At 44.1% G+C, this 142,616-nt stretch overlaps 5 protein-coding genes across 19 annotated transcripts in view; 1 reads left to right on the top strand and 4 right to left on the bottom strand.

The window, feature by feature from the left end:
- The window catches only part of MKNK1 (MAPK interacting serine/threonine kinase 1), a 41,294-nt gene extending 19,267 nt beyond the window's left edge, over positions 1-22,027 (bottom strand). The window contains exons 1-5 of one of the 6 annotated variants that reach the window (XM_038558150.1): positions 21,920-22,027; positions 11,836-12,007; positions 9,976-10,126; positions 4,098-4,199; positions 1,919-2,016 (exon numbers count right to left, since the gene is read on the bottom strand). In XM_038558150.1, the coding sequence (XP_038414078.1) occupies positions 1,919-2,016; positions 4,098-4,199; positions 9,976-10,078 (303 nt within the window). In that variant the 5' untranslated portion in view covers positions 10,079-10,126; positions 11,836-12,007; positions 21,920-22,027. Of the gene's footprint in view, positions 1-1,918; positions 2,017-4,097; positions 4,200-6,385; positions 6,493-9,975; positions 10,127-11,835; positions 12,008-21,167; positions 21,297-21,869 lie in introns of those variants that run through there. The other 5 variants (XM_038558149.1, XM_038558153.1, XM_038558151.1 and 2 more) reach the window with 5 other exon arrangements.
- A 3,207-nt stretch (positions 22,028-25,234) lies between these two features.
- On the bottom strand, positions 25,235-35,096 carry MOB3C (MOB kinase activator 3C). 6 transcript variants are annotated; one of them, XM_038558147.1, is made up of 5 exons: positions 34,428-34,593; positions 32,093-32,311; positions 29,984-30,452; positions 27,480-27,682; positions 25,235-27,155 (listed from the first exon to the last, which is right to left on the bottom strand). In XM_038558147.1, the coding sequence occupies exons 3-5, from the start codon at positions 30,399-30,401 to the stop codon at positions 27,126-27,128; spliced, it is 651 nt and encodes a 216-aa protein (XP_038414075.1). In that variant the 5' UTR covers positions 30,402-30,452; positions 32,093-32,311; positions 34,428-34,593; the 3' UTR covers positions 25,235-27,125. The 6 variants fall into 6 exon arrangements, with proteins under 6 accessions (XP_038414075.1, XP_038414072.1, XP_038414073.1 ...); XM_038558144.1 differs by lacking the exons at positions 32,093-32,311; positions 34,428-34,593 and adding an exon at positions 35,005-35,096; XM_038558145.1 differs by lacking the exon at positions 32,093-32,311.
- A 12,403-nt stretch (positions 35,097-47,499) lies between these two features.
- Positions 47,500-78,046, bottom strand: ATPAF1 (ATP synthase mitochondrial F1 complex assembly factor 1). Of its 3 annotated transcripts, none has more exons than XM_038558140.1 (9): positions 77,733-78,046; positions 74,611-74,719; positions 70,096-70,146; positions 69,423-69,485; positions 66,698-66,748; positions 65,497-65,544; positions 60,560-60,655; positions 58,557-58,664; positions 47,500-50,361 (listed from the first exon to the last, which is right to left on the bottom strand). In XM_038558140.1, exons 1-9 carry the CDS (start codon positions 78,044-78,046, stop codon positions 50,167-50,169), a joined length of 1,035 nt encoding a protein of 344 aa, XP_038414068.1. In that variant the 3' UTR covers positions 47,500-50,166. The 3 variants fall into 3 exon arrangements, with proteins under 3 accessions (XP_038414068.1, XP_038414070.1, XP_038414069.1); XM_038558142.1 differs by lacking the exon at positions 77,733-78,046 and adding an exon at positions 77,087-77,300; XM_038558141.1 differs by lacking the exon at positions 47,500-50,361 and adding an exon at positions 54,276-54,474.
- Positions 78,047-81,952: 3,906 nt separating this feature from the next.
- Positions 81,953-83,831, top strand: TEX38 (testis expressed 38). Of its 3 annotated transcripts, none has more exons than XM_038558138.1 (2): positions 81,953-82,019; positions 82,557-83,831. In XM_038558138.1, the coding sequence occupies exons 1-2, from the start codon at positions 82,016-82,018 to the stop codon at positions 83,147-83,149; spliced, it is 597 nt and encodes a 198-aa protein (XP_038414066.1). In that variant the 5' UTR covers positions 81,953-82,015; the 3' UTR covers positions 83,150-83,831. The 3 variants fall into 3 exon arrangements, with proteins under 3 accessions (XP_038414066.1, XP_038414065.1, XP_038414067.1); XM_038558137.1 differs by having other exon boundaries at positions 81,982-82,110; XM_038558139.1 differs by having other exon boundaries at positions 82,010-82,110; positions 82,636-83,831.
- A 2,727-nt stretch (positions 83,832-86,558) lies between these two features.
- EFCAB14 (EF-hand calcium binding domain 14) lies at positions 86,559-130,080 on the bottom strand. The gene is made up of 11 exons (XM_038558136.1): positions 129,044-130,080; positions 127,436-127,584; positions 121,579-121,724; positions 110,795-110,893; positions 106,745-106,855; positions 104,579-104,683; positions 103,433-103,624; positions 101,920-102,006; positions 99,517-99,628; positions 98,358-98,483; positions 86,559-88,612 (listed from the first exon to the last, which is right to left on the bottom strand). Exons 1-11 carry the CDS (start codon positions 129,223-129,225, stop codon positions 88,437-88,439), a joined length of 1,485 nt encoding a protein of 494 aa, XP_038414064.1. The 5' UTR covers positions 129,226-130,080; the 3' UTR covers positions 86,559-88,436.
- Positions 130,081-142,616: the final 12,536 nt, after the last annotated feature.

The raw sequence follows: 142,616 nt of genomic DNA, 5'->3' as shown, positions 1-142,616 counted from the left end.
GCTATCAGAGGTCATGGAGCAGAACATGGACAACTATTTGAGGAGTTATGGAAGAAATTCAGGACCAGATTATCCTGAAATTTCATTTCAACCCTGAGACTCTAGGATTCATCATTTGGATGGCTACAGGGAAGCCCTAATAAAATTAAATGTTGTGGGGCCATGCTGGGAGAAGTAGCCCATCTCTAGGGAGTTTCCAAAGGACAGGAGAGATAAGAGACGTGTGCCGAACTGCTCAAACCAAAGAATGACCAAGCCAGGGTTCAATGTTTGCACCAAAGATGCCCAGGGGCACAGAGGGCCAGGTTGTCCTTTTATGATCCAATCTTGAAGAAACAGGTCTGGATGGATGCATAAATGTCCCAAACTTTTGAAAATCAACTTATATTTGTGGTTTATTACCACACGTAATATATTCTTTAAAAAATTATTTGTAATTTATACTGATGTGTCCAAAAAGGAATTGAGGTAAGTGCTTTTGTTACCATATGAAGCCACACTCCAGCAAAAAGGAATGTGGCTTGGCAGAAGTGTTTTCCTTTATTAATCCACAGCTGGGACTATGGCCAGTTGGTTAAGAGAAGAAACACTTCTTTCAGGAGGCACTTTGGCTGGGTTTGCCTGTATGAGGCAGGGTTTAGACCTGGGGGTGCACGTGGATGATGTGAAATACATCTGAATTGCCCCCCTTGGATTTAATGAGACCTGGTTTCTAGATCAGTGGTTCCCAAACTTTGGTGAGTATAAGAATCACCTGGGGAACTTGGTGAACCTACAAAGACCCAGGCCCTATCCTCTACCAAGAAAACTGGGTCTCTGTGCTATTAGCTCTCCAGATGATTCTGATCCACACTAAATGTAAAACAGCCCTAAATGAGGGCTTCTCCAACCTCAGTGTCAGAACCACTTGGAGATCTGGCTAAAATCCTATTGCTGGGCCTACCCCTAGCTTTTGACTCAGCAGGTCTGGGATGGGGCCAGATAATTTGTATTTCTGACAAGTTTCCAGGCAGTGCTGATGCTCCCGCACTTTGAAAACCAGTGCTCCAGATCTATCCCTTCTTCCATGTGGAGCCAGCAGATGGAAGCACAGTGGGGTAGAGTGAGACACCCCAAGGCCATGCAGCAAGGAGCCACCCCTCCTGCCCCAAAGCTGAGTGCTCAGTCCTCTTTCTGATGATACTGCACATCACTTTATAGCACTGTGTGTTTGGTAGTGTTTCTAATTCTACCAGTGTTCCTTTTTATTTTCACCTTCATAGCCACTCTGTTTGAGACAGGAAGGCCAGGTACTGTTACCCTCATTTTAGAGATGTGGGAACTGAGGCTGAAGGAATTTCAGCGACTTGTCCAAAGTCAAGTAGCAGTTTGGTAAAACCGAGATTCAGGTAGGCCTTCTAACTTGATATTTGGCTGTCTATTCTCTGAAGTTTACTTCATTTTTCAGAATAATAAGAGGTAGCTTACTATCAGTGAGGCATTGTTCTAAGTACTGTACACATACTCTATCCCCACATCAAGACTTTTACAGAGAAGGAAACTGAAGGATAGAAGTGTTAAGTAATGGGGAGCCTGGGTGGGTGGCTCAGTCGCTTGAACTTTTGCCTTCGGCTCAGGTCATGATCCCAGGATGGAGCTCTGAGTCAGGGCTCCCTGCTCAGCAGGGGAGCCTGCTTCTCCCTCACCCCCTCCTTCCCTCTCTGCTTGTGCTCTCTCTCTTTCTCTCTCTCAAAAATAAATAAAAATCTTAAAAAAAAAAAAGTGTTAATTAACACAGCAAGTAAGTACAGAAACCAAGAGTTGAATCCAGTGAGAACATCTTTGGAGTCCCCATTATTACTGAGCTGCCATACTGCAGAATATAAAATTTATCTGGCTTCGGACCAGCTAAAGTCTGGCACCCAGATGAGACACTCACTTTGACAGCATACTCTTTGCCATTCTGTAGGCTCACAGCACCTTGAACTTTGGCATAGGCTCCCTCTCCAAGCAGTTCAGAGGTCAGCTTGTACGTGTCTAGAGGTGAAATGGGTGAGAGGAAAAACAAGATAAGTCATGCCTTTGCAAGCTCAGATGGACAGAAGAGCTGCTGTCACTCAGCTTCCCTGGTGTGATAGCACGGGCACACAATGACAAGGAAGACCATCAACTCTTCCAGTCATCACAGGACTCAGTTTCTCAACAGCTAGACCACATTGAAAGCATCCTGTTCCTCATTTTAGAGATGAGGTCAGTGAATTTCAGTTCTGCCCAAGCTTCCTGAGCACCTGTTATGTACCAAACAATGTATTAAATTTATTAATAGGGACAGAGTGAGGAATAAAATATAGTCCCTGCCTTTTGAGGGTCACAGTCCAGTGGGGAAGACAGACATGTAGACAAGTGACCCCAGAATAAACCGGGCAGTAGTGAGCACTACCATAAAAGGACAAGACACAGGAAAAAAAATAGGGGGAAGGAAAGGTTAGATCTGTGTAGGGAAACCATGGGATCCTCACAGAAGGAGTATGATTTCAATGGACATCATTCATTCCTTTACTCATTTGTTAAGCACCTGCTCTATGCTCTAGTTCTGTGCTAGACCCTGGTGATACAAAGGGAAATAAAGCACTATTTTATTTTATTTAATAGAAGTCACTGGAGGTTTCTGAGAAGTTTCTGAAGTCACCCACAGGAAACAGGAGACAGAAGGAGGATGCAAACGGATGCTTCGAGGTTTTTAGGGTGCTGATTCAGAGCAGTTCTAACAGAGTATTAGGCCTGGGGTAAAAGAACATTTAGGTGACCTGCCCAAGCTCACAAATAGCGCAGACTCTTTGATTCCCTTCCAAAGGAAACCACAGCTCCATCATGGCCTTTGCCAAGCTGACCTCCTTCTCCCCTAAATTCCATTCTTCACCTTTTTTCCTCTTGAGGCAGCCCAGCATTTAAACCCACAGGGTGTGCAGAATACTTTCAAACCATGAAATTAGATTTTATCACTCTTAGCATGAGAGGCTTATAATTGTACAAGTCATCCTCGAATAACAGGATATAGTCTCATGTTCACTGTAAGAGCAAGACCTGTTGATCTGGAAACTATTCTAAAAACCTTGAGACTTTTGTCCATCCCTCCCTACACCCCTATACATATATATCTACTGTTTAAGTTAAAGACAAACAGACAAACCCTACACTTAGTACCATCCTGGATCCATCATGGTATGGTCTTGCAGCTATTTATAAGCATGCACACTGTTGTTTTTAAGTATTTTAAATGACATGCTTCACTCACAATGGATACTTTGGATTAGCCTTTCATGCATGTCAGGATAGCCTGGTGGGTGGAAGTCCAATATTCATGATTCATAAAGGGCTTGTTATTGGAACCGCTCTACAAAACAATCAATTCACTAGTGTACCTACAACACTGGAAAGAGGGACCATGAGGGGAAGGTATTTCAGGTCTCACAGTGAAAGAAACACAATGGATGAGGGGGGCATATCATTCCTGGAGGAGCTACTGATCCTTTTAGGCCCTTGCAGAAGTGTTCGATGATTCACTTCATCATCACATACTCAGTGATGACAGGACCAGCACTGAGCCTGTGCCTCACACAGTGTTCAGAATCTTTGACGATCCAACATCATGTCCCCTGAACACAGCATGAACTCTTAAAATCGACTCAAACTCATACAGCACAAGTAGCTGTGATGTCTAGGAGTCAAATCCTCTGTTTATAGAAGATTTAACTTTCATTTGGAGTTGTGGCCCTTGGTGTTCTCTCATCCTCTTACATGGCTGTTCTACCTCTCAGCAGTGACTCCAGGAATGGCGGGGGAAAAGATTGCATCAGAAAAGGGCTAAAATGCACCAACCAATCTCTCTCCATACACAAGTCTGACAGATTGGTCTTTCTATCCTACAGTGAACGCTGAAACTATTCAGAGCGCACCATCCAAGAGCTCTCTCATCCCATCATTCATCCCTGTCACACAGATAAGGACGAGCTGACTCTCAGATGACGCATGCTCTGATCTAGACCTATGGGCTACCAAGATGCTCCTCTCATGCCCGGGGAGCTACAGGCCCAGATCTGAGAAGTCGTGTGACCAACCTTCAAACTTCCCTGGTAAGGAGTCAGTGGCCCGGGCCTTCCGCTTCTTCTTTTTCCTCTTGTCACCCTCTGCAATGGGAAGGGGTTCACTGCTCCCCATCTCTGGGGGAAAAGAGATGTAAGGGAAATATCACTATACTGATCAAGCCATAAGTTCACCCAGAAGGGAAAAAAAGGGGAGGGGAGGGGGGACCCAGGAGCTTTACACTGATGGTTTTTAAATATCTATGAGGACTATTGATTTGTTTGACCCAGGAGGCAAAACTAAAGGCAAAGCCATTATTGGAGATCATTAACTGTGGAAAGGAACTCAGATAGACAGGCTAGATTAAAAGAGGATAGCAGAGCCTGCTCTAACCAAGCTCATTAGCACATGGATTCAGATCTGCCACTAGTCAAACTGCAGTTTGCAATAAAAACAATGAATCCATAAGCAGCATCCCACTTGTGACGTCCTCCTGCCCCAGCACCAGAAAGGCAGGATCCAGGGAGCTACAAGGGTGTGGCTTGGGAGGGGCCCATGCAAATGAAATCATAGGCTCAGTGACACCGAGTGGATGTGCACAGGGATCCATAGGCCTCAGTGGAGTTGCCCCTGGAGGTACAATAGGACAGAGAGCGGCTCTGAGGATTGCCTAAATTACTTTATGTTTAGGAGCACAGACCGGAGTACCTGTGGGACCCCAAGGATACTCTCCCCTACTCCTCAGCTCCTAATTTGAGAGGATGTGGTCAGGTCTGTTTAGAAGTCTGAAAAGTCTGCAGTTGATGAGTCTACACCAGGCTGCTGGGTGAGGTCATTCATTGCAAAAATATTATTATCTCTCACTGGCCAGCAGGTTAAAGGGAGGCTCCCCATGTTAAAGGGAGCATTTGTGAGGCAGACATTTCAACACTGGCCACACCAGGCAGGAAAGGGTAGGGATGGAAAGAATAAGTAGGAGGCTGAGAGGGGGGAAGAGAAAGGAGGAACAGGGAACCAGGGCCCAATCATGGCACTGTTTCTAAGACACTCTATCTAGTAAGGGCCTTCCCCTGTTAAAGATAAATTACTTATAGAACATGTCATGCCCCTGATCCAGAGTGGAGCCTTAATACTCTTTGCCTGCAGTTAGAAATAATAAGATTTCTCTGAAGTCTCTGGGTCTAAATCCCCACCAGGGTGATTAAACCTTTACATCCTTCTAAAATAGAGGCACTTGGGTGCTGGTGGGGCATTCAGTGTAAGAGACTTTTAGACCAACCTTCAATAAACACAGGCTCTGGCTTGTTGGATTTTTTTTTTTTTTTCTAAGAGATTTTGTAATGGAAGTTGGCTCTTTGCCCATTGGGGGGAAAGGCCCACTTTCTTCTCAGAGGACCCTGGCTGAATACGGTCAGAGAAATGGCAAGTCTGCTGGAGAAGATTGATTAGGGCCAATGCACATCTATACATCGTTCTCAGAAACGAGTACACAACAGCCATCAGGAGAAAGCACACATGACAATGGTACATTCAACCATAATCCGGAAAGCATGGTTAGGCAGCCAAGTGTCTGAAAGCTCAGTATAGGTGCATTCTTCCTCCCATTTTTGGATCTGATGCCAGCAGGTTTTCAATTATACTTTAGAGAACAGATAAACACATGGACAAAAAGAATCCACAGAGGATCTCAAAATACTACTCTGGCCAACAGTATAAGCACAAGATCTATCTGGGGATTGCAACACACTATGAATTCAGAGGATCCAACTTAAATATTAGCACCCAATATCCATCCTCACTGTGCTAAGTTAAAGGGAAAAAGCTGCCCAACACGGTAAGAAATTCTACAGAAATGAAACCCTGGGGGCTGTTCCGGAGCACAGGGAGGGGCACTGGCCATTGCGGCAAGCGGGCTGAGGAGGAGGGGCCGTTGTCCCTCTCGCCCTGCCCTTGCGTGCAGTCCAGTGCCAGTCCATCTGTTTTCTTATCAGTGCTGTGAGGTAAATGCAGAGTGGACTGATTCTGGATTTGCTTCTCTTTCTCCTTCCTCTGCCTGTACTTGGATGGAAGGCCTAAGGACAAGCAAAATAGCCAAAAGGCAGGCAATGCAGAGGAGCAGCAAAAGAGCTAGCAGCATTATAATTCACAGAGGATGCTCAGACATACTTACGACTCTGGCTAGAAAACCCTGTTAGTGGCAATTTATACTTGGCTTTTACCACAGCAGGGCTGAGGGAGCCTCTTGTGGAAGAATCATACCTCTGAGCACTGCCGCATACTCAATATTAGATTTTATGGCTTCACACACAAAAAGACAGAGTACCTGGTCTATTCTGCATGGATTTCAATGGAAGAGGGTACGCCAGAAGGGACAAATGGTTAAGACTTTCCTTGGAAACAGAACTTGTTGAAGGAGAGTTGTTTTTGAAACTAGAAAGAAAAAAATGTAGGAAGGCAGTGAAATGAAAGAAAAAAAAAAAAAACCCAACAACACGCTTAGCTTCCCTGTTTACATTGTGGGGGAAGGGAGGGAGAGGTGTCATCATCCTACGGAGGGGTTGACAGGTTCCCCATCTGAAGCCTGTCCATAATCTCTATTCTATCACAGAAAGTCCACTGGCAGGGTCTGTGGGACCTTAATTCATTAAGCATGCAAACATTTGATGAAAGCTTCCTTGGGGCGTAAGGCTCCACAATCACACTGGTCCTTGGCTCACTTCCTTCCCTTGGCCCGAGACTTATTCTCAGCCACTAAAACCCAACTCAAAAGTCTCTGCTCCCCCCACCCCCAAAGTCTCCACCCCCTTTGAATGAGTTCAGTTTGTACCAACACTTTGGAAATCAGTTAGGTACTAGGCAAATAGATGGCTTTACTGCACAGAACTAATGGTGCTCCTCCTCTGCTCCCAAACACCCTGCTAGAAGTTCTATTAGAGAACTGATGGGCTTTGGCCATGAGGTCCCATTCTTCAATGTTCCTAAAGGCCAGGACTGTTGCCTGTTCATTCCTGCCTCTCCTAAAAGCCATGCACAGTGTCAGATACACACCAACCATCAGAAAACTTGCACTGAAATGAAATGATATGAAATGATGCACATACTTAGTGTTAGGTGCAGTGCAAGTCACCCAGGCCCTTTAAGTAACAAGTGCACTAGATTTCTCTGTACAGAATCTCAATAGTTAGTGAGGAAAAAATGTTTCAGGAATACTAGTGCTTTGAAGATGTTATTTTTATGATATTGAAAAACAACAAACACTATTTTAATTTTTTTTAATGATATTTTTTTAAAAGGAAAAACTTTGGGGCACCTGGGTGGCTCAGTGGTTGAGCATCTGCCTTTGGCTTGTCATGATCCTGGGGTTCTGGGGTCGAGTCCTGTGTCAGGCTCCCTGCATGGAGCCTGCTTCTCCCTCTGCCTGTGTCTCTACCTCTCTCTCTGTGTCTCTCAAGAATAAATAAGTAAAATCTTAAAAAAAAAGAAAAAAAAAAAGAAAAACTTCGTAAAAACCAAAATTATGTAATGAGCATTTGAGCCTGTAAGATACTAGTTTAAATCCTGGCTCCCCACCACCTGTGTCTACTGTCTGTGATAGCTTCTCTTAAGTATCAGTTTCTTCATATACCGCAAGAGGTCAGAGTAAGGCCTGGACTCCCTACACCACTAAGCTGTGGTGAGGGTCAAAGAAGACATGGTGTGAAAGTACCACTAACTTACTCACTCAACAAATACTGTATTTATTGGGCACCTACCGACTGTCCTGTGCTAGACAGTGAGAATAGAAGACATAGTCTCTGCCTTTAGGAGTTTTTTCTTAAAAGATTTTATTTATTTATTCATGAGAGACACACAGAGAGAAGCAGAGACATAGGTAGAGGGAGAAGCAGGCTCCCCGAGGGGAGCCCGATATGGGACTCAATCCCCAGACCCGGGATCATGCCCTGAGCTGAAGGCAGATGCTCAACCGCTGAGCTACCCAAGTATCCCTGCTCTTAGGAATTTAAATCCACTGACATATAAAACAACTTCAATAGAGTGGGACAAGTGCCATATGATAGGGAAGTACCAGGTGCCATGGAGTGAAAGTAGATATCAAACCCAGTTTGGTAATGAGAGGAAGGGACAGCTAAGCTGACATCTGAAGGATGAGTGGGAACTGGCCAGGGTGGGGCCTGGGGAGAGAGACAGAGACAGAGCATGTGCTAAGCCTAAAGAGAGGCAGCCTGGCCGGTCAGTGTGAATCAGAGAGAACTCCCAGAGCAGCTGAGGAGGGGCTGAGGCATCTCAACTGGTAGGACAGATATTCCCAACAGGCAAGTCTTCTTCATCTGCTGGCCTCCCCACAGGGGACCCTAAGGCCCATACCTCTGAAAGAACTGTCATTTCTCATTATATGAGCCACACTGCCCACCAGATCAGCAGATCTGTTCTCCATGTTTTGGTGGAGCCTATGGACAACTGACCAGCTCCTGCACCTGGTGTGTGATACCGAAGATGATCATTTGCCCCATAAGAACACGTCTTTGCTGGCTAACTCAGCTCCGCAAATGCAATTCACTCCTCCCGAGTACTCGAGAGTTCTTTTCAAAGTCTATGGTTCACTCCTCCTCCCAACCTATAAGAGTTAGTTCCCTCAGTCACAACGGCTTTCCAGAGAAGGAAGAGTGGTGAGAGCAAGCTGATGAGTACAGTGGTCCATCCTGTCGCTTCCTAGTCACCAGCTGGTGGAGGCCCCCCAACAATGGAAACCTGACGAAGTGAAAGGAAGAACCAAGACTGAGAAACATGAGGCTGAGGAGGAGGCAATGACGAGGGGCCTGGGAAGAAAGAGCTCATCAGTAGTACTCTCTGAAGGAGTACTACTGGCAGCCATGGTGCACACTGCTACTAGCTACAGCACACACACTTAGATGGGGCTCACCAGCTGCCAGGCAATGTCCCAAGCATCTTGCAAAACACTACATTCTCCATAGCCTAACTTCTTTAATCTTTACAACTCTATGAGAGAAGTATAATTATCCTACATTTTACAGGTAAAGAAACTGAAGTACAAAGAGATTAAGTGATTAATTTCCCCATGGCCACATAGCTAGTAAGTAGCAGAGCCAGGATTCAAATCTAGACAAACTGGCTTAAAATTCAAGTTTTTAACTATGAGGTTATTAGCAGTATACTTAATATTATATATTTCATATATTAAATATTATTAATATTATATTTAAGCATTCATGCTGAGAGGCAGGAGGGATAGCCTGTCAGAGTGAGCCAGGCACCAACAAGAATGCTTTTATTTAGAAACCTTACCACAGAGCTTCCCTACTGATGTGCTGTGAATGAAATATTGATCCCATCACCGGGCTGAACAGTATCATTTTCTGTGTGTGCTATGATGTCAAAAAGGCTGGGCAAAGCTGCTCTAGCTTATACAATACAAAGGCATTATCATCACATTATCATTACTGTATTATTCTGAAATCTGATTTATCAGAAGTTTGTTTTACTTGGAGATAACTGTGTATTTTGTGTTTTGGCATATTACGGAGGATGAGCTACAAACCAGTCCAACCACATTATTTCATGGTAGTTCTGGTATCAGGTACAAGGCTACATTCTTCTTTTCTCTGACCTATTATTAGTTGGTCAATTTCGTTTCTAATGGTATCATTACTACGTAGGGGACAAGGTCAAGGAAAAAGTACACTTAAACAGAAGCTAGTCAATTTAAGGCATAATGGGTGAAAGGAGCCACCTGTGTCATCAGCTCAATCAAAGGACAGTCGGTGAGCATGATTCCAAGGGGCTAGGCCATTTCACAGGTTTTACCCAGGAGTCCTGTGTGTAGGAGGCCAGCTCTCATTAGGCAGACCACAGTATCTCACTCAAGTGCAGTGAAAGTGGCAGTCGGAGACCCACCAGGGTGCTGGCAGGGTGCCAAGTCACAGCAGGCCTCAAACAGGGCTGGGATAGCAAGATTTCCAGAGGGAAAAGGTCTGGAGTCAGGTCCATCTTCTTCCATTGTTCTGACTCTGGGATCACAGTAGCCTTAGAACTGTCATGGCATCTCCTGGGGGGAGGAATGATCAGAGGAAGGATGGAGCCTGGGTAAAGGAAGTGTTTGCTTCAGAAAGAGCAAGCAAGAGTGAAGGATTGTGTTTGTTTGAGCAGGACAGGATAAAAAGCTGAAAAGGGCAGGCTGAAATCACATCACTGAGGCTTATAAATGTGGCCACAAGGCCCTCTGGCATCTGGTTCCTAGATACTCTGCAACCTTACCGAGCCCTAGTCATTCTTTCTCGGGAAAATGAAGAGTGGCTGGTTCAGCTTGTAATTCAAACAATCCCACAAATGCTTTTTGATGAGACAACCACTGTACTCTGGTATGCACATAAGTACTTTACGAGTATTTCCACTCTGTCACACAGAATATTAAAAAGATGTGTTCCCAAGGGTTGAGATTCACTAAAATTAGCAATCTTTACTGCTTCATCAGGACATTCTTAAGTGAAAATGGCATTTTTAAGAAAACTGAAAGTGTAGCAATGAGGAATACAATGACTGTTAGGACAGTTCCGGGCTAGTTAGGGCAGTTAGGACTGCCTAGATTCATGCTAAAGCACCACCACTTCTACCCACTGCCACTCTGCAACAACAAATAACATCTTAGTGCTATTATGAAAACAGTTTTGACCTGGTAGATACCCTGTAAAGGTTCAAGGACCCCCAACATCTGCAGAGCCCACTTTCACCACTTGTGAACCACTGTTCTAGGCAGTGAGAAGAGACTGGGCCATGAAATTGGCTGTGATGTGCAGAACCAAGTGGAGGCTGGCCGGGGACTGGGAGAGCAGAGAGAGGCTGCTGCAGCCAGTAAGAAAGCAAGGAAGGCCTGTGGCTGAGGCAGGGATGGAAGGAAGAGAAAGAGGTGAGGGGATGAAGCTGGAGGCAGAACTGGTTCTAGTTCTGCCAAGCAGCTAGAGATGGTGAAGAGTCAGAGATGCCTATCCTCCTTGAAGGAAGAGAGGGGGCCTATTTTCTCTGGGTGTCCCCCCTACCCAGCAAGGAGCCAGCACAGAGGGGGACTTCGATATATGTTTCTGAACTAAAGTCACGTAACCACAGAGCAGAGGTACCATCAAAGAAGGGGAGAATTCAGGAAGGGGAACTAGTTGGGAATGGGGCAAAGGGAAGACGGTGTGTCACTGGGAAACTTCAGAGGAAAAAGTGTGATACACAGCTACAAAGGACTATAAAAGCTCACAGATCAGGCTCAAACCATCCTTGCCCAACCTTCATCTGACTCAATCTACAACTAAGGCATTTTTTCTAACCTGCCAGGCAGGATGGAGCCTCAGGCATTCAAGAACACTTCACAATAGCATCATGTATGTCACAAATACTACAAGTTAATAAAAGAAAAAACTAGAAAGATACATCTCAAGCTATTATTAACAATGGTTACTCTGGGTGATGGAAGTTGGGTGGGTACAGAATTATACTTTTGATACCTTGTATTTGATATTGTTATTTATGGCACAGTTGTTTTACTTTTATAATTAAAAGTAAGTAAGTATGTTTTACTTACTACACGGTTTTCCTTATGACCTTCTCTGCTATTGTATTCTGGTAGAAATGTGCTCATCCCTACTAAGTGACTGTCTTAGGCATGCCAGGCAGCCCAGCTAATCCTAGCTGCCCACTGAACACCAAAATCTCCCACCCACATCCAACCCAAAGCAATCTAAAAGGTTAAGCAAAATGTGTATCCAGCCTTACCTTGCCCAGCTTCTGAGAACTAAATCCTCTGTAAACTGAAATGAAATAATGAAGTAATGCTCCTGCCAGAGGGCTGCCGTCTTCCAGCTACAGGAAGTGTTTCAATAGTCTCTGGAGGTAGCAGGCATTCTTCACTTCCCCGCTGGCTTTTGCTTCATCTGGCATGAAAATCCTTAAAGAGCAGAAAAAGAAAAGATATAAAAATCTGACTTCTTTAAAATGATCAGAGAAGATAAAGATCACCCTATGTGTCCCTCAAACCTATACATCACACTGGTAAGTAGATATACACAAGGCCCTCACAGATTTCCTGTCTTTAAAATAAGGCATTTGATCATTTGAAAATGCCAACACTAAGCATGTGAAGATTTAATGAGGGTCTGAGTAAAAGTTTTCAGATTCTGTTTCCACTGTGGGATTGCAGACCTGGACCTGGAGGACAGATCTGGACAGCTCTGTTCACTGAGGTGTGTTCTGCAGAAGGTAAAAGCTGACACCTCTCTGGCATCCACATTTTTAGAGATGAATGAACTCTGACTCCATCTCTTGGTGCCTAGGTCCCAGTCTCGCAGACAGGAGGCCACAGAGACAGAAAGATAAAGAAAATGCTAAGAGTAGCAGGCAGTATAAACATGAACAATGCATAATTATCGCTAGCTTACCATGTGATGACTTCATTTTCTATATGTCCGCTGCAATTTTCAATCTTGAGACTAGCTACCATATGTCAAATGAGTACCTGCTTCCCCTTTCTCCAGTGGAAACGCTCTGAACATGCAGTTTAAATCTGAATTCTAGGGTGCCTGGGTGACTCAATGAGTTAAGCGTCTCACTTTGGCTCAGGCCAGGTCATGATCTTGGAGTCCTGGGATGGAGCCCTGCGTCAGGCTCCCCGCTTGTCCTCTCCCTCTGTCCCTTCCTCCTGCTCCTGCTCTTTCTATCTCTCTCAAATGAATTAATAAAATCTTTTTTTTTTTTAAATCTAAGTTCTGGGCCCTTGTGCTAACATTTCTAAAATGGTTTTCCAACTAGAAGCCAGATATGTTTCACCATAACCTCAAATCATGTATCCTAAACTCAACTTGTCCAACCCCTATCCTTCATCCCTTCCCTTCTTCTCTATTGAATTCTATTGCCCTGCCAGCTGCCTAGCCACAGATCATCTAAATCATTTCCACAGTCTCTTTCTCCTCTAACCTTGTCATTCCAAACATGCACACGATCAAGCTGTCCCTCAGCCCGGCATGTTGCTTCTTGAGAATAACACCTATTCATCTTCAGGGCCTCTCACGAATTACTGAAAGTGGCCCCACAGATTACAGCAGTCCCTAGCTCTTTTCTACCTCATCCAGCATTTCATCACATCCACGGCATGTTACAGAGCTGGCGATTCACATATAGATGTGGCTTGCCCAGTAGGCCATAAACTCCTCAAAGGCAGGGATGGATCTTTTTCATCTTTTTATTTCTAATATCTAACCTAATATCTGGCTCAAAAAGGGCTCTAGTAAAGATCTGACTAAATTACTTCATCCATAAAATATTTCTTTATTGTCCAACAGAGAATGTTAGCACATACAATTATCTTTCCTACTGTGCTTCTTATTCTCCAACAACTCTCTGTGGCCCCATGAAACTGTTTCCAGGGCCCAAAGAAGCTCAGGTTACACTCCCTCTCCTTGTGGCCACATCTCCAGGGACAACCTTGGACACCTCTGCACTTTAACTCTTTGCCTTTTGTCTATTCCAGGTTCCTTCTTGTTGCCTGCGGTAGGAGTTGGCCAATTTCTTTCCTACAAAAAGCCTGATAATAAATATTTTAGGCCATGTCACATGACCTCTGTCGTGACTACTTAATTTTGCCTTTGATCCCACAACCCTGAGATCATGACCTGAGCCAAAATCAAGAGTTGGATGTATGACTGAGCCACCCAGGTGTCCCTTTATTTTATTTATTTGAGGGAGAAAGAGTATGCACATGAGTTGGGATGGGGGAGAGGGAGAGAATCTCAAGCAGACTCCCTGCTGAGCATGCAGCCTGATGTGGGACTCAATCTCAGGACGCCAAGATCATGACCTGAGCTGAAGCCAAGAGTTGGATGCTTAACCGACTGGGCCACCCAGGCACCCTTTTATTTTATTTATTTGAGAGGGAGGGAGGGGGAGGGGGGAGAGAGAGAGCGCGAGCGAGCACATGAGTGGAAGGGCAGAGGGAGAGAATCCCAAGCAGACTCCCTGCTAAGCATGAAGCCTGATGTGGGGCTTGACCTCAAGACTCTGAGATCATGACCTAAGCTGAAACCAAGAGTTGGGTGCTTAACCAACTGAGCTACCAGGTGCCCCTGGAATTTGGATTTTATATAATTTTCCTGTCACAAATAATCTCTTGAATTTTTCCCCTGACCATTTAGAAATATAAGAAGTATTTTTCACTTGCAGTCCATACAAAACAGGTGGTAAGCCAGATATGGCATATAGGCCATAGTTTGCAACCCTGCTTATTTCTCCTCCTCACTAACTTCATTCCTCCCCTCCCCCCAGCTCACATACGGACACGAATGCATCTCTGTTCACTTCCATCTCTAGCAGGCCTATAATAAAAACAGAATTCGGGATCCCTGGGTGGCGCAGTGGTTTAGCGCCTGCCTTTGGCCCAGGGCGTGATCCTGGAGACCTGGGATCAAATCCCACGTCGGGCTCCCAGTGCATGGAGCCTGCTTCTTCCTCTGCCTGTGTCTCTGCCCTCTCTGTGTGTGACTATCATAAATAATTAAAAAAAAAAAAACTTAAAAACAGAATTCCCCTTTATGGATTTTGTGTTATTCTGCTGTTTGGAACTACTCAAGGGCTGGGGAAGTAGAAAGTGCATGGGCTTCTAAGCCATGGGGGCCTAGATTTAACTCTGGCTTTCCTATTTACTAATGAAGTGGCCTTGGCCACAATACTTAACGTCTCTGCTTCACTGTCATCATCTATAAAATGGGGGCAAGAACACCTACGCTGCAGGTTGTAAGAATTAAATGAGCTTATGTATTTTAAGTTCATGGCACAATTGCTAGCACAGAGTAGACACTCAATAAATAGCAATTATGACTCTAGCTTGAGATATGGCTTCCCCAGATCATCTGTGGCCCTCAAAAGTACTCTGTAAACCACAACAAGGCAGCCAGAAGGAATAAGCTGATAATAAAGTACAAAGGCAGAGAGATAGAATTGGGAGGTTTTCAGATTCATGACCTAGGATTCTAAGTGCCTGGTTGGCCCTGATTCCTTCTGCCATCATTTCAAATTCCTCTGGGCCCCTTATCCTCCTCAGAAAGAATTTCTGACTCTCACTCTGCTTGAATCTTCTCAGCATTGCTTACTAAATACCCCAATGAGCCCTGGAGCCCTCTCTTCCTTCCTGGACCTTTTCCTGGGACAGGGCTGGGAAAGGATGAATGTGGCCAGAACACATCTACATATAGCAGCCTGTCACTGGGTCTTATATAGGCTGGGCACCCAATTCCCTCTCATTTCTTCTGAACTTCCTGCCTGTATACAGAATGAAATTTTTCCAGAGTTCAAGAACTATTGAACTTCTTTTTCTATAGAAGTTTTAGAGCAAAAAGCCTGTATAAAAACAAGGAATCCATCATATTACTTTCAAGTAATATGAAAACATCCCTGAAGGACAGAGAAGACTAAAGCTTATAGTATCTCTGTCCTTGGTCTGAAAAGCCAGTTTGAGCCTGTCATCTCCTTGCTCCAACACTTCTAATGGGTGTCCACCACCACTGGAATAACCCAACTCCTGGGCTGTCACTCAGGGCCTCCTCAACCTTGCCCCTCCTGCATTATGTCCTACCTCTCCTCTGCAGAAATCCTGACCTATAGTTCAGGTAAAATGGATGATCTGTTTCTACTTACTGCCCTCAACAATTTCCAGCTCTTCACACTTACGTAACATGTGATTGTACACCTCCTTTGGACTGTGGGCTGGGAATAAAGACTATGTCTGATTTCTCTCTGGATACCTTACATCTAGCAAAGGGCCCAGCATGGGACAAACACCCAATAAATGTTAATAAATGAATGAAAACACCTGAAGTTATTCTTCTCTTAAACTGTTTTAGCTGGACTCTTATTAGCAGACAAAGCAGTCTGGGTCACTGCCAAGAAGTAGAAAAACCAAAAAGAAAGAAAAGAAGCATGACCAATGTGATCCAAGCAACGGAAAATAGGTTTTAAGAGTGAGGTAAAAGAAACCAAGACTGCTTAGCCTGGAGAAGAGAAGAGGAGGCCTAACTGGATTCTGGCTTTAAGTACACAAAAGGTTCTCTTGAGAAAATCTTGATCTCATCCTGCCTTCATAATCAGAAGAAAATTTTCCACATTCATGGAAAATGGAATAAGAAGAAATGACTTAAGTTAAGGTCAGAGGGGTTTAAGCTGGAGAGAAAGAAGAACCAAATTAGGTACCACTTTTCCAGAGATACTGTTATTGTACTTTTCGGCAAGTGCATTGGAGGGGTCTTACTTAGCACTTTTGTTGAAGGCTGTGCAAAAGGGAATAAATATGCTGCTCTGTTCCTGTTTACTGTGGAGATAGGTAGGCGAAAACACAAGTCAGGTAAGATTTTATAATGAGCCACTGACTTTCGACTGACCCTTTTCCTGCAGGCACTTTCTGTCATGTTATACTTTGCAGCTCTGTGATAGAACAATGTATTATTTCAAAGTTTCCTGATGAAGCAATGGAAGGCAAGAAAAATAGATGTCAGAGTAAGAAAGTAGGGAAAATCAACCAAATAAATATACCTTCTATAAAAACAATAGCATTAATAATCATGGTTAATATGATTACTACTAAAGCTAACATTCATCAAGCACCTACTCTGTGCTGGGCCTTGTGTTAAGTGTTTGACATGTTATCTCAATCCTTGTAACAACGCTATGCAGTAGGTAGTATTTGTATCCCCATTTTACAGATGAAGAAACTGAGACCTAGGAAGGTTAAATAACTTGCCCCAGTCATACAGCTAGCAAGTGACAGAGCCAGGACTCAAATCTAAGCCAGTCTAACTCTGGAGTCTATATATAACCTAACTACTATCAATCCAGAAGAAGAATAAGAGGTTGGAATTTAAAGCCTAATCTCTCAGAATCCAGGTGCATATTCCTGGCCACTTCTTTATACTACCCCAAGCCAGGAAGAGGAAAGCAACACAGATCCAATATTGCAGAGAAAGAAGCTGAGATCAAGGGCTCATAGATGATAATGAACAGAACCAGGACTTGAATGTAGCAGCCTAGTGACTCTGAGTGTGGATCTCTTTCTTCCATTATAGATTCTTGTTGAATATGAGGGTAAGAAAATGAAGGAATGATATCCGCCAAATGGGTTTCCTCCCCAGACACTTCTGTAACGAACTGCTAATCTCACATTAGAACTGAATGTGAAACATAAGGTTGCCAGCAGCCTCTGTAAACTGATTCTGAGATTCTACTAGCAAAGGATGGCAACGCACTTGGTTGATGGTGCTACAGCAGCTGCCAAAAATGCTCACACATTAAACTAATCAAGCAGATCTGGACCAGGTAACTTCCATATTAGGCTAGTGGTTCACAGTTTAAGCCTGAACTGGATTATTCCAACAGCTCCTCATTGATATTCTCCTTCTGGGACCTTCTTTGCTCCAGGCTGGCCTCCATTATGCAGCCCGAGTAAACAAGCCCAAGTCATGGTATTAGGAGCCTTGCAGCATAATGGAAAGAACATAGGTCTTTGAAATCCAACACTCTTAAGTTTGGACCAAGCTCTGTCACTTACTTGCTACCTGTCCTTGGACACTTTAATCTTTCTAAGGTCTGTCTTCTTCATCTTTAAGTTGGCGATAAATATAACCATGTTGTAGGATTGTGAGGATTAATTAAATTATAGTGTGTAAAGCATCTAACATATTGCAAGTCACAATGCAGAGCAGACCCTCAATAAATGTTAATGTTTTTCCTCCCAACTCTCCTCTACATTTTGGCCACAATCTACCACTTCAGATAATTAACTCTCCTTACGAAGTCCAATCCTCTCCTACACACACACACACACACACACACACACACACACACCTGTTCATCTCCACTTCTAGACCACTGCTCAAACTGCAGCTTCTCATAGGAATGAACTTTTTTCCAAAGCCCAGCACAAATGTCCACTTTCAGGAATCCTTCTCTAGACCCCCTTTGGTTGTGCCGGGATTGATTTCTCCTTTTCCCAAACTCCCACTTTGTTTACATTCCTTACTACATTTACCACAGCCAGTCTGATTTCAGTTATTTATGTGCTTCTCTGTCTTCCCAACTGCACTGGAGGGAGAAGGCTCTGAGAAGATAATTACTTATAGGAGGGCGGGAAATGTGTTGCTTTCCTCTGTGTGTATTTCTCAATACCAGAGTTTTGTGTATAGCAAGAGCACAAATATATGTGTTTATTGAATTGAATCATGCCACCCTTGATTGGGTACTTTTACAGAAAGATCCTGGACTGAGTTTATTCTAAAACTGCACTTACTACCTGACTTGATAAACATGATAAACTAATACTCATTGGCTTGCTTCATTTTTTCATTCATTCCTTCAACACATTCCGGGTTCCTCTCAAGACATTTCCCCAGGTTACAGGGGGACATGGCCAGGAGGAAATCTCTCACTCATAGAGAGAACATGACTTGGGAGCAAGCTCTTTAGAAAACTGTTCCACTCCCCTGGTAAGGAGATGACTGTCATTTCCATCATATTAAAAATCAGAGCAGTGGAATCAGAAAGTAGATCTGAATGATTTCTGTCTGCCTCAGTTTCCAAGTCTGTTTATAGACTGTGTGCCCCAGTCACACAGCCATCAAGTGATAGAGCCAGGACTCAAATCTACCCAGTCCAACTCTGGAGTCAATATATAACGTAGCTACATATAAGGTGTTACATCTAAAGCATGAAAACAGTATCTCTTTTCTAGTAAGTGCTCAATAAATGTTAAATACTATATTTAAAAGATAGTGGACTGGAAAGAAAGTCAGGACTTTCGCTTTTAGTACTATCTCACTTTTAGCACTATCTCCACCACTGACTGATTCCTTGTGCAGTCTTAATCAGGTCCTTCCCCTCTTGGGTCTTCTCCCCATCTGTAAAATCAGAAGTAGAACCAGATGGTTCCCAAGCTCCTTCTATCATCAACAATGTGCATTTTTCTATGATAATCAAAGAGCCTTCTGTTCCACACGCTGAAGCTGTTGGCAAGGAAAACTGTGAATTTGTAGTTGCTGGTTCCCAGTGGAAAGGACCAGGGCCAATGCCAAGCCCAAAGGCAGGACACCAGATTAATAAACCACCTGTGAGTTTTCCCCTGCATGAACTGTATCACACTCAGCTCAGGTCCTTTTTTTTTTTTTTTTTTTAAAGATTTATTTATTTATCTATTCATGATAGACAGAGAGACAGAGAGAGAGAGAGAGAGAGAGGCAGAGGGAGAAGCAGGCCCCACGCCAGGAGCCCGATGCGGACTCAACCCCGGGACTCCAGGATTGCACCCTGGGCCAAAGGCAGGCGCCAAACCGCTGAGCCATCCAGGGATCCCAGCTCAGGTCCTTGAACAGAGCACCACCTTCCAACAAAACTCACAGCAAAGGCATGTGAACAGTTACTGTTCAGCAATGAATAATCTTACCTTGTACAGAATTCCTGCACTTTCTTGCCTTTGATGCCTGTAGTCAGAGCATCATCAATCTAAACCAGGGCTCTCCTTAGGCACAAAGACAAGGAAAAAACGCAAAGGGCCACTCTGAATCTGAAAGCTCATAAAACAAAGACCAAAGCGAGTACATAAAAAATGTTAATGACTCATTCAACCACAAACACTGCAAAGGCCTACTATGTGCCAGGAAGAGGAGGCATGAAACAGACATGAGTACACATGGGGAGACATACCCCAAGGTAGACAGTAATCAGAGCTAAATTTGAAGGTCAGCCCCTGCTATAGAAAATGGGAAGGAGGGCAACTAATTCAGTCAAGGGGATCAGAGAAGCTTCACTGAGAAGGTCATATGAGACATTGATCTTGAAAGATGAGAGAAGGAGGAGGGAATGCCACGAAGAGAGTACAAGCAAAGGAACACGGATGGGGGGTTAAGGAACAAAAACTAGTTTATTTTGACTGAGGCACAGGGTGCAGGTTTGGGAGAACAAAGGGAAATAAGGCAGGAGAGAAGTCTGAGAACGGATTACGGGGGCTTGTCTCTGTGGCTGAGGATTCCAGACTCTATATAGTAGGCAAGGAAGCCTGCCAAGGTTTCTGAGCAGAGACATAACATGATGAGAACATTGTCTGAGGAAGATCACATGGGCACCCAGGAAAAGGATGCAAAAGGAACCAAATGACTAGATTGCTAGGGGACGACATAACAGGAGACCATACACACTTCCTAAGCATGTGCTGGAATCCAACAGTTCACAGAGCCTCTCTCTGCCAATGTCCAGCCTCACGCAATCTAAGTTTAAGAGGTGCTCACTTGCCAGCCCCTCTAACCATCAAAATCAGCTACAGCACGAGAGTAACAGGCTTCTCAAAAGTCAAGAACCCAATTAATTCTGGGATCACAGAAAAGGAAGCATGCAAGTGGGAGAAACTGGGGAAGGGGACACCAAAGTCTCCAGCTGGTTCAGCTCCATATGAGAACCCAACCCTGGGTCTTCTTTTTACAACACTTCCAGCCTCACTCTTTTGCTAGTGCGACTAGTGTCACTGGTGCAACAATATACATCAATGGTCCAGTGAGGTGCTTGGCACATGAGCCACGGTCAAAACGCACTAGTCCTCTTCCCATCCCATTCTGCATGGTCAGTTCCACCTACAAAGTCCACAGGCGCTTCAAGACTCGGGTCAGCTCAATTCTTCCCCAAGGGCCTCTCTGAAGTGCTCCCATCCCAAATGACCTATTGCTAGAATAGGTGCCATACTAGGTGACACACGTCATCCTCGTCAACCTTCACAACGACCTTACGACACCCCTTTTATACAAGAAAGCCAAAGCTCTGAGAGGGGAAGTGACTCAAGGACACACGGCTAGGAAGTGGCAGGGGGGAGACACGAAGTAGGGGTGGTTGAAGGGGAGGTGGGCGGGGGTGGGGGTGACTGGGTGACCCGCACTGAGGTGGGCACTTGACGGGATGAGCACTGGGTGTTATTCTATATGTTGGCAAACTGAACACCAATAAAAAATAAATTTATAAAAAAAAAAAAAAAAGGAACCTAGGACTACGGAGCCCAACGTCAAGCACGTCCAACATTTCATTCATGTCACCTGCGCTGGGCTTTGACCTGCCACTGACCATCTGACAGGTGTTCAGGAGACTCCCTAAGAAGAGAACAGGCCTCGCCACCTTCTGCCCGGGCGTGATCCTGGATCGAGTCCTGCGTCGGGCTCCCCGCGTGGAGCCTGCTTCTCCCTCTGCCTGTGTCTGCCTCTCTCTGTGTCTCTCATGAATAAGTTAATTAATTAATTAAATCTTAAAAAAAAAAAAAAAGAGAACACGCCTGGCCTCCTCTCACTGTCCAGCGCCCCCCACATGGGCAGGGCGCTCAGATGACCACAGCTGACTTTAAGACAAGGTCGCGCACACGGATGATAAACTCCGCACGTGAAAATCGATTCGCGCTGTTGGGATTCTGAGCCAAACAGCCTGGTGGGGACGGAGTTTCAGGTGGGCCAGTGACTGAGCTCCGACCCGGGCACCTGTCGCAGACTCATCCTAACCCCAGACACCGGCTGCGCCCGGGCCGGCGACACGCGCCGCGTCCTGAGCTTTGCCGCAGACGCAACCCCGCAGGTCATAGACCCGGTCCCTGACGAGAGCCCTCAGGAGGCACTCCCGTCGGCCGTCCCTCCGCAGCACCATCGGATAGTGACCGCGGGCCGCTCCGAAGGCCCTGACCCGCCCCGTCCCGGGCACACCGACTCGTTCACAGCACCCCCCTCCCCGCCCCGGGTCGCTAGGAGGGATACCTCGCCACGTCGCCTTTACCTCAGCGGCGGCACGGGTCGCGCGCACCCACCTGCAGGTCGCTCCGAGAACGCGGAAGAGGCGGTACTAGAGCCGAGGGGCGGGCCCGGCCGGAGGGGGCGGGGCCGCGCGTGCGCCCTGGTGGCTACGCCCCGGGGCGGGGCGGGGCGGGGCGGGGCGGGGCGGGGCGGGGCGGGGCGGGGCGGGGCGGGGCGGGGCGGGCCAAGTAAACTGGGGAGACGCGCGGGAGCCGGGCGGGGAGGTCGCCGGGGCGGGGGAGGTCGCCGGGGCGGGGGAGGTCGCCGGGGCGGGGTGGGCTGGCTGAGTCGGGCGGGCTCCGAGCTGGTTGCGTTTTCAAAGTGAAGGTCGGGAAGTCGGGGAAGCGCCAGGCGGGAGGCGGCCTAGCAGCGGCAGGAGCTTCCTGAGCTAGGATGGGATTTTTAAAGTGCCTTTTGCACGTGGGGAAATGCTGCCAGTCTTCCCTAAAACGAGGGCTAATTCTGTAAATTTTCAGACGTTTGGGGCAGCCCGGGTGGCTCAGCGGTTTAGCGCCGCCTTCAGCCCAGGGCGTGATCCTGGATCGAGTCCCGCATCAGGCTCCCTGCGTGGAGCCTGCTTCTCCCTCTGCCTGTGTCTCTGCCTCTCTCTGTGTCTCATGAATAAATAAAGTCTCGGGATCCCTGGGTGGCGCAGCGGTTTGGCGCCTGCCTTTGGCCCGGGGCGCGATCCTGGGGACCCGGGATCGAATCCCACGTCGGGCTCCCGGTACATGGAGCCTGCTTCTCCCTCTGCCTGTGTCTCTGCCTCTCTCTCTCTCTCTCTCTCTATCATAAATAAATAAAAAAAAATTAAAAAAAAAAGAATAAATAAAGTCTTAAAAAAAAAAAAGAAACTTTCAGACGTTTGTGTACCTAGCATTTCACTGTAAAGGGTTTCCTTGAGTAGAGCGTTACCCCCAGTAGTTCAAAATAAAACACTTAAAAGTTCATATCTTGGAGAAAATTAATATTTTAACTGCATTCACATTACTATTTCAACCAGCCCCCAGCCCTCCCCAGGCTGCAAGTGTAATGAGGGAATGCGAGTGCTGACTTGGGTTTAATTCAGGTCCTGACTCTTGAGTGTGTTTCCTCCTTATTGAAATGGAAGTAAAATCTCCCTTCCCTGTCTCAGGACTGTCGTGTGGGGGTGGTCAGCACTGCTAGTTAAAAGCCTCTTGAGACTTCCATCCCACCATCCTGATAAAGGTTTGTTCCTTTCCCCTTCTGGGCCCAGTCTTTGCATCTGCATGATGGAAGGAGGTTTGCAACAGGAGAGAACAATCAGGGATTTGCTACATTTCTCAGTCTGAGTGAAGGCTGGACAGGGAGCCTTCTCCCAAGCTTCTGTGTTGAGTCACAGAATCCCGCAGTCCAGCCTGAAGGCCCCTGTATATCCTGACCTCTCCCACCCATCACTTTCTAGGCTCCTCAAGCTTCATGTCCTCAGTGGCCATGCCGGCCTGTTCCTCTCTCTCTTCCCTGAATATCTCACTAGCCAGCTGGTCCTGATCTCTCAGGCCTTTGTTTCAGTCCAGTTTTTCAAAATTGCTATGTCTCTATGTTCATGGTGACCAAGTTCAGTTAATACTAGGTGAAGGCTCTGAAGGGCTCTGAGAAGGAAGGGCTCCAGGAGAGCTCCCTAGTCAAGTGGACCTCCAGCCACACTGTGGCTCCCTTCCCTACGCACTACAAACAGCTCCCAGGGGTGGGAGAGAGGGCATGGCAGCAGGAAACATCACAGAAGAAGCTACGGCGTTCACCAGGGCCAACGTCTCGTGCCTCTGACCCAAAATGGGGAGAGTGCCTTGGTTCCTCCTCATTCCTTGCTCTAAATATTTTTATGGATCTTGAACAGTCAGGAAAACAAAGCCTTCTGCAGTGGCTGCCCAACCAAGCTGCCCCTCTACCCCTAACACATTGCCTCTCACAAGACCCTCTTCTGCTGAGTCCCACCCTGTGTGGTGGGGGAAATGCTCCCTGCTTTCCTCTGGCTTGCTGAGGCACCAGCTCTCTGGTCTGCATCCTCCTTTTCCCCTACCTCTGTCCAGTCTTCTCTGAGCATCCCTCTCGGAGGTCCTCAAAGCAGTTTTGTGATGTCTTCCTGATGTATTCAGACATTCCCATGATAAATGCGGGCCATGGCCACACAGTCCTGAGATAAATTTACCTTCTCTGCCATGGTGTTTTCCAAAAGAATTACGAGCCCAGACACTGAACTTTGAGTCTGAGCTGTCCAGTCATTGAGGAGGTAGTGGGTGACCTGTCACAGGAGGTGTGCAAGCAGAGGCACGTTTTAGAATGCTGGGCTGGGCCTCCTCTGGTGAGCCCAAAGAAGGAGCAGCAGAGTGGAGGGCCTTCCAGATGGTACAGCAGTGAAAGCAGGGATACTGGGCACCAGGAAGGGAGCCAGGCAGCTAGCCAAAGACAGACTTGTTTTGGTAAGCTATTACATGTCATGCATTTAGAACTGTGCCCGGCACTTAGTATTAGCTATTACTCTTATGATTGTGAATGATCCACAGACTGTGAGTAATAAAGGAGCTCAGAGATAAGTCAGTCTTACTGACCAGTCCCACACCTGGTCATGAAACAGACTGGGAAATCAAGGTCTAGAGGGGAAAGAGGCCCACCATCATACCTCAGGGACCGGGCTGGGACTGGACTCCAGGCCTCTGCCTCCCAGGAGGGCCACTGAACAGAGCCGGGCTGTCTCCTTCACAGGGAGAGGAAAGAGCTCTAGGTGGCCCTTTGCTGACTCGTCTGGGCAGCTGGTAGGTAAGGGACAGTGGAATGACAGCAAGTCCTTAGCTACAGGCTCAACTGTCTCCTGAGGAATAAGCTCAGAGGTCAGCCCCATGTCTTGCCACCCCCACTCTGAGCTCTAGCCAGCAGCCAACAAACAGCCTTTTCTTGAGAAGGGCTTCCTTTTCTATGATTAGGGTTAGGACTGTATTTTTGCTCTGTGCCTTGGCCCATTAGCTCCAATAAACCACCCGGACTAAAAGGGTGAGGTGAGCATAGCCATGCCAGAGAACCTGAACTGAAACAAGACTCCCAAGACACTGAATTCCCGAAGGCAAGGGCCAGCCCTCCTTACTCTGGGGGTCCTAGACTAGGCCAGAAATTCTTGGTCCAGAATTCCCAGAGCCCTGGGAAAACTTTGGTGTCTCCACCCTGGAGAGCTAGACCAGACATAACCACACCAGTCAGCCCTCCACATGGCCTGGGATCTCAGGACAAAAAGCCCTCCCTTCTCCATTCTGGCCCAGTTCCCTCCATAGCTTGCCAAGGAGCCATGTGGCACCCAGACCACAGCTTCCCACCAATGTCGCTTTAGTTTGCCTCCTTTATTTAACCAAAAATAACAATAATAAACTCTTCCCTCTGTTTCACAAAAATAGATTTCCCGTCTCCCACCCCCTCCCCAGTGAGCACTGGCCGCAGCCTAGAACCACAGGGAACCTGAGGGAATCTCTGACCCCTGGACCCCACCACACCCCAGAGCCTCTGGCAAAGCTGCTGGGTCAGTGTTTCCCTTGGGAACTTCTCCAGAGGCAGCGGTCCCGGGTCCAGCTGGCAGGCCCCAGGAGCCCCATCTGCTTCTTCAGAGATCAGCCAGCTGCAGGGCCACGGAGAGGGGCATAATTTTGGAGGCTTGGCTCAGCATACAGCTCCAGAAGACCCAAGGGGCTGCGGGGCACTGTGGCATTCATGAGAAATCCTTGCTCAAGGCAGGAACAGTTGTGCCCTAGGGAGGGGCTGTCAAACCCTTTTTCCCCATGCAGCTCATATCCCTATGCAGCAATCCACATGCTCTGGGGTGGGAGTCAGGACTCCTGGTTTCTACTCCAGCTCCACAAAAGCCTTGCTGTGTGAGCTTCGGCTTCCTCCTATGTACACAGATTTATCTCTAAGACTGAATCATCCTCAGGGATCCTCAGGCCCTTTCTGGCTCTCCATCCTGGCTCTCCATCCCCTGCCTCAGTTTCCCCACCTGTGGGTCTGGGCACAGGGCTGGACGTGGCAGTGTGGGGTAATGAAGTGTCGAACGAACATCCCAGGTTCTCTGTGGACAGCTATCCAACCAGCTGGAATGTCTCGGGGATGGCTGGGCAGGAGGCAGGTCCTTGCACAATGGGGGCTTTCCAAGCTTGGAAGAGTCCATTCACTAGCAATACGTCTTCACTGCCCTGGGATGGGAGACAATTCTCTGGGGTTTCTGAATTCAAGTTCACTAGCTCCTTGGGTTGGAGGATTATCTTGTGCTGGGCTTCAGATCCTGAGAGCCAAGTCTATAGATTCTGGGAGCTAGACTGGAGTGTATGATTCCCACTTTAGGGACCAGAGGACCTATGTGGACATAAGGGATAGTCCCCAGCGCTCAGGAGGCTGTCTATAATCAAACTTTCCTGGAGGCAGAAGGATGAGTGAAATGACAGCTCCTGGGCATCTCCAGGTGAGCAAATCAGAATCTCTGTCTGTGGGGGGCCAAGGATTTAGGTGCTCAGGGCAAGACTCCCTTCTTATGTTCCTTTGCTCCCCAGAACTCATGCTTATGGAAGATGGTAGCCTGAAAGTTCAAATACAGAGCTACATCTACATCATATTTTGTGCACTTACACAAGTGGTCAGACACACTGAGTGGGGGCACTGACCTGTCGTCACTCCTACAGTGGTCATGGTCTGGTGGTCCCAATCCCTACTTCCTTCCTTTCATTCAACCACTGACCTAACACATAGGGAGGGCCTACTATGTGCCAGGGAGGGTACAGCAGCCAGCTCTTACACACACACCCCACAGTGAGAATCACACACTCACAGAGAGTCATCTGCACTTATTCACACACACCTTGCTTCCGCTCTTGTATGTTTCTTGCTAACTCAGCCACATCCACATTCCCCACATAGGCGTGGGAACCACCACGGAAGGGGTAAGTCCTGAAGCAGAACCCTAGCCTATCGCACCCTTGGACATCACGTGGAGATGTAGCTCCTTCTTTCCTTCTGTTTGCCCACCTTTCTCTCTCCCCTTCTCCATCCATAAGCGGTCAGGGGGCATGTGGGCAGATGCCAGAGAACCACAAGTCCAGGGGCTCTGTGTGTGTGGAGGGGTCCCAGGGACTTCAGGGTCCTCTACCACCAGACTCCTGAGGGTCCCCTCCCAGTGACTCTGTGTTCAGATGGTCCATCTGACAGGCAGCGACTCCAGGCTTGGGCTCAGTGACAGATACGCTCTGTCATCTCCCTCTGCAGAGACATAAGGTAGCAAGGGGTCACTCAGAGCTCAGCCTACCAGGCAGCCCCTTCCCAAACCACAGGGTCTGGCTGTTGCTCTGCCTAAACCTGGCGTCTTCCCACCCAGCCCCCTGCCCACCCCAACTCCAAGCTGTAGATCTAAGTCTCTAAACTGAGACTTGAATGAATTCTCTATTAAAGAATCCACTGTTAAATGAATTGCCTTCCCCTAATTTAGCCATTTGGGTATTGGATTTTCTGCAAGTAGTCAGCCTTCGGATCCGGAAGCCCTGAGGTCAGCCCCAGGAGGGGAGGGCAGCAGGGGCCTGGCCTCACCAGTGGTTCCAGCTCCCGCTGGTCCACCAGGCTGAACTCGCGGATGAAGTAGTAGAAGTGCTTGTAGCAGGTGTTGACGTGTGCTTCGGCCCCCATGCCGAGGATGCTGTCGAAGTGGTGGATGTAGACATGGACAAAGACCCGGAAGAGGCGGGTCAGGATCTTGGTGCAGACCTGCTGGAAGTTCTTGGGGAAGGGAACTCCTAGGGGGCGAGGATGGGCAGCAGTGAGGGGATCAGCATCCTGGCGGTGAAACGCTGCCCAACCCTGCCCTCCCCGCCACAGGCAGCCTTCACCCAGGATGGCCACTGCCCCGCAGCAGACAGGGAGACCAAGGTCTGCTTTCTTCCCACTTCCCTCTTTTGTTTGTTTAAAGATTTTATTTACTTATTTACGAGAGAGAGAGAGAACAAGCAAGGGGAACAGCAGAGGGAGAGGGAGAAGCGGACTCCCTGCTGAACAGGGAGCCTAATGTGGGCTTTGATCCCAAGACCCTGAGATCATGACCTGAGCCAAAGGCAACCATCTAACTGAGTGAGCCACCCAGGCACCCCTCCTTGCTTCCCTTTTAAACAAAGCACAGATCTCACTATGCCTCTCCTCCCCTGCTGAAATACAAATCATCTCCCACATTTTCCCATCACCCAGAGCAGGACTCTGCAACCATGTTGGGGTCACTGACCAACCCTTCTTCAACTTTGATGGAAGTTTTGCCCAAATTCTCTGCAGAAATATGTGCATCTGCAGGTGCTGCCCCATGACATCTTGGATATAGTTCTAAGGTGAGTTTATCAACATCTACAGTCCATTTTAAAAAACACAGGTCTTCAGGATTAAGTTCTAACTTTACAGCATGGTGGCTGCCCAAAGCCTTTCCATGATCTGACCCCAGCCTCTTCCTCCAGCCCCATCCCAACTCCTTCCTCTTCATACACTCACACAGCAGGCCCCAGATCCCTAATCCTGAGAATTACAATCTCCTCGAGAACTAGTTCAGGTCCCTCTCATCCCTTCAACTACACAGTAACACAAAGAACCTTCCAAGTTTGAGCCGGGCTCTATGCTGGATCCTCTGCATCTTTTGCCTCATATGATATGGGATAGCCCTTCCAGATATGATGATAAAGTAGAAGTGTATGATGGCAACGCCACTTGCCCAAGGCCATGCTATTAATTAGTACAGACTGGAGGCCAATTCAAATGCTGTTGGCCCTGCACTGCAGCAACCCGCAGAGATAACACCACAGCTCCTGCCCAAGGGAAGCTCCAGCATCTGTGAAAAAGGCATAGTTTCTGCACAGTGCCCCGCGCTCAGGGTAGAGATCTTGGTGACTATGCCTTCCTCTCTGCTGTGGCAGAGCCATCCCCAGGATTAAGGCAGACACCTGGGGTCTCCCAGGCCTGGAGGTTAAGACTAGAAGGTAGTAAGAGCCCAGACACAGGCCCACACTGGTGCACCCTGCTCCATATGGGTCCTCACGGCTCTCAGATAGGGCTGAGCCCTGCCTCTCTGTGAGCCCTTCCACGCCCAGCCCAGGCTCCTCAGACTTGTCCTGCTCATCTAGACTTGCGGCCCTGGACCCCAACAGACCCACACTGCAGTTCCGAATCTCTGATTCAATGCACTGTCCCTCTGTTGGCCTCAGGGAAATGCAGGTGTCCACTGCTGGGCATGATAGTGCAGGAAATGGCAGACCCCTAGATGGGGAGGGGCTGTGAGCACTGAATTGTGAGTCATTGCCCAGCCTCTCTCAGTATTCAGACTTCTCCCCTCTAGGCTTGCCCACTCTGCCCCACCCGTCTCTGATTCCCATAGCCTTAACCCGGAGGAAGAGGAGGCTGGGCGGGGAAGGGGGAGGGGTGTAGGGGTGGGGGTAGGGATGCCATGATGAATACAGTGTCATGCTCAGCGCCTGGGCCCACGCCCCCTCTTGCTGCCCTTGGGTGGGGAAGCCAGTGTGCTTTACTCATCATCTCTTGCCACCCTCGCTGGACTGCCCAGCTGAGATAAGAGAAGGCCCCACGGCTTGGGCCTGACAAGGAAAAATTCTGCCCTCAGAACCCTCTGAGGTTGAGATACAATCTGGCCCTCCCAATCCCCACCCCCTTCCCTTTCCTGGAGCCGAGTCAGAGGTAACAGGGGGCTGCAAGTCAGTCAACCCAGGAAAGGTGACAGGCTAGGAGGACCTAGAGGCATCTCTTCAAGAAGGTTCCAAGAATCATAGTGGTCTTGCCAGGGTGGCTCCTGGAGGCACATTTAAGCTTCAGATAAGAAGAATCCCAAGTTGAGAGGCAGGCAGTCCCAGCTCAAGATGCCTGATCTTGAGCAGACACTTACCCTCCGAGCCTCAGTTTCCTCTTCTACAAAATGGGGATGAAACCCATGCCCCCCCTCCAACCCCAACCCCAACCCCTTACAGAATCACTATGTTAAACTAAATGTGTCATCTGTGGAATGGGTTCTGGTGGCTCCCTCCCTCCCCGGCTGGCCAGGTGGCACTCACCAACGCGAGTGGGAAAGACGTCCTCGTCGTTGATGAGGCCCTCGATCCAGTCCATGAGCAGGGCCATGTAGCGCGGTGCCGACAGCTTGGCGGGCCGCCGGTACTGGCGCTCGTCCTGCCAGCGGTACTCGTAGCGGGGCCCCCCGGCCATGACTGGGCAGCTGGTTTCGCTGCAGCGCTCGGCCATCGTGCCGTAGATGAGATTGATGCGATTGAAGAAGTCCACCACGTGCACCGCGATCCAGTCGTCGATGCTCTCCCCCGGCGGCAGCCTCACCACGCTGCGCAGGTCCAGGCCCGACTTGAGCGAGGCCTGCGCCTTCTTATATAGCTCAAAGCGCTGTGTGCCTGGCTCGAAGCGCTTCCGAGGCCGGAACGTCTTGTCCTTGGCGAACACCTGCTTCAGGCACAGCGCCATGGCCCGGCTGGGCCGAGGGCCAGGTGTCCAGGGGCAGGACCTGTGGATGCCCTGCCAGGGCCAAGGGCACAGAGAGAGCGTGGTGGTCAGGTCCTCACCAAACGGCTTTGACTGCCCAACACATCACTTCCCTCGCACCCTCAGCTTTGGGCCAGCCTCTGCGGCCTTTGCCCGGAGTCTAGATCCTCCGGACCCCCTAGCGCCAGGCCCCTGCCCTGCCTCCAGGCGCCCCCTGCCTCCCTCTGCCAAGCGGACACAGCCCTCCCATCTCATTTTTTTTTTTTAATTTTTTTTTTTTATTTATTTATGGTAGTCACACAGAGAGAGAGAGAGGCAGAGACATAGGCAGAGGGAGAAGCAGGCTCCATGCACCGGGAGCCCGATGTGGGATTCGATCCCGGGTCTCCAGGATCGCGCCCTGGGCCAAAGGCAGGCGCTAAACCGCTGCGCCACCCAGGGATCCCTCCCATCTCATTTTGTTTCCTTTCCCCTCTCACTGCATCTCACAGAGATCTGGGCCTGGGCTCCAAACAGGTGCTCATCTGTCTTCTTGTTGACCATTAGAGAGGTGGCGGGAGCTTCCTGCAGGCCCACCAAGAGGCAGGGGCCTGGATGAAATGACCTCAGGGGCACCCCATGGGCCAGCTGGTGCAGCGTGGGAGAGCCTGGCTGCATTGTGCATTGGGGGTCGGGGCAGTGGCAAGGCTCCGCCTTCAGCTTCCTATGGGATATCCCGTAGTCCATCCGGCCACCGGGGATTCCCAGGGAGCAGGAGGGACTTTTCTACCAAAAATGTACTTTCCTTTTATTACTCCAAAAGAGGAAAGGGCCCTGATATGGCCAGCTGGGTGGCCTCTGAGTGGGGCTGCAGGCGCTGGAGGAGAGGGGGAGGTGGCAGGTCCAGATAGGTGCCACTTCCTCTGACAGTGGCTAGAGATCCTTCCCCACCAAGCCAGCCTCCTCCAGCCCCAAACCAGAACAAACCACTGGCCTCTCCTCCTGCACCTGATGGTACATGTTCTGAGTACCTACTACGTGCCTGGCACCAGGAGGTGGGAAAAATACAATGAGATCTACCCAGCTGGGCCTATTAGAATTCAGACAAATTTGCTTTGCCTCTTAAATGGAGGCATCTCAGAGTCAGAGCAGACTTTGGAACAACAGTCAGAGCCCCAGGCTTGGAAGCAGGAGTCCTGGATTCTAGTTTCACCTCCACCATGGCTGGTGACCACTGTTAACAGGCATGAGTCTGGCCCATAGATAGAGGCCAGGTTTCTGGGACTCACGTGGTAGTCATCTCACCTGCCCTATGGGTGTGTGAGCCCTTGGGAAAGGTGGCCCCAGGTACCTGCTGAGACCAGAATTTAGGGCTAAGGCTGAGTGTAGGCGAAACACTGAGCTGTGGTTCCAAGCTGACCTCTGACCTGGCCTTGACCCTGATCATCTGAGTCCTGACTCTAGCCCTAGACTGAGGCTGAATACAGCCACGAAGCCTTGCCTTAACCTCAGAGCTGACACTGGAGCACTGGAGCACTGAACTTTCTAGAGTCTCTAATAATGCTCAGGGAGGATGGTGGGGCGGCGGGGGGGAGAAGGACAGGAACAAGGTGATAGTTGGAGGAAGGTGACATGTCAGGCAACAAGCCAGGCTGGTAGAAGAGTCTGGAACAAGAATTCTTCCTTGTACTCACAACAAGCAGGCCAGGATGGGGATGGTTAAGTGAATGACAGGTGTTTGGCAAGTAGGGGCAGGTCGCCTAGCAGGATCTTGTACTCTTGAAAAAAATCCCTCAAAGATGTAGAAAGTCATGTCATCCATTCCTTGATCCTCGACTTCTACCCAAAGAAGTCCCTAGTGTGGACGCTGAGTTCCCTGACTCCAGAACAGATCTCCACACTTCACATGGCACCTGTATTCCAAATTCTGCTTGGGTTGAATGCTTCCAAAATCACTCCCACTGCGAGAGGGGGGGTCCTGGTTGTCCTACTTTGCACAGCACCCTCTACTGACACTTACCAACAGACCCCCACCTGGATCACCTCAGCCTATCTTCCCTGCCCACTTCCCTCCACCAACTACAGGGGGCTGCTACTTGATCCCCCAGCCTGTCCCCACCCTCTTGCCTCTGTGTGTTTTCTTACACTGGTCTCTCTGTCTGACTCTGCAAGGTCAGGTTGAGTGGCATCTCCTCCCACAGCCCCCTCCACTGAACCCAGATGTCTTTTTCTTTGGGTGAAAGGTGCTCTTTTGGCTACTGTTGTCCTCCCCTCCAGCCCAGGTCAGGGACTGGCATATGGTTGATGCTCAGGCTTTAAGTAAAGCTTGGAATCAAGAACTGCAGAGTTGTAAGAGCCCTGAGAAATCAACTGACCAACCCACTTCTTGCACAGATGGGGAAACTGAGGCCCTCTTTCTGAGCAGCCACCGTTCACAAAGCAAGTTACTGGCAGGGGATCTCCAATGGCAGAACTGGGAACTGGGAGAAGGTGGGTTCAGCCCATCACTAAGAGGAAAGGACTATTTTCTTGTGCTGGGTGGTCACTGGTCTGGGGGAGGTAAGGGGGAAAGAGGGAAGCAGAGGGAGAGGGGAAGCAAGATTCCCATCAATTAGACCCACCCCATTCCTGTTCCCCCAACATGCTGAACCTCCCCCACCCCACCCCCCCAGCACCTTGAATGTCCAGACCAGTGAGCTAGACATCAGGAAGGGGAAGGGGAAGGGGGACTCTACACAAGTGGCATGCCCCTTGTCTCTTCACTTTCCACTCCCGTGTCCTTACTGGCTTTCCTTCTCTCCCTGAACTACGGCCACTTGGGCCCCTTAGCGCTGGGGCCCGGACTCCGGGGGGCTCTTGCCCCTAAGTGCCCCGGATGCCTCACTCCCTCGGTGGGCAACCGGCTTCCCAAGCCAGGACCACGGGCGGCCCGGCCCGTTCCAGGGCCACACCTGCCACTCCGCGGGCCGGCCCCCCTGGGAACCAGGCCGCAGCGTCCCCGCGGGGGGTGCGGGCGCCCCGAGGGCCGAGAGCCAGGAGGAAGGTGGACGTGGGGATCCCCCCCCCCCGCCCCGGCCGCGCCGGGCCCCCGCCCCACTCGCCCAGCGGACGGCCGGCAGCTCTAGGACCCGGAGGCGCAGGCCCGCTTCCGCTCCGAGTCACGCCTCCGCCCCCCCGCCCCCTGCACCCCCCGCCCCCCTGCACCCCCCGCCCCCCTGCACCCCCCGTCCCTCCTGCACCCCCCGGCCCCCCGACGTGCTCGGACCCCGACCGCGCGCCGCCGCCCGCCCGCCCGCCTTGGGGCCGCTCTGAGCGTGGCGGCGAGGCCGGGCCGACGGGGCGCGGGCGCTCACCCCGGGGCCGCTCGCTCCTCCTCCGGCCGCGGGGCCGCCGCCTCCTCCGGGTCCTCGGGCCGGGCCGGTTCTCTCGGCCGCGGGGCCGCGGTCCCCTCCGCCCCCGCGGCGCCGCCGGCCCCGCCCCCCCCCCGCCCCGCGGCGCCGCGGCCCGGGGGGGCGGGGCAAGGGGACCCCTCCCAGCGCTCGCGCGCCCGCCTTTCCGGGAAGTCGGCGGCGTCCGGCAGCTTCCCTGCGGACGAGGCCCCGAGCCGCCGGCCCCCCCGACCCCGCCGACCCCGCCGACCCCGCCGACCCCGCCGCGCTCCGGCCTCGGCTTCCCGGGCTGTAAAGTGGGCGCGGAGTCGCGCCGCGTGGAGCGCACCGGGGGCCGCCGGTGGGTCCCCGCCCCCGGCCCCGAGCTCAGCCAGGGATCGGGGCTGCCCTCCACCCGAGCCCCCAGCTCCTGGCGTGGTGCCTGGCACCAGGACGCACTCGATGCCCACCTGCGCTGGGGCGCGCGGGCGGGGTCCCTCACCCAGCCCGGAAAGGACAGGCCCTGAAGGAGGCCAGGTGACCCTTCCGCCTCCCGACCACCCAGGCTGCGCGGACTCTCCTCACCCCTCTCCCTAAGTCACCCCGTTCCCCCCGCCAGGCCTTTGTTCCAGCTCTGCCCAGTTTGGAAGATCTTTTTTACCTCCTTCCTTCCAACCAAAGCCAAACCTTTAAGACCTGGTCTGCTCTCTCTCTACTTTCCAACTTAGGTTCCTCCCCTGAGGGCAGACAGGTGTCCCAAACCAGTACTCAAGGTGCTGTGGCCCCCGGGCCCGGAGACCCGGTGGCTGACTCCGCCCGGGGGTGGGAGGGAAGGCTGGAGGCCGTCTAGGGTGGGAGGAGCGAGATGGGCTCCCGCAGTCCCGGCGGAGGGGGCGGGAGGCGAGCGCCCCCCCGCCCCCCCCCCCCCCCGGAGGTAGGCATCTACCGTGGCCCTGATGCCCCACCCGGCTCCCCTTGTGTCTGGATCTTCTGTTCGCTTGATGGCCTGAGAACAGACTGAATCCTTAAGAATCCCAGCTCAGAACTGAGGATTCAATCTTCTGTTAAGCACCTATATTTGTCACGGTCTAAAGTCTAAAGTTCTCTTTCTTCTTGATGTCTGAATCTTCACTCTGCCCCAAATCCCCTATAAGACAATCATATTGCTGACTTAATCAATACCCTGTCTGGGCGCTGAGGGCAGAAGATCAGGTGATGAAGCACGCCCAGCTACTGACCTCAGGTGCTGACAAGTCAGCAGTAGGGACAACGCACAGAGGGAGAACGCAAGGTCGGAGCTCCGTCATCCAGCGGTGAGAACACTGTTCTGGACTGCTGGCCAGCGCTTCGAAAGAGTGGGCTTATCCACAGGAAGTTCGTGGAAACTCAGACTGGGCACTCTGCGGAGAGTTTATTTTTTTATTTTTATTTTTATTATTATTTTTTTTTGCGGAGAGTTTAAAGAAAGCATCGTTTACAGGTGTAGTCAGGGTGCAGGGCGACCACAGTGGTGGCATATCACCAAGGGCTAGCAAGAGCAGCCCTTTTCTAGCTACCCAGGGCGGAAGCTGTCAGCCTGACTGAGGGGGTGCTGGGACAGGGTGGTGAAAGTGGGGGCTATGAGGAGGGGGCTACTGACAGGAGCTGCAGCCTACGCTTGCCAAGCACAGCCAGCTCAGAGCAATCATGGTGCCAAGGACTGGGGGGCAAATCCCACGGAAGCCCTGGACAAAGGAACCTCTGTGCAGCCCATAGATGTGGGCATTCCCCTACGGCTGGAGGGAGGATGCAGAGTGTAGCTGGACGGGCAACAGAAGGTAAATGCTTGGCACGTGGGCCCAGAGACTGTGACTTCATAAAGGAAATGGAAACTGCTTATGCTTTCCTTATCATTTCAGTTCTAAATATTTCGAAATTTCATTGTCTTTTCCTCTTTAACTCATGGATGATTTACAACTATGGTTTTAGTGTCTCAGCCTATGGGAGGCTTATATTCTTCTTGTTGACTTCTAATTATATTGCATTGTGGTCAGAGATCATGGTCTGTAAGATTCTGTGGAATGTGACGTGACTCCCCCTGTGGCTTTGAACATGGTTATTTGCTGTCCCTCTGAGCTGGGTTTTATAGGATGGGCAGGAGCTTGCCTGGTGAAGAGTGAAAAGCACAGGACCTTCTGTTGTGGGAGATATAAATGATCCATTCTGAAGGTATTTCAGAAGTTCCCAGCTTATCCACATTGCTCCCTGGTGTCTGCCTCAATACAAGCTGATAGGCTGGCAGGTGGGATGGGAGGCAGATGGAAGGGCGGAGGAAGCCAGAGATGACCCAAATCCCTCAAACACCTGCATGGCTCTCAGTTTAGGCAAGAGAGACTGTCCTTCCAGAAGGCTCTGCTGGGACTAAGACCCAGACCTTGGGACTCCTGGGTGGCTCAGTGGTTGAGCGTCTGCCTTCTGCTCAGGTCGTGATCCCCGGGTCCTGGGATCAAGTGCCGCATAAGCTCCTCGCTGGGAACCTGCTTCTCCCTCTGCCTAGGTCTCTGCCCCCCTCTCTCTCTGTGTCTCATGAATTAAAAAAAAAAAAAAAAAACCCAGACCTTGGAGAACAAGGTCCTGGCTATACAACACATTAGCTGCCCTCTCTGATGGCATGCTGTAACCCTACAGGACAGGCACTGGTCCCTGCCACTGTGTCCTGAGTATAAGTGGTTCAACTAAGGCCCTGTTTTTGAAGCTTGGCAGGAGTCACCAAGGATCTAGTGGAGGATGCACTCTCTTCCATCACACAGCCTGGGCACAGGACTCCTCTATGAGAGCTCCAAGTGGCCGCTGGGTTGTGTCTAGACCCGGGCACCATCCTGCTGTGTGTATCTGGGAAAGTCTACTTTCCCCATTTGTACCACAAAATGGTTTCAGCCACACCATTCCAAATGCCTTTTTAGGACCAACCCTCTGCTCCTGCCCCCAAAGGCCTGCACCCAGTTACTCTACCGATACAGAGTGACCTCTCCCTGGGGACTCCCCAGCCTCTCCTATGCCAGGAAAGCTGCCTTCATTTCTATACTCCTCCCAGACTGAACTACAGTCCCCTGTATCACCCCACCAGGTATCCGGCAGCTCCTGTAGCCTGATGGCACCCACAGTCCCCTCATTCTTCCAAGAAAAAGTTTCTATTTCAGCTTCTGCCCCTCCCTGCCCAGAAGGCAAGATCTCTAATCCTGAGTCTTTCATCCTGGCACAGTGAGGGAAAAAAAGTGAGGGATACGTCATGGCAGTAAGAGGAATTGAGCTTAGACTTCCTTTAGCTTGAGGAAGACAAGGCTCAAGGGAATGTGACAGAGGAAGCCAAGGTTGAAAAGGTGATAGTCCTTGTAAACTGCAGAAAGCTGTAGCCAGTCTTTTGGGGGGTGCTGCCGTCAAGCCTCCAGCAGGGTTTTATGTAGAAGAGAGGTTGCACTTGTCCCTGTGGTCCTGGAAGGCAGGGGGCAGATATCCATCAGAGCTGTCCAACCACACAGGCTGGCCGGGCTCCCCACCCACCCTTGGAGTGGGAGGCATAGCGTGTGCATATGGGCCTTGGGACAATTTCATAGCCCTCTGCCCTGCCCCCCGACATGGATCTGATAGACATAGCCCCCTCCCCTAGGTGCACACTGTCCAACCACTGGGGTTAGTTCCCGGTTAGTTCCCAGGGGAGGTAATAGTAAAGGGGGGGGTGGGGAGTTCACCAGTGTCTTAGGCTCAGCCTTCCATAGAGCCCACCGCAAAGCCTGCACAGGAAGTTCTATCCAACCCTACTCGTGATGGACAGCAGATCAGTGGCTGCTAGGAGTTAAGAGTTGGGGAGGAGAAAAAAAAAAAAAAAAAGAGTTGGGGAGGAGAATGTGACTCTAAAGACATAGCGCAAGGGACTTCCTCTGGGTTACAGGCCCGTGTCTTGATCATGGGTTCATAAACCTATATGTGCTGTAAAATCCCATAGAACTATATACAAAAGAAGAAAAGAAAAATAAGTGCATAAAAAAACTGATAAAATCGAAATAAAGTCTGTAGTTTTTTTGTTTTTTTGTTAAGATTTAATTTATTTTATTTGAGGGAAGGGCGAGGCAGAGGGAGAGAATCTCAAGCAGATTCCGAGCTGAGCAGGGAGCCAGATGCGGGTCTCAATCTCAGGACCCTGAGATCATAACCTGAGGCAAAACCAAGTCAGCCCCTTAACCTACTACCCACCACCCAGGCGCCCCTAAAGTCTGTAGTTTTAATAGCATTATACTAACATCAATTTCCTGGTTGTGATCCTTAGTGTGGTTACATAAGATGTTGTCACTGGGGGACACGGGGGCGGGGCAAATGGGAATTATCATTTTTGCAACTTCTATGTCAGTCCAAAATTATTTTTTTTTCAAAATTATGTTTTTAATAAAGTTTTAAAAAATATTTTATTTATTTATTCATGAGAGACACACAGAGAGAGAGGCAGAGACACAGGCAGAGGGAGAAGCAGGCTCCAAGCAGGAAGCCCGATGCGGGACGGGAGCCCTATGCAAGACTCTATCCGGATCCTGGGATCATGCCCTAAACCAAAGGCAGACACTCAACTGCTAACCACCCAGCATCCCTCAGTCCAAAATTATTAAAAATAAGTTTTAAAAAAACTGACCAAAAGACTTATCTGTTACAAGGTACAGATCTTCTCTAGATCCTGATTTGAACAAATAAACTATAAAAAAAATTTATGGGGGATCCGTGGGTGGCTCAGCGGTTTAGAGCCTGCCTTTGGCCCAAGGCATGATCCTGGAGTCCCGGGATCGAGTCCCACGTCGGGCTCTCGGCATGGAGCCTGCTTCTCCCTCCTCCTGTGTCTCTGCCTCTCTCTCTCTCTATGTCTATCATAAATAAGTAAATAAATAAATCTTTAAAAAATTATGAAATAATTGGGGAAATTTGAATGACTACTTTTGATAATAAGGAATTGCTGTTATTTACTTTAGGATTTTTTTTAAAAGTACTTGTCTTTTAGAAATATAAACAGAAATATGTATAGATGAAACAATATTTGTCCAAGATTTGGAGGGAAAGTGGGTGAGGGTATATATGAAACCAGATTGTTAATGTGTTGAAAATTTTTTATGCTGAGTAATAGTCACTTGGTGGTTTCTTACACTATTGGCTCTACTCTATAGTTTGTATACGTTTTAATATTTCTTTTTTTTTTTTTTAATTTTTATTTATTTATGATAGTCACAGAGAGAGAGAGAGGCACAGAGACACAGGCAGAGGGAGAAGCAGGCTCCATGCACCGGGAGCCCAATGTGGGATTCGATCCCGGGTCTCCAGGATCGCGCCCTGGGCCAAAGGCAGGCGCCAAACCGCTGCGTCACCCAGGGATCCCACGTTTTAATATTTCAATAAAAAGTTGAAACTTATAAGAATAAGTAAACTATTAATGGCAATAAGTATTACTTAGTATTTTAAATAACAAGTATTTACTTATTAACAATAATAAGTAAAGTTATTAACAATAAGTTTAAAAAAGGAAACACACCAGGGCAGATTTCTGGGCCTCTCTCATAGAGATTTTGTTTCAGTATCTCAGGAGGGGCGGTGTCCATGAATCTGCTGCTTAGCACGCTCCCCGGTGATGTTTATTCTGAAGACTGAGGTCTGAAAATATCTGAAAACACCCGTGATAGACTGAATGTTGATACGCCTCCCCTGCACATTCATATGTTGAAACCTAATCCCCAGTGTCATGGTGTTTGGAGGTGGGGCCTTTGGGAGGCGAAGAGGTCATGAGGATGGAACCCTCAGGAATGAGACTAGTGCCCTTACGAAAGAGACCCCACAGACACCCTCGCCTCTTCTACCAGATGCGGACACAGCAAAGAGCTGGCCGTCTAGGTAGCGGAAGCAGGTCCTCACCAGACGCTGAAACCGTGGATGCCTTGGCTTTGGACTGCTGAGCCTTCAGAACTGGAAAAATAAATGTCTGCTGTTTTTAAGCCGCCCAGTCTGTGGCATTCCGTTACAGCAGCCCAAGCAGCCCAAGGCAACCTTCCTGTTGCGGGCTTACCTGTGGCGCAGGGTAAAGCTGGAGGGCCTCTCAGAGGGCGGGAGATGCCTTCTAGTCACAACAGTAGTAAATTAGTGTAGCTTTAACATGTTATGGAGACACTACGCCTGTCTCGTTCATTTGTTCATTTATTCCTTCATTCTGAGTATTTACTGAGGGTTCGCCAGTTGGCAGGCACGGTATGTGGCCCCCATGCAGACCTTGGCCTTGCTTTGTGGGTGATGACAAAAGCCTCGGTCTTCTGCAGATCTTATGCAGGCCCAGGGCAGATGGGTGGCCCAGGTGGCCCATTTCGCAGCTCATAAAACTGAGGCTGCCCTGTAACACCTGGTTGACTCAGTTGATAGAACACAAGACCCTTGAGCTCAGGGTGGTGACTTTAAGCCCTACTCAGGCAAAGAGCTTACTTTTTAGAATTTATTCATTTATTTATGGAGCTTACTTTCTTTCTTTTTTAAAGATTTTATTTATTCATGAGGAACGCAGAGAGGAGAGAGAGAGGCAGAGACACAGGCAGAGGGAGAAGCAGGCTCCATGTAGGGAGCCTGACGTGGGACTCGATCCCGGGTCTCCAGGATCACGCCCTGGGCTGAAGGCGGCACTAAACCGCTGAGCCACGGGGGCTGCCCTGGAGCTTACTTTAAACCAAACCAAACCAAACCAAACCAAAAAACCTGAGGCTACAGAAGATCTTCACAACCAACCAGTCACAAAAGGGTTGGCTCTTGAAGGGGAAGGGCCCAGTAACTATCTCAATCTAACTTCCTCAGAGTAAATGGGTAAAATGAGGCACGGGGAGTGAACAGGATGGGCCCAAAGATAAAGAAGGACAATAAAAGCCTTTCAGTGAACCTTTTATACACCTGTGCTTGAGATGCATTTTCTCCTTCCTTCCTCTCTTTGACCCTGGGAGGGAGGGAGGGAGGTTTATCTTTCTAGAGCTGTTAAACTGTACTTCCCTCTAGAGGGAGGGATGCAGGAGTGGGCAAGAGAACAAGCAGTTACACTAAGGGGGAAAGAAGGCACTGGATGTGTGCAATTAGGATGACCCCCCCAAGTCTGCCCTACAGTTCCCTCCGGGGGAAGCCCTAGGTCCCATGTTGGCTTCGCTCCCGGGAGCAAGGAAGCTTGCAACCCCGCCCAGCCAGAAAGCAGGGTCCAGGCGCTGCCCCCGCCCCCCGCGCTGCGGAGCCTGATTTCCACAGCCAGCAGGGCTCGTGACTTCCCGCACTTGTTTTCCGGCTCCTCGGGGCGGGGTGGGGGGCCGTACCGGGTTTAGGGCTTTTTCAAAAAGCAGCTGGAGGAGCGCAGCTTTGCCAAAGGCGGAGAGAATGAGGGCGCGCTCTGCTTCCAGGGAGCCTTCTTCCTACCCCAGCCGCCGGACGCAGCCTCCTCACGGGGGAGCTCTTGGCACAGTCCTTCGCGCCTGCAGACCGGCTTCCCGGTGAAGCCCCTGCCTTTGTCTTCCCCTCTGGACAGGAAACCCTGAAAAGCCGGCTCTTACTTATCTTACCTCCCCTGGAACCCCGTAGCAACAACTGACAGTTGTAAGGAACTTTCTGGTTTACAAAGTGATTTTCCCCCCTCTGGTCACTCTTTGAGTCCTGCAACAACCCCAAATACTAGCTCCAGAAGGTGAAAGGACTTGGCCAAGAGGCAGAGCCTGAAAAAACCCAGCAGAGCCAGGACTCACACCCAGGCCTCCTAACTCCAATCACCGGTGCGCCGGCCCACACTGGGCACTTAGCAGATGCGCCCACGGGTAAATCAGGCGAAGCAGAACAAATGGCTTGCAAGGCCGCTAGACACTTTCTAAAAATGGCCTCCTGGGAAAGTAGATGAAAACACAGCCGTGTGTACTTGGATCCATGTTAAAGCAATTAATAGCATTAAGTTCATCCACCATCCTCAGAAACCTTGGCAGCGCCTTAGATTCCCTGCTCACTCTTGATAGCCTTGCAGACTCTGGTGGTGCAGGTCATATTCCATACATCCTACACAAAGCACCCAAGAGAGAAAGTCGTTAGGGTGAGCTGCAGGTAGAAAAGGAGAAAGACACAACAAGGAGACCAAACACAGAGAAGGGGGTCAGGAACAGAAGGCCCATCTGAGGGTCACTTGTTCCTAGAGTGGAGGGTCTCTGCCTCAGGAAGAAGGTGCGTGGTGGACCACCAGCGAGATACCCAGAGCTTCCCTGACCTTGACAGCAATCCCCTGTCCACAGGGGCGCCCAGAGGACACAGTGCAGGCTGCTGGCCTGAGACAAACTGGGAAGTTCCAGCCAATCAATCCCAGCTCCAATGGGGTGTGAGTCTCCCAGCCGAGCTCCGTAGCTGAGTTCCCATCCATCCCCCTGCCTGCCCAGCTTCCATACATCATCCCCCTCTGCTCCCTCACCACAGGCAAGAGCAAATATGTACAGGATGGATGAAGAGCTTCAGCCGGCACGGGCAACACACAATTCTCTGTGCAGCTGCGGGGGCCAGGCACAGATAATCCAGCATTTGGCTCCCGGGCTCATGAGCTGGGGAATTCTCAGCTCTCTGCAATCAGACAGGGAAGCCATCTGGATTCCCAGAGTCTGGGAAGACCTCTACTTTCCTCTCTTATCCTCCAAAGTCCTTACCTGGGACATGCTGGAAAAAGCTATCTCATCCCAGAAATCTTTCCTGAAGGCAGACAATAAGCCAGCCCTTGTTTTTCAGATATTTTACTGTGGGGCTCCCCAGAACCAAAGTGCAGAGAAAATTCACAACAAAGAGATAGAAAGAATGTTGCTACTGACATGCTGTGTGACACTGGGAAAATCATTTCGCCTGGTTTAGAGCCTTCTTCTTCAGGTATAAATAAAATCATTAACTCACTGTAGAAGTCCCCAAACCAGACTAGAGACTTTTTTTTTAAATATAGTATCCCAGGCCTCACCCCAGACCAAAATAATCCATATTTTTGTGATGGGGCCTAAGGATCAACATCTGTGATGAGTTCTTTAGGTGTTTTTGATGCTCGGCCAGGTGGGAATGATAGGCTTTGGTCTCTTTAACCTGTAAGCTGTTTTATCTAGTGAACTAAGAAAGCAGAGATCTGTAATCTGGAGGTAGGATGCTGAGTGAAGTAAGTCAGTTGGAGAAGGGCAATCATCATATGGTTTCACTCATACAGGGAATATAAGAAATAGTGAAAGAGACTATGTAAGAGAAAGGAGGGGAACTGAGTGGGAAAAATTAGAGAAGGAGACAAACCATGAGAGACTCCTAACTCTGGGAAACAAACAGTTGTGGAAGGGGGGCGCCTGGGTGCCTTAGTAGTTTAGCGCCTGCCTTTGGCCCAGGGAGTGATCCCGGTGTCCTGGGACCGAGTCCCACATTGAGCTCCCTGCATAGAGCCTGCTTCTCCCTCTGCCTGCCTGTGTTTGGCCTCTCTGTCTGTGTCTCTCATGAATAAATAAATAAAATCTGAAAAAAAAAAAAAAGTCGCGGAATTTGGGGATCTCAAGGCTGGATTCACAAACCGACAGGTGGGGAGCAAGGAGGGGAAGGCTGGGTAAGCCCAGACCAGAGCATTCAGGTTAGAATGAGCACTATTAATCTCTCCTGATCACCAGCTGGCTGGACCCAGTGCCCATACCTAGGATAGGGTCAGAAACCAGGTGACACTTAGGAGTTTCGGGCCAAGGTGCAAGGCCTGCCTGATTATTTGTGGATGGCTTATCTGAGACCAAGTTCCTCCAGATTTTAATTTGTTTTTATTGAAGTTCGATTTGCTAACATATAACACCCAGTGTTCATCCCATCCAGCGCCTTCCTCAGTGCCTGTCACCCAGTCACCCAACCCCCCACCCTTGATTGACTCTGCTGCAAAGACCACAAGGCAACTTGAGAGCTGCTGTTGTATGCCCGCAGGAGAGGCTATGGGGTGGAACAGCGAACACTTTCTGGGAGGCTCCAGCTGTGGTGGGCAGAACGAAGCCCAGAGAGATGAGGAGTGCCAGGTGGCTAGGTCTCAGTGCAGGGTGGGGGAGAACTTGTTATCACTCAGAGCTGTCTCAGGAGGGTTCAGGTCAGCCAGCAGGGTGGACAGCTCCCAGGCTCTGGGAGTTTTCCAATAGTTGCCCAGGGGATGCTGTAGAGAAGGCTGCTGTTATGGCAGGAGGTTAAACCAGACCCGGTTTTTCAGTCTTTGTTGAAAACTGTTTCTTCAAATGACAGTTAGGGGAAGCCCAGTAAATAACATAGTTTCTCTGGTTGAGTTGGGGTAAGGACCAGGCTCCCAGGATCCCCACCTCTAAGAACTGTTGGCATTTCCTGAAGCACAGTTGAAAACTAGCGACTGGACAGTCTCCAAGGTCTTTTGTAATGTTAAGATTTGGTAAGCTAGGACAGGAGCTCGAACATGCTGGGCTGGTACTTTATAATAATTTTCCTGCTCCAAACGTTTGGACATTGTCTCTCAGTTTTTCCTGCTTACATATCCCGAATCTGGTTGCCTCCTCTGATGGCCCCATGGTTTTGTTTTCTACATGCAGCCTCCCAGCTGCAGAGCAAGCAAAATGCCCACTGCCCGGGCTGGGACATAATCACAGCGCGTTTTGGCGGCGCTGGATCTCATTATGCAAGGGATGTTTATAGACACAGGTGGTCTGAGTTGAGCATTCATCCAGGAGGAATTTAACATTTGACGGGTATCTTATCTCTCTGTGTGGGCTTCATGCTGGACCCTGGGAAAATAAAGTCCATTAAGATATGGTCTCTGTCTCCAAAAAGTGTCCAGTCTATGGGAGAGGCAGCCTTATAAAGGTGGAACACCAAATGCTGGGGAAGCACAGAGGAGCACATCCTGGGCAGTAGGGAGGTGGGTAGATGTCAAGGAAGGGTCTGGATGCTTCAGTGAAGATTTGAAAGACATGTAAGAATTAACTTGATGAAGGGAGAGCAGGCATTCAAGGTAGGCAAAAGTATCCTTGAAGACCAGAACAGAGGTAAGAAGAGCACAGTGTATTCAGGAAACTGCTGGTCATCCAGAATGACTGGAGCTAAGGGAGTGGGTGGGGGCCTAGCACGAGAGGAGCCTGGAAAAGTTGACCAGATCCTGAAGTTCCTTGTCCTGTGAGCTGATCCAAGGGAACTTGCTTCTGAATGCTCGGGGGAGCCTGGGAGAATTCACAATGGTCCCAAACCAATTTTTCTTGAAGCCCTTCTAGTTTCCTGAGGTCTGGAGGGCTAAGAGGTAGTCCTATGAATGTGAGAGATGAGCCTGCTCATTGGAGGTTACAAATGACACCATTAAATCTGGAGCGTGGACAGTCGCCTTCTATTCCTGGCTTGGCTCCTAATGCAGGCAGCGAACTTTAAGTCATCTCTTTCCTTTTTGTGTACCAAGTCTCTCCTTCAGCAGAAAGGGATAAAGAATGCTGCCACCAACCTGCCACATTAGGAGAACTGCCAAGACCAAAGTGCTCCATGCAGCACAAAACACAAAACAAGTTCTCCTTAGTTAGAACACGATGCCTTTTGAAATAAAGTTTGGAGGAATCAGAAATGTCTAACGCATGCATTTTGTTCTTGATTTGACAGCAGGAAAATTGGCACACCTGTGTCTCAGAGCAAGGGCTGATTCAGGGGCCACTGATGACTTCTCAGGGCCTGAGCGGGAGGCCAGAGCTAGGGTTAGGGGTAGCTGTGAGGCTGCCATCTGCTCTGAGCTGGAAGATGAGGAGGACAGGGTTGGCACCTGGAGAGCAGCCATGCATCTCACCAACCAGCAGGTTCCTGTTGACCTCACAGACCTGTGAGGACTGAAATAATCCACATGAAGGGCTTCCACAGCGCCTGGCACACGGTGAGCTTCTAGTAATCAATGCTAGTGTTTACTGCAAATCTGTTATATACTGTGAGGCCAGCTCTGAACTCACCAGGCCTGTCTGCATGGAGCACAAATTCTTTGAGACTTTGATATTATCTACCTGTATTTGTTTTTTTTTTTTTTTTTAAGATTTTATTTATTTATTCATCAGAGACACACACAGAGAGAGGCAGAGACACAGGCAGAGGGGAAGCAGGCTGCATGCAGGGAGCCCGATGTGGGACTCGATCCCAGACTCCAGGATCATGCTCTGAGCCAAAGGCAGACGCTCAACCTCTGAGCCACCCAGGCATCCCTGTATTTGTTTTTAAAACCATCCGTGGGCCGCCCAGGTGGCTCAGCGGTTTAGCGCCGCCTTCAGTCCAGGGTGTGATCCTGGAGACCCGGGATCGAGTCCCAGGCCAGGCTCCCTGCATGGAGCCTGCTTCTCCCTTTGTCCTTTGTCTCTGCCTCTCTCTCTCTCATAAATAAATAAATAAAATATTTAAAAATAAATAAATAAAATCTTTAAAAATAAATACATAATTATCCTGTTAAAAAAAAAAAAAACAGGGATCCCTGGGTGGCGCAGCAGTTTGGCGCCTGCCTTTGGCCCAGGGCGCGATCCTGGAGACCTGGGATCGAATCCCACATCGGGCTCCCGGTGCATGGAGCCTGCTTCTCCCTCTGCCTGTGTCTCTGCCTCTCTCTCTCTCTCTGTGACTATCATAAATAAATAAAAATTAAAAAAAAAAAAAAAAAAAAAAAAAACATACGCACTTCATGGAAGGGGGCGGGTGCCATGGTCTGGCAAGAATGTGCCTCCCCAAAATACCTGGCAGCGTTCCTGAGCCCTCCTTGCCCCTCTTCTGAGATGGCACTGGTCAGTGTGCCTTACACTATAATTATTCACATCAGTGTTTTGCTGGCTGAGCTGTGAGCTCCTCGAGGGCAAGGAATAAACCTTTAAATCTGTACCTGGAAACACGCGTGTTCAGCTGGCCCTGCTTCAAAGGCCTCAGCACTCGCAGTTTGCTCTACCTGGCACTTTTCCTCATGTATCATCTCGCCTCTGCAGAGATGGCTCTCCTGACTACTAAGTTATTGTCTCCACCCCACATTCTAGCACACTATTTTATTTTCATGGCTCTGTAGTACTTCAAACAATCTTATTGGCTTATTCATTTGTTTTCTCCACAAGGACATAAGCTCCATGAAAACAGGGGCCTTATTTGTCCTATTCATTGCTGTATTCCCGTTTCCTACAACTGTGCTTGGAATAAAATAGGCGCTCAACAAATATGAATGAATGCTAAATTAATGCTAAACCAAATGACTGGGGGTGGGCATTTATACCTCTTCTCCAAGACTGAACTAAAGGTCGATATTACAGAGAGTGCAAAAATACCCAAAAGATGAAGTTCCTGCTTCCAAACTGTTTGAGGAAAGAAGCAGCAGCATAAACATCCTGAGAACAAGACAAGGTAAACTATGACCAGGTGCTAGATGTGAGGTCCGAGGGAAGAGACACATAAGCAGTGGCCAGAACAGACCTCGAGAGCAGGGGATCATCTTCCTCATCTTGCTGTGTCAGCACCTAACGTGGGGTGGTTGGAGTAAGTGCTTTGTGAGTGACTGCTGACTTGCCCTGAGCCGACAGCCTGCCAAGGTCATGCCAGTGGACTGGAAAGATACAAGATTGTGTATAGCTGGCATTTTGGTTTGCAAATATTACGACTTAGTAAGCTCTAATCTACGCATGTTGAGAGATTCTCTTAAATTCAGAGTATTTAAATATAGGTACATATACAAGATAACGTTTTGGCTAAAATCCATGTCATTTATTTATTCAACAAACAACTGAGTATCTTCTATGTCCAGGCCATTTCCTTGGCACTGGGAATGAAGATAAACCCTGTCCCTCAAGGAGCTCACAGTCTAGTGGGGAAAGAAGATACATACATACATAATTATACTGTAAACGGAGACCACTAAGGGAGGCAAGAGCAATGGAATCAATCCTAAGGTTATTTGTCCATAGGAAAGAATGATCTAATGGTGTTTTTTCCTTCAAGAACAGATAAGGCAATGGTTCGCAAAGTGTGACTAGTGATTGACCCATGTTCAGATCATCTGGAGCACATATTAAATGCAAATTCCCAGCACCACCTGAAAAGATTATGATCCAGCAGGTTTGGAGACCTGAGAATCTGCATTTTTAAAGCGCTCTATAAGTAATTCTATGGCAACTTAAAGTTTGAGAACTTGTGAGATAAAGTCTGCTCTTTAGACAGGAATGAAGAATGATCTGTATGTCTGAAATGCTAATTTGTGTTGGTCTTTAATGAGAGGAGGGGAATTAGAAAAAAGGAAGGGTGTTGACATTTATTAATTAAGCTCTACCATAGTCTATGTATAAGCCTATTTAATTCTCACAATAATCCTATGAGGTAGCTATTATTATTATTATTATCCACATTTTACAGATGGAGGGGAGAAACAATCAGAGGGTTTAAGTAAACAATCAGGGGAGAAACAATCAGATGTTAAGTTCAACATCATAGAGTTAATGAATCTCAACAGTGACATCTGAATCTAGATTCATTTAACTCTAAAGCTTGTCTACTTTCTATAACACCATGTTGCACCAGGGTACAATTTTACTGATTATTACAATTTTCTTTCAGTTCTCTGTGAAATTGCACCGGGTAAATATAAAGAACATCCAGATGGCATTTTGATCATGTCCAATGTAACTGTCCATGTGTACATCCCTCTCTGGCAAGTGGGGATTTAGGGCAAAGCTGGGAGGAAGGAGAGGCCAATTCTTATTTCTTCTCCCATCATCTTCTCACCCTCTGGTGGAGGTATTATAAAAATGTACTATGACCAAGAACTGGGTCCATCTGGAGAGAAAAGCAAAAATAAGCGTATACCCATGAAAGCAACTCCACCTGATGTCAAAGATTCCTGGGACTCAAAACATCCAGACCGAAGTTTCTTTAAAAAGGACCTGTCAGAACCAGAGGCAGGTCCAGAATTTTCATTAGGAAACAGTCCAACCTTTAAAGAAACTGTGAAAGGCTAGCAGCAATTCCAGGTTAAACACTATCTCATTCTACACACAGACTCAGAAGTGCAACAAAATAGACACAGCCCAGAAAGTAATGGGAGGTCCAATCCCATTTAAAGAGCTTGGGGACAGGCCCAACCTATAAATAATCTTCCATAATAAAGAAAATACACAAACACACAAACTGCAACTACTGGTTACCTTCCCACTTACCAATTCAGTGCCAACACAAGCAGACCTTGGACAGGAGCAGCAAAGTGGAGCACATCAGATCAAGAAAAGGAAAGGCATAGAAATGGGGGTTGACAAAAATACTGGGGGGCTCCAGGGACCTCAGATTCAGAAGGCTAGTTGTAACCACTGCCCTTTTCTATCACTGAACTTGGAACCACAGCAGTGACACTACAAACCAAAAGTGAGTATTCAGCAATGAAGAACTAACCTTTTTCTTATTTTCGGCATTTTAACCAATTGCTGAGTCCAAAGATGAGTTCTAATCAGTTCACTGATGTGCACTGGCACTAAGGGCAGCACATAGGTTAGATTTCACTGTTTAGTGTAAAAAGACCCTAAGCCAGACTTTATTTTATTGCTACATTTTTCCCACACCCAATCTGAGAACATTTGCTTCTACCTACTTTTTCACATAATACTGGCATGGCTTAGAGTTGTTTAAAACAAATGAAATAAAACCAAACATGCAAATTGGGATGGATCCTCTCCTTAAAAAAGTTGTGATCCATTTACATTGCACTGATCCACCTCCTCCAAATACATAGCTTCTAATAGGCAGAGTTAGAGGGTGAGGCATAATGAACTATGGTTTAAAAGTATGCAGGCACTGTACTTGCATGTTTAACTATACCTGAAATCTACTGACCTTCCAAGCCAGACTCTGGGGACATCTAGATGAAGTCTCAATTCCGATGGCAATATCTGGCTGACCTAGAGTCTAAACAGGGTATTTTGGCCAGTCAAGAGGCAAACAGGAAGAGTATGCAAAGCCCACATCTAACTACAGCAGGCCTTCAAGCTTACTATCCTGTTACAAGTTTATAAATACGAGGAACTGAACATTTGGGAGCTGTGTGGTCAAAAGGATACATAGCACTACTACACTGTGTAAAGTCAAGTCGCCATCCTGTGGATCCTTAGCTCTCTGGTTATGGCCTCAAACACTTAAAAAGGAAAGCTTAAGTATGCTGGGAGATAATTATCAGAATGTTTGGGTACCTTCACTCCTGAATATCAAGTAATAGGGCTCACCTCCATGATTACTTCTTGTAAGCACACAGGGCAACCCATCAGAGACTGCTCCTTATAGCTGCTAAGCTCCCAAAAGCTCAAGGGGGCGGGTGGGCTTTAGAAAGCTATCCGGGGCTAAGCAGACTCTGTAAGCCAACCCTTACAGCTCTAAGTCTTATCCTGGTTCTGGGCACATTTCAGTTCTGCTCCAAGTCCACTTTGCTCCAATTCAGCGATGACCGACATATATTTGAATTCATTCGGTCTGAAGTTAAAAGTCTCCACTAAGCCGTAGGTTTCCTTCCGATCAGTGGCATAGAAGAGCTGAACTTGGTTGGCAATGCACTGTGCCTCAGCAACATTCTGTAAGGAAAAAAAATAGGTCATTCCCTGCGCAGGGCCATAAAGCTCTGGGTCTGAGTCTTGCGGCAAGTGGAGGGGCCTTACCCAGGAGTCACTGCTTCCAGAAGCTCCTCTGACTCCCTGACATCCAAGTCCTGGGCACCTTACCAAATGCACTCAAATTACCCCACGCTGGCCTCTACCATAGTGTGTATCATACTATATTGTATCTGTCCTTTTCTTTCTCTTTTGCCTTTTTGTCTGTCCTCCCTAGGATAAATTCCTCCAAGTATGTGCTTGCTTTACATCCCTGCACATGGTCACATCTAGTCAATGTCTGCTGAATAAAGGAACACATATGTCTGAAATTTCTCTCTTCATGTAGTTTCTTAATAACTGGTAAGTATATGTTCAAGGAGAGGGGGAGGGAGAGCAATAGGTACTCAGCTTCTAGAAGTAGTTTGTGAGTCAGTACTAAGCTCTTGACTAACCAGACAAACTCTTGAATAAAACCTGTTCCTGATACTACCTCAGGCAGAAAACTAGTGCTAAAGCCAGCTCTGTAGTTCTACAATTTGCCCATAAAGTCTGTGAAACTTCTCTCTTTGAGGAAAGCTAGTTTCCTTTTCCTTGAATGTAGGCTGTACTTACTTCCTTCTTCCAGATGGACCATGGTGAAATGATGGGAGAATGACTTTTGCTACTAAGTCACAAAAGACACTGTAGCTTGTATTTTGCTATCTCTCTTCAATTACTTGCTCTGGGGAAAGTCAGCTGCCAAAGTTATGAGGACATTCAAGAAGACCTACAAAGAAGCTGATGTGGCAAGGAAATGAGGCTTCCTGCCAATAGCCATGAGAGTGGGGTTGAAAGTGGATCCATGAGCCCAATCAACCTTCTTCAGAGGACTATGGCTTAAGCCAATGTCTTTTTTTATTTTTAAAGATTTTATTTATTTATTCATGAGAGACAGAGAGAGAGAGAGAGAGAGAGAGAGAGAGAGAGAGGCAGAGACACAGGCAGAGGGAGAAGCAGGCTCCATACAGGGAGCCTGACATGGGACTCAATCCCGGGTCTCCAGGATCAGGCCCTGAGCTGAAGGCGGCGCTAAACCGCTGAGCCACCTGGGCTGCCCTTGAGCCAACATCTTGGCAGCAACTTCATGAGAGACTCTACACCAGAGCCACCTAGCTATGCTGCTCTCAAATTCCTGACCCACATAAACTGGGAGGTAATGTGTTTTTTTGTTTTAAGCCACTAAGTTTAGGAGTAATTTGCTATGCAGCTACTTCTAACTACTCTACCAGCGAAGCTCCAGGAAATAGAAGGGTCCACAGTGACAGAGAAATGGTGCACTCTGTGTAACAGAGGGGTGTCTCAAAACCTTACAAAAGAAACCTCAAGTTACTATGACTTTTGCTTCCTATACATTTCACTAGTCCTAGCTGGTCAGAGGCACTTGTTCATTATCACTGTGTTCATATGGCCAAAACCCAACCCCAAAAGATACTGGAAAATTCCCACTAAAACTATCAAAAATATGCTATGTCTAGCCATAGAATGATGAAAACAGATTTATAAATATCATTGGCTGCTTTACTTCCACTATCTCCCAGAGGGCTTTCAGGTCATTTCTTACAGGCAAAGACTCATCTCTGAAACTGGATTTTCAATCAAAAGCCTTTTTCCAAAATGCTGGCTATTTCAAATTAATAGAATTTTAGACCTAGAAGGGGCCTCAGAGATCACCCAGTCTTCATTTAATAGGCCAGGAAACCAAAGGAGATGAGGTTCAGGGCTGGGCCCAAGGTCATATGGCTAGCAAGTGGCAGACCTATGGATTCCTAGACTGGTACTCCCTCTACTTCATCTTGATACTCCTTCTGGTGGGGCAAAATAATTAAGATTGATCAAGGGCGATAACTCTATCAATTTTACCTTTCCTATACTCTAACATGGCTCAAGAGCAAGTGTACTGCCATCATTGGAGTGGATACCACTGCTTGCTGGGCCCATGAACTGTAGGGGCCTCTGACAATCAACTTTAATTTGAGGCTCCAGGATAGTGGAGGTAGGGGTAGTTTCAGCTGTATTCATTATAGAACAGTGCTGTTCAAACTGCAGAGTTCTAGGGGCTCTGTGGAGGTGCTTCAGGTCCCTCAGCACTGTTTCAGCTGTTATAGCAGAGGATTCACATAATAAGATCTTATTTGGGGGTGCCCAGGTGGCTCAGTTGATTGTTTCTCTTGATTTGGGCTCAAGTCATGATCTCAGGGTTATGAGACTGAGCCCCACATGAGCACACTCTTTTCCTTTTCTGAGATTCTTTCCCTCTCTCCCTCCCTCTACCTCCCCACTCTGATGTTCTCTTTCTCTCAAATAAATAAAATTTTTTAAAAAAGGATTTTATTTGGATAAAGGGTTCTGACCACTAGTCTAAAGACCACTAGTATAGTGGGTAGGGAGACATGTGTATTTGTCTCTCATAGAGGGTTATGGTAAGCCCCCTTCCCCCAACTTAGTTCTCAACATGAAGCAGTAGTTTCCACCCTTTCTAGGACCTGAGAAGATGAATATATTAATTCCTATGCTGCTCAGTAAGGAGGTATACTAACAACCCTGATTCCTCCCTTTTTTTTTCAATCTTCATAGATCACTATCACCTTACCAAGTCCTGCCCATTTTACTCCCTGTATATTTCTGGGGTCATTCTCTATCGTTCTTACTACTCTAATTCAGGTGTCCACTCTCTCTCGCTCACACTATTGCAAATGTCTTCTATTTTTTTTTTTTAAAGATTTTATTTATTTATTCATGAGAGACATGGGGAGAGGGGGAGGGAGAGAGAGAGAGAGAGAGAGAGAGAGAGAGAGGCAGAGGGAGAAGCAGGCTCTAATCAGGGAGCCTGATGTGGGACTCGATCCCGGGTCTCCAGGATCAGGCCCTGGGCTGAAGGCAGTGTTAAACCTCTGAGCCACCTGGGCTGCCCTGCAAATGTCTTCTAAATGTTCACACTTACCAGGCTAAAAATAAAAAACATTTAGGAAGCAAACAATTAAGGTTAATGGCTTTGAAGTCCAACTCTTTCTAGGTCACTTCCTGTTCAAAACCCTTTCATGTCCTCAGGATAAAGCCAAACCTCTAAACATAACCCACCAAACCACCTTTTTAATACATTAGTGATACAAAACTGTTTAGAATATCTCAAGTCATTTTATGTCTCTTAACATGTACTTCTGCTATTCCCTCTGTCTGGAACATTCTTCTTCCCCTCCCTTTCTTTATCCGGCTAAACTCCTGCTCGTCTTTGAGATTCAGCCCAGGTGTCATCTTTACAATCTCTCTTCTTCCTCTTTATGGGGTACGGACACCTCCTGCAAGAGCATCCTAGCACTCTGAGCACTGACTGCATTCCAATGAAATCATCTACTGACACAGAGGTGGAACCACATAAGGTTTTCAAATATTCTCCTAAATTTCAGCATTAAAGTTATTAGTTCAGGGATCCCTGGGTGGCGCAGCGGTTTGGCGCCTGCCTTTGGCCCAGGGCGCGATCCTGGAGACCCGGGATCGAATCCCACGTCGGGCTCCCGGTGCATGGAGCCTGCTTCTCTCTCTGCCTGTGTCTCTGCCTCTCTCTCTCTCTCTCTCTCTCTCTCTCTGTGTGTGTGTGTGTGTGACTATCATAAATAAAAAAAAAATTAAAAAAAAACATAAAGTTATTAGTTCAAAAGAAACCTCTAGTTTCTATATATTTCTATTCATTTGCTTTAGTGTATTTGGAAGTACTATGCCAAAGTGTAAATTCATGCATGAGTAGCAAGGAATCATATATTAATTACATTTCTACGTTTCCCATCTCTGAATCATGTACCCCTGCAATAAATTCTAACATATCTAGTTAGAATTTATTCTAAGAATGAAGAAACTCACAGTCAAATTAATTTTTATAAGGCAAATGTATGTTGTTTGGTATGTTGTCCGATATTATAAGGCCAGGAAGCAAATTTTCACATTGATGAGGCCTGTGCAGCAGTTTGAGACCACTAGAGTAAGGTGGTAAAAATGCCAGAGCAGAAGGGCCTTCTGTGACCTCCAGAGTCCACTTTCATTACAGTTAGATGCTGGGTTTTGCTGAAGATCAGAAAATAAAGTTTCTGTGTTACTCCCTCCTTCCTCTGGGCCAATCCTAAACCTTGTCATTACTCGTAACTATATCCCTCCAAATCTCAATTTGAAACAGCTATACTTGGTCTATTTATTTCCTATCTTTCTAAAAAATTAATTAATTAATTAATTAATTAATTAATAAAGTTGGGGCTTGAATTCACAACCCTGAAATCATGAGTGACCTGAGCTGAGATAAAGAGTCAAATGGAGCCATCCAGGCACCCTAGCTATTTCCTATCTTTTAAGCTCACTCACAACTTCAAAAATCCTTTAACTCCCCTAGGACTCACAATTCTTCTGGTCCCTAACCTTCCTTATGTTTTCACTTTCCTATTTATCCAGCTTGCATTCCATGGTTGGGAATTATCAGCATTCTTCTGCACTCACCTTTAATTTTCTGGTCCCAACTCACTTCATTAGGCCACTCACTGAACCATAACCCCAGTTAAACCCAAATCTTAGCCCCCACCTCTCTGCACCTATACCCAGATAGCCATTCTCCCATTTTCCTAGATGACATGTTGAAAACACTTTCTGTAAAGGGACAGTAAATATTTTAGGTTCTACTAACCCTGTAGTCTCTGTTGCAACTTGTTAACTCTGGTGTGGACCTAAAAGAGCCTTAGATAATATGTAAATAATAAGCATGGCTGTGTTCCAATAAAACTTTATTTATAGACATTGAAACTTGAATTTTGAACACTACACAGGCCATGAAATATTCTTCTTCTTTAGTTCTGCTTCTCCTCCTCCAACCATTTAAAGATATAGAACTCATGGGCTTTCTAAAAGCAGATAATGGATTGAATTTGGTCCCAGGCCGTGGTTTGCTGACTCTGTCCTAGAAAATCATTTCACACCTTGTCTTTCTATTCCACTCAATTATCCAACACTTATTCCTCCATCTTCACTCTCAGCTGATGGCCTTCCACTAAGATAAAGTCAGCCTTCTCACTAAGCAATCTGGAGAACTTCTACAAGAAGTTCACCTCTATCTATTTAAACTGTATTTGTGTCCTTATATTTTTGGCTTCTCTCCTATTGTTATATTTCTGGCAAAGATCGATCCCTCATTTCCAGGCTTAACCATTCAAAAATACTTCAAAAATTCTCTCCTCTTTCTCCTGCATTATCAGTATTTCTCTCTCTACTGAATCATTCCATCTGCATACAAATATAATGTTATTTCTCTCATATTTAAAACAAAACAAAAAAACATTTTTGTCCCTACTTGTCTCTCTCCAGCTACTGCCCCATTCTCTCCTTCCTTTCACAGAAATATCCTTGTAAGACTTGTTTATGCTTACTCTTTGTAAGTTTTCTTCCCAACCTCTCTTAATGTACTCCAATGATGCTTTTGTCCCACCACTTCTCTGACACTGTCCTGAGAAAGCTCGCTAATGACTTCCATGTTGTGACATCTAGTAAACAAATTCTCAGTCTTCATCTCATCTGCCCTACCAGCAAGTGAGACTTGACCAGTTGAGCATTCCCAATTCCTTGAAACATTTTATCTTAGCTTTCAGGGCATTTTATCGTCCTAGTTTTCCTTCTACCTCACTAAATATTCCTTTTTAATTTACTTTGCTGATGCTTCCTCAGGTCTCCAGGCTATTCTTAGACTTATTTTCTTTTTATTCATTTTTATTTTTTATTTTTTTAAAGGTTTTATTTATTTATTCATAGAGACACAGAGCGAGAGAGGCAGAGACACAGGCAGAGGGAGAAGCAGGCTCCATGCAGAGAGCCTGACACGGGACTCGATCCCAGGTCTCCAGGATCACACCTCGGGCTGCAGGCGGTGCTAAACTGCTGCACCACCGGGGCTGCCCCCTATTTTCTTTTTATCTTCATTTACTTCCTTAGCGATTTTTATTTAGTCTTATGGGTTTAATTTTTAATTTTTATTTTTTTAAAGACTTTATTCATGAGAGACACACAGAGAGAGAGGCAGAGATGTAGACAGAGGGAGAAGGTGGCTCCATGCAGGGAGCCCGATGTGGGACTCATCCCGGGACTCCAGGATCATGCCCTGGGCCAAAGGCAAGCACTAAACCGCTGAGCCACCCAGGGATCCCCTAGTCTTATGTTTTTTTTTGTTTGTTTGTTTTGTTTTTTTTGTTTTGTTTTTTTTTAGTCTTATGGTTTTAAATAACAATCTGTCTGCTGACAGCTCCTACATTTATCTCTCTCCTGAACTCCAGGCTCATACATCTAACTGCCTACTGCTTATCTAATAGGAATCTCAGATTTAACATGCCCAAGATTAAGCTCCTGATCTTCTTCTCAAATCTGTTCCTCCTGCAATCTTGTCTACCTCAGTTAATAGCAATTCCATTCTCTTGGATAGGATTCTGGTGACTTCCAGTTGAGTGTGATAGTGGAAAGAAGAGTTCCAATTCTGTCCCAGACTTGGGGCTTACTGCTACTTTGAGATACTAGCTGAGAGTCAGTCGTTTTTTCCCTCTCTGTAAGTAGCTGGTAAGAGAGAGAAGAAAAGGAGTGGGTACTGTAATGAAGATTCTCTGGAGAAGAAGCACTATAGTGTTCACTATCTTGACATCCTGAACTTAAATCCTGCCAGACAATGAGACGGAAACGAGCAAGGTCTAGACAAACCAGTTGTATAATAACCATAACACTGTTCCTGGCCCTGGATATACAGGGAGAACAAACACAGTGGACATCATTACCTATGGACATATGGTCAATGCTCTATACCAGGGAATGGGAAAAGGAGGAAGAGTGGGATGACTGGGTGGCTCAGGGATTGAGTGTCTGCCTCTGGCTCAGGGCATGACCCTGGGATCCGGGATCGAGTCCTGCACTGGGCTCCCTTCGAAGAGCCTGCTTCTCCCTCAGCCTCTGTCTCTGCCTCTCTCTCTTTCTCTGTGACTCTCTCATGAATAAATAAATAAATCTTAAAAAAAAAAAAAAAAGGTGGGGATCCCTGGGTGGCTCAGCGGTTTTGCTCCTGCCTTCGGCCCAGGGCGTGATCCTGGAGTCTCGAGATCGAGTCCCACATCAGGCTCCCTGCAGGGACCCTGCTTCTCCCTCTGCCTATGCCTGCTTCTCTCTCTCTCTCTCTCTCGTATCTCTCATAAATAAATAAATAAAATCTTAAAAAAAAAAGAAAGAAAGAAAGAAAAGGAGGAAGAGAAATCACTACGTATGATGAATGTAGTACATGTGAACAGTGTGGAGGAAGAAAAAAGATTAACAACTATTCTGGACTTTGAACTCGTCCTTACGCTTAAGAAACCATTTGCTTGCTTATTCATAGTCTCTTACTTGAAACCCCTAGGACCGGATGTGTTTCAGAGTCAGAATTACTGTATTCTAGAAAGGCGACAGATCTATTATGTAACTCCCCATAATCAAACTCATTAATATTTCCTTAGTAAAATGCATGAATATTCCACACCAAGTGGGATTAATAAGGATTACAAATGGCCTTATATCAGTTTATTTTTCTTTCTTTCTTTCTCTTTCTTTCTTTCTTTCTTTCTTTCTTTCTTTCTTTCTTTCTTTCTTTCTTTCTTTCTTTCTTTAAGATTTTATTTATTTATTTGAAAGAGAGTAAGTGAGAGAGAGACAGAGAGAGCACGAGCAGGGGAGATAGAGGGAGAAGCAGGCTCTCCACTGAGCAGGGAGCCCGAAATGGGACTTGATCCCAGGACCCTGGGATCATGACCTGAGCTGAAGGCTGATGCTTAACCAACTGAGCCACCCAGACACCCCTTTATATCAGTTTCAATGAAGATTTAGCTACAAAGTAAGTTCAAGTCAGATAAGGTCTTGTGACCAAATGAATTATGAGAAAACTTTGTTTTCAGAGCTTTTGGACTTCAAAATTGTGAATGAGTGACTGAGTTAATGATTGTACTACCTTCAACTTGGAAGAGCTTGTGCAAGACAAAATCATTGTCAACTTTACAAAACAAGTACATATAGGTCTCTGGGATTTTACTCTCATGATCTTTGGCAAAAGAATAGTACCTTCAGGGCCACCAGGTAAATCCGAAGAGGTAAAAATTAATTCTTACCAGAAATGTGGGATCCATTTCTGCTGTCATCAGCACTATGCCCTTTTCCTCCTTAAGTTCAGGATAGTGATATAAAACCAGCTGGCTGGCTGCAGCATCCCCTCGGGTCTGTAACAAGAAACACTTATCAAGGCTCAATAAGGTACCACCACACAAAACTGCAATTTCAGAGCAATAGAGAGTCTAGAGGAAATTCAGGCTCTTAACAGCCCCTTGGGTGGCTAGTGAGTCAGAGGATTGGTAGGTGGGGGATGGTCAGGCTTGCCAAGGCACAGTGAAACTGACAGTTTGCACAGTGTTATTTGTGTCTTCAATTGAAAAAGGTTTGGCATTTTTCCCAGAAAATGTTTACAGTAGGCAGTGAATCCTTCATCATGGCCATATATTTAAAAACAAAATGGCACAAGCAGCTACCAAATCAAGTTCTAAAGAAAGCAATATGCCTGTGTAATTGCCACTTTTATGGACTAGTGCATTTCACAGTTGAAATCTACTCCCCTTGGCTGGCTCTGAAGACTGAGCTCTTTTAAGCTGTAGCAAATAGCTGGAGAGTTTGCACATGGGCCAGATTTGTAATGTGCAGTTTTAAAATATAATCTGGGTGGGAGATAGGGGGGAAAAGAAGAATGGGAACATCATAATTTCATGAAGAATGGACAGGGCAGTGGTTACCAGACCTCAGTCCAGACTAGGAAAAGAGGCTGGGTTCAAAGTGAAAGTCCTCATATAGTATAGGAGGAAAGAACTACACATTCAAAAAAGATCTCGGAGTTTCATCTCTAAATTTCAGCAAAGGTCGTTTTAATTATCAATACCTAACTACTGCTAGGGTTCAGCCTCTCAATTCTCCCCCATATACTTCAAATATACTGATCATTTTGATCATAATTATGTTTCTGGATCTTCTTCCCATACTTGTCTATGAGCTTCAGGAGGGCAGGGACCTTGTCTCACAGGTTTCTAAGTCCTAGCATTGTCTCTAATGCAGCTGCATAAGGGCTCAGTTCAGACTTTGGAATCAATCAAATCCAGCTAGGCCACCTATTACCTCTCTCTTCTACATTAGGAACTAAGTTTTCTGAGCCCATGCTCTTCTCTAGAAATAGAAATTATAACAGTAACTATCTCATGGGACATCTGTGAGGATTCAATGACATAATGTTTATAAAGCACTTGACATATAGTAAGTACATCAAATGCTAGATATTAATAAATGTTCTTTTATAATGCATCCAATCAAAGTAAAAACTGCCCCCTCATTCTGCTTTTTTTTTCTATCCTATTCCTCCCTCTTTTTTTAAGGTATAGTACAATTTTAGGATACAAGCACATGGGATATAGTCATGAACAAATTCTCATTCTATTTTGCACTTCCTTTACCCTCACCTTCAAAGCCATGGTAACACATGCTTGTTTTTTGGGCAGATTTGGCCTCTAAACATGAAATGTCAATCTATGACATTCTATGATGATTTAAAGTTATGATCTAGTTATGATCTGATTTAAAATATTGACTTCATTTTTAAGAGCTTCAAATGCTTTGGACTGAACTTCTTAATCCAATATTTGGGAATAAAAGAAAAGGAAAAGAAAGAAAGCAAACAAAACATCTATGGAATGGAAACTATGCATCTAGCATCTTGGAAAGTGCTGACTCCGTTCATAAAATACAAGGAAGACATGGAGCCTACCTTAGGGTTAAAAAGATAACCATCATAACTGACTCATGTTAGTTAAGTGGGGCATAAGCAGTAAATGTTATAGAGGTCTGGGGAAGAAACAGGAGGTACCAGATGTAGTCACAGAATATATTTTGGGGTCTTTTCCAATTTATAGGTATTGAGTAGGGCCTAGAAAGCTAGCCCAATATACAAATCGATCAACGCCAAAGCAAATACTGCTGGGAGTTAGTAGATACTCTGTGTCCTCAAGCCTCAGCAAGGGCTCACGGTCCCACAGAAGAGCAGCCTCTTTTTTCTCGGGAATGAGCACAAGCCACCTACCTGAATATTTATAAGTGCAGTGAAGTGGAGTTCAGTACCCGTCCACTGTCCTACAAAGAACTCATAACCTTCCCTTCTTGGTAGTGCACATAGAAACTGTGAGAAACAAATACATGAGTAGACAGATGAATAAATACAATCATTTGCTCCATGTCCAACTGCCTGTATCATTTACTCCATTTTTTTATCTGTCTGGTTTTTAAATATTTTTTTATTTTTTTTTTTTTTTTTTTTTTTTTTTAAATTTTTTTATTTATTTATGATAGTCACACAGAGAGAGAAAGAGAGGCAGAGACATAGGCAGAGGGAGAAGCAGGCTCCATGCACCGGGAGCCCGACGTGGGAGTCGATCCCGGGTCTCCAGGATCACGCCCTGGGCCAAAGGCAGGCGCCAAACCGCTGCGCCACCCAGGGATCCCTAAATATTTTTTTAAATTATGAAATTCCTAAGTGATAATTTAACTCATATATTTTCCATCCCACCTAAGAAAGAAAGCACTAGTGATCCAATAGAAGCTTTCTCTGTAACCTATTCTAATCTCATCCCAGAGTAACATATATCCTGCATTTGGTGTCTGTTTTGGGTTTTTATACTTTAAGTGTGCATGCACATACACATATCCATAAACCACAAATACTACAAGATTAAAAACGTAAATCTTATCAAGCTATATGTCCATTTTGCAACTTGTTTTCACTTCACATTATACTTTTGAGATTTATCTAAGTTGATAAGTATAACTCTAATTCATTAATTTTTATTGTTGTATGGAAAGCTACTATAGAAATTTACCACAATTTATCTATTCTTCTATTGATGAACATTTGAGTTTTTCAATTTCTAAACTTTCTAATGCCACTGAGTTAACTTCTGTTCCAATTATAATCATTTCCTATTCTATCATCCGAGGCTGATACTGAAGGATGGTTGTAAACACGAAGAAATGATTAGTTTTATGCTTAAGATGTTTGGGAATGAGTGGTGAAGAGAATGGTGTCAGGACAAAACAAAGCATCATCAGTCTGGTATGTGTTAGTCATGGAACTATCTCCTTATGGCCAACCACTCAGGCTCTATTTTATTTTTCTCAGATGACATGACCTCAGTGACTAGCTAACAGAAAACTGAATTGATTTTGTCACTCCTAGTCACGGTGCATTTTCTAGAAGTTTGTATAAATGGAGCCAAAGAAGCTATACTTCTTTTTGGTATGATTTCTTTCATTTAGTGTAATTGTTTTGTGATCTATCCATGTTGTTGCATGTATCAATAGATTATTGCTTCTTATTGCTGAATATTATTCCACTGTATATGTTTCTGTACACAAAATCTCCTCTCCCCCCATAATATCTTTATTTACCTGTGATAGATATCTTTTATTTGGTTATTACAAATAAAGCCACTATGAACAGTTGTGTTGTCTGAACATATGCTTTCAATTCTTGGGAAAACATCTAGGGAGTAGAATAACTGGGTAGTATGGCAGGCATATGCTTAACTTTTAAAGAAACTTGTGTTGTTTTCTAAAGTGCTTATACTGTTTTACATTATTATGTCAGCAGTATGTGGGAGTTCTAGTTATTCCATACCTTCACCAGCACTTATTCCAGCACTACGCCAGTCTGTTTAACTCTAGTCATTTTAGTGGTATCTCATCATGGTTTTAACTTGTAATTCACATTATGACTAATATTATTGAGCATCTTTTCAGGTGCTTATCTGCCATTCCACTTAATTGGTGATTTGTCTGAATCTTTTGCCCATTTTTTTTTTAAGATTTATTTATTTATTCATGAGAGATACAGAGTGAGAGGCAGAGATATAGGCAGAGGGAGAAGCAGGCTCTTCGCAGGAGACTGATGTGGAACTCGATCCCGGATCCTGGGATCATGGCCTGAGCTGAAGGCAGCCACCCAACCACTGAGACACCCAGGCGTTCCCCCCCTCCTTTTTAAAAATATTTTATTTATTTATTCATGAGAGACACAGAGAGAGAGGCAGAGACATAGGCAGAGGGAGAAGCAGGCTCCATGCAGGGAGCCCTATGTGGGACTCGATCCCAGAACTCCAGGATCATGCCCTGAGCCAAAGGAAGATGCTCAACCTCTGAGCCACCCAGGCGTCCCTTTTGCCCATTTTTTAATTGGGTTGCCTATCTCCTTAAATTGTAAGAGTTTTTAATATAGTCTAGATATAAGTCACTTATCAATGTGTGTCTTGCAAATATCTTCTCCCAGTCTGTGCGTTGTCTTTTCATTTTTATAACTTTTTTTAAAAATTTTTTTTTAAATTTTTATTTATTTATGATAGTCACAGAGAGAGAGAGAGAGAGGCAGAGACACAGGCAGAGGGAGAAGCAGGCTCCATGTACCGGGAGCCTGATGTGGGATTCGATCCCGGGTCTCCAGGATCGCGCCCTGGGCCAAAGGCAGGCGTCAAACCGCTGCGCCACCCAGGGATCCCTTATAACGTTTTTTGAAAAGTAGAAAGTTTTATTTTTTATTTATTGTGGTAAAATATGCATAAAAGTTATTATTTTAACTATTTTTAAATGTACAATCCAGTGACGTTAAGTACATTCACACTGTTGTGCAACCATCGCCACCATCCATCTCCAAAACTTTTTTAATCTTCTGAAACTGAAACTCCATGTCCATTAAAAAATAACTCCTCATTCCCTCATTTCTCCATCCCCTAGCAACCATCGTTCTACTTTCTGTCCATGAATTTGGCTATTCTAGGTACTTAAACCTATTCTAGATATGTAAGTGGGATCATGCAGTTTTGTCCTTTTGTGGCTGGCTTATTTCACTTAGTATAATGTCTTCAAGGTTCATCCATGTTGTAGCATCTGTCAGAATTTTCTTCTTTTTTAGGGCTGAATACTCTATTAGGTGTAAATACCACAATTTGTTTATCTATTCCTCTATTCATGGATACTTGGGTTGCTTCCATCTTTTGGCTATTGTGACTAATGCTGCTATAAACATGAGAATACAAATAGAAAAGCTTAATTTGGATGAAATCTAATTTACTGATTTTGATTTTTTCTTTTACAGTTTGTGTTTTTTGTGACATACTTGAGAAATCTTTGCGAAACCCAAGATCATTAACATTCAACCTGATTGTTTTTTCTTTTTCTTTTTTTTTTTTTTAAAGATTTTATTTATTTATTCATAGAAACACAGAGAGGCAGAGACACAGGCAGGGGGAGAAGCAGGCTCCACGCAGAGAGCCCGACGTGGGACTCGATCCAGGGTCACCAGGATCATGCCCTGGGCTGCAGGCGGCGCTAAACCGCTGCGCCACTAGGGCTGCCCAAGATTGTTTTTTCTAAAAGTTACATTTACATCTAGGATCTATTTTGAGTTAATTTTTGGATACAGCGTGAGGTAAGAGTAGAGGTTCATTTTTTACATATAGATATCTCAACTGAAGAGATTATCCTTTCCCCATTTAATTACCTTGGCACCTTTGGTAACAAATAACTGACCGACCATGTTGGTCTATTTTTGGATTCTCTGTTCTGTTCTATTGATCTATATGACACAATCATATTGTCTTCATTATTGTAGTTTTATTTTTTAAATATTTTATTTTATTTAATTTATTTTTTTTAAACTTTTTATTTATTTATGATAGGCACACAGTGAGAGAGAGAGAGAGGCAGAGACACAGGCAGAGGGAGAAGCAGGCTCCATGCACCGGGAGCCTGACGTGGGATTCGATCCCGGATATTCAGGACCGCGCCCTGGGCCAAAGGCAGGCGCCAAACTGCTGCGCCACCCAGGGATCCCTAAATATTTTATTTTAAAAAATAAAGATTTTATTTATTTATTCATGAGAGAGACACAGAGAGAGGCAGAGACACAGGCAGAGGGAGAAGTAGGCTCCATGCAGAGAGCCCGACACGGGACTTGATCCTGGGTCTCCAGGATTCTGCCCTGGGCTGAAGGCAGTGCTAAACTGTTGAGCCACCCAGGCTGCCCTATTACTGTAGTTTTAAAATAAGCCTTTAAAATAAGCCTTGAAATCATGAAATGTAAGTCCTCTAACTGTTCATTTTTCAAAACTGCTTTAGGACAACCCTCGTGGGTCTCCTTCCTCTTTGGGAGCTTCGTATTATCACTCACTTAACTTTGCTTCACTATCACTCAATAAACCTTGCTTTGCTGTTCAAAAACAAAAGCAAAAATGCCCAAAAAACAAAACTTGTTTTGTTATTCTAGGTCCTTAGGATATCCAAACAATTCTTTTTTAATTGGCTTGTCAATTTCTTTAAAGAAAAAAAAAAAGCCTACTGTGATTTTGATTGGGATATTTCTCTATAGAAATCAACTTGGGGAGAAATGATGACAATACCAAGTCATTCAATCCATGATCATAGCCCATCTCTCCATTTACTTAGATGCTTTTAATTTTCTCTCAGCGATGTTTGGAAAATCTTTTTGAAAAATCCTAGAAATTATTACTGACACCAAGTCAGCTAGCTGGTCCACCTCATCAATTCCCTTTCCCTTAGGTCTTCTGGCAGTGCAGGACTCCAACAAGCTCATAATTCCTTAGGCACACACAAGCAGAATAGCAAGGCCAAAATGGAAAAGAAACTGGCAATAAAACAGAAGCTTGAAGGAGGGTGAAAATGTTATGGGCTCAGGTGTTGCCTCCCATGTTCACTTATAATGACAGAGATCCAAATCAGAAAGGGGCTGCACCATGCCAGGGAGCTAGAGATCCTGAGATACTTACTGTGACAAACCCACATGACTCCTTACAGCTGAAAACCTCTTATCAGTACAGTTAACACGTGAGCATCTTGGTTAAATAAGCAGAGCACTATAACATGAGATAGTATGGAGTATGAAGGGATAGGCTAGAAAACATCCTTGTTTGCCAGCACTGATAAGCAATCCTCATCTGGTCACTGGAAACTTACTGTTGGACAGGACTGAGCCCGGGTCCAGATCAGGTCAAACTTCTCTTCCTGTAGGTTAGAAAATAATTAAATTCAAAACCAAGAAAATATAAGGCTGCAATCATATTTAAATTCACCAAGACTGAATTCTAGAAGTAAAATACAACTAAAAAGATCTCTTAAGTTCTATCATTTACAAATCCCTCTTACGATAAAGAGAAAAACTGGATATATGTTTGGCTGCTCAAGGTCAGAATTACATGTGAAGAGTGGATACTACAAATGCTCCAAATTCGGCAAGGGACTCTGCCAAGTGTCAGAGACTTCAGGTCCCTGAGGCTGTCTGAGGGAGAGCCAAGAAGGCCTGTTTAAACAATGAGTCAGTATTAGAGATCTCAAATATCACAGAAAGTGCAGATCCTTTGGTCGTTGAACTCTTGAACAACAGTCTGTGTGTGTAAAAGGTGGGGTAGCAACACTCTTAGAGCAAACAAAAGACCCGACTTTACCTTTTTGTCTCTAAGTTTTCCTCCTTAATCTCAAACTCATACATGTAAACTCAGTGCTTGATGTAAATTTAACCTAAATGACTTCCTCTTCAGGGAAGAAGAGCAATTACAGAACTAGCTGATAAAATGCTTTATGCAAAAGTTAGTGTAAGGACGTTAAAGTAGAAGAAGCCAGCAGCACCCCTTCCTAGTCATAAACCTCAATGGCCAAGCAGTGGCCAGTGACTATCTCCAAGACAGCAATTTCAAGAAGGGAGAAAATAAAGAAAATGCCACTTGCTAATGGGAAATGCCAGAAAAAGCCTAGAGGAGGCTCTAAGTCAGCTCAGTAATAGGCCATTTACAGATGAAAGGGGAAAAAAGCTATGTTAGGGTCCCTGTCTGAAATTCCAACACTATGGTTGGAAAACACCAAAAAGAAGTAAAACACATTTGGAAATTGCTCAGCAACATGAGCTTATACCATGCTCCCTTGTCAGAGACTTGAGTCAAAGAGACATTTCTAAACCAGAAAGACGGAAAACAAGAGCCATAAATATACCATATGGAGTTTCCAATATTTGGTGCTTAGGGCATAATAAAAACCCTCAGAGCTATAAATGTAAGTTCTCGAGAGGCAATAAACATAGAAAAAGTAAAGGCAACTGCCCGCTAAGGTTAGATCGCTGACCTTCATGCTATAACACTTTCATTTTCCCCTCCAAACTACTTACAGGAATAACTGCGTAGACTGTATCTTTTGCTGCAAAATACTGCTGCCAAATCTGTACAAAAAAGAGAGGGTGTCTGTGACATGTGGATAATCTTTGCAACCTATGCCAAGAAATGGTGACAGCTTTCATTGCTCAGAGTAACATGCTATTGGTAACAAGGAAGAAAACCCAACATAATACTTTTATTACTAATATATGTTACAAAAATATTTAATACCATCTGCTTGCTAGATGATTAAACTGTAACTCTTAATAACAAATTCCTTTCAAATAGATTTCATGGCCTTGTTAATCAGTTCCCTCAAGATGTGCCTGTATGTAACAGACACGTTCTCATATCTTCTCTTTTCCTTTGCAAAACCAGTATTCCCCAGCCAACTGTGGGCTTCTCAGACAGCCAGGGCATCAGTCATTCAGAACCGAGTTTCTGGACTCAGGTAGACCTGGATGGAAATCCCAGGTCCAATCATCTGCTGGTCATGCTACTTAGGACAAATTATTGAAAATCACTAAATAACACCAATATAACCATCAGTAAAATAGCAATAATATCAACCTGAGAGGATTATTGTGAAAACTAGGTGAAATAATATGTTTGTGCTTAATACAACAGAATTACAATGCAAACCAGAGCCAAGGTACTCTGAGGGCAACAAAAAGGCACTTAATCCAAGTTAGGTAATGAGTGCCAGAGGAGGGGAATACTTGAGCAATATTGTGAGGAATGATTAGGAGTTAGCCAGGTGAACAAGGAGGCTGGGAAGAAAACAGGAAGGATAGAAGACACACATTCTAAGCAGAGAATGACAGCATTAGCAAAGGCAGAGAAGTTGGGGAAAGCATCACAGCCAAAGTGACACCTGAGTGAGCTTTTGAAGGAGGCCACCCTCCTTTAGAGATGCTTTGCTTTGTCACTATTTTCATTAAGAATGGAGGGCCCCCTAACTGAAGATACCAATCAAAGTAAGATCTAACTAACACAGGATACAGAACTATTACCTCCCAGGACCTGACCACTGTCAATACAGCCAAAGGTTCCTTTGCCCTTTTTTTTTTTTTTGCATGTCAGACACTGTCTTTTCATTTTAAGGAGATCATATCTTGCTATTTTTATTTAATTTATATTGATAGATAGTTCATGATCAACACCGAAATTTGTAAGACAGACAAATGTTTCCTAACATAACTGACATTGGTTACTCAAAATTATAATGAACACAAATTTGTGTCTAAAATTATAGGCCTGAATGATATTTATATGCTCAAGCATCCTGGGCCTGGCTTCTCTCTCCCCTAAAGGACATGCTTGGTGTCCACTTTCTATTGGCATCTCTTCCCGAGAACATAGTTTGAGGTCTCCTAGAGACTTTGCATAAGCCTCTATTAACACAAGTTAGAACCCTGTGCTATTCTCATCTGTTTTTGTGTTTGTCCTTCTACTAGGCTAAAAATTCTTGAGAGTAGGGGATTCTCTCATTTATTTCTGTGTCTGGCATACAACTTGACATTTAGTAGGTATTCAATAAATGCTTTTGTTGAAACAAAAAACAGCACCCAAAGGAAACTCATGGCAATTGGCACAACTTCCCACCAGGAAATAGGATGCAGAGTCAAACAGACATGGGTTTGAGTCCCAGCTCTACCCTTATGTTACTTAATCTCTTTAAACCATAGTTTCTTCACTTGTAAATTGGAAATAATAGCACCTACACTTCCAGGTAGTTATGAGAATTTAATGCAATAGTGCATATGAAGCACTCAGTACCTGACACATAGTCTACTGCTTTTCTTATTATTTTTTCCTCAATATACCTAAAATACTTCATGGAATTACAAGGAATGTCAATAAATAGTTTATTATAGCCTAATTAGAGAAAGAAGAATCATAGAAATTAAAATTAAATAGCAATGCAAGGTGTATGGAATGACTAAGGAGGTAGGATAGATTATGAGTACTTAGAAGGAAGGTATCCAGAAAGCTTCCTGAAGCAGGTCCCATAATAAGAGGACTCTGCACGGCAAGCAAAGGAATACAGGAAGTCACTGAATATTTGCAAGCAGGTCACTGACATAGTGTTTATTTTTATTCATTTACTTAAAAACACAAATGCAGTACTTTACTCTGTGCCAGGCATGGTTCTATATGTTTTACAAGTATGAGCTCACTTAATTCCCCAAATAACTCTATGAGATAAGTACTATAGTTATCTCCACTCTGCAGATAGGGAAATGAAGGCCCAGAGAGGTTAACTAGCTTATCAAAGTCATTCACTTAGTAAGTGGCAGAGCTAGGACTTAAAACTGGTGGCCTGACTCTAGAGTCTGTGTTCTTAACCAATACACTATGCTTTCCCATAATGAAAGCAGAACTTTAAGAAGATTCAGCTAGTAAGACTATGAGAGGTGGAGGAGCAGGGAAACCTATTTAGACAGGCCATATAGTAAGCCAGGAACGCAATACTGATGATTTTAAATAAGATCTGGGCAACAGGAATGAAACAGAAAGGGGTAATGTGAGTTGATTAGCCATATAGGAGTAAAATCAAGAAGGACAAGCTTTCTTATGCCATCACATTTCATCTAACGTATCACTTTTGCTTTCTATGGCCACCTTTCATTTTGGCTAGAAAGAGGTGTCAAGAAGTGTACACTCCTTTCTACTTTCAGATCTGGCTCAAAGAGCACACATTTTCACAAAGTGTGCCAACCCATTTTCATTCATTACCTGTCTTATTTCTTCTGCGGTTTTGTCTTTTACCATCTCAATGTTAAAGATTGAACTGAGAGTCTGAATGAGAAAATAAAAGGCAATTAATATCCACAATTAAAAAAAATAAAACAGCTTAACTATCTGTAAGCCTTGTGGGAAGCAATAGGTCAGGACAGTGGAGCAGATCTTCAATAAGTACAGAATGTGTAGAAGAAAACCTGCGTGCTCAGAGAAGTAAACCCCTAAACTCAGGCAGGTTTTTACAGTGCTATTCCTGGGGCATATCTGTAAGTACTTTCCAAATGTTTTATCCTCACTAATGAGCACTACAGCACTTTGTAGCTGGTAAGAGGAGAAAATCTGATTGTCACCTTTAATTGCTATTCTACTAGGGGTGGCTCCTTATTTGCAAATTAAATGAGTAAACATGCTTTGATCTTTTAAAACTACTTCCTATAGGAAGGAGGTATATCACTAGGATTTCGTTCATATTTCCTCTAGCACCCCCAGGACACATAATATGCTAGAGGTTGTAACAAGGACATAAAAATGTTTAGAAATATTTCTCATCTCCACAGTTGGAAAAAAAATCACAAAATCACTGAACCACAGTAAATATGTTCAAATATGCAGTCTCTTGTTACAGATGTTCTGACTTCAGACTTAGATCTTTCATCTTTCAACCTACCTTGTCCTTAGTGAATCCTCTGCTCACAGGCTGTTTCCCCAAGGTGTCTGTCTGAAATACATGATGAGACAGGATATTTATCCATACCTTACTCATAAGAAAAAGACCACTACATGTGTGTAATATCTCATTTAGTAACTTGACACTTGAAAACTCACTTTTCTCCATCCTATACAGTAACTGTACACACACTGTTCTAGGAGTTATTGTTTGTGAGACTTTTCTATGACTCAGCTTTTGAGATACAGATGACAGAAGATTTGTTAGTAACTACCATATACTGGTATTGAGAGTCCATTCTATACCTGCCACTATGGATATGAAGTACTCCTTCCCAGAGTGAGGCCTGCTACATCCTTCCAGAATGAGGGTTTTCTGTGCTCTGCTCTCTGATCTGCTCAATGTTGTGCCACAAAGGAGGTGAGCAATGGAAAAATGAATTTTCGAAGGCTGCTTCTCACCTGTGACACACTTCTGATGGAAGGCATCCTCACCAGACTAGAGTCTTTTCAACTTACTCTTAATATTCCCTCTATCTAATTAGTGATTATTTCTTCCTCTAGGCCACTATCTCTGATAAAGGCCACAGCCAGGAAATTCTATTATGAGGTTTCTGACAGTAGGGATGGGTTGTTCTAAGTCTTTCATTCAATTTCTCAGTTCAAGTCCAAGCCTTTCCAGAGAAGTACAATCTACAGCTGGGATTCTGAGACTGAAAAACTTGCCCATATAAAGTCCTGTCTTTCGTTATTCTGTGCCTTAAGGAATCGAAACTTTTCCTAAATGATGCCCACAGAATTGGTACCTATACATTAGACAAAAGTCTGGTGTAGAAAAATCTGTTGGATATACCCTCGTCTTTTTGGTCATATCCCTATGTAGTGGCAGCATCCTAATGCAGTCTGTCCTTCACACATAAACTTTGCAGAAAAAAGAAAATTGATTTCATTTTCATATCACTCACCTTCAGGTGCATTGTGAAAATAAAACAAATGAAACTCTCCATTTGCATAGCTGCCTTCACCTTTTAATCTCTAAGCCCGGTGTATTCTTTTCCCACAATGTCCCTCCAATCCATTCTTTATTCCCATTTGTGCTTATACAAATAAATTTAAGCTCCAAGTATAAGCTTATTGCATTTTATTTTGACCTAAGACACTACTTAAGAAGCAACATTATTTTATGTATCAGAAAATTATGCCAATTAAATAATAAAACAAAATATCTTCATTTCACATTAATTTTAAGACAACTCTGGAAATGTTAAAATGCAAAAAAAAAAAAAAAAGTGGGCTTTAAAACCAATGAACTATAATAATTAAAATTATAGTTGAAAGTATGTGCCAAAAGTCTCAAGAGCACTTAATAAGACATTTAAATGGGTACTACTTCCCTCCAGATACTTTGGAAATCTGTGTGAACCAACTTTTCTGTTACCACAAGAGTTGACTAGATAAGGACATCTGTATTTATGGGAGGGGAAGTGGTACCAGGACCTACAATCTTAAAAATGAATTCCACATAATGAAGAATTTTACCCCACCCTGCACAACTTTTCAGTGTCTGGCCAGATGTCCTTGTAATTGAAAAACCTTTTCAAGTTATCTGGGTTTACATTCTAACTCTGTTTTGCTTTCCCTTTCTTTTCTTTTTTTTAAAATATGGCTTTAATAAACATTGAGTTTTTAATTTATATTTTTTATTACGTTTTTAAAAAGATTTTATTTATTTATTCATAAGAGACACAGAGAAGCAGAGACACAGACAGAGGGAGAAGTAGACTGCCTGTGGGGAGCCTGATGCAAAACTCGATCCCAGGACCCTGGGATCACAACCTGAGCCAAAGGCAGATGTCAACCACTGAGTCACCCAGGTGCCCCAAACACTGAGGTTTTTTAGAAATGCAACTACTATATAACTTAAAAGAAGGTTGCACATTGTGGAATCTCATGAGGAGCACTGACAACACTGCTCATGGTTTAGGAATTTTAATTTTTCTTATTTTTAATTTTTTAAAAATATTTTATTTATTTATTCATGAGACACAAAGAAAGGCAAAGACACAGGCAGAGGGAGAAACAGGCTCCCTGCAGGGAACCCAATGTGGGACTCGATCCCACGACCCTGGGATCACGACCTGAGCCAAAGGCTCAAGGCTCAACCACTGAGCTACTCAAGCATCCTGTCCCGGTTTAGGCACTTTTTTTTTTTTTTTTAAATTTATGATAGTCACAGAGAGAGAGAGAGAGAGGCAGAGACACAGGCAGGCAGAGGGAGAAGCAGGCTCCATGCACCGGGAGCCCGACGTGGGATTCGATCCTGGGTCTCCAGGATCGCGCCCCGGGTCAAAGGCAGGCGCCAAACCATTTTTAAAAGTAATAACACAACACCCCTAAAACCAGTCAGCATTTGCTGTCTATGTATTTACGATAATTTCACATATAGGTGAGAGAGCCTCTGATGACTGCATTAGGTTTCACAGAATAGTTGTGCTCAAGAACTTTATATATTAAAGTTCACTTATAAAAATTTCACTTATAGAGAAATTTCACTCATATCATCTACAAAATAAGTATTTTATTAAAAAGTTCTTTCCTTGGGGCATCTGGGTAGCTCAGTTGGTTAAGCATCTAACTCTTGGTTTCAGCTCAGATCATGACCTCATGGGTCCTGAGATGGAGCTCCACATCAACCCTCCGCACTCAGCAGGGAATCTGCTTGAAGATTCTCTTCCTCTGGGGACGCCTGGGTGGCTCAGCGGTTGAGTGTCTGCCTTTGGCTCAGGGCATGATCAAGTCCCACCTCGGGCTTCCTGCATAGAGCCTGCTTCTCCCTCTGCCTGTGTCTCTGCCTCTCTCTCTCTCTGTGTCGTTCATGAATAAATAAAATTAAAAAAAAAAAAAAAAAAGATTCTCTTCCTCTGCCCCTCCCTCCATTCTCATGTGCACTCAAGTGCACGCACTCTCTTTCAGGGTCCTGGGATCCGATCCTGCATGGGGTTCCCTGCTCAGTGGGGAATCTGCCTCTCCCTCTCCATCTGGACCTGTCCCACCAGTGCTAGTGTTCTTTCTAGTAAATAAATAAAGAAATCTTAAAAAAAAAAAACACCTAAAAGTTCTTTCCTTTATATTACAGCTAGGGCATTATATTGATTTCTTTCCCCCCTGAAATTATGTGTACTAGTGGGTTACATTGTCTACTTTTCACTTGAGGGTACAAAATGGAGAATTAAGAAATTTTTTTATAAGAAAGGCTCATGTGGTAGGGAGCCAATGACTCAGAGTAATGAAAAGGCTTTGCAAATGGAGTCATTAGCAGCCTTCTATCTAGGTAAGAAACACAGTAAGTCATTATTTACCCAAGAGTTGCCATAATTTAAGTTACATCTTGATTTATGTTTACATCTTATCATTATGAAGTTGAATTGCTAAGTCTGTTTACAAAAGGGGGCAAAAGGCTTTCCCATGTCATACTGAAAGTTTGTAATACAGTAATACTTCCAAGAGCCACTGATTATAACATTGGCACTATAAATGTTTATTATAGGAAATTACATTTATTAAAATATTTGTAGTAGAGGCTTGTTTGTTCACATAAAGTTCTAAACTATGTTTGTCATAGGAGGTTGAATTTGCTCCCCAAATTAAGTGACTTGCTTTTGTTCTAATGAACTTAATCAGTTATTAAAAGATTGAGTGGGTACTCTTTTTTTTTTTTTAAATTGAGTGGATACACTTAAATTTAGAATACTCAAGGCAAAAAAAACTTACTGTCCAAATTAAATAGACACCTCTCTTTCTAAAACATAGTGCAGAATCCCAATTTTCCACTGTATGTTATTTCAGGCCCAAACTGCCCATACCTGGATTATTACATATACTTCCTGGTTTTAGCCTCTCCCACTCCAATTCGTTCTGTGTACCAGAACAAATGTGTACTAACCAATACTAAGTATTTTTCAAATTATAGATTGTGAAATCAATTTACTGGATTGTGGCCAAAGATTTTTAAGGGAAAAAAAGTGCATTGCATGTAGTAAAAGCATTGTTTTATAAAAACTCTGCTTCAGCTACAGTCATATACAATTGTGTGTACTGAACTGCAGTGTAAAATACATTTCTTACTGTGTATCATGATCAAAAAGTTTGAAAAGCACTGTACCAAAAAAAAGCACCATGCTTTTCCCCAGCTCTGATTCTTGTCTAAGGGTAAGAGTAGCTATTAAGCACTTTTTTTCCCCTTATCCCTAGAACCCACTGCCATGTGTGCTTTGCCTTGACCTACTGCACCCCCCTGGAGCTTGGATTGCCTTTTTCATCCCTCTAGATCTCTACCATGATTACAGTACCTGGCCAGAAAAAGCAGGATACCATTTATGGATGGAGACTGAGCTGTGTAGAGAGAGGCTACGTTCAGTTCATCCAGCTGGCCCATCAGTGAGTCCACTCCCAGGATAGGGTTGAGGGATGGGGATGCAGTACACTGGTGAGCCAATAAACACAAAGAGGGTCTTACCTTCTGTTCTACACATCTGATAAAGTCACCTTGCTTTGAGTGTCCCACTGGCTGCTTCCGAAACTCAATGCGCTTTTCCAGTCGGGATTCAAAAGCAGCTGGGTCAGACCTGATTAAAGGTAAACCAAAAGTGAAACCACTTGGGACATTTTGAATTTGGAAATAACAAAGCATCATGTTCCACCTCCAGAGAGAGAAAGAGAGAGAGAGAGAGAGAGAGAGAGAGAGAGAGAAGACACAGGCATTCAATAGCAAAGGATTTGATCCTTTGATCTTCCAGATCAAGAAACTGGACAAGGAAATTCAGTTATTTACTATTAATCTTCAAGGGGCCTGTATAACGTTCTTCTCTTGCAGGTTATTTCCTAGAGTGATGCAGAGCTTGGCCCCTCAGGTACTTATACTCTGGGTCCTTGGAATTCAAATCCTCAAGATGGGAAGGGGACTTTGAAGTTATCTTGCTTGCTCATCCTACTCAAGCAGGAATCCAATAGCATTCCTACTAGGTGTCAAGCTTTAACTTGAACACATCTAGCTCTTAGACATCTTCACCCCATTCAGAGGTTCAACATCTGTTAATCCAGATCCAGATGATTTAGAGGCTTTAAAAACAGTGAATTCTGGGGCAGCCCTGGTGGCGCAGCGGTTTGGCGCTGCCTGCAGCCTGGGGTATGATCCTGGAGACCCCGGATCGAGTCCCACGTCGGGCTCCCTGCATGGAGCCTGCTTCTCCCTCTGCCTGTGTCTCTGCCTCTCTCTCTGTGTCTTTGAATAAATAAATAAAATCTTAAAAAAAAATAAAATAAACAGTGAATTCTGTAGGATAAGATTTAGCACCTGAGTTTCTCCCTAACTCTCTCTCCAAAGAATTTGCTCCGGCAGATGAATTACCAGAGCTTGTCCTTTATGTTAAAATGAAGCTGGTCTTCAAGCCTAACGTGTAGTTGGGCTGCCATACTTAAGAATTCTTCAATGTGATATTTGGCCCTGTACACTTTGGGGAAGACATCAAACAGGGATTACAGCTCCATGAGACCTGTAGTGTCATAGGTCTGCAGGATCCAAGGACATCCTGATCACTTCTCTGGTGGACTGCTTCCTGATCTAGGCATCGTATGGAGCCCCTCTTCCATAAAACTCAGTTCCAGAGGTGACATCAAGCACTACTCCCTTCATGCCATTACATGGGCAGATCTTCCTCCCCTCCGTTGCAGGCCACCCACTCAGTGCAAAGTCACTCCAGGGATCCTGTCCCGTGGGGTGTGGCACCTGCTCCACTAGGGCTGTAAACGCTAGGACCAGGATTAGTGCTGCAAGCATCCACAGCCACACCTGGGCCTGCCATGGTGAGTGGACAGAGTGAGGAGTGGCCAATGTCTGTGCATTCCTACCTTGGACATCTTTTATCATTAAAAATGTTCTGAGCCTAAATCTATCCAATCATATCTTCACACTCAGGACAAGAAAAAATGTATAATCCCTTTCATCTGAGTACTTGAAAATTGCTCTTGTCGCCCCCTAAATTTTTCTCTAGGTCAAATGTCCTTAGTTCTTTTGGCCTCTCTTCATATACGTGATTTGTGAATATTTCCTCACTATAAAGCTGCTCTCTGGACACCCTCCAGTTTGTCCATACTCTAGATACAATAGGTCTACAGGTAGATCAAATACTCCCAATTCACTGGTGCAAAGTATGACGCAAAAATCCAGTTACTAGGCTTAAGGGGTCAACAGGGCACATAGCCTTATCCCACTGTTGGTTCACACCAAACTTGTGGCTGGTGCTCCAAGAGCCCAGGTTTTAGTGAATATAGAGAGACTGACAGACTCTGCAGGATTAAGAACCTTGTATGGAAACTAAGGAAGATGGACATTATCTAGTCAGTGAGGGTGCTTTGGAAAGCTCACTCTTTAGAAGATAAGAGTATGTGTAAATATTGATGGGAATGATCTGGTGGAGGAGTAAAACATTCCATTCATTGGCTCATGAGTAAGAGCGAATGGGAAGTATTCAGAGTCTGAGTAGACAATTCTCCTAAGATGCCTGCCTGTGAAAGGGAAGAAAAGCCTGGAGGGTAATGTAGGTCAAGAAAAGGCTTTCAAGAAGGAAATCCTTGAGTGTATTTGAATACTGCTGGAAAGAGCGCAAAAAACGATCATGCCTTTACTGACATTTTTCAGAAAGGTAAGAAAGATCACCACGGCAGCAGTGAGATGGACTGGGGTGAAGTGGGGCAGGCTCGCTAGGGGACGACTGCAACAGTCCAGAAGATGATGGAGGAGTAAATGAAGGCCATGGAAGTAGGGAGGAGACAAAACTCAAAGTTACAGGGCACAGTTCCCGGTTTTCTTCCTAAGACAGCTGCCCGCCTACTTGCCAGATTCTCGCCCAGGCCCCTCTAATCCCCTTTCACTCCTTCAGCTCTGTCCACCTCCACTCTTCAGACCCTCCCTGGGCCCCCTTACACCCGCCCACCTCGAGCCTCGGGATCTCGAAGTCCTTTTATCTGGAAGCTGAGGGGTAGTGTAAGGAACCCTGGATCCCAAATCAGATGAATCCCAAGCAGCCCTGCGGCCTCTGGCAGGTCTCGGACTCTGTTTCCTCCTCTTAAAGACAGGGTTCAAGGGCCGGTCCAACTGTGAGCCCAGTAGTCCGGGAGCCCTGCTCCCTCCCCCAGCTTCCTTCCCTGCAGTCGGGGCTGCGGCCTGAGGCCTGGAAGCGGAGCTCCCGGCCAGGCCTCAGGGGCTCAGCACGCGACCCCGCCTAAGTCGCGCCCCGCTATGGAAGGCTTCACGCTCCCATTCTACAAGCAGGGCAGGTGTCCTGGAAACGGCGGTTCCATCCGGGCTGACGCAGGATCCCGCCGCGGCGCCTGGAGAACTTGGGCGCGGGCAGGGCGCGGGGCAGGGCGCGGGGCAGGGCGCGGGGCAGGGCGGGAGCCTGGGCCCCGCAGGGACGCCGAGGGCCGAGCCGCAGCGCGACGTCAGCCGGCCACGCCGCTCCTCCGCGCGGGCAGCTCCCCTCCGGGGCCGGCACCGGGCCGCACGGGGTCCCCGAAGCGCCGCAGGCGTCGGACGCGGCGGCCCCTTCCCTTCCCTTCCCGCCCGCCCGCCGCCCGCACCTGCGCAGCTGCTGGATCTTGTCCCGGTAGCGGTCGTAGAAGGGGTTGGCCTCGAGCTCCGCCCCGACCCCGCCGCCGTCGGCCCGGCCCGAGCCGCGGCGCACCGGGAACACGCGCAGCTGCGCGGCGGACACGAGCCCCAGGCCCAGGGCGCGGCTGCGCACGGCGCACAGGCCCCGGTACCGCCCGGCCACCTGCAGCACGGCCGGGCCCGTGCCAGCCGCCGCCGCCGCCACGGCCGCCATTGCCGCCGCCTCCCCCGCCTCCTCGTCCGCGGGCGCGGCGGCCTCAGCTTGCTCGCGCGCCTGCTCCATCGCGCTCCGGGTCCGCCGCGCCCGCGCTCCGGCCCCGAGGTTCCGCGCGCGCAGGGTTCCGGGGCCCCGCCCCCCGCCCGGATGCAGCGGCCGCCGCGCGCCGTCCGCCCCTGGAGGCCGTCTCCCGGCGCTCTGGGTGCCCTTCAGCATCTGGAACCCTGCGAGATGCCAGCCTTGTCTCCGGACATCCTCCTTGTCCCGGACAAGCCCTTATTTTGGCTCGTTTCTCTAGATTTATGTATTTGAGAGAGAGAGAGAGAGAGACAGAGACAGAGAGCACAGGCGGGGCAAGGGAGGGGGAGAAGCAACTCCTCTCGCCGAGCTGGGAGCCCGATGTGGGACTCCATCCCAGCACCCTGGGATCATCACCCGAGCCACCCCAGGCGCCCCTCTTTTGGCTGCTTTTGATTCTCGTAATGCTCTTTCCTTCACCTCTGTTGACCCAATACCACCATCTTCTTCATCCCCTTGAACCAAGTAGGATTTCCCGGTGTCAGACACAGAGACCTCAACATCTGTGCCTCACCTGCTGCCAGCCCTGGGGCAAGCCCACTGCAGTGGCATCCACCAGTTTGCCTTCGTGGAAGTCCTTGTCTGGGTCTTCCTGGTAGAAACCCCGCCTGAATGGTGGACTCCCTGGGGGCAGGGGCAGGGCCAGGGCCAGGGCCTCCAGCGTTGCTCAGGCCACCCTGCACTCATAGGCCCTGGCCTGTGCTGGAAGTAGTGTGGTGGACTCTGAGACTAGGAAGTCCTTCCAGTGTGCTCACCTATACCTGCCTCAGGATCCTTGCACTGGTTGATGATCCCTCCGCTCAGATCTGCATCAGCCATTTATGGTTCAGTTCATAAGTCAGCACCTCAAAGGTATTTTTCTTGATGGACGCTGTCCCTTTATAGTCTTTATCTCATTACGTTATTTTATCTTCTTCATAGCAGTTATGACCATCTGAAATGCTTAGGTATTTATTTTCTTGTTTACTAATTCATGGATCTTACATTCTAGTGGGATGAGGGACAAAAAATAAAGTTGACCCTTGAGCAACATGGGTTTGAATTGCACAGATCCACATACACGTGGACTTTTAACAACACTGTAAATGTGTTTTGTCTTATGATTTCTTTTTTTTTAATTTTTATTTATTTTTTGTCTTATGATTTCTTTAACATTTTTCTTTTATCTAGCTTATTTTATTCGTAAGAATATAGTATATAAGAGATGCCTGGGTGCCTCAGTCAGTTCAGCATCAGACTCTTGATCTTGGCTCAGCTCATAATCTCGAGGTCCTGGGATCGAGCCCTTTGACGGGCTCCATGCTCAGCACAGAATCTGTCTGAGTCTCTCTGCTCCTCCCCACTGTTTGTGTGCACGTGCTTTCTCTCTCTCTCAAAATTAAAAATAAACCTTAAAAAAGAATACAATATATAATACATATACATAATATGTGTTAATCAACAGCTTGTGTTATTGGTAAGGTTTCTGGTCAACAGTAGGCTATTAGTAGATAAATTTGAGGGAGTCAGAAGTTGCACATGGATTTTCAACTGTGCAGAGGTCATAGTCCCTAATCCCCATGTTGTTCAAGGGTCAGTTGTAATGTTAGATAATGATACATGTTATGCCAAAAAACGAAGCAGGCTGAGAGAGATGGAGATAAGAGGACACTTGAGCAGAATGCTGACGGAAATGAGGGAATCATCTGTCTGGATATCTGGGAGAAGAGCCTTTTGGATTGAGGGAACAGCAAATGCCTTGATGCAGGAGCATGCTTGCCCTATTTGTGGAATAGCTAGGAGGTTCTTTTTTTTTTAAGATTTTATTTATTTAATCATGAGAGATGAGAGATGAGAGATGAGAGAGAGAGAGAGAGAGAGAGAGGCACAGACACCAGCAGGGGGAGAAGCAGGCTCCATGCAGGGAGCCCGATGTGGGACTCGATCCCAGGACTCCAGGTCCAGGATCACGCCCTGTGGCGAAGGCAGACACACAACCCTGAGCCACCCAGGCATCCCTAGCAAAGAGGTTCTTATGTGAAGAGGTATGGGGAGGGGTAGTTAGATCACTTCGGGCTCTGTAGACCTTGCTTAAGGATTTTGGTTTTTATTCTGAGTAAGGGGAAAAGGCACTGTAGGTTTTGAGCAGAGAAGTAACATGTTCTTTTTTTTTTTTTTTTTTAACCTACTTGTTAAAAGGATCATTCTGGCTTCTGGCAAAATACAGGTTTGGGGGAGCAAGGATGGAAGATCTCCCAAGGTGACCAGTTTGTCTTAGTTTACTCAAGACTTTCCTGGTTTTAGTGTAGAAAATCATATGTCCTGGAAAACCTCCTCAGTCCCAGGCAACCGGGTCTCCCTGTAGGGTGACCAGTACTCCAAGCAGGGGAGGGTGGTGCATAGAATGCAGTAGTAGTGGTGGGAAAGTAGTCACATTCCAGATGTGTGTTGAAGGCAACGCCTAATGATTGTGCTAACAGAGTGAACGTGGCTGTGAGCAAATGAAAGGAGCTGAGGGTGACATCCAGGCTTTTGGCCTGAACAACTGGAAGGGCAGAGTTGCCATTTACAGAGAGGAGGAAGGCTGGGGTAGATTTTGGAGGATGGATGATTGGGAGTCTGGCTTGGGCATGTTCATTTGAGATAACTTGATAGACTTAATCCCCTTAAAGGTAGGCATGTCAACATGGCTGTGAGGTGAATGAGTCCAAAGTCCTGAGGAGCAGTTTGGGCTGGAGATAGAAGGCATGAGCTGTTAGTGTCTGTGTAACACTTAAAGCCATGAGTCTGGATGAGACCACTGACGGAATGAAAGTGGACGGAGGGCTGAGGCCTGGAGCACGCTGGCATTTAGAGAGCAGGGAAAAGAGAAATCAGCAATGAGACTGAAAAGCAGCAGCCAATGAGATAGGAGAGCCAAGCAAGCAGAACCTGGAGGAAAATCCACACTGAATAGTGCCCCACGTCACATGCCGGGGGTGGGGGGCTACAGAGAAGAAGTAATAAAATGGTGCCAGTAGCTGAGCTGGCCCAGGGGTGCAGCTCAGGGCTTCACTAGGGAAGGGCTTTCTAACTGGACCACCTCAGGATGTGCCGCAAGTCTCCCACTCAGGGGAGTCTTGTGGTGCCGGCTGCTGAGGAGGGGAGATCTACCCCCGGGGTTCAAGCTCCTGACAGAGCTGGACTACACAACTCTCAAAGTCCCTTAAAACTGGAGATGATGGGATTTGGGGAGACCAATAGAAACAACTGTCCCAGAGTAAGGGGACTGAGCTGGGCTTGGAAGACAAGCAGGTGTTCACCCAGGGGGTAGCAGGGAGGGCACTTCTAAGTAGAGGAGCAGTGTGAGCAAAACGCCAGAGATGTGAATAGGCCAGGTATGTTCAAGAGTCTGGCTGGGTCAGAGCATAAGGTGTATGAAGGATAGGGAGGAAGGTGAGGCTGGAAAGAGATGTAGGGCTGGCTGGCAGGGAGCTCCCACAGGGCCTGAGGCCCAGGAAACATTGGCTAACACCTATTGAAGGAAGGTAACTAAACAAGAGATTCTAAGAGTGAAGGACGGAGGCGCTGATCACTTAGTTGCCTTGAGCAGATTTTCTCCTGTAGCTTGGTTATAAAAGTCTTGAAGGCAAGGCTGCCCAAAGTTGTGTGTGCTCCCTGCCCTGCTCCCCACTGGTGACAGGTGTCCATCAACTGTTTCTTAAAGCCCAGCAACATGGATAGACCTCTAAGACACATGGGGGCCTCTCTGCGAGTTCACCATAAGGGGTGGAGGGCAGACAATTCGGTGGGAGGATCAGTCCCAGGCAGTAGAGACACACTAGGCCTAGGAGACACCATTGGATGGAATCTCTTCCTTCTGTTAACCCAAGACCTCATAAGCACTGCCCCTAGAATGTTTAATGCTCAGAACCCAGTGACCTCAGCTTTAGGGAACAATGGGACTAAGCACTCCAGGGCCTTCTATTGGCTGGGCAGATGGGTAAGTGAGCTCCTTCTCCCCAGAGCCATCAGCTGGGTACCAAGACTCGACCTTATGGATTCCCAGCAGGAGGATCTGAGCCTCCCTGGTGGTAAATGCCCCTTTAGTCTCTGTCCCTTACCCTGTACCTTAGCTTGGGGCAGATACTCAGGGAAGACCTTTTACATGGATGGGGTGGTGGCTGCCTGGGTGGAGGAGTGCTAAGCAGTTAGGATATTGTTTCCTCTAGGAAACTAGGGATCGGTGGCAGAGAATCATTGTTTCTCCGCTGAACCAGAAGGGGGTTACTATGAATACCCCAGGCCATCACGGCTGAATGGGTATGTGGGTATGATGGAATAGGATGGGACACCGGTGTCCCTGTCACCTATAAACTCTTGCTTCCTTGATGGGCTTTGCCATTAGTAAGGTTTCTCAAATCGGATTGGATGGGTCCAGGGTTGGGAGCAAGAGGCTCGACTGAGTCTGGGCAGGTCATGCTTTCTCTAGACCTAGCTTTCCTTATCTTGCATTGCCTCTTTTTCTCTCTTGCCTTAGTGTGGGTCTCATTGTACTTTGGATTTCTGGGGCTGTGTTCTGTGGTAACTGGTGGCTGCATTCTCTTTCTGCACTGGAGGAAGAACTTGAGGCGGGAAGAGCGTGCCCAGGCATGGGTGGAGGTGATGAGAGCCGCCACGTTCACCTACAGCCCACTGTTGTACTGGATTAACAAGCGTCGGTATTATGGCATGAACACAGCCATCAACACGGGGCCTCCCCCTGCTGCCACCAAGACTGAGACTGAGGTCCAGAATTCAGATCCTCTATGGGAGTTGGACATCTCTGAGAGCAGGAGCTCTGTTGCCGAAGACAGCAGCCCCAAGGTGGAGGGCCCTGCTCTGCTACAACCTGCATTGCAGCCCCTACTTTCCCCAATGCTGCGGTCCCAGACCAGCTCCCCACTTCCAGTTCCCATCTTTCAGGAGGTGCCCTTTTCCATTTCCCTGTGCAACCTGCCTCCAGTGATGAACCACTCAGTCTCCTACCCTTTGGACACCTGTCCTGAAAGGAACATCCACTTCCATTCCCTACCCACGATGGCCCATGGAGACCACTGCTTCAATGCCAAGCCTTTTGCTTCAGAGTTGTAGCCTGCTCTGACGGCGGGAGCTGGAGGTAACAGGGGCAGAGCAGGAGAATGGAGCTAACCCAAGGGAGGTGGTATTAACAGAGGCCAAAGGCCATCTGGATGTCACATTATGAAAGACTGAAAAAAAAGCTCAAGGCTCCCTTGTGTCTCATTTGTTGTTAGAAGGCAATGTCCCTCCCCTGTTGGATGGGGGCACTTTGCAAACTGAGCTGAAGTTCACCAAGTCATAAACAGGAACTAGAGGGTTGGCTGTGGGAAAAGAGTGAATCAGCAACATCCCTCTTATTCAGTATTTAAGACCAAAAAAACCCCACATTCCAGACTGTGGGCCAGGTATCCAGCCAGGGGCACTGCTGTTCTGTGGGACATTAAAAATTGCTGCCACCAGAGAGCTGCTGGGGGTGCATGAGCTATGGCAATTCAGTGGCCATGCCACACGCAAAACAAGTCATGAGATCCACGAGCCACACTGCATTCCTGGCTGAACTGCATGCTATACTGATGATGCACTGAGATCTTTTATGATTGTCCCTACATTAATACAAGAAAACTGCCAAATGGACCTCACAATCCTCCTCTTATAAGGGGAGAGACAGGTTCCAAGGGCATTTGCTATATTGCTTTTATGTTGCAGAGCCAGGTCTCAATTTTGTATCTGTCTAGCACCAAAGTTCTTGGTCTTCTCAGCAAACACCATGGTGTCCCTTCCCTGAAGATAAGTTAGAAAACACTTGGCAAATGATTGTTTGTGTGTGTGTGTCTGCAGGGTGTAATTAATGTGGTCGATAGACTGGCTTAGGAGAAGGGCTGGTCACTGAACCCTCTAAAATTACATACAAAATGTTTTTTTTTTTTCTTTTTAAATTATCAAAGGGATCCACGGACCTTCCGAAAGTTAATATCCACTATATGGGGATATTAATTTCTGTGCAGTTTGGAAACAATCCTAAAAGCAGAGACAAAGAAAATATTGGCTATTTGGTTCCACTTTTTTTAATTTATTTTTTATTTTTTTTTATGATAGTCACAGAGAGAGAGAGAGAGACAGGCAGAGACATAGGCAGAGGGAGAAGCAGGCTCTATGCACCGGGAGCCTGACGTGGGATTCGATCCCAGGTCTCCAGGATCGCGCCCTGGGCCAAAGGCAGGAGCCAAACCACTGCGCCACCCAGGGATCCCTGGTTCCACTTTATTATTTTTTTTTAATTTTTATTTTTTTATTTATGATAGTCACAGAGAGAGAGAGAGAGAGAGAGAGAGAGAGAGAGAGAGGCAGAGGGAGAAGCAGGCTCCATGCACCGGGAGCCCGACGTGGGATTCGATCCCGGGTCTCCAGGATTGCGCCCTGGGCCAAAGGCAGGCGCCAAACCGCTGCGCCACTCAGGGATCCCCCCTGGTTCCACTTTAAAGGAAGCCCAGCTCCACCCCAGAATATAACCCCAGGATATAAATTTTCCCCTTCACTTTGGGAATGAAGAAATCATCTCACCATATTGTAAATGAGATAAGCTTTATGTAGTCACCCCTGAAGGGAAAGGCCCCCCAGATCATGTATGTTTGCTTATGTGTGTGTAATCCCAGAATCCTAGTAAATATGTAGAATTTTTCTTTTTTTCCCCTGTGTGAAAAAGCCCTAGCCCCTATATAACCTCTCTCTTGTAATGGATTTCATTCTCCGCCCCGCCACCTGTATAAAAGACAGTGGAACATTCCTTGTAAACATGCTTTTCCACTGAACCTTAAAAAAAAAAAAAAAAAACTCCAAGAACCAACCAAACAAAAACCTAAAACACAAAACACTAATAGAGACCAAGTGGAGTTTGGCTGATACAGAGAGACGAAGGGACTCCCTCTCCCTTTATCCCACTGCCTCTAGCCCGGCAGATGCCCAAGCAGCAGCCTTCACTTCTTCAGGCTAGATGCTGCAGTTCTTAAGGCAGATTCTTCACCATCTGTTAGTTCTTGCTTTTGAAAGGATAAAGGAGTCTATAAAAATAGGGATCAAAGCAGATTTTTGTTTTCTTAGTAATTGAAGGTATGAGGTGGGGGGAACCTTTAGTCACAGACACAGTAGGAGAAAAAGGAAATGTTTTATTTAGATAAATTAAAATAGCTGTATTACTGATATGAAATAAGCAAAGCGTAAGTCATAGAGACTTTGAATTCATTCACTCCCCAAAGGGAACCAAAATTGCTCATACATTACCAAAATAGCTCCACTAAAGCAAAGTAGATTTACGTCTCTTAATATGAGAAAACAACAAGGTAGGTTAGGTTCGTATAACAAACAATACACACTCTATAAAGTCTCAGGAATACCCAAATGCATTCTGGTTTGGATATGAAAGAAGGGACCACATCTAGCTGGTGTTGGTAAGTAAGCCAATGAGGTGTGTAGCAAACAAAAGCTGTCACTAAAAACAACTCAACAGCAAGCCATTATGAGTATGAGCCCATCACAGTCAAAGTCTTCAACTGTGACCGGCAAGACCAGCAGTGGAAGTGGGGGCAACAGAGCAATGTCCAGCAAAGCAACGTAAAGTGAGGAAACACCAATGGAAGGAAAAGTAGCAGGTGAGGGGTGTCCTCTTCAGCTTTGCTGTACCAGACACATCCCTAAGTGCCAGGTCCCTCTCTGCCTTAAGATGACAATACACTTACCCCTAAGCCAGGTTCTTTATTCCTTTGATTCTTTTCTTCCTGTAACACCTTTTTGGTCCTCTGATTTTTAGGGAGGCTAAGTAATAAACATTATCCCAGATAATAAAGGCAAAAGAAAAGGGCCAAGAAGCACTGCTTTGGGTAACAGGAAAGTAGCAATAGGAGCTGCCAAGGTGAAAAGGTAAAAGTATTTGAAACAAACCCCAAAATCCAATCTTCCTCTTAGAGCTGAGACTAGGGAGGCTTGAGTACAGCTCAAAAGTCACACGTCAGGTAAGACAACTTCCAAATAAAACACCCAAATTAACGCTGAAGAACAAGCTCATCAAACTCAAGCCAATGAATCCCCTCCAACCTGGAACAAAAGAGTTCCAGATACCCTCGTTCTGCCTGGGAGATAAGACAGCAGCACAGCAAGGGTATTCATAGTCTGAGAGTGTAGCAGGAACACCTGCCAAATGTGGTAGGGGAGAGGTACCAATACAGCTGGGATGGGAGCCACGTGAGCTTGAGGCGGGACGAAAGGTGATAAACTGAAAAAACTGACTTCTCCCGGTATAGCTATATGATACGAAAGAAAAGTACAGACAACAAAGAGTTAAGGGGTCCTCAGAGTATCTGCCTGTGAATAAGAATTTGAAACTCAAAAGGACAAGCTACATTACCCTCAAGTATATTTCATATAAATCAGTTCTCAAAAAAATACCTTCCAGGTACAGACACGCTATTTATGGTACAGTATATATAAATATAGCAGTATAATTCAGTTTATTGCTAGAATTTTATTTGGTTGTTACAAAATCTGTAAGGGTATATAGATTTCAAAGGGGGGGGGCAGCATGGAAGGTAGCTAGAAGAAAGAGTTGTCTTCAAGTTACCTAAAGTGCCAGGTGAATTTTATGCTATATTTTAACCTTTCCAAGAAAGAAAAAAAGTTCAGATAGGTGAAGGAAGTATTGTCTTAAAACAAAAGAGAAGCATAAGCCATAATGAGGTAAATAGACACATTAGTAGGAAAAAACCTCATCTTGTTTTAACTAAATTTGAATACTTTCAGAAAAAAACAAATCAAGGTTAGCCAGTGGCTGAACTGAATATCACGTAAAGAAAAAAACCAGCCCTTAAATGTTTAAGGGTGCTTGACAGTATCCCTGGGTAACAGGGTAACCTGGACAAAGTTAAAATGTGAACGAGCTCCACTAACGATGTCTGTGCCATGAAAGCTCTAGTTTCTCCCTGACTTGGACTACAAAACAGTTACATTTCAGTTTTTCCTTTCATGTTGCCCAAAACCTTCTTCGAAGAATAGCATGTGCCCACGTGCGCGCGCGTGCACACACACACACACACACGTAACATGGGTGTGTGATTCCTTCCAGTCTGGGGACCTTTTGTACCAGGTCTACAGAAGTCTTTAAGGGGAAGAGTATTGTGCTTGCTTATTATGAGCTATGAAAAAAACTTGCTGCCATCATGTGATGCCCCCTGCTCCAGGCCTGCCTGATACTGTTTGGCATCCTCTGGACAGAATGCCTCTGGCTGCTTCTGAGCTGACAACTGTGAGGGAACCTGATATGATTTCAGGTGCTGCACTTTACTACCTCTTTGGCGTCAGCCCACAGAGGAATGTACTAGGTACTTTTTGGTAAGACTTCCGGTAAAATCTCAAGGAGTTCCTCGGGTCAAAATGAGGGGCCAAGCCATCCCTTACAGCTCCTCCTGGGTAGCTGGGCTGGCATAGCAGAGGATGCAGCCCTGCCATGCAGAATGGAACTTGGACCAGAGCTGAGAGTTGGCTACAGTTCTAAGAGAGGCTTGGGTCGGCGAGTGGGGGAAGACAACCTAGCTCACCTGGTGGAGAAAATGTAGCTCCCCACTGGATAACTCTAGGCTCATAAACCCTGAAATAGGATTAAAAGTGAGAAAGGCCTCCACCAAGACTTCTCTGATTCACCGGTGGGATCAGCTGAGGTGGACAGGAACCTTTGTTCCTTTGCCAGAATCTTACTTTCCTGAGCCTGGAGGTAGCACGTGAAGGAGGTGCCTTAACAAGACATGGACATAGTTTAAGCTGTTAACACGTTAGTGATTTTTAATAACAAGTCATTTGTTCACAGCCTGTTTCAAACCATTCTTCCGACTTCCCACAAAATATGCACAATTCTTTCTTTCATTTTAAATATTTACAAACAGAAAAGGTCTAGCTTTTAAAGGAAAGACATTTTCTGAGTCTGTATAAAGTGCAGCTAATTTAAGGCAAATTTACGTGAAATATAAAAGGTGGCTTACTCTCTATATACATTTTCCAGTTTTAAAAGATAAGGTTTCCTTCCCTAAAAAAAAAAAAAAAAAAATGAGGGCTTGACTTTTTTCTAGGTTTTGAAATTAAGATCTTTCTGGTTTTAGGAAATCATAGATTTCTGAATATAAGTAAAATGGCCTTCTTTTTTAAAAAAATAACTTTTTTTATAGCTTTTTCAAACAAGTTAAAAGATGGCAATGTGTCTGCTACAGTAGTTTGGAGGACCAGAGGATCGATGGGTAAGTAAAAGGATTGTTTTTGTTAGATGAGTAGGTATTAGGTAGTCCTAGGTATATACCCATTTCTAAAAATATGCCTGATGAGCCTAGACACCTAAAGCTACCCTTAGCTCCAGGAAAGAATATCTTCCATCGCCATCAGAATCAAACGGTCTCAAAGTCTCTAGTCTTGGCATAGCAGAACCTAAGGAGTTCCAGATTTCCTGGTAGGTCAGCTTCCCATTCATGTCCTGGCCAGTCTTGTGGAATAAATCCTGAAGATCTGTCAAAAAGGAAATAAAAAAAAACTGTGTAAGTCCATACATAAAGCTAAATTTACTCAACAGTTTAAAAAGTAGCCTCAGTTGAACTCAGAACACTAAAAGCTATTTTGGGGATCCCTGGGTGGCGCAGCGGTTTGGCGCCTGCCTTTGGCCCGGGGCGCGATCCTGGAGACCCGGGATCGAATCCCACATCGGGCTCCCAGCATGGAGCCTGCTTCTCCCTCTGCCTGTGTCTCTGCCTCTCTGTCTCTCTCTGTGTGACTATCATGAATAAATAAATAAAATCTTAAAAAAAAAAAAAAAAAGCTATTTTGTGGGAGTGAATGGGTGACGGCACTGGGGGTTATTCTGTATGTTAGTAAATTGAACACCAATAAAAAATAAATTAAAAAAAAAAAAAGCTATTTTGTAGCCTTTGTTTCCAAAAGGTAAGGCTTAGTATCTCACTCAATTAAAAAGACAAATTCTTAAAAAAAATAAAAATAAAAAAAATAAAAAGACAAATTCTTGACCCTTTAAGAATGAGAGGGACACTGGCATTATCCTTCTATCCAAAATAGAAGCAGTGACAGATATTACAACAGAAATGAATGGGCTGGCATTTTCTGTCCAAGGCTTTCCTTTCAAATTTGCCAGATTCTTTTTTTTTTTTTCCTAAGATTTTATTTATTTATTCATGAGAGACACACACAGAGAGAGGCAAAGACACAGGCAGAGGGAGAAGCAAGCTCCCTTTGAGGAGCCTGATATGGGACTCAATCCCAGGACCCTGGGGTCACGACCTGAGCCAAAGGCAGATGCTCAACCACTGAGCCACCGAGATGCCCCCTGCCAGATTCTACTCTTATGCTGAATGGGCAAAAAAGGACTGGAAAGGCCTGAAGAGCTAATGATAGGAGCTGAGCCATAAAACAGATTATGGCATACTGTTGGTCAGAGTTACCATATGACTTAGCAATTCCATTCCTAGGTATGTACTCAAAAGAAATAAAAACATAACCTACACCAACACTGGTACATGAATGTTCATAGCTGCATTATTCCTAATGGCCAAAAAGTAGAAATAATCCAAATGTCCATCAACTGATGAATGGATAAAATGTAGTGTATATCCATACAATGGAATGTTATTTGGCCTTTAAAAAAGGAATGAAATACCACCACATGTTACAACATGGATCGATCCTGAAAACATTACACTAGGTCAAAGAAGCATGCTGAAAAAAGCATATACAAAAGGTCATGGATCATATAATTCCATTTATATGAAGTACCCAGAACAGACAAATCCAAATATTTTGGTTGAAAGATTAGTGGTTGCCAGGGGCTATGGGCTAGGGGAACAGGGAGTCACCAATGGGTACAGGTTTTCTTTTCAGGATGATAAAAAATGTTCTGGAATTGGATAGTGGTGATGGTTGTAAAACGTGTGAATATACTAAAAACTACTGAATTATACATTTTTAAAGGGTGAATATTAAGGTATGTGGATTATAGCTCCATTAAAAAAAAAAAAAGCAGGAGGAGGAGCAAGATGGCTGAAGAGTAGGGTCCCCAAATCACCTGTCCCCACCAAATTACCTAGATAACCTTCAAATCATCCTGAAAATCTACGAATTTGGCCTGAGATTTAAAGAGAGACCAGCTGGAATGCTACAGTGAGAAGAGTTCGTGCTTCTATCAAGGTAGGAAGAAGGGGGAAAAAGAAATAAAGAAACAAAAGGCATCCAAGGGGGAGGAGCCCCGCGAGGAGCTGGGCTAAGGCCAGGGCGAGTGCTCGCAGGGAGTTGGAGCAGGACCCCAGGAGGGCGGGGATGCCCTCAGACTCCCTGGGACACTAACAGACACCTGCACGCCCAGGAGAGTGCACCATACCCCGCGGCCGAGCTCCCTAAAAGACTGCAGCGCCCACGGCTGGACCGGGAGCAGCTCGGAGGGGCTCGGGCGGCAGCTCCGCGGAGTGGGCTGCGCGGCCGGGAGCGCGAATCCAACAGCGCAGGCCCCGGAGCACAGGACGCCGGGGACACAGCCCAGGATCCTGCCTCCACCCGGGACAGGCAGAGGCCGGGACAGGCAGAGGGCCGGAGGGCCCAGCACAGCAAGGACACTCCTGCCCCGAGCTGAGCAGATCAGCGGCCCCGCCCCGGAGCCTCCAGGCCCTGCAGACGGAGACCTCTGGAGTTCTGCGGGGGCTGAATCCAGGGCTCCAGAGCTGGTCCTGCCACTGGGGCTGTTCCTCCTGGGGCCTCATGGGGTAAACAACCCCCACTGAGCCCTGCACCAGGCAGGGGCACAGCAGCTCCCCCAAGTGCTAACACCAGAAAATCAAAATCAGCACAACAGGCCCCTCCCCCAGAACACCAGCTAGACCGACAAGTTTCAGGGGAAGTCAAGGGACTTAAAGTATACAGAATCAGAAGATACTCCCCCGTGGCTTTTTTTTTTTTTTTTTTGATTTCTGTTTGCTTCCCCCCCCCCCTTTTTTCCCCTCTCTTTTTCTTTTTTCTTCCTTTATTCTTTTTTCTTTTTCTCTTTTCTTTCCTTCTTTCTCTCCTCTCTTTTTCTCCTTTTCCCAATACAACTTGTTTTTGGCCACTCTGCACTGAGCAAAATGACTAGAAGGAAAACCTCACCTCAAAAGAAAGAATCAGAAACAGTCCTCTCTCCCACAGAGTTACAAAATCTGGATTACAATTCAATGTCAGAAAGCCAATTCAGAAGCACTATTATACAGCTAATGGTGGCTCTAGAAAAAAGCATAAAGGACTCAAGAGACTTCATGACTGCAGAATTTAGATCCAATCAGGCAGAAATTAAAAATCAATTGAATGAGATGAAATCCAAACTAGAAGTCCTAACGACAAGGGTTAACAAGGTGGAAGAACGAGTGAGTGACAGAGAAGACAAGTTGATGGCAAAGAGGGAAACTGAGGAAAAAAGAAACAAAAGACCATGAGGATAGATTAAGGGAAATAAATGACAGCCTGAGGAAGAAAAACCTAAATTTAATTGGGGTTCCCAAGGCCGCCGAAAGGGCCAGAGGGCCAGAATATGTATTTGAACAAATCATAGCTGAAAACTTTCCTAATCTGGGAAGGGAAACAGGCATTCGGACCCAGGAAATAGAGAGATTCCCCCTAAAATCAATAAAAACCGTTCAACACCTCAACATCTAATACTTAAGCTTGAAAATTTCAAAGATAAAGAGAAGATCCTTAAAGCAGCAAGAGACAAGAAATCCCCGACTTTTATGGGGAGGAGTATTAGGGTAACAGCAGACCTCTCCACAGAGACCTGGCAGGCCAGAAAGGGCTGGCAGGATATATTCAGGGTCCTAAATGAGAAGAACATGCAACCAAGAATACTTTATCCAGCAAGGCTCTCATTCAAAATGGAAGGAGAGATAAAGAGCTTCCAAGACAGGCAGGAACTGAAAGAATATGTGACCTCCAAACCAGCTCTGCAAGAAATTTTAAGGGGGACTCTTAAAATTCCCCTTTAAGAAGAAGTTCAGTGGAACAGTCCACAAAAACAAGGACTGAATAGATATCATGATGACACTAAACTCATATCTCTCAATAGTAACTCTGAATGTGAACGGGCTTAATGACCCCATCAAAAGGCGCAGGGTTTCAGACTGGATAAAAAAGCAGGACCCATCTATTTGCTGTCTACAAGAGACTCATTTTAGACAGAAGGACACCTACAGCCTGAAAATAAAAGGTTGGAGAACCATTTACCATTCGAATGGTCCTCAAAAGAAAGCAGGGGTAGCCGTCCTTATATCAGATAAACTAAAATTTACCCCGAAGACTGTAGTGAGAGATGAAGAGGGACACTATATCATACTTAAAGGATCTATCCAACAAGAGGACTTAACAATCCTCAATATATATGCCCCGAATGTGGGAGCTCCCAAATATTTAAATCAATTAATAACCAAAGTGAAGAAATACTTAGATAATAATAAACTTATACTTGGTGACTTCAATGTAGCTCTTTCTATACTCGATAGGTCTTCTAAGCACATCTCCAAAGAAACGAGAGCTTTAAATGATACACTGGACCAGATGGATAACACAGATATCTACAGAACTTTACATCCAAACTCAACTGAATACACATTCTTCTCAAGTGCACATAGATCTTTCTCCAGAATAGACCACATACTGGGTCACAAATCGGGTCTGAACCGATACCAAAAGACTGGGATCATCCCCTGCATATTCTCAGACCATAATGCCTTGAAAGTAGAACTAAATCACAACAAGAAGTTTGGAAGGACCTCAAACACGTGGAGGTTAAGGACCATCATGCTAAAAGATGAAAGGGTCAACCAGGAAATTAAGGAAGAATTAAAAAGATTCATGGAAACTAATGAGAATGAAGATACAAGCATTCAAAATCTTTGGGACACAGCAAAAGCAGTCCTAAGGGGGAAATACATCGCAATACAAGCATCCATTCAAAAACTGGAAAGAACTCAAATACAAAAGCTAACCTTACACATAAAGGAGCTAGAGAAAAAAAGCAGATAGATCCTACACCCAGCAGAAGAAGAGAGTTAATTAAGATTCGAGCAGAACTCAACGAAATCGAGACCACAAGAACTGTGGAACAGATCAACAAAACCAGGAGTTGGTTCTTTGAAAGAATTAATAAGATAGATAAACCATTAGCCAGCCTTATTAAAAAGAAGAGAGAGAAGACTCAAATTAATAAAATCATGAATGAGAAAGGAGAGATCACTACCAACACCAAGGAAATACAAACGATTTTAAGAACATACTATGAACAGCTATACGCCAATAAATTAGGCAATCTAGAAGAAATGGACGCATTCCTGGAAAGCCACAAACTACCAAAACTGGAACAGGAAGAAATAGAAAACCTGAACAGGCCGATAACCAGGGAGGAAATTGAAGCAGTCATCAAAACCTCCCAAGATACAAAGTCCAGGGACAGATGGCTTCCCAGGGGAATTCTATCAAACGTTTAAGAAGAAACCATACCTATTCTACTAAAGCTGTTTGGAAAGATAGAAAGAGATGGAGTACTTCCAAATTCGTTCTATGAGGCCAGCATCACCTTAATTCCAAAACCAGACAAAGACCCCACCAAAAAGGAGAATTACAGACCAATATCCCTGATGAACATGGATGCAAAAATTCTCAACAAGATACTAGCCAATAGGATCCAACAATACATTAAGAAAATTATTCACCATGACCAAGTAGGATTTATCCCTGGGACACAAGGCTGGTTCAACACTCGTGAAACAATCAATGTGATTCATCATATCAGCAAGAGAAAAACCAAGAACCATATGATCCTCTCATTAGATTCAGAGAAAGCATTTGACAAAATACAGCATCCATTCCTGATCAAAACTCTTCAGAGTGTAGGGATAGAGGGAACATTCCTCGACATCTTAAAAACCATCTACGAAAAGCCCACAGCAAATATCATTCTCAATGGGGAAGCACTGGGAGCCTTTCCCCTAAGATCAGGAACAAGACAGGGATGTCCACTCTCACCACTGTATTCAACATAGTACTGGAAGTCCTAGCCTCAGCAATCAGACAACAAAAAGACATTAAAGGCATTCAAATTGGCAAAGAAGAAGTCAAACTCTCCCTCTTTGCTGATGACATGATACTCTACATAGAAAACCCAAAAGCCTCCACCCCAAGATTGTTAGAACTCATACAGCAATTTGGCAGCGTGGCAGGATACAAAATCAATGCCCAGAAATCAATGGCATTTCTATACACTAACAATGAGACTGAAGAAAGAGAAATTAAGGAGTCAATCCCATTTACAATTTCACCCAAAAGCATAAGATACCGAGGAATAAACCTAACCAAAGAGTTAAAGGATCTATACCCTAAAAACTATAGAACACTTCTGAAAGAAATTGAGGAAGACACAAAGAGATGGAAAAATATTCCATGCTCATGGATTGGCAGAATTAAGATTGTGAAAATGTCAATGTTACTCAGGGCAATGTACACATTTAATGCAATCCCTATCAAAATACCATGGACTTTCTTCAGAGTTAGAACAAATTATTTTAAGATTTGTGTGGAATCAGAAAAGTCCCCAAATAGCCAGGGGAATTTTAAAAAAGAAAATCATAGCTGGGGGCATCACAATGCCAGATTTCAGGTTGTACTACAAAGCGGTGGTCATCAAGACAGTGTGGTACTGGCACAAAAACAGACACATAGATCAATGGAACAGAATAGAGAACCCAGAAGTAGACCCTGAACTTTATGGTCAACTAATATTCGATAAAGGAGGAAAGACTATCCACTGGAAGAAAGACAGTCTCTTCAATAAATGGTGCTGGGAAAATTGGACATCCACATGCCGAAGAATGAAACTAGACCACTCTCTTTCACCATACACAAAGATAAACTCAAAATGGATGAAAGATCTAAATGTGAGACAAGATTCCATCAAAATCCTAGAGGAGAACACAGGCAACACCCTTTTTGAACTCGGCCACAGTAACTTCTTGCAAGATACATCCATGAAGGCAAAAGAAACAAAAGCAAAAATGAAGTATTGGGACTTCATCAAGATAAGAAGCTTTTGCACAGCAAAGGATACAGTCAACAAAACTAAAAGACAATCTACAGAATGGGAGAAGATATTAGCAAAGGACGTATCAGATAAAGGGCTAGTTTCCAAGATCTATAAAGAACTTATTAAACTCAACACCAAAGAAACAAACAATCCAATCATGAAATGGGCAAAAGACATGAAGAGAAATCTCACAGAGGAAGACATAGACATGGCCAACATGCACATGAGAAAATGCTCTGCATCACTTGCCATCAGGGAAATACAAATCAAAACCACAATGAGATCCCACCTCACACCAGTGAGAATGGGGAAAATTAACAAGGCAGGAAACCACAAATGTTGGAGAGGATGAGGAGAAAAGGAAACCCTCTTACACTGTTGGTGGGAATGTGAACTGGTGCAGCCACTCTGGAAAACTGTGTGGAGGTTCCTCAAAGAGTTAAAAATAGACCTGCCCTATGACCCAGCAATTGCACTGTTGGGGATTTACCCCAAAGATTCAGATGCAATGAAACGCCGGGACACCTGCAGCCGATGTTTCTAGCAGCAATGTCCACAATAGCCAAACTGTGGAAGGAGCCTCGGTGTCCATCGAAAGATGAATGGATAAAGAAGATGTGGTCTATGTATACAATGGAATATTACTCATCCATTAGAAATGACAAATCCCCACCATTTGCTTCAACGTGGATGGAACTGGAAGGTATTATGCTGAGTGAAGTAAGTCAATCTGAGAAGGACAAACATTGTATGTTCTCATTCATTTGGGGAATATAAATAGTAGTGAAAGGGAATATAAGGGAAGGGAGAAGAAATGTGTGGGAAATATCAGAAAGGGAGACAGAACATAAAGACTCCCAACTCTGGGAAACGAACTAGGGGTGATGGAAGGGGAGGAGGGCAGGGGGTGAGGGTGAATGGGTGATGGGCACTGAGGGGGGCACTTGACGGGATGAGCACTGGGTGTTATTCTGTATGTTGGTAAAATGAACACGAATAAAAAATTTATTATTAAAAAATTTTTTTAAAAAGCCGAAGACTACAGATCTCCTTAAAGTGATATATATATATATATATCATATATAGTATATATAAAGCATCAGGCACCTATGTGCTCTCTCTCCCAGCTAAGAGAGAGTAGTAATATTTCTATGATATTATTTGAGCCAACAGGATTGGCGAGTTTCTATCACCAGTCTCTTCTGGTATTTCCTCAAAGGCCCTGTAATGAACACCTAGGAGGGCTGATTACTTACATAATACTCTAAAAGGACTTGATTGTGTTCCCCCACAGAAGAACTTCATAGATTTAGTCTCTAATAGCTGAAGACAGTCATGAGGCTTCAGTTTCTTTAGAAGTCTTCCTAAATCCTCTTCCTCTCTTCATTTAGTCAACCCCACATCTAGACTCTATGGGCCTCCTGCTGCCTGGTACTTGGGAAGAAAGGAAATTCCCTGAAGGGGAAGCATTGCAATACAAGGTCCATCAAGGAATTTTGCAGATCAGCTTCTGAAGAACGTCCTACTTTGAGTCCTGAGACAGATCCAGCGAAGCAGCTAATGTCTCAAAAGCTCTGAAAGCCAGAAAAAGCAGGTGGGACACTTGCTCTCAATGCCTGCCACCAAGTGGCTCGCTGGAAAATGTTTTTTGTTTGTATATGGGGCATGAGCTTATAAAATGTGCTATGAATTTGGCAGCAGTATTTAAATAAAAATCTTACTGCTGCTTTGGATCATTTCAAAAGTGTAGTCATCCAAAGTGTGTAAGGCCTATGTTATAGATTGAAGTACAAATGTTAAGATGGCCATTTTTTTTTTTTTATAATTTTTATTTATTTATGATAGTCACACAGAGAGAGAGAGAGAGAGAGAGAGAGAGGCAGAGACGTAGGCAGAGGGAGAAGCAGGCTCCATGCACCGGGAGCCCGACGTGGGATTCGATCCTGGGTCTCCAGGATCGCGCCCTGGGCCAAAGGCAGGCGCCAAACCGCTGCGCCACCCAGGGATCCCAAGATGGCCATTTCTTAATCTGCTTTAATAGTCGTTCCTATGTTAATTCTCATCAATTCTTGATGTAATAAATGGAAAGTGGGAGAAGGCAGTGGTGTTGCCAATAAATAATTTAAGACTCTCCGGTCTCCCCAGAAAATAGAAAGAAAAAAAAACTGGGGATAAGGGGAAAAAATAACTGCATTTATATGGCAATATAAATTTAAGTCTTCCATGCTTTAAGCATTTATTATAGCCTGCAGATAACTCATTCACTTAACAAATATTCATGTACCAGGCACTATGCTAGGGGCTTGGAAGTAAAGTTAATTTTCTATCTTCCCAAGAAATTACAACAGTGACGTGCTAAACAGGGGCAAATATAAATTATTAAAGAGCACACATAGGAAGCACCTTAATCCAGTCCTAGGAGGTAAGAACTGTTTCCTAGTGGAATAGTTTCTAAGTTAAGGTAGAGAGCCAGGCAATGATGGGGGGATGGCAACGGCGATTTTACAGGCAGTTAGCAAAAGCAAAATCAGAAGACTCTAAACTTCACAATGAAAGACAGCATATACTCTGCTGGGAGCAAGGAAAACATGTTTTACTGTGACTCATATCCTTCTTACTAATGTTTATCTTGCTGATTTTCAGCCAAAGGACCCCTTATTTTTGGAAGGCCTTAGCAAACAGGGTCAACTTCCATTTTCTAATCTCACAGTATTATGGTTGCTTGTTTGCCTTCTCCACTGGACGGTCACATCCTTGAGGAAAGTGAGATGGTATCTTATGCTGTATTTTTACTGCTTAGCACTGGGTCTAATTAGGCACTCACTCAATGAATGAAGACTCTCTAGTGCATTGGTTATAGGAGTACAAACTTTGGTGTCAGACTACCTCAGTGTAAATTCTCCCTCAGCCCAGTATTTGCCGTGTGGATTTAGGCAGTTTCCCTATTGATAAAGTGGGTATAATACACAAATATTTATGTTCCCAGGATTGTTAACAGGACTATATGATGTAATGCATATCATGTCAAATTTCTGGCTCACAGGAAGTGCTCAATGTTATGTTATGATAGAATTCTTTTTCTTTTAAATTAAAGAAACGAAGAAGTTTCAGCTTTAAACCTGTTCCTTATTACTCAATGATATAAAAATTTACCTTGGATGCTAGAAATTCCTGGTAGGACAACAGGTCTTAGCTGGGAAGCTTTCTCAATTTGACCTCCAAGAGACTGTGGAAATTTTGGCAATACTGATGGCTTTGATGTGAAACTCTGTACATGCTCTGCAACAAACACATACCATTGTAGTATTATCAAAACTGACACCAAATTCAACCAGTACCAAAGGTCATGTTTTAGGGCAATTGCATATGTACTTAATTTAAGAGAAACAGTTGAGAACTAAGTAGCACAGTGACTATATGAAGTTAAAGGCATGGTCTGAGATACGTAGTGTGGGTAAGTGAAGATCAATCTATATGATGTAACATTAAGGTTTAAGCTGTGGGAAGCCAGCCCATGGGAAGCTCTTATAGTACAAGTTAGCATTATATAGATTTAGATGTTAAGAGTTTAAGTTGCAAGTAAGAAGAACATTGGATATTTGACATCCTACGGGCCATCCTATAAGCCTGATCTGGGGTATGTGTCACCAGATCAACTGGTGCTGAAAGAGGGCTTCCATACAATTATGCAGCATGATGTTAGGACCAGGCTTCCCACTGTAGTCTGTTCCCTATCCAAAAGAGAGTAAGAAAGGTTGTAATGCTTTCCCCAAAATGAGAAATATTTGTGGGGAATAGGGGTCAAAGCCAACCCAATCCAGTGCTTTGGTAATGTCCTTGAGACATTCGCTAATATTGATTAGATATGTCCCTACCTAGAACCAATAGCCTTTCCAACTCAATGATCCTATTATTATTTGTTAATGGCTTTTCAGAAGGACTAATATTTATTTTTAAGTAAATTTTATGCACTTAGTGTAATGAAAAGACTCCCGTAAACAACATTTAGGGCTGGTTTAATATACACTATGACAGTTACATTTTTGCCTATAATTGGATGCAGACAGCATGGAGAAGTCTATTTCAAGCTAAACATTACCCATTCTTTCCTTAATAGACTGGAATACAAATCATGTACAAAATGGGCTTTTTCTAAATGAAACCAAAGTGTATCAGCTTCATCTCGGTGCACTCAGGCATCATTCCCTCAGTTTGATCAGTCCTGCTGGAACACCTTTCTCCACTCTCTGTGTGGGAGGCAAGCTGCCCAAGCCTGCGTGAAATATTCAGAAGCCAGCCCTGAGTATCTCACCTTTGTTAATGATGTCTGGAGGCCTGTTGCTCTCAGGTTTGTTTGTGAGAGCACTGATCAGCTGCAGTTTCTCTCTTAGCTTGGATACTTGAGTATCTGAACTATCTTCTTTCTGTCCAAAACAAAGATCATATAAGGCTTAAGGTGGAAGTTAAGACCTTATCTGATTCTTCATTATATTTCTAGAGCCTATTTAGCATGTAGTGTTTGACTTCCAGTAGGTTCCCTATTACAGGCAATGAAGGAATGAATCAACAAATACTAGAGATACCTCTGGTACTCAGGCCTGATAAGGGTCTAGAGGGATTTGAAGCTGGACCATTAGGGGAACATTATGCGACAGATGACCTGATTCACTGCGAACATTTGGCTGATGCCGGAAGGCATGTATGTGTCAGCAGTAAAGGAAATGTACTCTTGCTCAGGTGCCCATGCAACACCCATTTCCTAAATGAGTAGATATTATTTTCTAGTAACTATTTCACACTAAATAATTTTCCTGATATCTTACTTCACCTTGTGACTAAACAAATTTAGAGAGAGTGTTATACTCTTATCACTTAAAAAAAAAAAAAAAGGAACCAACCCTGGCTTTTCCTTCTCTCTTCCCACGATGAGGACTCAACTGGTGGCAGGAACTGTTGGGAACACGCAGAAGGAGCTGTAAAATTTCTAATTTGTTTACTTGCTTATATCTTTTTGAAAAGTTTCTTCTCTATGGCCTTCTTCATTCCCAGGATGACCCAGAGTGGCATACAAAAAATACATTTAATTGTAAAAAGAGAGAAGTCTGGTTTCTGTGAGGCTTACTATTTTCTAACTGTTTAGCCAGTGTGAAAGGTCCTGATCCTATGTTCAATTAGAATACCAAGTTATTACATGTTTCTTTTATTCAATTATTTCTCTCTGATCTTTAAATAGTTACCATATAAATCACTCTTGGTTTATTAAGGAGCTAATATATGGACACAGGTGACTAAAGCTAAGTACTACACACTTGAAGAATTTATGAAGAAACTAGGGAGAAATTACATATGGTTAGGATGCTTGGATGAAGTGGAATAAAGGGACCAATACACCAGGATGACAGTAAAAACACAAAGGGTCTGAAAGCAAAACCAGGAAGCTTAGGCCAAAATGTGCATGAGCTGCATTTGATTCTGATGTTTACTGTTAAAATCTGGATTGTTGCTGAAAACACTACAAATCTCTAGCAGTAACCATCTGTTACTTTTTGGGCTCAACATTTATATCCGGATCTTTGGTTTTTCTTGTCATTCCTCAGGTGGGGTATTTATGTATTTATTTTGCAGAAGCACTTAGAAAAGTCAACAGAAGTCTAGCTCACAAAGCATTAAAATCTTAACATATCTAGACTATACGAAACAATTATGGAAGAACAAATATAGGTGGAAAGTATTAAAACTGAAAACTGCCTATATTATGGTTCATTTCTAAGTGCATTTCCTCTGAACCTCACACCCTTGAGCTCCTCACACACATTGGGCACCTGAGATGGTATTTTAGCCAATCAGCCACAATCTTCCTTGCTTTATCTTAACCCAGATCTTATAATATTAAACAACACTCTAGTCACAGAGAATGTTGCAAATAAACTATCTTTCTTGGAATATCAAAGCATATCACAGACTGTCTTACCGTGACAATATGTCAGGGAAGAACTTAAAAAAAAAACAAAAAAAACAAAAAAAAAACAGGGAAAGGGACAAGGTGAAAGGAACAGGCTGGGACTTAAATGGACCATGTATGTACAGAGACTGTGATCTAAAAATAAATGCTGATTAGACACCAGTTTTCAATGATCTCTGCCTCTGTTCACTATCATTAGTACAGATAACTTACTGTCTTACCTTAAAAGTCATTTCCTTAGGGAAGCTCTCCTGATCTTTGGTAACATCCTCATCAGACCCTATACTCTTCCTTTATAGCACTTATCATACTCATGCTTAACTATCTGTTCAATTATGTATTAATGATTTTCTGACTTTGAGCTCCACCAGAATAAGGGTCACCTGTCTGTCCTGCTCACTGTGGTCACCCCAACTCCTTGCAAAGGGCCTGGCACAGGGTAGGTGCCTGATAAAGTACTCTCTTATTCACTAATACATTAATTTACTAATCACTTTGTCTTGAAGTCGCAGCAAATGGGAACCAAAATGCTCCTTTTGAGAAAGAAACAGTAGCTCAAAAGCACAAAGGTGCTGTTGTGGTTGGTTGGTTTATTTTTAAGTAATCTCTACCTCCAACATGGGGCTTGGACTTGCAACCCTAAGATCGAGAGCTGCATGCTCTACCCACGGAGCTAGCCAGGCACCCCTCAAAAGCACAAAGATGCAGACGCATTATTTTTGCTTCAAAATCAGCCCTCTATTATTTATTTACCTTTATGCTTTGGGTTTTTAATGTATCTGTTCTGTTGGTCACTTGATGCAGGGACTCTCTTTTCAGAGTGGCAGCTCTATTATCCATCTTAAAGGGTAAAAACAACAAGATTAAAGGTAAATATTAAAGCCTAAACAACACTTTCAAGACAAATTGGTCAAATTTATTTAAAGGTTCTCAGAGTACCTTCAACAGAAATACCAGTGGGAGAACAAGAGGAGAGGGAGAAAGGCTGCTGAGATACAAAGCTGAAACTGGTGCCTCAGAAACCTTAAAACTTCTGAAGTATAGATGGCGAGAGGACTTACACCCAGAAGCATGGTAGGGAGGATGCTGCTGGAAGAAACAGCAGGACAGAGGGTTCTACTAACAATTTCCTCTTCTGGAGGAAAAGGACGGGGAGAGGAGAGGGACAGTACGGGGAGTTTGCGGCAGTAAGTTTTCACTATTCAGTTTTCACTAAAACTTCCAAGGCCTACAACTCCTCAAATCACCCCAAATTTCTAGCCCCTACTTAGATAAGTTCAAAAGGGTTTTTTTAAACAAGGCTCCTTTAATCTTCACAGCTTTGTAGTAAATCACACGTCCTTGTAAAGTGGGAGGGGGAACTGGTCTTCTGATTCTAACGTCCAAGCCATGTCAGCAAGCTGCCAAGGCTCCACTGTGGCAGAGCCGGTTCAAAATCTGACTTCCAGGTGCTGGAGTTCAATCTTACTTGTGCGCTTGCTTCTGGCCCTGCTGTTTACTTGAATTTATGGTACAATTTCCTGTTTTAGGCTTCCATTTCTTACATATGCCTGTGTCTTTGTTAATCGTTAAGGATGGGGCTTGCAGCTATTAAAATATTTCCCCATGGATCCCAGCACAACGTATATACGAAGGGGATTTAAAAACACAAATTTTATTGACAATAACATGCAAACCAGTAAAACACATAGTCCGCAAGCTTCAAAGACTTAGGTCACTCAGTATCCTCATGTAAAATGGGAGGATGGACTCAATGACCTCTCAAGTTGAGCTGGTCTGGCTGGTCTGTTTTAAATGGCTTTCTTGCATTAGATGAAAAAGGATCACTCTAATATGCAGACATAGCAGGATAAATCTGAAAGTCAAGCTCAGGATTAAAGAAACAGCACAAGATTCTTCAGTTATTGTCATTGTCATTGCTCCACTCTTAACAACTTAAAAAAGAGCAAGAAGACCTCCCTCGGAAATATGTGCCGGAGCTTCCCTACCAGATGGGTCACTGGTAACATGATAGAAAGCTTGTCACTTCTGCCAACCACTTGTGGGGAAGGCCAGGCAAGCAAATGAACTCCTCTACGTCTCCCTTTCCAGATCAGAGCTAACTGTGCCCATGGCATTCACATCACAAAGCTAGTGTGAAGCTTGGTGCAAACAGCTCCTCCAATATGCCGGGGACTGGATCCAAAAAGTCTACGGAATGTCATCCACATAGAGACAAAACACACTGCAACACAGAACATACCACAAAAGATTTGAAAAGGCTTACCACACTGAGGGACAGGTTCGCTTGCTTTTCTACCTTGCTCACAGCAACCAGATCTGTTTCCATCAAGTTGACCCTCTGGGTAAGGTTACTGACTGTTTCATTCATTCCCTCGAGTTTAAGATCATTCTGTCTCTGGTACCCCACTAGGGCACTGTTTACCTCCTCTAAGGAGTTGTGAAGGTACAGGATATCCTGGAGTGGAAATAAATCAAATTGTGGAATCCAGCTAAAGACATACACTAGACAAGCCGGCCAGCAGCACTAAACAACCATTACTATGTCACGTTACTGAAGTAAACTCCTCTTCCTGGTTTAGACCATTGATTGTCTGTCTTGGCTTTGTCCCTCCACTCTAAATTGCTCCAAGTTTGCTCCCTCTGGAATTGTTTGATCTCAGCTAGACAAGAGAGGAAAGGGGTCTACCTACATGATTCACTCTCTGGTTCCAGAAAGCTGAGCTTGGGAATTGATTTCCCAATGTTTACCTCACCTGCTGGCGGGAAAGGTTGCTGGGTTATTAACTGAAACGCCTATTAACCTAATTTGTCAGGACAAAACTACCTTAGGAACAATACCAATTACTGAATTGGCTCATGTAGCAAAACCATAACAAGTAGTGCATTATTTAGTACAAGATTCAATTATTTTTATTGACATCCTCTAGTACTGATTGCTACTTAAAAATGAATGATGACTACAGGTTTTAGAGGGCATTAAACTCAGAGGACAGGAATTCCTCTCCATGGAGGTTTCCTTTATTTTTTTTAATGTGATTCTGAACTTGATAGCCTTTTTCCTCCTCCTGTCTTTAGAACATCTTAACTTCTAGGGATACGCTTTCCAACATTTTAGAAATGTTAATTTGCCCAGATTGCTATTTCTCATGAATATCTTCTTCAGGATAATCTGGCTATTCTATGCCTTCCAAGATGTGAAAAGGAATTTGCTTCACTGATTGACATACAGGGGAAAAAAAGGAGAGTGCCAAAGAAGAGCCAAGATGGCATCTTGGTTTCCTAAGATAGTAATACATATTGCTCTCTGCTCAGCTCTCAGGCAGGCATGGGATGAAGCACCACAACACTAAGCCCAGCTATTCAGGCAGCCCCCAGAGTCCATTGTGGGCACAGGGAGTTAAGCCAGTACCTGTTTCAAATTCTCACTGTGAGTTTTATTGTCAAATTCTGATATAGCCGAAGGTGATGGAACGATCTGGTTGTTTCCACTGGTCTCTTTCAAGAAGTGTTGATTCTGTTAACAGAAATGGAGATTAGTATAGGCAACAACTAATTACCAGGTCTACCTAACCATCTGGGATGGTCCTAGAACATTCTAGCTTCCCACAGGGCGTATCCACAGATTAATCAATAATCATTTCCCAGGAGGGACGTCTGGTAGGCTCAGCGGTTGAGTGCCTGCCTTCGGCTCAGGTTGTGATCACAGGGACCCAGGATTGAGTCTCACATCGGGGTCCATGTATGGAGCCTGCTTCTCCCTCTGCCTATGTCTCTGCTTCTCTCTCTCTGTCTCTCATGAATAAATAAAATCTTAAAAACAAATAAAAAAACCCAATTATTTCCCAGGAGCTTACAGTGTGACCAGTCTTGTGCTTGGCCCTGAGGGCACCAGGTGCTTTTGGGGAAGCATGAACTGGACCAACGGCACCCAGACACATCAGGGAGCTGAGGTCCTCCCAGTCTGTTTCTCAGTCTCTGAATGGAATGGAATGAACTCCCCAGAAACCAGTTCTCTCCTCCATTACCTGTACTCCCAGAGAAACTATAGGATCACTTTAACTTCTCAGGGGCCAACTCAGTCTGGACCTGGCTAGTGTCATAATTTCCCCAGGACTAAAGAGGTCTGTACACTCAAAGAGTAGCTAGTCATGTAACCGCTAGCCTTATTTTAAGTACAACCAATCATGCACATTACTTATTTTTCAGTTTTAACAGCATATGCCAAGATTTATGTCTAAAGGTTACTCTTCCTTTTCCCATCCCCTTCCCACTGGCTCAAGTCTCTTTGCAGAGACTGAAGTATAACACATTTATATAAACTTTTTCCCTCTAGTAGAAAAACTTTGCATGGGTTAATCTTTCAGAGCCTCTATCTATGACTTAGTATAAAATGTTCCAATGGGGAGGATTACCATCGGCAACCATGGAAGTTTAAAAGAGGCAGATTTAATTATAACAGAATGCAATTAGGGAAAATAACCAGTTTTCCCTGAAATCTGAAATCCCAGACATTTATCAACCTGCTTTTATAAGAAACAAAAGGCAACAATAAAGAAAAAGAGAGGTGGGAGAAAAAGGCCCCATGGTTCTCTAAAGCATGAATTTTTGACTTAGGAAACAGGTATTTTGGAAAATACTTATTATTTTGAGAAAATGCTCAAGATATTAACATAGCAGTAATGGAAAAACTGCTGAGTTAGAGGTCTTTATTATTATGGATCCCACAGACACTCAGCAGGAGAAGTGAAACTGGAATCCAGGGTGTCTGAACACCTAGCTCAATATCTCTCCAGAACAGCCACATTAAATACCAGTGAGGGGTATTTGTTTTGAAGAAAAGAAAAACCGTCCTTTTCTAGAACTCTAACATAGCCCAAGTCTCCTAGGTACAAATTGCCCAATTTAAACTCAAAACTCCAAGGCTGGAAAAGAACATGCAGGATAGACCTAGAAATTAGTGAAGAAGCTGGGGAACTGTTGTGTTCCTTGAATAGTCCTGATTTGTACATATAACTCCGGAGAGGAGAGTTATATGCCTCTTTACTTGGCTTCTCTTCGCTACAAAGTCTGAGAGTCTGTCCAAATTCCTGACCTACAGAAGAGTGAGAAATAACGTGTTGCTTTAAGCCACTAAGTTTAGGGTGATTTGTTATCAATCCTATGACACTTCCCTTTTCTTTTCTTTTTTTTTTTTAAGATTTTATTTATTTATTCATGATAGTCACACACACACAGAGAGAGAGGCAGAGAGAGGCAGAGACAGGCAGAGGGAGAAGCAGGCTCCATGCAGGGAGCCCGATGTGGGATTCGATCCTGGGTCTCCAGGATCACGCCCTGGGCCAAAGGCAGGCGCTAAACCGCTGTGCCACCCAGGGATCCCACACTTCCCTTTTCTTCTCCATTTTCCTTCCTATCCATTCCACCCAGGAACTGTATCTTACTGCTGTTATTTCCTCCACTATAAAAGGTGCATGGTAGGGTCTGTTCAGTTGAATGGGAAGATGGCATTACTCCTACTGCAGAGAAGAGGATAGGCGGAATGCAGATTTCCTGCAGCATTTGTAGATTTCCTTACCATGTCACTCTGCAGTGAGTCCATGGTTTTCTTGTGTTCGTCCACAGTCTTCTGTATTGCCTCCACAGCAAGATGGACACTGTTTAAAGTGTTGCCAATGGTAGCTACACTCTGAAAAGAAACATGTCATAAGACCAGTGTCTTTTCCTTTTTAAGATTTGTAATAGCTTTACTAAGATGTAATTGACACAGTGAAGGGGCACATATTCAAAAGTTACAGCTTGGTAAGATTTGACATATATACCTAGGAAACCATTAGCAAAATTTAGATAATAAACGTCCATCACCCCAAGTTTCCTCAGGCCATTGTGATTTTTCCCTCCCTTGCCCCCAGGCAGCAATAGATCCACTACATATCTGTTTGCATGTTCTAGAATTTTGTATAAATAGGATCAGTGAATGAGTATGTGGAGGTTTTTTGTTTTCTTTTTTTGGGGGGTATAGCTTCTTTCACTTGGCTTCATCTTTTAAGATTTATACAGGCTGTAGCCACTTAGCTTGTTGCTGAGAAGCATTCCATTATATGGATACATCACAGTTTTAAATACTCACCTGTTGATGGACATTTAGGTTGTTCCCAGTATTTGACTAGTACAAATAAAGCTGCTGTCAACACTCATGTCATTCATATACAAGTCTTTATGTGGGCATATGTTTTCACTTCCCTTCATTGCATGCTTTTTCATCAGCATAACGTCTAGGATGTGAATGGCTGATCATACGGTAGATATGTGCTTAACTTTTTTTTTTTTTTTTTTAAAGATTTTTACTTATTTATTCATGAGAGACACAGGGAGAGGTAGAGACATAGGCAGAGGGAGAAGCAGGCTCCCTGCAGGGAGCCTGATGTGGGACTTGATCCCGGAACTCCAGGATCACACCCTGAGCTGAAGGCAGACACTCAACCACTGAGCCACCCAGGAGTCCCAATGCTTAATTTTTTAAAAGCTGCCAAGATGTGTTCCAAAATGGTTGTACCATTTTACATTCCTACCAGCAGTGTAGAATTCCAGTTCCTTCATATCCCCATCAAAACTCCTCTTCTCAGTCTTTTTAATTTTAGACATTCTTTTAGGAGTACAGTGGTTTATCACTGTGTTTTATTTTATAGTAAACACTGACCTAATGAAGGTCAGTGTTTTTAATTATTTCAAGTTTCTTCAAATTGAATTTCACATAGCTTATGCAGACATAATTAACAGGAAACTATACATGTTTATGGTTATATACAGTTGACCCTTCAATAATACAGTTATTCGATTTTGCAGTCAAAAATCTACATATAACTTCTAACTCACCACTTTACTAATAGCCTTTGATGAGAAGCCTACCAATAGCATAAACATTTAACACATATTTTGTGTATGTATTTTATACTGTATTCTTACCAAAAAGTAAGCTAAAGAAAATGTTAAGAAAATCATGAGAAAATACGTTTACAGTTTGTACTGTATTTCAAAACAACAACAATAACAACAACAACAACCAAAAAACACATATGTGGACCACATAATTCAAACCTATCATGTTCAAGGGTCACCCGTATATATAAAATTATATATAACAAATAATTTTCTGAATTTAAAGGACTTTTCCTAGAGAAAAAACAAATTTTCTTAAAGAAACAAAAAAAAAAAATTAGTTCCTAAGTTTGGGACCCAGAGATAAGGGTCTCCCACAACTGCCCTTACCAAGCCCTATGGTAGGCAAGCAGAAGGCCACAGCTAACACTAGACCGTCATCACGTCAGGAACAAATGATGACTTCTGAATGACAATGAGTGGAACCATTTTTGGCTTTGGGAAGCCCAGTGTTTCAGAGATGAAGGAAAAATTCCATTCGGCAGCATTTGTTACTCTTTTGCTTTAGAATCCCATCAGCAACTGCTGAGTGGAATGAGATGCGAGTAGTGGCTTACTTTGTCTTCAATTAGGCTTAAGGAGTCCAACTGGACTAGGGACTGGGGAAATATGATTCAGATACCATCATTTTAAAAAGGCCTGCCCTAAGGGATGACATCTAAAAGAGTGTTACTATTTGGTGGGTGCTGGCCTCTCATTAAGATCTACTGACGGTTTTATAGTTTTATACTAAATACATTAGTATTTTTAACCTAGGTTGTTTCTATTATAGTGACAGCTAAGAACCCTAAAGACCAAGAGATGACATTTTCAACACTTAAAAAAAATCATGAGATACACTGAGATCAGGTATTTGGGATGATCTTCCACTTCAAAATGGAACCACTTGTATTAAAAGTAGAATCTGACATTATAAGCACAGTTTTGCAAAGTGAAAACACACACTCTTAGAAGTCTCTAAGCTGGGATGTTATCTATGTGAGCTCTGTTGCTACAGAAGCTACAGGCATTCAAAGACATCTACTGTTAGATGATCCTCGCTTGCTGGATGTATGAGCCCATTAGGATGCAAGATAGTAAGCTCTTGTTTAAGATTTTTTTTTTTTTTTTTTTTTTTAAGGAAGCAGCTGACAGAGCCATGTGAACTCTAGAGCAAAACCCTGAAACTAGTATTCTCACCAACTGCAAAGTGCCTGGCACAAACTGGAGGAAGTGCCACAAATGTTTACTGAATTAATTAATGCAATAAACCAATGTCCTTTTCTAATGCTAGACTGCCAGAGTTGCTTCTGCATTAAAGACCACAGAAGCCTACCTTTTTTCCATTTGACCCTTGGGAATAATAGCAAGAAGACTGCCTCATCATAGTTATCTCTCCGCCTCCTCAGGCCACCCCCCCCCTGCCCCCGCCGTTTAAGTTGTAAGCAGATGACCATCTTGGATAAACAGCAAACTATGGAGACTGACACACACAGATGGTGTGGCTACAAAATACCAAGTTCTGTTTCTGCAAGTGGCACAGGAGTTCTTTACTCCTTTGTGGAAACAATTTATATGTTTATAGAACCTGGTATACAGTCAAATCAAACTTTTTATACACTAAATTTGAAAAGTCAAAGACCTTAGATTTGACACCCAGTTTTTAGGGTTCCTTTCCTCCAGCATCCCTTCTTCCATTTCCTGCTTCAGGGGTTAATGTTGCTTGTGTCCCAATTAGGCATCTTTTTATTCCTTCCTACCCCTATCCACTCTCTCCATCCAGCTCTACATATTGCTGCATATTATTTGGTTGGTCACTGCCTCCTGCTTTGGTCCAGAATCCTAGGGATCAAGTAAATGGAAATTTCAAATTATTTCTTGCCTAGGCCCTAGAGTTTAGGGTACATAAAAGTGAACTGCTTAGAGAATGTAAACCTTTACCTTTATAAAATAATATATATTGTTTTCTAAAATGCTTTTTACCAATTTATGCTCCCAGGATGAGTGTTTGAAAATTTCTTTCTTTTTCTCCACATCCTTGCTAACACTTATCATATCCTAAACTTTTAATTTTTGCACTTCCCCCAATTATTATTTTTTTAAAAACCTCTTTCTCAAACATGAAAAAAATAGCAATTTAGAGCAACTCTCTTCTATAGTTGGTCTGCTTTCATGAAGACATTTTTTTTTTTTAAGATTATTTATTTATTTATTCATGAGACACAGAGAGAGAGAGAGGCAGAGACACAGGCAGAGGGAGAAGCAAGCTCCATGCAGGGAGCCTGACATAGGACTTGATCCCGGGTCTCAGGATCAGGCCCTGGGCTGAAGGCAGCGCTAAACCGCTGAGCCACCCGGGCTGCCCTCATGAAGACATTTTGGATGATGAATTGAGAAGGCAAATGATGAGAAGCAAACCCATGTATGTTAACCTAAGAGTCCTAGTAGAGAAATTCTGGGATTCAGAGAGCCAAATAAAAAGATGTAAATCCATAAAAACCACAACTAAACTCACCTGTTGCAAATTAAAGGCCCAATTTAACCAAACCAAAACAGGTTCTGAACTGCTTAGAACAAAATGATATATTCTATTACTGCCTTCTTGGAGCAGCTAATTTCAAATTTCAAATGCCATGCTTTCAGAAAAAAACTTGTTAGAAGCTAAAATGACAGCAACAGGTTAATCTTAGTGCCCACATGCAGCACTTACCTTCTGAAGTCCCTCTACAGTAGCAGGCAGACTAATTAAGTCTGCAGCTGACTTAACGTTGGCTTTCAGGTGGTTTACCGCAGAAGTCAACAGAGAAATCTGAAAGAGATTAATAATGAAAAGAGAATTTGGAGAATGAATGCTTACTGCACAGACTCTAGCTGATGATATCAAGGCGCCCTTGACTTTTATTGTTTCTGTGATCCAGACATTATACCCTGTCAGCTCAAAGAGTAGAGAACTACAATACTCTTGGACTTGGGATGCCTGGGTGGCTCAGAGGTTGAGCATCTGCCTTTGGCTCTGATTGTGATCCCGGGGTCTTAGGATTGAGTTCTGCATTGGGCTCGCTGCAGGGAACCTGCTTCTCCCTCTGTCTATGTCTCTGCCTCTCTCTGTGTGTCTCTCATGAATAAACGAATAAGATCTTAAAAAAAAAAAAACAAAAAAACCCTTGGACAGAACCGAGATCTGGAAGACAGCAGTAATACCTCTTCTTTCCCTGCCCCATTTAAAAAAAATTATTTATTTATTTATTTGAGAGAGGGGGAGAGAGAGAAAAAAAAATGGGCGGAGAGGGACAAAAGGAGAGGGAAAAAGAAACCCAAGCAGCTTCTGTGCTGAGCATGGAGCCCGATGACCTTAGGACCCTGAGATCACGACCTAAGCTGAAACCAAGAGATGGACACTTAACCAACTGTGCTACTCAGGTGCCCCTTTCCCTGCCCAAATTAAACACCAGTGCCAAAGACAGAAAGGCAAGTATCATTCTTTACTTTACTTCTGACAGCTACCAGATTCAAAATCTTAAGTTACAGAGATTACAACACAATCCTTCAACAATTGGACAGGGAGAAACCTAATGATCAAGGACCCCTGAAAGATTTCATTTTGATAAAAAATAACACCTTGGTTATTTACTGAACTTTTGTTCCTGACCAAGTGGGAACATACATTAAGTAAAAGCCCATCATCTCAAAATATAGTCTATAGGAACTTGTACAACACTTTAGATTACTTGGGGATTCAGTTTTGGTTTAACAATGTGATTAATATTTCAAACTCAATAGTTCAACCAAAGTATTACTCTGTACTGAAGGGGCCCAATAAATACTCACTGATGTGCTGACTGATGTAGTACATGTATTAAAATAGGAATTGAATAAAAATAAAACATATCTTCCCTTCTGCTATTTAGGGGTAGAATTCTAAAAAGCCTGACTTCTCTCTGGAATGAGGACTGAGGAAACCTATATAATACACAATTTCAGGCTGCAGAGATCATATTCTAACACCTTTGTAGTATGGCTCAAAACAGTCTTGAAAGATTCTTAGTTCCAAACTGCTTTCCTGTCCTGAATTCTAGGATGGGACACAAATCTACCAGTAGCAGTTATATTCAGAATGGCCTCATACAGTAACCACTAAAGTTTCTGGACATTCTGTTATGTGCCTAACATCATGGCAGGCGGCAGATGGATAGCACACAAAGTAATAAACCTGATCCCTTATTCTTTCCTTCAACCAGTGCTGGGCATCTCTGTGCTAGGCACTGCTGCAGGCATTGTGGAGACAGTGGCAAACAAGAACATGAGGTTTTGCTCTTAAGGAGCTTACATCCTAGTAGAAGGTGAAAGAAAAACAAAGAAAAGTATTGGATTAAGCACTAGCAAAGAAGTTCAACAGAGTTCCTGGAGCAAAAAGCAGAGTTTTCTGAACCAGGAAGTCTAGTAAGGAGCCCAGGAACTCAGTCCTCTTTCCCTCTTTCCTGTTAGGAAGAGTATATTCAGGGGCTTCAGGACATTTTTTCATTCATTCATTACTGCAACAAATGAGACCTATTTCATACCAGTGGTGAATTAATACAGATGTCAATGATCTTGTGGTATTTACATTTTAGTGCAAGGAGAAAGACAATTTCATATAAGAAATATACTGGATAATTGGGTGCACTAGAAGAAAATTAAAATAAGGTGACCTGATGAGTGACCAGGTAGCTACTCTCCCAACCCCCCCCAGAAGGCTTTATTACCCGGGGGGAACTACTAGGGCAAATGCCCCAGTGCAAAGAAGAGCTTGGCATATTTAAAGAATGGGAAGAAGGCTGGGTGGTAGGAACATATAATGGGAGTGAGAAAGAGAGGGAGAGACCAGGAGAGAGGGGTAGAGAGGGAGGTAGAGATAGGTAACATTAAATAAATAATTATGTACTAGATGTAATGCTGAAAAAAAGTTCAGAGGAAAGAATATTTGTGTAGGCTGAATGGGACAGGCTTCACTGAAGTAGGACTCGGATAGAGAAGTAAGTAAGCTTTATACATATAAAAAGTAAAGCAGGGATCCCTGGGTGGCGCAGCGGTTTGGCGCCTGCCTTTGGCCCAGGGCGCGATCCTGGAGACCCAGGATCGAATCCCACGTCAGGCTCCCGGTGCATGGAGCCTGCTTCTCCCTCTGCCTGTGTCTCTGCCTCTCTCTCTCTCTCTGTGACTATCCTAAATAAATAAATAAAATATTAAAAAAAAAAAAAAAAAAAAGTAAAGCAGGTTTTCTTTCTATGTTAAATAGGTGAGTGTGGCATTAGGAAATAAGAAGGGAACAAAGCATGAACAGGCCCAAGAATATCTTATCTTCATGACCTTTCTCCAAGTGACAATGATTTATTTATTTGTGTGATTACTTGATTAAGGATTCTCTCTTCCACTAGACCATAAGCTCCATGACATCACGGACATTGTCTGTTTAAACATCTTCCATCATCTACCTGGCATACAGACATGCACCAGTTAAGTATTCACTGAATGAATGTATGGCTGAGAAAGAATACTGTCTAGGAAGGACAGTGAGAAGACTAGTCCAAGCAGAGTAGAGGGTAGACGCCAGGAAGGAGGAGAAAAGCATAAATAAGCAGTCAACGCATTTTTCTCCCCAGTAAAATGGCTTAAACAATAAAAACTGTTTAACAACAATCATCCATAGGGATGTTTTAAAATATGTCTATAAATTCTTTGATAGTCTTCCCTTCAATAGCTGGAACCTAACCCCCCTTCCCTTGAGTGTGGCCTGTCCCTACATAATAAAGTGGAAGTGACAATGGGCAACTCGGGAAACTAGGTCATTTTTTTTTTAAAGATTTTATTTATTGGGGATCCCTGGGTGGCGCAGCGGTTTGGCGCCTGCCTTTGGCCCAGGGCGCGATCCTGGAGACCCGGGATCGAATCCCACATCAGGCTCCTGGTGCATGGAGCCTGCTTCTCCCTCTGCCTATGTCTCTGCGCCTCTCTCTCTCTCTCTCTCTCTCTGTGACTATCATAAATAAATAAAAAAAAATAAAATTCTAAAAAAAAAGAAAAAAAGAAAAAAAAAAGATTTTATTTATTTATTCATGAGAGACACAGAGAGAGAGAAAGGCAGAGACACAGGCAGAGGAAGAAGCAGGCTCCATGCAGGGAGCCTGATGTGGGACTCGATCCCCGGACTCCAGGATCAGGCCCTGGACTGAAGGTGGCGCTAAACTGCTGAGCCACCTGAGCTGCCAGAGACTAGGTCATTAAAAGCACCAGGGCTTCCTCCTGGATTCCTTTTGGATCACTCACACGAAGAAGCCAGCTGCTGTGTTATGAGAACACTCAAGCAGCCCCATGGAGAAGCCCACATTGTGAGGAACTAAGATCTGGTGCCAATACCCATGTGGGTGAAGATTCTCTAGTCCCAGGCAAGCCTTCAGTTGATGCGGCCTTGGCCTAGACCTTAAAGAGATCCTAGCCAGAACCACTCTAAGCAGCATTCAGGTTCCTGACCCACAGAAACTGTGAGGCAATAAATGTTTGTTGTGTTAAGTTACAAAGTTCTGGGATGAATGTAATATGGTGACAGATGACTCACACAGGCCATAAGGATTAAATGAGATATATAATTAAAGCTCTTGGCACAGTACGTGGTACAAACAAAAATACCAATTAGTGTTAGTTTCTTAATAGTGAAATTTAATAAGCACTTAAACATGTAAATTCTCCAAAATGCTCCAAAATCTTCAGACTAATTTTCAACATTCCAACTCTGCATTTAAAAACAAAATGGGTGAGAAATCTCACCCCACAGAGAGATACTCTCAGCAAACTATAAGCCTTTTAAGAGTAGCAATTGTATCATGAAGGTTGTTTTCATCCATATCTTTAAAAAGATATAATACTGAGGTTCTGAAAAGGACTCAAAGAAAATAGGCATTCTTATGCACTGTTAATGGGAATGTAAATTGGAGAAGACCTGTTATCTAGGAGTATCTGTCAAAATTTGAGTGTTTATATTCTTTAATTTAGCAATTTCATTTCTAGAAATCTATCTACACATTACTTGCTCAAGTGCACAAAGATATATACACAAGAGTATCTACTGTTTCCCTATTTGTAACAGCAAAACACTAGAAACCATTTAAGTGTCTATTGCTAAGGATGTGGAGATATATCCAGAGTGAACAAAGCATCTTGTGGAACAATATATACTGAATGACTCTATCCATTTGGTATCTCTCTCTCTCTCTCTTTCTCTCTCTCTCTCTCTCTCTCACACACACACACACACACACACACACACACACACACACACTTACCCATAAGCTAATTCTTATGAAAAGCTATTATGATTTTGATAGAAAATCATGGAAGAATGCAGCCCAGACTCATGGCAGTGGACACCTATGGGGACCAGAAATGTCTGTGTGTGTTGGGGGAACATACAGAGATGAGGTTGAAGGGGAATTTTCATAAGAGTTCGTTATATATTTTATTGTTTAAATCTTATATAAGAATACATTCACATATTATTCACAAAATTTCAAAGACAAAAGATGGGAAAGAAATATACATATAGGAAAAAGACAAGACTCTGGATGCGTTTAATAGATTTCCTAGGCTGGCCTTTTCTTCCACGCCCTTCACTGGGCCTTCCAAGACTATCTTAACATGCTCAATCATAAAGTGTGAGGAAGGAGGCCTTCCCTCAGGTATGTTTTACTCAGTGCCCCGAAGTATGTATACGAATGACTCAATACCAACTTGATGGCCAAGAATATGGTTATTCCAAATGCCCTATCCATTGTGTGATTACCTTTAGGCCACCTAAGGGAGTAAACTCTTTCCACTGATAACTGGCCAGTTCCTAAAAGATGCAAGCCATGTTTTGGGTGGAGTGATCTAGGTAGAAACTATTCTCTCAAGTACTACAATATCCTGAGGCTAATCAGAAGCATCTCAAGAATGGTAATGGCCATTGTGGCTGGAGGCAGCTACCACTTCACCCAAAACCAGAGGAGCAGATGAAAGTAATGCAAGTAGGATAAAGTGAAATACTGGTCCACTTCTCCCCATGCCCCAAACACTCCAGGGAGGGGATAAGCTGCCTCCATGAAAGAGCATGCCCTGGAGAGCTGACAATTAGCTCTTCAATTACCAAACATAACTTAGGCCTTCTTACTCATTTACAAGACCTGAACTCCACACTGGTCACTAGGACTCAGCTACATTCCCATAAAACTGCAAAACTGGATTCCATCTTTCGGCATTCCTCTTTGAGAGTAAAGTAATGTCAGTATCTATGGAAAAGTACAGCAAAGCTACATATGGAACTAGAATGGAGAGACAAGGGGCACTTTCCTTTTACTATCTCTGGCACTGCTCTAGTCTCAGGGTAGACATTCTAGAATGTCAGATCAGATTCAAGCATTACAGAATTTATCTCTAAAAGTCACACAATGTAGTTCAAAGAGTCTAAAAAGTTGAATTAAGCAGAAATCATTAGGAAAAAACCCTACATTCCAGCCAAAAGATGAATCATGACTTTTATGCATATTACATGACTTTTCATTAGCAGAATTAAAAATAACCACTGTAGACCGTTTGCTTATTAGACCATTTTATACTATAAAGTCTGAAATGCTGCTTTTTTTACTTTGGGGTTAAAATTAAGGATTCTTTAAATAGTAAGTAAAAGAGTTACTAAAACAGCTAATCATTAATGATGAATGATTATAAGCCTTAGTAGGGACCTGACATCGCAGCCTTTCAACTTGATCTACTGAGCACCTACTGCATCTGATAGAGGATACAAAGATTTAAGGCAGAATAGAAAACTGAAAACAGGCTCCTATGCCTCATATATTTTAATATTAGCAATGCCACACAGCTGTGCAACCTTGAGCTAACTACTTAACCTCTTTGAGCCTCAGGTTTCTTATCTGTAAAATGGAGATACCATTTCCTATTTCATAGGGTTATAGAAGCAAAAAAGGAGATCTCACATGTAAGTGCATCTAACAGTGGCCTACACAAAGAAAACATTTAATGAATGGCAGTTATCACCATCATCATCATGCTTAAAGCTCACAAGTACAGTATATAACCTTCTAGTAAAATTAGATGTATATACAAATAACTATAAGGTATCAGGACTAAAAAAAAAAGGGGGTATCAGGACTGAGTGCCAAGAGATAGAGAGCATACTATAGAAGGTCACTCAAGATCCTTCTTGATATGGCTCTTGTTGACATATCCGTATATCTAGCCTCTTTTCACCAAACTATAACTATAATGAACTACTAAAATTCCCTGAACACACTGTTTTTCATTTTTCTATCCTTTTGGACATACAGTAAATTCTCATTATTCACAATAGTTATGCTCTAGAAAGTTGCAGCAAACACTGAATTAGTGAATACTGAACCACTACTCCTAAGGGAAGTATAGGCTTAGGTTCTTGAGAACTGTCTGGTCACATTTTTGTCAACTGATCAATATAATATATAAACTTGTTTTATATGTGTTTCTGTTTAAAGACATCTTATTAAGTGTGCATTGCTGAACTCATGCCTGAAGCTTATCTAACACACATATTTTCTATATAAGGCACATCACAGCCTTCTTGCACTTAGGAATACTAACCAGTACTTCAGCATTACGCTTGAGGGACTTCAAGCAGTAGAATCATAAAAAAAAACAAAAAACAAAACAAAAAAAACCCCACAAAAGTATGAAAACATGGCACTAAATATAATTTTAAAAGGAAACCTGTTTACACTAGGAGAGTCGAAACAAGGCAGAGTGTCACCTCGCTTGACATCCATTGGAAATGTCTGTGTTGAGTGACTCAAATATTCTGTCATTGTACACCTGTCAGTGAATGACTATGAAAGCACCACAGATATAGATTTGGGGGTTGCAGACAAATTTTAGCAAATAGGCAAATTCACAAATATGGAATCTGCAAATGAGGATCAATTCTATTGATGCTTTAACGATGATGCACTTCTCTCTTTCTGTAGAATTCACCTGGCCAACACTATGTGCCGGTCAGGACTCAGCTCAAGATATGTGAGAAGCTTGTGTGACCCCTGGTTAAAAACATCCTTAAAAATGCCCAATAGCACTCATCTGGACCTGACTCTTATTGCTCATCAAGCTATTTTACAATTGTTTACTTTTCTGTCTCCTCTATTTGGCTGTAAGAGCCTTGGGGGCAGGAATTATCATTTTTGGCTTTGAATCCAAGGCCCATACAAGTAGCTCATTAAACAACTGTTGAGTTACAGTCTTCAAAAAAGAGAGAAGAGACTCCCTATAGTGGTTGAGAATGGCTACAGGTATGAAATCAGAGGTTTCATGAATAAAACAGAAAAGTAAGATTTTAGCTATTAAAGGTTTTCAATGCAAAATTGGATTTTAACTTATTTCAAACTAATGGCTTCCCCCCCCAGGTGGCAATAATTTCAACTTTACATTGGGATAAGGCAGTTCTCATTAAGTGATATAATCCATTTTCTTATTGTTTAAGCCACTTTTTTTTTTTTAAGATTTTAAAAATTTATTCATGAGAGACAGAGAGAGAGAGACAGGCAGAGGGAGAAGCAGGCTCCATACAGGGAGCCAGACATGGGATTTGATCCCAGGTCTCTGGGCTGAAGGCGGTGCTAAACTGCTGAGCCACCCGGGCTGCCCTAAGCCACTTAAAAAAAAAAAAAAAATTTATTTATTCACAAGAGACAGAGAGAGAGAGAGATAGGCAGAGACATAGGCAGAGGAAGAAGCAGGCTCCTTGCAGGAAGCCCGATGTGAATCTCGATCCGAGGAATCTGGGATCATGCCCTGAGCCAAAGGCAGACACTCAACCACTGAGCCACCCAGGCATCCTTGTTTAAGTCACTTTTTTTGTTTAAGTCACTTTTGAATTACTCTTTAAAACATAATTTGCCAATCCATTGTCAAAAAAAAAATTAAACATAATTTGCCAATAAAAGCCATCTTAGCTGACAGTTACCCTTAGACATAGTAACATAGTTAAATACCAATTTTATTTTTATAGCTATTCTAATTTAGGACATATCCCTTTTCCTTGAACAGACCATCAGATATACACAGACATTAATTTCAGAAAATCACTCACAGAGTGATGAGCTCCCCTAGGACCAATATAAAGTTTACTTCACTACCACCACCCTTCTGTGCCCACACTAGCAGAGAATTCCTCTGCTTCAGGCTGGTCTCAGCAGTCAGTCCCCTCATCTGTGAAGATCTACGGAGACTAAAATGGTAAGAGTTTCAGTTCAATGTCTCCCTGTTATATATAAGAAGTCCTGGAACTAGAGTAAACTTTTCTTGTATACCTGCTTTCCCATGTACTTCTTGCACTAAAAGAGCCAGGCCAAGAACAAAATGATTCCTTTGTTGTTAGATTCCTGGTTAATAAGAACTCAAAAGCCAAAATATGTAGCAAAGACTTGAAAACCTGTGTGTCCTCTCACACCGAGTACCAATTTCCCCTTTTGATTCTTTCCACAATGCTGATTTACATGAAAAAGATGAGACAGAGCTGACATTGACTCTTCATCTTGAAAGATTTCATCCTTGCCTCAGAACAGCATTCTCCATGACAGACTCCATGGAATCCACGGCTTGCCCCAGTGAGATTATGCTAATGAATTACTTCTCAGTGCTTCACTGTGGTCTGTTTTCACTTAATATAATCTCTGACCAAACTGCTAATTTGCTGTCAATAAAAGCAAGTCCACAATTTATCCTATTCTTTTTATAAAAAGGGAGTGACTACTCGTTTTTCTCTAATTACTTGGAGTTCAAAGATAAGTGATAATGAGCAGATACTGAGTGCTACAACCTGTCAGTTATTCTTTGAGTAATTTTATTTTTTATTTTTTTTAAATTTTTTTTAAAATTTTTTTTAATTTTTATTTATTTATGATAGTCACAGAGAGAGAGAGAGAGGCAGAGACACAGGCAGAGGGAGAAGCAGGCTCCATGCACCGGGAGCCTGATGTGGGATTCGATCCCGGGTCTCCAGGATCGCGCCCTGGGCCAAAGGCAGGTGCCAAACCGCTGCGCCACCCAGGGATCCCCTCTTTGAGTAATTTTAAAGGGAAATAGAACTTAATAGAAGATATCATAAGGCATACTAAGGGTAAGTTATTGTTTTCAGAAACTGTTATTTCAGTTATACATGTATGTATGTAGGTATATGTTTAGTGGGTAATGACATAAAACATTTCTTTTTGTGGGTTGCAGGTGAAATCTGAAAGCCATTGTTGCAGGCCACTGTTGCACACCACTGACCCCTGGACTTAAGTGCTGACCTGCCCCACTCCCACACTGCTGCTGAAAGCTGGCAGTAGCTTCAGAAATGTGGGTAAGCACTTTATTAGAGCACAGTGCTCCCTGCCAATGGCTGATTATGAACTTTGGCACTCCATTCTGAAGAGAATATCTTCTTAGCCCCAATGAAGATGGTGCATCTATTTTTAAGCACTCTGCAGCTGTACCATTCTTTCTGTACTCGAGTTTTCTTGCCAACACACCTTTTTTTTTTTAATATTTTATTTATTTATTCATGAGAGACACAGAGAGAGAGAGAGAGAGAGAGAGAGAGAGGCAGAGACACAGGCAGAGGGAGAAGCAGGCTTCCATGCAGAGAGCCTGATGTGGGACTCGATCCTGGGTCTCCAGGATCAGGCCCTGGGCTGAAGGCGGTGCTAAACCGCTGAGCCACCTGGGCTGCCCCCAACACACATCTTTTTTAACTAAACTGCAAAAACCGAGAACAGCGGCTACAGTACCTCATGGCAACTCTGGCACCTTTTACACAGGAGATGCTTGATCAATCTCCTGTGCATTAGCCCTTTCCCTCTGGGAGAATCCCTCTTTTGGAATCAATGCCTACTGAGATCTGGCCAATTTGGGAACTGGAAAAGTTTTTGCTCTAGGCTTGCTTGCCTGGCCAAGGTATTTAACCAACTCTGCTCCTCCTGCTGTGGTACTCTAGAATAACTATCATTAGCTATGGATGGTTTACAGATTTGTGTTACTCCAGTGTATAGCATTATGCCCAAGGCTGTAAGTTTGTGAACTCTATTAAACAAAGTAAGCTCTCATTATCTAATACAAAGAGACTACCCATTTTTCCTCGAGGTTAGAATGACACTCTTTCTCTTTATTTTATCCTACACTGCTCCTAAGGAAAAGGTGACTCAAGAATTTCCAACTCCTTCCAAACTACTCTACTTGATAAGACCGTTTCTTTGCAGGAAGGGCTAACATCTTATATATCTGGTAAATGCACAACTATTACCCATTTTACCTGACCTTAATGTGCTGGGATCACAGTATGCAAAACATGATTTCAAAAAGTAAAACAATCAGAAGTGAGTGCTCTATACCTACAAATGCATACTAAACAAACAAAACTAAACATTCACAGCTTACACAGAAATAAAATCACACATATGCTACCTGCTTATTCATTTCTGTGATGTTGATCCAGGCTTTGTTCAGGCCCAGCTCCCCAGATTCAATCTTCTCAACTTGCTTTTGATTGCTGAGTAGTTCTTCATTAAGTTTGGGAATTTCTTGGAATGAGCTTTTCTGATTAGATTCCACTAAAAGCAAAAACAAGAATGATAATAGCCATCTTGACTCCAAGATGAAAAAATTATCTTACAGTATGAAGGAAGACAGATTAATAGAAGTGATCCTGGTAGGACGGCTGAATTCCTATCTACCAGCTACATGGTTTATGTAAATGTACATTTTTAATACTAAAGCATCATTTTTACTGGGGCTATTTCACTATTGGCAGTACAACTTTTAAAAGTCAGATGGCTAAAAATGATAACAAGTATTAGCAGAAAGAAGTGAACTTGTATCTCAACTCTGTAACTTACTGTGATCCTGAGTAAATTACTCAAATTCTTTGAGATCAGTTTCCTCATCTGTAATAGAGATAAAATATACTTTACAGGATTTTTAGAATTAAGTGAAAGAATGGTTGTAAAGTACTAAAAGGGCTCAGTAGGCATACAACATGTGATAAATAAATACTAAGTATTAACCAGAGCAATTAAGCTTTTTGTTTAGTCAGTGAAGATTTATAAACTTCACTCCATTAATGCTCAAGGTGACATCAAAAGTTCTCTCTCTAAATGCTTAAATATACTTTTTTCCTATCTCAAACTGGTCATATGCAAGATGGGTTCTTAACCACCTTTCAAGTGCTATTATGTGGACTATGATTTTAAATCTTTTTCATAAGCAGCAAACGATGTTTTCCTAACTCTTAAATCAACTCAAAAGCTCAAAGTGAAATAGAAGATAAAGGAACATGTCAGGTGAAGTATAAGGTGATATTTGGCTTTTCCTTTGGGAAACTATCTCCTGACTGGTTTAGAGATTTGCCAACCTGAAGGCAGAGGCCTGAAAGAATGCTTTCTCTTCCGTCTTTAAAGAGTATTTTTCCTTTTCATGAAAAATAAAATATTGGTCATGCTTGGTCCTCCAGAATAAAACCCACAAATAATTTTTCTTTAAAGACACAAATTGTCTAATTAGTTATTATATACTTTGTTTAAAATAAAAAAAAACTGGCATACAGGACAGATATGAAACAATTTACTAAAATTGAAGTGCTATGACTTTTTTTGTTCCTCTCTGTGGGGTCAGCACTTGGAATACACCTGGCACATTATAGGCCCTTGGTAAGTATCACTGACTGAGTAAATCTGGCCTTTGCTTACCTCTCAACCGCGTTTCTCATAATCTTCCTCTTCAATCTATTTTCTAGACAAGTGGAGTTTCCAGACACACCAATCTCTTTAAGCCTCAGTGACTCTGTACACACTATTCTTTCTGCCCTGATGCCCTTGGCTTGCCTCTTCTCCATTTCTGTTACCTTAGCCTAGTTAGTTCCTTTCAAGACTCACCACAAATAGTTGGGCTCCCAGCTTGGACCCCCACCTCTTCACCACTCCAAACTCTACCAAGCACTTAATACACTGTCCTTTAACTGTTTACTCATCTGTCTCCTCTACCAGATTAAGTGAGAGACAGTTGCTTAAGGATGGGGACCAGATCTTTTGTCATGTATTTCCAACACAGTGTCAGCAGTCTAATACTTCTCCAGGGAAATAATTGTAGGGTATGAAATGGAGTTAATGTTGTCCTATTAAGTTAAACAAAGAAAATTCAATCAAACAAACTCGACAACAAAAAATCCCCACAAAAATCAAAGAGTAGGGTGGAGGTGATGGTACCCCTACTACAAACAAGCCCACTCTCTCAAAATTCAGAATTATTTTTTTTTAAAATGAGATATAAAATATGTGTGAGGGATCCCTGTGTAGCTCAGTGGTTTAGCGCCTGCCTTCGGCCCAGGGCGTGATCCTAGAGTCCCAGGTCAGGCTTCCAGCAGGGAACCTACTTCTCTCTGCCTATGTCTCTGCCTCTCTCTCTCTCTGTGTCTCTCATGAATGAATAAATAAAATCTTAAAAGTAAATAAATAAAATAAGTGTGAAAGGATCTCTTTATAAATGAAAGATTTCCCTCAGTGCTTTTACTTTAACATTTGATTTTCATCAGTTTACAGGAATACATCCATCTCAAACAGTAAGAACATTATGTCAGTCTAAATTAATACAGCATTTCGATGATTTTCTTTTACATTTTCAGTGAGGTTGTAAAGTAAAACCTATCCCACACATGTCTGCCATTCTCAGGTGGTTGTGTATGTGTGTGTGTGTAGGGGGGGTCTCTGTCCTACAGTCTATATGAAAGAAGTAGAAAGTAGAGGTCGAAGAGGAAATAAGATGAATACATAAATAACCTGGGTTACAGTTATTAACTAACAAACATATAAAGCTGACAAGCCCTGAAAACCTTCTGGATACTTAGGATTGTGTGAGCCAAGAGAGGATCATTTTCATTATCTTATTTGGGGCTTTTTAGGAGAGAGTAGCCTGTGTCAAGGCACTTTGGCTACTTATAAATGGGACAAGTAAGGGCACTTAGGTGGCTCAGACAGTTAAGTGTCTGCCTTTGGCTCAGGTCATGATCCTGGGGTCCTGGGATCGAGTACTGAGTCAGGCTCCCTGCTCAGCAGGGTGTCTGCTTCCCCCTCTCCATTTGTCTCCTTCCCACTGCTTATGCTCGGGCTCTCTCTCTCTCTCAAATAAATAAAATCTTAAAAAACAAAAACAAAAACAAAAACAAAAAAAAAACGAGAGGAAGTACAGCAAACAACTTACGATTACTAATTTACGTTCTTTCAAAACAACTCATTTAAAATTTAGTATATTAATACTTAAAAGAACTTACCTAGCTCTCTTCCTGGTCTCTAAGATCAGGAAGTAGAGATTTCTGCATACACTCTTTAGATAGAACACATATAATGCTAACAGCAATGTATTTTATATTTAAATATCTTTTCAGTTTGCAATAAACTTTTATGTAATCACTCAACTTGTTAGTGGGTACCTATCATGTGCCCAGCCCTGCACTTAGCACCAGTGTACACAGAAGACCCTGAAGCTCTCACTTGGGGGTGGGGGCAGTGGGGGATGGCAAGATGTCGTCACAGAACCACTACACAGTGTGGTGTTGTATCTCTGGTATGACAGAGATGACCAAAGTGCTCTGGTAGCATAAATATGTCTTTGGGTTTTGTGGATGGGAAAATGAAGGCACAGAAAGAATAAGTGACTTATCCACATTTTCCTGCTAGTAATGAGCAACCCAGGATTCGACAGTCAAACCTTCTGCTCCTAGGACCAACACTCTCTAGTATACTACGGCCGTCAGATGCTTACACCCCAATGCCCTCATTACCACAAGACCATTTTTAAGTTCTGTAGTAAATGACCAAACTGTTACCCTGCCTGTGTGACCAAAAAAGAAACAGCCAGATTTATTCTTTCCTTCTCTTCCAAATTCTCTTCCTCCACTCTTGTGTTCCATTGTTGAGTGACAGGGAAAGATGGTTTGAGAACAGAATTTTCCTTAAAATAATTGTGCAGTCTTCTGAAGTACCCGGTTTTGGAAAGAATACTGAACTAAGTTTCAATGCCACTCAGTACCTTCAGTGTAAGGACCAAGTTGTTCCTTGACTGCAAGAAAAAATACCAAGTCTATCTGCTTTGCTTTCTATTTCAGATATTTCAGGAATCCTGCCTCCTTTTTTGATGAGTGTCTTTGAAAATTTATTGAAATAAAGAACAAGAGCTCTGAATTTCTCAAAAAGGTATTAAAGCCAGAACAGCAGAGGTGGTCTTATTTGAATCAGTGACTTCCACTATCCTCTTGAAAAACAGGAAATAAAAATAAACTTATTGAAATATGTCTAAGGGAAAGAAGATGTAATTCAAAGAAAGGCTATTTAAGCTTAACAAGACTGACCTCATTTACTCAAGATAATGGTTTTCCCAAAAAACTCTTGGGCAAGTGGTCCACAATGGTTCAGCCAATGGACAGACTATGCCCCAGGCTCCACCCTCTAGAAATACCATTTAGACATTACAGGGCTGGCATTTCTATTGCAGCAAACCAAAGACAACAAAGCAGTTAGACTGACATTTCCAAATCTGCTTCATTCAGCTGGCTGACAAATGCAGTCAGAGTCCCAGGGGACTGTTGCTCAGTGGTAGAAAGCAGGTCTCATAGTTCAGGGTATAAATCTTGGCATCTCTTGAATATAGTATTTCCAGGGATTGGTATTAACAAATGTTCAACAAAGTTTTGTTGACTGATTGATTGTTAGGTCTATTACCTGTATACACTTCAAATGTACATTTCTAAGAAAAGAAATTCCCTGAAAAGCTCAGCTAAGGTGTAAGTTACATGGGTGTCCTCTAAACACAGGTACAGAGCAGTCAGAGAAAGGAGTCCCTGGAGGGTAGAAGTGAGCAATGTTTTGAGATGTGTAAATAAATAACTACTATATGTGATCAAAACATGCTGCAGCACAAACTTAGGAGGCCCAGTTAATTACAGAGAGATGAGGGCACAGACGGGTATCTTTAGTGGTTACCTATAGTTAAGCATTGTTTCTTAGAACCTCATTTCCAAGTTATGATTACCACTTACAAAGAAACCACTGGCCTTAAAAACATTTTCCAATACTGGGATAGACAACCACTAAGAAAGGAAATTAACTAGAATACAAAATCTCCTTCTTTCTTATACTGTACTCTGATTCCACCAATTGATTAAACATACAAGTCAAGATGATTCAGACACAGAATTATGGTTTACCCAATTCTTCCCTTGATTCAAAAGAAAACCAAAATTAGTATTTCAACATTTTTTTTTCAACAACATCCTTAAGAACATCATTAACACAGTAACCAAGGATTAGCTGTTCCTAGGTCAAGTTCAGAACCTGAATAACTACAGAGAGCAAAAAGAAGCTGGGGTGAAGGAACACTTGGAAGTTGTGATCTCCGAAGGCTTAAGGTGAGAAGTAAGAACATAACTCTAATTCCAGTTCTGGGGTCAGGTTTTGTTATGACCTTGAGAAAGCTTAGTGGTCAGTTTGCCCATGTGCTAATGCTGCTAAGCTTAAGCCATTTGTGATTAACTTGAAACTGGTTCTTTAGCTTAGAAAATTAACCCTTGAAACCTAGAACCAAAGATCTGCATTGCTAAAGGAAGATATTTAGGTCAAATCTGGTTGAAGCTACGATGCAAACACACTGTTCAGATAAAGTACCTTGGATATGACAAAATACAACTTTGTAATTTAGAACATAGAAAACTCTTCAACTTAGTAAGTCTCAATCTTTAAAACTCATTCGTGAGACAAATATTTATTTGTGATCTGGTACATGGTAAGCACTCCATAAATGCTAGCTATTATTACTGCTCATTCCATACAGATTTTCTTAAGGAGGAAATTGACAAATGCTCCCACATTCTTTCTCAAATGGTCTCCTGAGAAGGAAGAAAATAGCCCAGTGTTGCTACTGCCACTTTATACTTCCCTAAGTATAAAGTGGAGGTTGGCAATAGTGGAGGTTAACCAAGGTTCTAGTCTCCTGGACCTTAGCACTTTCTTCCTGCACCTTAAGTGTCGACCAGAGAGCCATTATTTCAGATGGTGTTTGTCCTGATGATGCATAAGCACTATTTTTTATTTGTAGGTTTAAAAACAAGCAAACAAACAATTGTTCCCACATTCAAAACAGCTAAGAAAGAGTTATAACACTGGAAGGAATATATAATTGCTTCATCTGAGTGGGCAAAACTCTTAACTCAGTATGGTCCAATTTGTGGATCCAGAACCCAGAAACAACATAACACTCTGAAAAGGGCAACACTTACTTGTTCTAAATTTTTCCTTGAGGGCATCCAGATCTTCCTTCAGGGCAACTTGCATCCACACCAAGCCAACGCAGGCCACAACACAGGCGGCAAGGATGACAAAAGCACAGAGGGGATAACAGATCTTGCAGCATCGTAAATAGTCTCCCCTGATCATAAGAACAAATTCAACCAGGAGTACAAAAAGTGATTATGGGTACAGCTGTATTAAAAATAGCACACGTGTCACCATATAGTTATTTACCAGGAACCACTGGGCAACACATTCTTAACTGTGAACAACAGGTTGAAAGTGACTAAATAACATGACCTATGAAGAGTTCATCTTTTGGACACAAAGGTTTCAGAACTTCACATACACAACACAGATTTTTTTTTTTTTTTTTTTTTCCCACAACACAGATCTTATGGGCACTGCAGCCCACAGAAGTCATCAAGGATTCAGGTCTTTGGGGACAAGCTCGGGTTAGCAAAGTGTCAGGACTAGAGCTTCTGCGGAAGTCCATTACAGCACTGTAATTTACCTATTTCTCACTCCCCCACCCTCCCAGGGGACCCTGTTTCAGACTACTGAAACTTCATAAACCTTTGAGCAAGTTTTACCGCAAATAGAATGGAAGAAATAGGAACTGTAGGTTTAAGTGGACACCTGGTGTGCCTTCTAGCTTATTGGCTCAGAAGCCAGGAAACATGGAAAGGGGTTAGATTTCACACCAAACTTCAACACTCAATGTCTAAACTCCCTCAACAGGGCAACTATTCCAGTGGAACTGCTCCCTTTCATCAGACCTTCATTTCCCAAATCTAAGATTGCCCTTAACTACTTAATCTGACAAAGCTCATTAGAATACCAAACTTCTTTAACAAAATAAAAGGACAAAGACACTCTAAACAAACAAAATCTCAAAGGATTTAAACTCTTTCAGCACCCCAACCTTCTGCCTAGCCAGCCCTTGCTTCCACATCTTCAGCACAATATTATTTTCCTTCAGTGTGCTCCCTGAGAGGGTCCAAGGACACTTTCAAGGTTCCCTTCAGCCTTTTCGCACCCTGAGCCCCAATTCCCAAGGTCCTCAGAGCTCACTCTTGGATTTTTCCTAGTGGCTTCACCACCTAAAGTGGTCTGGGGAGAAGCTGTCTCTTTTTGTTTCCCACCCTCCACCTACTTGGGAGGCTCATACTTTGTAAGTTCCTCACGGCATCCCCCCACCTCCAAGATTCGGACTCATTGAGCCTGCAAAGAATAATCTACAGTCTTAAAGTCCCTGTCTCTACTGCACTTTTTAAAAAGGTCTAGCTCCAAAGGCTTGTTTGCTCCCATATACCTATTCTTAGCTTTTCTGCCACTCCCAACTTGGTTGCTCTGGGCTCTTGGCACATTCCCCAAGTCTGTGGATTTCCACCCTGAATTCAGAGTTCTTCATACACTTAGAGACAACCGTTCACTCAGAACCTGAGCTTCATCTCCCTAACACCTTTTCTTCCTGTTTGCCGTCCAAGGTCTACATCCTTTTCCTTCTAGGAACACCCTTCTCCTTCCTTTAAAATGTCCCCATTGCTAAGTGCAAGGAAATGCCTTTTTCACATCCCACCAACTGCATCACTCACTTGACAAAACGAGAGCGATTTCCAACTAAACCAAATTCCTCTTCTTCCTCCGAGCTGGATTCAGAGTCTGAGTCAGGAGGCTCAGTGCGAAGGAGGCGGTGGCCTGAGCCTTTCTTGGGCTTCTTTCTCCGACTGTCCCCAGCCAAGCCGATCAATGCATTGAGCTCTTTGCGCTTCTTCATCTTTTTGTGTGGGGTGAGCGGAGCACCCACTGCTGAGCTGCCAGGTTCGTACCCAACGCCCAATTCTCTCGCTGCCTTGGAGCTGCCTTCCAGGGTGGGGAATCTGGGCCAGAGCCCTGGGTCACTCCCACCCAGGGGTGGGACTGACCCGATCCGCTGGGGGCTAGAGATCGGAGCTCAGAGGAAAGTGGAACTCGGAGGGGTGAGGAAAGTCACATAGAGACGGCCAGGGAGCTGGTGATCAAAACGGGTAAGGCTCGGGGCATGGAGTCCCAGGTAAGGGAGTGGAAAAGGGAGCAACCTTCACCTCCCGGTAAGTAGGTAGTATTTCTAAGTGCGCTCCCGGAGCTGGGGAAGGACTCACAGATGGGTGTTTTGCCCTTCCGGGGCAGGACTCCCAAGGGAGAGCGAAAAGAAACTTGTTCCCGAATGGGAGAGGCGGCGGAGGTGCAGAGCCAGCCGGGGGGAAGGCGCCAGTCGCTCCCAGCTGGAGGCGGCAGCAGCAGGGGCCGCGGCCGCTATTACCCCGACACAGCCTGGGCGCCAAGGCGGCCCGAGAGCGAGGGAGGCCCAGAGCCCGGCTCGGAGGGCCCAGCCTGCCAGGTGCCAGCGCCGCACCTGGGAGCCCCCAGCCCCGCTGTCTCGGCCGCGGGTCTGGGGGGTGCGGAGGGGCGACGGCGGCTCAGCCCACCTGAAGCGCTCCCGCCCGGAGTCTGAGGTGTTCCGGCGACACTCGGCAACTCACACGCGCCGCCTCCACTCCAGCCGCGACTCCGGCCCCCACTCCGGCTGCAGCCGCAGCTGCTCCCAACGCGCTGGCGGTGGCGGCGGCGGCGGCGGCGGCCGCGGGCTCCAGACCCGGGCCATCGCTCCAGCCCCAGCTCACTTCCCCTTTGGCAGCAGCCGCCGGGGCCGCCTGCCAGTAACCCGCGCTCCCATTGGCCGCCCGCTGGGTGACGTCACACCAGGGACGCCAGTGGCGGCGGGAGGCGGGGCGTTAAAGGGGCCGGGGCTCCGGCGGGGGCGGGGTCCCGCCTGCGGTTGCGGAGGCCCCGCCCCCAGGACGGCCCCCTGGGACCCGCCGCTCTCCAGTCGCGGGGCGGAGTTTTCCTCGCCGGGGGCGGGGCTTACCGGCCGGCGAGACGCGCGGCTGCGGGACCTGCGTGGAAAGCTCGCCAGCCGCCAGACCCCCGGCTGTGCTCTGGGCTGCGCACCCCCCGCTCGCCCGCTGCACCTAGACTAGGCGTGTTGCAGAGAAACGATCTAGTTGAAGACAGTCATGCATCCCATAAATATGTATTGAGAGCTACTTGCCAGGAGCAGCTCTGGCCCTGGGGACACAGCGATGAGCTAAATAACCACCTGCCTTAGGGTTACCAGATAAAACAAAATAAAAATAATACAGGACACCAGGAAAGCTTGAATTTCAGATCAACAACGAGGTTTTTTTTCAAAGTATAATTATATCCCGAGGTTTGTATTCAAAGTATATATTACATCGGGGCCATCTTCATACTGAAAAGTTCATTCTTTTTTTTAATCTGAAATTCGAACTTAACTGGGTGTGCCATATTTTATCTGTCAACCCCATTTCTGCAGCTTATACTCTAGTGAAGGAGAGCAGTGATAGGCAAGTATATTAAATGTCAGGAGGTGATGAATGTTATGAGGAAAATTGAAATAAGATAAGAGGATAGGGAGCGGCTCCTGATAAGGGGACATTTCTTCCTTAGGTCCTGGAGGAGAGGGAGGGACTTGTGCAATGGCCTTGAGGAAGAAGTGACCTGGAAGATCTGGTGTGGCTGGACCTAAAGAACAAGGAGGCGAGTGGTAGGAAATGAAGGCGGACAAGCATCAGGGGCCAGATCTTGTAGGGCTTTATGGAGCATGGGCGAGATGTTGTGAAACCATTGGTGCTGAAGGCTATGTCAAAATGTCAGAAATAACAGAAGTAAAACCAATGGATCCTACAAGTCGTAATTAGTAAAAGTGTATTATGCATACGCCAAAAAGAGAGTTTGCAAACTGGGAGCTCTCAAACCAAAACTTGGACTGAGGCTCAGGGGTATATTGATATAAAGAAGCTCGTATAATGACCCAGTGGTGACTGTTTATTCTTCACAGTGATTGGTTATAAATATTAGAATTTTCTTAAGTGATAGGGAATTGGTCAGTGGTTGCCTCATATCAATCTTGGAAACAGCTTAAGTTTTGCTTATGATTTCCAGAGGCACAAGCAAGAAATAACCCAGATTAAGTTAACCTTGCTAACTTAAAGCTCAATGAAGCTTTGTTTGTATGATTAAACTGGTTTTGTCTGCTCAGGGAATTTTCAAGGCTGGTCTCCATTTGTTCTTTATTTTAATAACATTCCCACCCCCCCCAAGCCCCCCATTGCCTCGGTCATTGTTTCAGCATGCTGAGAGTATGACCAAACAGTATAGCAATATTCTTGGTTACCACCATTGTTGTAGTCAGGCCAAAGAATCACACGTTCCATGTTTCCACTAGTTGAGTCATCAGGCTGGAGGGCCATGTAGTTACCACCTTCATCATTTATGTGATTATTGCTGATTTCATCCAGTTTTCTGATCCTGGTGGCTACCATTTGGCATGCGAGTGGCTGCTGGCAGGCACTTAAAACCCTCTAGCATGTACAACACACTAGGGAGGCTGGTATGTTGACTATAAGGAAAACAAAACCCAGACTGAGAAATTTCCCAGAGCAGAGGTTCCCAGGAGTGAAGATTTAACTAACTAAATAATTCGGATGGGTTATAATCAATTCATATTTTACTTAAGCCAATCTACACTTTTTTAAAAAAATGTGCAGTTGGGTTTCTATTTTTTTGAGTTATTTATTTATATAGGCACAACATGACATATTAGCAAACACATACCATCATGATTAGTTAGGACAGGTTGAACTTTAGGATGTTGTATTTCAGAAGGCAATGTTACAGGTGAACTTCCACCTAATTTTGGCTTCTATTGATGTGAGGAATCAGGTAATTTAATGAGAGAGATTTCTATGGAAACAAAAGAAAAACAAAGGTTACTCAAATTTACTCAAGTAAATTATAAATACTGAGTCTGGAGAGCAGCCAGTTGAGAAAATTTCTAGATACCAAATTTGAAGCATCTTTAGGTGGAGTGAGGGCAAGCATGGCAATCAGACAGATATTCCTGGTTTGCAGTGTCAATGTCTCTGGTGATTTTTCTGAGTGGACACATAGTTTTAGTTCCATAGTGATTCCAAGTCAAAAGAGTAGGAGAAAATGGAAAATGTTTGTTTGGAGAGTTCGCCAAATATCGGAGGAAAATGGAAGAATTCAAGATCCAGTCCAGTTCAGAGGTAGAAAACAAAACTTCCAAAACAATTAACAGCACTAGAATCCGATAACCCCAAAGATGTATGACTAGAACATAATTTTTCTCCCTATAATCATTCCCATTTCTATCAAGGATAACCATAGTAAGACTAGTTTGTTTACAAATTAAGTAGTTTCAATAAACTGGGCCTGATTATTTACATAAGTGCTGCAATACAGGCACCTAGGTAGGTGACTCAGTCAATTAAGTATCAGCCTTTGGTCAGGTCATGATCTCAGGTTCCTGGAATCAACCAGGGAGTCTGCTTCTCCCTCTCACTACCCCTCTGCCTCCTCCACTCATGTTCTCTCTCTCTCAAATAAATAAAATCTTAAAAAATTATAAGTGCAGCCAAGAATAGTGATTGACCATATAGGCTCTTTTAAATCTGCTTTGCTAGAACTTGTCACAAGGCATCTCAGATTGAACTTTCCAAAGCCTCCAGAGACTAGGAAGCCAAGCCAAGGACTTATTCACTCGTGTCCTGTTACAAGGAGAACAGGTTCTTATTGAAGTTATGCAAATATATATTTTATCATAAAAATAAGAATATTTAATAAGAGTTTCTGAATACTGGAGGGATCAGGTAAGAAGAAAAAAGATAAATGTCTTAACATTTGTCACAAGACATTTTACCAAATTGCTATAAGTTATAAATAGCATAAAAGAGAGGAGGAAAAAAAGGGGTCATTAAAGTGGAAAATAAAACATTAAAGAATTAGCAATGTTTTAACTGAAATAATAAAAATTATAATCTCATCAGTACATTTTGTGTTATGTAATTAATCCTAATTTTGCTTCATCTTGAGTTAGCGGCTTTAGGAATCAATCAATTTTCCATTGGAGCTTTAGAAATTCTTACTTTATATTGTGTTATGATCTTAAAAATGTCAGAAACCGGGCAGCCCCAGTCGTGATCCTGGAGTCCTGGGATCGAGTCCTGTATCCGGCTCCCTGCATGGAGCCTGCTTCTCCCTCTGCCTGTGTCTCTGCCTCTTTCTCTCTCTCTCTCTGTGTGTCTCTCATTAATAAATAAAAATTTTTAAAAAGTCAGAAACCTGAATTTTAGAGTACTTCTCAGGGTCTTTTCCATAAATCTCTTTGAAGAGGAAACATTTTTGCAGGAATACTTTTGCAAAAGCATCAGAGTAAAACAATAACTGTCTATAAGTGACAAAAGACTTTAAAAGAAAGATCTGTTCACATAAACATGCAAAGAGAGTGATGAAACTGACAACTAGCTTTGGTTATTTTTGTGACATGGATTTTAAAATCATGTCTGATAACATTATCCCAGGACATAGATGTTTAGGAATTTCATACCATCTCTGGAACACTTATGTTAACATATATAAGAATAAACTAAAGAAAGTTTAGAATTACTTCTCATTTGGCAATGCTTCCCATGTAATTTAACACTTCAAATGACCCTAAATAAATTAACATTTCTCTTATTACTTTATTCAGAATTTCATTTGGGGAAGTTTGTTAAAAATGTCAAAAGACTTAAAACATTTGATAAAATACAATCATCGATTACTGTGAAACAATACTTAGTTATCCACTAAACCAAAGTGACACTTGAAAGATTTAAAAAACAAATACAGGGGCACCTGGATGGCTCAGCGGTTGAGCATCTATCTGCCTTTGGCTCAGGTGGTGGTCCCAGGGTCCTGGGAGTAAGTCCCACATCGGGCTCCCTGCAGGAAGCCTGCTTCTCCCTCTGCCTATGTCTCTGCCTCTCTCTCTCTGTGTCACTCATGAATAAATAAAATCTTTAAAAAAAAGAAAATTAAAAAAATTAAAAACTAAAAAACAAATACAGAAAGTTATATAGTTGAAAAAAAAAAACAAACCTCAGCTTTTTAATAGATAAGACTTAGATTTCTTTCTAAATAATCAAAGAATTGATAAAGACAAAACACAGACTCTTTTTTAGGCCAGTTATATTAAAGGTAAAGAAAAACCTTTGTAATTTTTTATTAAGAGCCAACTAATGATCTAAGAAGCCTTTGTCCTTTTAACAGAGAGAAAACAAAATTCTAATTTTGTATCGGTGTACTTTTGATATTAAAACTCTCCTTTTTTAAAAACATAAATAAATCCATTTCAATCTTAATCAGCTTGACCAAAATTACCTTCTCAAGATTCCTTTTTCACACACCTTATAAAACTTTCTGTTATCTATTCAGGTTTTGTCTTATCTTTTACCTTTCTTAATTAGGAATAATGGTTTTACTTTAGGACAAAATTATATTCTTTTTTCTCTTAAAAAACAAAACAACCCAAACCCAAAAAACCCTATGTCCTTCATACCTTTCCTTATTGAAAAAATACATTCTACTTTGCATAGACAGTTGTTTTTTTAACTCATTATTTCTAGTAGTTGTTATTACATATATTAATTAAAATTCTTAGCCCTTAAGATCCTTAACTCCTAGTAAAAACCAAGAAATTAGTATTTGTTGGAATAGTAAATTTATAAACACATTTTATAAATTTCTAGAAGTATATTCTTTTTCATAATAAATTTTTAAATGTGGCACAAAACATGGTTAATAAACCCAAGTATTTTTGCCTCTGAAAAAATTAAAAAGTCAAAAGTAGATAAACTTACATCTGGCATTTAATGCTTATTTGCAGATGATTTATATATTCAATGAATATCTATTATTTAGTTTAATTTTATATAAACTTATTTATATTTACTTAACTATTGCTTTTAACAGTTATGCTTGGATTAGACATTAAACAACTAATCATCCTAAGTTATTTTTCTTGTTGACAAACTTTGAGGACAGGCCTGCTTTTGTTAAACCCACAAATTAAACCAGCTTTTATTTATCAAAGATTATCTCAAATCACATGAACTTGAAAAACATTTGGATTAGTTTCTATATTTCTGAGAGTATACTTGATTTGTATAAATGCTTAGTTTTCTTTAAGCCAATTAAATAGAACTCTTTACATATTAATTTTGGCAGTATCATCTGGAGTTTGAAAAATATCACAAAATACATACAGACAAACACAAACAGAGATCTTATTGCTTTTGTTTTAAATATTTTAGCCATGTTTCAGGTACAGAACTCAAATGAATAGTTGGGTACAAATTGTGTTTCTGATAGATGGACCAAGGCTATCTGTTCAGATGACAAAAGAGTTTTTACTAAAGATTTTTTATTTGCATGCTGAAAGAATCCTTTTAGAGTTGTTTTTGGAGTCTTTGTCTTTTAGAAGTTTCTACATATCAATTAAAGAATGCATCCTACCATCTTTAAGAGGTTTGGAATCATCTCTTTTTAAGGGTACCCTCTTAAGATGGACTTAGCGAAAGATTTCACAAGGATTCCAACATTTCACCCTTTTTTTCAAAATGGCACAAGACTGTGGTCCATAGATCAGGTGGAAATCATCTTTGCTTTCAATTCTTTTTTTTTAATATATATTTTTAAATTTTTATTTATTTATGATAGTCACAGAGAGAGAGAGAGAGGCAGAGACACAGGCAGAGGGAGAAGCAGGCTCCATGCACCGGGAGCCCGACGTGGGATTCGATCCCGGGTCTCCAGGATCGCGCCCTGGGCCAAAGGCAGGCGCCAAACCGCTGCGCCACCCAGGGATCCCTGCTTTTGATTCTTGAAGATGTCCTAACGACGAGGTGACATATTTTCCAACAGTTGTTCTAAAACACAGAGAATCATGTATTCCCCCCCTCACCTTTGAACACAATAGGGTGACTTACCAAGAAGCTCCAACAAATGAAACACAGGTATGTACAATAAAGTTGAAGAGCTCAAAGCACAGAGTGGAGCTTGGATGCAAGACAGACTCACTGTCAAGCTCCAGGGTTGGTGAGAAAGCATTGAGCGCAGTGGGGTCTCTGGGTACCAGCACCTGCTTTGGCATTGCTGGAGGTCTTCTTTGGGACCCCCTTCTGATGTCAGAAGATCAAAAATAACAGAAGTAAAACCAATGGATCCTAGACGTCATAATTAGTAAAAGTATACTGTGCATACACCAAAAAGACAATTTGCAAACTGGGGCACTCAAACCAAAATATGGAATGAGGCTCAGGGTTATGTTGTCATAAGGCAGTTTAAATAGTAGGAAAGCAACGACTATTCTTCACAGTGATTGCTTATAATATTAGAATTTCCTTAAGTGATTGGGAATTGGCCAGTGGTAACCTCATGTCAACCTTGGGAAACAGTTTAATTTTGCTTATGATTTCCAGAGGCACAAGCAAGAAATAACCCAGATCAAATTAATCTTGCTAACTTAAAGCTAAATGAAGCTTTGTTTGTATGATTAAACTGGTTTTGTCTGCTCAGGGAATTTTCAAGGCTGGTCTCTATTTGTTTTTGATTCTAAAAACTTAAGAGGAATCATGCTCTGGCTCATATTTTGAAAAGAGCACTCTGGCTTTTTGAAGTCAGAGCTAACAATATTTGCTGATGGATTACATAAAAGGTATGAAAAAAAAAAAGGAGTAATAGATGACTCCAGAATCTTAATGTGGAACAAATGGAAGAAGGAAATCGTTGTTTACCGAGAAGGGAAAGAGCTGTTTGGGGGTAAACTTGAGAAGCCAATTCAACATTCAAATGAGCTGCTTGGTATATAGGCCTGCCTTGGAGATACTGTTGGCTCGGTTCCACACCACCACAATAAAGCAAATTTCTCAATAAAGTGACTCATGAATTTTTTGGTTTCCCAGTGCATATAAAAGTTATGTTTACCCTATACTATCAGCTCCTAAGTGTAATAGAATGTCTAAAAATCAATCTCACTTTAATTAAAAATACTTTATTGCTAAAAAATGCTAACCATCATCTGAGTTTTCAGTGATTCTAACTACTGATCATGATCGCCATAACAAATATAATAATGACAAAGTTTGAAATACTGTGAAAGACTTACCAAAATGTGACACAGAGCGAACAAATGCTGTCAGAAAAATTGTGCCAGTAGTCTTGCTTGACTCAGAGTTGCCACAAAACTTCAGTTTGTAAAAAAATGCATTATCTGTGAAGTGCAATAAAATGAAACACAATAAAATGAGGTATACCTCTGTTTGGAGTTCTGGGCAGAGGCTGGGGCTTGAAATAAAAATGTGAGAGCTATCAAATGTAGGTGATTTTAAACCAAAGTGCTGGAGTGCCTGGGTGTCTCAGTCAGTTAAGCATCTATCTTCAGCTCAGGTCATAATCCCAGGGTCCTGGGATTGAGCCCCTTTGTCTGGCTCCCTGCTCAGTGGGGAGTCTGCTTCTTCCTCTGCCCCTCCCCCTGCCATGCTGTCTCTTTCTCAAATAAATAACATCTTTTTATTTATTTTTTTTTTTTATTTTTTTTTTTTTTTTAATAACATCTTTTTAAAAAAAGAATAAAGCAAAGTTCTTTGAACTACTTGGAAAAAAGTCACTTGAAGTCATTTTTATGCCCACATTTTATTGTGGTAACTATTCTATCTTTATCTGAGATACCCACCCAAAGCCTGGGCCTGTCTCTTATTTGTCTGTTTATGTCTAGCCCAGGACTAGGCATCTAATAACAATGACCCAATTAATATTCGATCCATACATAAATAGGCAGTGTTGAATAGAGGTACTAGCAGAGTTTTGGAATCAAGAGATGTGGGATGAAACCATGCTTCTAGTACTAGCTCTGTCAGCACAAAAGCTATTTACTTTGAGCTTTAGTTTTCCCCTCTGCAAAATGGGGATTAACATCTGTTTCACAGGGACACCTGGGTGGCTCAGTGGTTGAGTGGCTGCCTTTGGCTCAGGGCATGATCCTGGAGACCTAGGATCAAGTCCCACATCGGGCTCCTTGCATGGAGCCTGCTTCTCCTCTCTCTGCTGTGTCTCTGCCTTTCTCTCTGTGTCTCTCATGAATAAATAAGTAAAATCTTTAAAAAAAATTTAAAAAAAGGACATCTGTTTCACAGATCAGACAAATGAGAAGATGCTTGTGAAAGCATTTGAAGCTGCAATTATTGTGCAGTTATTGTTTTTTGCTGCTTCCTTTTGTTTCTAGAACCGTACTGCCCAATATGGTAGCCACTAGCCACACATGGCAATTTACACTGACATTTAACTTAATTAAAATGAAATTAAAAGTTTAAATTAGGGCAGCCTGGGTGGCTCAGTGGTTTAGCGCTGCCTTCAGCCCAGGGCCTGATCCTGGAGACCCGAGATCGAGTCCCATGTCAGGCTCCCTGCATGGAGCCTGCTTCTCTCTCTGCCGCTCTCTCTCCCTCTCTCTCTCTCATTAATAAATTAATAATAAAAAAAAGTTTAAATTAGCTCCTTCGTCTCACTGGCCACTGTGTTCTGTAGCCATATGTTGCTAGTGGCTGTCAGGCACCACAGAACATTTCCATCACTATTGAATGTTTTATTGGACAGCTCCATTCTAGTGCCTCCTGGAAGGTCTGAGGATGGACAGGAAGGGGGTCCTGACTTCAGGAACCACTTCACAAACACATTCTGGGGCTATGTGAAGCCTCAGGGAAGAGAAGTGGATAGCCCAGGATAGCCCTGGACAGGCCTTCCTGCATTGTAGATGTCATATCCTCACCCAGGGAACCAGGGACTGAGGAACCCAGGGAAGTAAGGCAGAGCCAAGGATGCATGAACTAGCTGCAATGACTTCTGGTGGTCAGACCCCACCCTCTCTGCAGATGGGGCCCTCCCCCAGGACCAGCCAGTGGACTGACTAGTCATGGGTAGGGAGGCTTGAGGAATGGAGCTGAGAGCTAAGGGGATACTTCTGCTGCATCTGTCATTTGGTCCCTCTGTCCACCTGTGGGATGATCTATGGATAACAGCTGTCCTGTGTGTCTTTTGATCTATGGATAACAGCTGTCCTGTGATGGGGAGACAACCCAAAGGATTCTGAGGACCTTTGAAAGTTGCTGGCCATGTGTCTTCTTTCAGGAGTTCTTGGTACCTCTCTGGCCTCCTTACCCATACCTGGGTCTCTCAAAGCCAGGGATTAAGCCAACCTCCTCAGAGCAACGGTTCCTGCACCGAGAAGTCCATGGTGCACTCTGCAGCTCTGGTCCTTCAACTTTCCTGTCTGTAAAATGGGAATAAGAATAGTCCTGGTCCTGCTTTCTGCTCAGTACTTTTCAGAGGAGGGAGTGGAATGAAAGCGCTTTATACACTGTGAAGTATCATGCTGGATGGGTGATGCCTACTGAATCCTCTTAGTAGCTCTGTCAGAAAGGTGGGCAAAGATGATATTTTGATCACTTATACAAGTTGTGATCAAAATCCCAACTTGTATAAGTGACAATGCCAAATCTTGAGACCCTTTCTGTGTTCTGGCTCTTTAAGACCTCAGAATCTTCTCCTCTAGGATCTAAGTCCATGCCTAAACTTTGTCACTTGGTAGCCATGTGATCTTGGGGACATTACTGAGCCTCTCTGAGCCTTCATTTTTGCAAAATGGTGATGGTAATATACCCAGGACCAGTTACATAATTTATGGGGCTCAGTGCAAATGAAAATGCAGAGCTCCTTGTTCAAAAAGCAGGAAAAGAGCTTATTTCCTTTCTTCTGTGATTTCTCACTCAACTTGTTTATTATTCACTATTTAATGTTGCATTCCTTTGGGCATGGGGATACTCACAGGGGCATGGAGCCCTGCCTCACGACTTGGCAGGCATCCTCAACCCAATTTTCCCTATGCTGGCATCCAAGCCCCTGCCTGGGCCAGAGGCCAGGAAATAGGCAGCCAAGAACCCATTCTGGGGAGAGACTGGGGGGAGACAACCAGAGACAATCAGCTGTTTCCAAGTCCCCAGTGCATGCCCCATTATGTCACCAGACTTCACTTACAAAACACAAATTCAAAGATAAAATTGTTAAGAATTTCAATTTTAATCACAGAGCATTGAACCCCAGTTACGGAGCACCTTTCTGAGTGGAGGGCTCTGTACAACTGCACTGCTTACACATCCATGAGGCTCAGAGTAGCTGTGAAGAATATGCCTGTCCATAGTAAATGTCAATAAATGTCTCAATAAATGTCAGCTGTCCCATTAAGGTCATTATTAATTATTAAATGTGACTTATTACAGATTCTTAAAATTTGATTTTGATGATGACTCAGTTGGCAATACATCTTCATTTACTTAATAGAAAGCGCTGCTGCCATCTGCTATAAGAAGCTTCTTTACCATCATCACATTTCTTGGTGGTTTGCTATGGTTAAAATGGGGAGAAGGAAGATAAATGAACATTTAAAAATACTTGGGGGGGGGCAGCCCTGGTGGCTCAGCGGTTTAGTGCCGCCTTCAGCCCAGGGCCTGATCCTGGAGACCCGGGATCGAGTCCCATGTCAGGCTCCCTGCATGGGGCCTGCCTCTCCCTCTGCCTGTGTCTCTGTGCCTCTATATATTTATCATGAATAAATAAATAAAACCTTAAAAAAATACTTAAGGGGGCACCTGGGTGGCTCAGTCAGTTAAGGTTCTGACTCTTGATTTTGGCTTGAGTCATGATCTCAGGGTTGTAAGATCAAGCCCCACGCTGGGTGTGGAACCTGCTTGAGATTCTCTTTCTCTCTCTCTCTCTCTCTCTCTCCCTCTCCCTCTCCCTCTCCCTCTTCGCTTCCTCCCTCACATGCTATTTCTCTGTCTCTCTTTCTCATAAATAAATAAATAAATAAATAAATAAATAAATAAATACTTAGTTATTAGGGATTTTTTTGTGTTAGTCCTCACCACAATAAGCCAATCCATGCTAGGCAAGCATCTTCCCCTGCTCTAACTAAGAAGGAAATCAATGCCCAGAAAAAGAGTCTTGCTCAGAGACACACAGCACATCAGTGGCAGATGCTGGGTCCTGAATCTGGATCTGTCTGCCTCTGAAGCCTGAGTTCTGCACCCAGGGAGCCTGCTGCCTGAGGCCTTTGTCTGCAGCTCATCTGGAAAGGGACCACCAGTAAGTATCTTTCCTCTCCTGGGATGGCCTCATCTGCTTTCCCCAACCCTTTCCACTATTCTTTTTGCTGATTTGCTAGCAGCTGCATCCTGTACCCTGATGAGAGGCCTCAGGACAATGGGAAGGGGAAGGATTGGGTGGTAGGAAAGAGGCCAAGCTCCAAGCTAAACAATGGTTTCTCTCCCGGTGGGTCCCAGGCAGCCGGAAACAGCAACTGGTTCCCAGCATTATTGTGGGCAGGGGTGAGAGCTGCCCCCGCTGGGATTCTCCTTCTATTCTGGGCACAGCCTCCTTTGAGTTGCTGCCAGCTTTGGTGTCTTGGCTGTGTAATAGCCTCAGTTTCCCCATCTATCGACTGTGTCTTAGCCCCCAGAACAGGACCCAGTGCTGAGAGGACCTCAGGGACTATTTGCTGAATTAAATTATTAGAGGAGTAGATGAAATCCTAGAGTTTTCGGTCCTTGTCCTTCTTTTTTGTCTCCTTTATCCATCTAGCCATCCATCCAGCAACGCTGCTCTGAGGGAGCCCCTGCAGCCTGCTGCCTGAAGCTCTGGAGTACACGCCCAGCCCTGCAAGAGTTCCCAGGAAGGAGGAAATGGCCCTGGGGGCAAATGCCACAAAAGAAGTCTATAATGGGGGGGGGGCAGCAAGTGTGGAGTGACTGGGTTTATTTTTATTTTTATTTTTATTTTTTATTTATTTTTATTTTTATTTTTTATTTTTTTATTGGTGTTCAATTTACCAACATACAGAATAACCCCCAGTGCCCGTCACCCAATCACTCCCACCCCCCGCCCTCCTCCCCTTCTACCACCCCTATTTCGTTTCCCAGACTTAGCAGTCTTTACGTTATGTCTCCCTTTCTGATATTTCCCACACATTTCTTCTCCCTTCCCTTATATTCCCTTTCACTATTATTTATATTCCCCACATGAATGAGAACATATAATGTTTGTCCTTCTCCGACTGACTTACCTCACTCAGCTGGGTTTATTTTTAGGAAGAGAACAATAATCCTGAGAGGAAAGAACCTGCATTGTGGTCTCCAGTGCACCTGCCCCCTA

This window comes from Canis lupus, chromosome 15 (genome assembly GCF_011100685.1).
Source record: "Canis lupus familiaris isolate Mischka breed German Shepherd chromosome 15, alternate assembly UU_Cfam_GSD_1.0, whole genome shotgun sequence".
NCBI classification, from domain to species: Eukaryota; Metazoa; Chordata; class Mammalia; order Carnivora; family Canidae; genus Canis; species Canis lupus.
The sequence above is the reverse complement of the archived record's forward strand: the minus strand, read 5'-3'. Positions and strand labels throughout refer to the sequence as shown.

What these genes read in the sequence shown, in the direction of transcription:
- MOB3C (XM_038558143.1), bottom strand. Translation starts at nt 31,145, where the DNA reads ATGGACTACGGGATATCCCATAGGAAGCTGAAGGCGGAGCCTTGCCAC. An exon ending in CGTCTTTCCCACTCGCGTTG is followed by an intron (nt 27,683 to 29,983) that starts GTGAGTGCCACC and finishes CTCGCCCCCTAG; the next exon opens with GAGTTCCCTTCCCCAAGAAC. An exon ending in AGCGGGAGCTGGAACCACTG is followed by an intron (nt 27,156 to 27,479) that starts GTGAGGCCAGGC and finishes ATGTCTCTGCAG; the next exon opens with AGGGAGATGACAGAGCGTAT.
- TEX38 (XM_038558137.1), top strand. Translation starts at nt 82,074, where the DNA reads ATGGATTCCCAGCAGGAGGATCTGAGCCTCCCTGGTG. An exon ending in GGATCTGAGCCTCCCTGGTG is followed by an intron (nt 82,111 to 82,556) that starts GTAAATGCCCCT and finishes CTCTTGCCTTAG; the next exon opens with TGTGGGTCTCATTGTACTTT.
- EFCAB14 (XM_038558136.1), bottom strand. Translation starts at nt 129,225, where the DNA reads ATGAAGAAGCGCAAAGAGCTCAATGCATTGATCGGCTTGGCTGGGGAC. An exon ending in TCACAGAAATGAATAAGCAG is followed by an intron (nt 110,894 to 121,578) that starts GTAGCATATGTG and finishes AATCTCTTTCAG; the next exon opens with ATTTCTCTGTTGACTTCTGC. An exon ending in AGGAATTTCTAGCATCCAAG is followed by an intron (nt 88,613 to 98,357) that starts GTAAATTTTTAT and finishes CCTTTTTGACAG; the next exon opens with ATCTTCAGGATTTATTCCAC.
- ATPAF1 (XM_038558140.1), bottom strand. Translation starts at nt 78,046, where the DNA reads ATGGAGCAGGCGCGCGAGCAAGCTGAGGCCGCCGCGCCCGCGGACGAG. An exon ending in CTGCACTTATAAATATTCAG is followed by an intron (nt 58,665 to 60,559) that starts GTAGGTGGCTTG and finishes TTCTTGTTACAG; the next exon opens with ACCCGAGGGGATGCTGCAGC. An exon ending in AAATGGATCCCACATTTCTG is followed by an intron (nt 50,362 to 58,556) that starts GTAAGAATTAAT and finishes TTTTCCTTACAG; the next exon opens with AATGTTGCTGAGGCACAGTG.